This window comes from Cetorhinus maximus, chromosome 19, assembly GCF_964194155.1.
Source record: "Cetorhinus maximus chromosome 19, sCetMax3.hap1.1, whole genome shotgun sequence".
NCBI classification, from domain to species: domain Eukaryota; kingdom Metazoa; phylum Chordata; class Chondrichthyes; order Lamniformes; family Cetorhinidae; genus Cetorhinus; species Cetorhinus maximus.
Window position 1 is genome coordinate 21,119,810 of NC_135897.1, and position 111,974 is coordinate 21,231,783.

The 111,974-nt window shown below is 43.0% G+C and overlaps 1 protein-coding gene across 1 annotated transcript; it reads right to left on the minus strand.

Annotated features, from left to right (window-relative positions):
• Positions 1-3,112: 3,112 nt before the first annotated feature.
• LOC144694311 (uncharacterized) lies at positions 3,113-110,949 on the minus strand. The gene is made up of 16 exons (XM_078564642.1): positions 110,823-110,949; positions 93,578-93,672; positions 92,318-92,478; positions 89,517-89,541; positions 78,096-78,209; positions 72,200-72,340; positions 56,499-56,653; positions 42,830-42,947; positions 39,222-39,761; positions 23,236-23,396; positions 22,202-22,226; positions 21,331-21,444; positions 11,859-11,993; positions 9,750-9,934; positions 5,456-5,573; positions 3,113-4,276 (listed from the first exon to the last, which is right to left on the minus strand). The coding sequence occupies exons 2-16, from the start codon at positions 93,642-93,644 to the stop codon at positions 3,726-3,728; spliced, it is 2,610 nt and encodes an 869-aa protein (XP_078420768.1). The 5' UTR covers positions 93,645-93,672; positions 110,823-110,949; the 3' UTR covers positions 3,113-3,725.
• Positions 110,950-111,974: the final 1,025 nt, after the last annotated feature.

The window sequence follows — 111,974 nt, forward strand, 5'->3', positions numbered from 1 at the left end:
TTGAGGCCCTTAATAGCAGTTAAGGCACACTTTTCGGCCTCATCCCATTACCAATGGCGTGGAGGTGCCCAAGCCATGTGGGTGGCCACCAAGGGGTTGGGTGGCAGGGTGCTGTCTTAATTGAGCATCCTTTGCCCCATGAAGGGCCCCACCCATGGCAAGGCTGCCTCACATAGAGACCACTGCCTGCCCTCCACACTGAGAACCAGCTCCAGCCCACACCTCCTCTCACTCTGGCTTGCCTGATTGGCCCGTGAGCCCAAACACTGCTCCTCAAGGCCTCCTGCAGTTCCAGCTGTGGCCACCACACCCAGTGCTGCTGCCAACCCTCTGGTAGACTGGAAGCTCTTGGAGGAACCCTGCTGGCAGGCAAGTAGCTGCCCAATAGGCATTTAATCCTGGTGGGGCTCCCAGAAATGGTGCTGGTTTCTGGCCAGTGGACAAGGCCACTACCAGTGTCATTAAATTCAACCCAATGGCATCGGTCCTTCCAATATTTACTTGGAGGAATAACCTCCTCAATCAGTACTGGATGTCAGACAAGTAACATGACAAATCAGAGACAGTGGAGGGTCAAGAGATATGGTGGTGAGATAAAGTGAGGTGTTGTCAGGGTACATATGGATTCTGGTATTGAGTTTTTGGATGATGATGCCAACGGACAGCATGTTTTAATATAAATAGGAAGGGACCAAGGATTGTTCTTTGGGTACTCTAGAGGTAATGGTGTTGGAGTAGAAAGAGAAACTATTGTAGGAGATTCTCTGGCTATGATTGGACAGATAGGAATAGAACCAGGTGTGGGTAATGGACCCAGATAGACTATGGAGGAGTGCTATTGAAGGAGGGATAGCTCACTATGGTCACAGTCTCAGAGAATGTCATTTGTGACTGCTTAGGACCATTTCAGTACTGTGGCAGGGGCAGAAATCTGCTTGAAGGGGTTCAAACATAAGTTGCGGGAAAGGTGCACACAAGTTTGGGAGGCAACAACATGTTAAAGGACTTTTGAGAGAAAGGGAATTTAGAGGGAGGAGTGGTAAGTTGCAAGAACAGAGATTTTTGAGGGTATGGGTTTTTGAAGAGGATGATGGCAGCAGATTTGAAAGGGAGGGAAACAATACCTGTGAAAAGGAAACAGTGAACAATAACATGGAGGTCAGCACAGGAAGTGATGTTCTTGCATCCAAAACAAGCTATTGCTTTTGTACATGCTGAATTGAGTCGGTCAATATTTGGAATAAGTTAATTATCATCTTGTGTTCTGTTTGGTTAGCTAAATATTTACTAAAGAATAGAACAACATATGTACATGGCTCTTCTTGTCACTGGGTAAAAGAAAAACTGGGGTTGATATTTCAGTGAAACCAATCCTAACACAAAATGAAGCTGACATTTCATATTAACCTCATACACATGGTGTGTTAATTACACGAGCCATTCATCATGGAGAGGCGGCATGTTAACAATCATGCATTGCACTCACCATGGACAGATGAAGTGATGATAATCACACAAGGTACTCCTCATGAAAACATGGTGCATTAACGCACAATACACCCATCTGTCCATGGCAACTGTTTTAACAATCACACAAGGAACTCACCATGTAACATTGGACTTAGGAGCTGGAGTTGGCCATTCGGCCCTTCGAGCCTGCTCCACCATTCGACAAGATGGTGCCCGATCTGATTGTGGTCTCAACTCCACATTCCCTATCTGTCCCCCACAACCCTTGACTCCCTTGTCTACTAAAAATCTATCTAACTCTGCCTTGAATAAATTCAGCAACCCAGCCTCCACCACTCTCTGGGGAAGAAAAATCCACAGACTCGCGACCCTGAGAAATAAACAAATCCTCATCTCCATCTTACAAGGGAGATCTCTTATTTTTGCATTTGAAATAGTTGGTCACTTCAAATTTTGATTACTGAAATAAGAGGAAGAGAATCTGTCTGCAGCTATCTGCTGGCTTTCTTTCTCTTGGTTGGAAGGATACATACTGTATTATACTAAGTGCCACTTCAAAAGCCGTTGATCACTGACTAGATAGTTGAATAACTAGGGTTGTATGCAAATTTCACAGACAGAAATTCTTAATTGTTTTTGTCTAACTGCAGAGAATGGACAAATCAATTGATTATTTGTCACATCAGGGGGCTGTTAATAAGATGCGGTTTTGTCCTGAAAACACTAAATCAAGGCAAGGTGTTCCTTTGAAGTTCTCTCGATGGACGGCTCTTTAGCCAGTGACTCCTGATGCTCAGGAAAAAAACGATGGTCCTCTTCCAGTTCACTCGGTCTTCTAATACTGTTCGTATGGAGGCAGCTAATAAAGACTGAGTGCTGCTTAGATGAGCTCTCATATATAAGTTTTGCTGTAAGATTTCTTCCAGGTTTATTATCACTGAGTTAGTGACATGTCATGTCTTTGTTTCTATACTGGAGGCAGTGCAATTTAAAAACACTCTAATTCCTTAGTGCAATTTTAGTAAACCTGGTTTGTGATTTATACTCTTGAGTTGCACAGCCAGATAGGACATTTGTGTTCACTGATTGAAAACATGGAAGGTATTATGTTCATTTCAGAGGGCTAATTACTGTTATGATGTTTATTTTTGATCCTTGTAAGTATTGCATAAATTTTGAGTATATGCTTTGGGTCAGGGACTTCAGTCTTTATCACAAAATTGTGAGTCTTGGGCAAGATGTGACTGTGGGCACAAACAGAGAATAAAGTGCCAATGGTCCTGTAAGGTGCATGGGCTTTGCTTGGAGTTTGAGATCATGGCTGAGAGCTTAGGACTTTTCAGCTTACTAATTGAGATTCCTAAGGCCTTAATATAGAATCTTCTAGCTTCTAACCTTGTCTGCTGTAGGTTGCAGATGATCACCTGATGAAGCGGGCTACACAGGGAGTGTTCCAAGAGCATCCTCTATGTAATGTTGAAACATCTATTTTTAGATTCATCTATATTCAATGATTAAGGACAATTACAGAATCCTAGATTCTGCTTGTTACTCTGACCGCCCTGTGTAATAAAGATGATGCATAATGACTAATAAATGGTAGCATTCAAAAGAACAAAAAGAAAGAAAGGAAATTCAGCTATCGGCATTTGCAAATCAATTTATTTGTTCCATATCCAAACTGCATGAAAGTGCTAGGTTATAAACTGGGGCACTAACTTACGATAGTGCGATATTTATATATTGCAACACAATCAGAATCCGTGACCATGCCAGGCTTTATACTGCAGCACGAATGAGAGCCATCGAACTGTCAATTCAATTCAGACTAGAGTCCAAGGAGGGAGTAGTTCTAGGATATTTGATGATTGATAACCTTGCTGCTGTTAGCTTCAGTTCTTCCCTTGTTTCTTTCACATGTGAATGGCATTTGTTTCAATGTTAAAGCATAGAAATTATTCAACAGAAAACAGCAAATGAATGTATTAAGCATTCATCTGCAGCTATCACCAGCAGTAATTTTTAGGCTAGAATATTATCAACTGTACTGACTGCTGTTAAGCAACCTGCGGTTGATAAATTGACACACTAATCATCTAAATGACATTAAATGGTAGCTTTGAGATCTGCTGCCCAGTGTTACAATGATTTTTTCCCCATAACCAGGTGCTTTTGTCATGCGTCTGCTCTTTAATTGTCTTTCTCTTGTGCTACTGTTCATTCACAAAAATTGACTGAGCAGAGAATTCAACGTCTCAGTGGCTGTACTCTGACAAAGTGTCATATATCCACGATAAGTAACCAGGTACCCTAGTGTAGACACCATATTTTCCTGCTCTGGCGCAGCCCTCACCCCAGCTAATTATGCCAATCAAATACCATGTTTGTCGATATAACACTGCATAGGGTCCCCCACTATCGCCTTGACAGGAATCCATATTGTCATCTTTGAACCCAGCACAGAACATGTTATCTGTAACTGGCAGATTTGTCGATTGTATGCAAACCTCCTGTTCAACGTATGGAAGTTGGACTCTCCTCAAGAATCGGGATGACCTGCCTCCTATGTGGGTCAGACCCCAGCCACTCACCATCCCCACTTTCCCAACATGCAGCAGGAGCTGACCCAGGTTGTGGTTGGGTAGACAAATTGGAGCAATGGAAATACTAAAATTCACAGGCTGATTCAAGTACAGAAGGGCAATGTCATTGTCATATCTTATTGGGTCATACTGAGGATGGATCAGAAACTTCTTCACTAAAACCTTCTCCTCCCAGACCTCCGTTTGAAGTTTGTCAAATTCACCTGGTGGAGTAAGAGCAGTTTCAGAAGCTGCTTATATCATTTAATTTATACAATTATCTGGAAAATGCTACCTGAATGGGTGGTGAATACAGATTCAATTGTCACTTTCAAAAGGGAAAAATAAAAAAATTGTATGCTTATATGCCTATAAGAAAAGGCGAGTGGGATTAATTGTGTAGGTTTTTCAAAGAGCCGGTACGGGCACAATGTGCTGTAATATTCTTTGATATTATCTGAAGTAGTCTTTATAATGTGTGTGTTTTACGCCTTTGTCAAAATAAAATGAACCCCACTGTTCACTGTTCCTGCTCAGCTTCTCCGATATCTAGTTAAAGCAATAAGTTAGCAACTGAACCCCGCAACCCAGAAACTTTTATACTTATTCTATGTTGAGTTAGTTGAAAGTGAAAGATCAAGAACAAGATAAAAGGTAAGTAGCGTAGACAGAGTGACAACCAAGAGAGAAAACAGAACAGTAAATGGACATGATAAACATAAATGGAATCAAGAAAGAAAGGATAAGGAGGTGAGGCAGGGGTAAAGTAAAGAGGCATACAGAAATGGAGAAAAGAAAAACAATTGAATAAAGACAGAAGTAAAGGAGACCGACATGAAGGAGCAGCAGAAGTGAAGAAGGAGAAACATGCAAGTAAATATGAGGCAGCCAAGAAGTGTGAAGAGACAAATGGAAGAATGACTGAGGGTGAGTACAGGAGAGAGACTAAGAAAGAGACAAGAAAAGGAATCAAAGGGATGAGAAAGTAGTGGAACAGAATGAGTGACGGAGGAAAAAGAAACATAAGTGGAGAGAGAGAAATGTATTGGAGGAAAAGTGATATATAATGAATAAGGCAGAAATGAAGGAGGAAGAAAATGGCACGAGAAAAGGACAGGAGTGGAGAAGGAAGAATCAAATGAGAGCAGAAGGAAGTGAAAGCTAAATAGAAGAAACAGAAATGAAGGAGAAAGAGAACACAGGTTGAGCTGACAGAGGAAAGATGTGATTGCAAGGAGGAGTGACACGTGAAAGAGTTAAAGGGCAAAAGAGAGGATAATAAGACAGGTGATAAAGAGTGACAAATGCAGTGGGAGTGAGATAGAAATGGGGAAGAGAAGCAGAAAATAAATGCTGATTTTGAAGATCAACACAATTTAAAGAACAATATATCTGTCTCTTACCTGCCGTAACTGAGTGCGGCAGCACCACGTCAAAGCAGTGGGCTGCAGTGACAACCCAACGACTGTTAATCAAAGTCCCACCACAGAAGCCATCATCATATTGATTATTTATCAACACCTACGAACAGCAAAAAGATAGTGAGTAACGTACCTCAGTATTGTGTGCAAAAGAAACTAGTTCAGGTTACGTCTTTTTACAGCTAAGAAAGTTAAGCGTGAGGTGGTAGATTTAAAGTTCTGAACGATTCTGTTGGACTCAGTAGTGATTGGTTGTATCTGCTCCTCAACAATATGGTAACAAGAGAGCCTAAATTTAAGATTGAAAAAGAATTAAAGGAGAGATCAGGGAAAAGTTCTTTCCACAGAGGTTAGTTTAAAATATGGAATTTTCTGCTACAAACCATTATTCAAAGAATACATTGGTATTATTTTAAAAAGAGTTCCACAATTACTTATAAAAAGGAGGAATATTAAAATGAGTTTAAGCATGGGATTAGACCAGGTGGCTTATGCAGAGAAAATCATCAGCTGAGACTTAATGGAGCAATTTCTGGGCTGGAACTTTCTACAGCTGAGATTTTAATCAAAAACTGAGTCCTCACCAGAAGTGAAGTGATTTCCATCTGCTGGGCAAATCTTCATTACTGATACAAGTGCACTGTTTTTGTCAGGCTACCAGCCTTACAAATTCTGCATTGCATGGGGGAGACATGCTTGAGAAGGGGCAGGGGCAGGGGCAGGGGGGTGGGTGGCTGCTGGAGGCAAATCTGGTGCAATATCTGTACATGAGTGTCTGCAGCAGATTAAAAGGGCCAGTGCAGCCATTTTGTTGGTGGACCAGCTACACGTTGTTTCTTGAGGAACAGAATCCCCAAATTTTCAGAGTTTGAAGTTTTGCTATCTGAAATTATGCAATGCAGACACAACATCTTTGGGATGGGGGAAGGAGGCCTGTGAAGGTAAATATAAGGAAGTGTGATAGCCAAGAGCACCACATATTGGCCATCGTAGGATAGCAGCTCAACAACAGAAGAAATTTAATAACCTCACTAGGCTCATCAAAGCATAGAAGCCAGCCATAACTAGCACTAAAGCAAAATTTGAATTATGTTTCCCATTTTCTTCATCCTTGGGTTACACACCACAGGGCAGATGCATGTTGATCAGAAAGCTGCTCCTGTCACATCTGTTTGGTTCCTGCTGCTCAAATGCAGTCTTTCTCATCACAATACATTGTGAATGCATCACCTCATAACTTGTTCTGAAAGTGCACTGACCATAAGACTTGTTGCATTGTTTCTGTTAAGGGCCTTGAGATTCAAAGCAGCGGACATCAACTACTGCTGGAGTGAGTCCTCCTGAACTGTTCCTCATAACACTGTCCTCCTCATAATAGAAATAAAGTGGAATACAGCAGGGAAAGGATGCAGTCAACTGGAGTGTGTGATCATTAGGGAGCTTAGCATGGAATTTTCAGGGAGCTGAGTATGATATTCAGGAAATTTAATATCACACGTGCAGAGAGTTGAGCATCCAATACTCATTCAGCTTAGTGTTTGATCTTCAGGGAAATGAGCATGCAACACTCAGCACTGCATGGGCAATGTTCAGGAAGCTGAAGATGTGATGCTCAGCAAACTGGCAGTATTTGAAGAACTAAGTGTGTGATTGAATGAGAGAACATCATGAGAAGAATGAAAGTAGGAGGAGGGGTTACAATGATCTCTGAGTTGGGACCATTACTTCTAAACCTTTAATTCCCTCAGTGGTCTCAGTCCTGGTTTTGCAAGGCTTCTGCTCACATGATGTATCAGGACAAATGTTAGGGGCCCTGCTTTAGGACATACTCTTTCTCTTTTGTTGTAGGCTGCCATTGCAAGCATATTTGAAGTGAAAGATTAATGTCGTCATGGTGAACTACTGTAAAACCTAGGTATCATGTATCACTAATATGCCCCAACATTGTGCAGGTACATTACTTTGGGCTGATTGTGTACAAGTTGTGAATGAAGAACAATTTCAGGCAAAAGTTAATGGTACTGAGTGAGCCCTGCTGTATAAGAGGTGCTCATGGCCAGTACTTAAAATTCTTTAAGATAGTGAGAGAGGAGGTAATTGTAACTGCCATGAATGTTCAATTCACATAGTTACTGGAAGGTAACCATTGGTTTCTTGATCTTGTACAATTATCAGATATTTTCCATTGATTCTTCCAATTAAAAACACATTCATGCTGCTACCCATCTCATTGGGCATCCTTCACCAGCCCATCTTAAATAGATCCTTCTCTCTGCCTCACTTTGTGCAGCAAGGTGCACTGTACACTGATAAGTTCCTTTCAGACATTGTGAGGCTTACTGCTGTAAGAGCCACAAATCATGATGGCAACCCCTCTAAGTTTCTACAGGCCTTTAGATCCTATATTCGATTTCCTGTTCACCAATGGGTGAAGTCCCAGAACAGGTGCTTTCCTTGTTACTAAGACTGACTCTAGAATTAGAAGATCCAACATGTGGTCCTCACGTGTTGCTTCACCTTAAGCCAAGCTTATACCTTAATGGACTATCTAAGCTCATGTGCCTGATTTAATTTTTAACAACTTGTCTAGAGCCTGTCCTCTGGAGCTAGATTGCAAATTCCATTCTATAGGCATTAGCTTTGCTCTGGATAGGATTCTTGCCTGTGAGTCAGGAGTTGAAACCCAGGTTCAATGCTTGAAGGCCTATTTCTTTTTTTAGCACTTTTCCAAATGGGTGCCCAGTAGGAAAAAAGAACAAGAAAATGAGGCAGAAGGACCAGGTACTCGACCATGCATTTGGGTACATAATCTAGGCCTCTGAGGAGTGTTGTATTTTTGGGGATCCTGTCTTATGTCTTAAACCAAAGCCCTATCTGGCAACTCAATTGGATGCAAAATCCCCTGTGCCATTTTTCGAAAAAGAACGGGGATTTGTACCAGACCCCTGACTGATATTCCTCCCTTAATCAGCAACGTTTTCCCTGGGAAAATCTCTAGTGACATCCTTTACCAGAAACCGTTCCCTGAATGGGCAGTTCAGTGTGGTTCACACTTATTTACACACACAATCATTTAGTGCAGTAGCTCTTTCTTTTTCTATATTCTTGGCCCTTCTTCTTTCATATGGTAGCAGCAAAAGACAAATCCTAATATCTAACTCAGATACAGAGGTCATAGCTTCTGGTGTAAGTGCAGACATCTTGTGCACTATCCTCTGGATTTCCTCTGAGAGCAGTGTCTGAGGATGTACTTCAGGATCTGGTTAGGAGCTCTGGGATGATGTAGATGCTTTAAACTTCCATCTGTGGAGAAGGTGGCAGCATCTACCATGACCAGTAGTTGGCAATTGAGGCCCTAAAGTTTCTTAGTGAGGTACTGGTGCATATATCAACCCATTTAAAATAAGGTGGACGACACGTTTATTAGAGGGTAAAATATGCTCTGTGTTATTGCAGAAGCATCTCCCTATGTAATTGTACAATGATACAGCTACTGATGACTGAAATTACAATTTTTCGGTAACCAGGTGTCATGTGAGAGAAATACTTGAAAGACTTGTATTTCTACAGAATCTTTCACAACCTCAGGACGTCCCAAAGTGCTTCACAGTTAAGTTTTACTTCTGAAGGGTAGTCACTGTTGTGATGTAGAAAACGCTTTTGCAGCTGCTCATGGGAAGCACAAGCCCTCAGATCATGGAAATATGTCATTGTATATACATGTAGGGGATCAGCGTGCTAGCCCCATTCTGCCAGGGCAACAAACAGGGACAGTGAGCCCAGGAAGCTGCTGTATCGGGCCTTGCTCACCACAATCCGCAAACAGCAGCCAAAAGGCTGCCAGTCAATTCCAGCCCTGAACCCCCAGGGCCATGTCCCGCTCGTGTTAGAGAGTCCAATCCGAAAAGGGCTGGGTGCAATGCCTGAAGACCTATTTCATTTTCAGCACCTTTCCAAATGGGTGCCCAGTAGGGAAAAAGAACAAGTAAATGAGGCAGGAGGACCAGTTTCTCCTCTCACTTGTCTCATTCAGTAAAAATGACTAGTTTCGGCCTTTATTTCTTCATGTTAGCACATGGAGAATACACGTTGACTGAGTGCTAATCTAGGAAATTCAGCCCCTTAGACTTCATAGAAACTGCATCTCCACAAAATGTAACCAGACTTTACACATCCAAACTCCATCTCCACAACATGTTTCTGATAGATGCTCAAATATGGCTCAGAGGATGTCTGAAGTAAATGGGTTGGTACCATTTTAGAACTTCTATCTCACCTGCCAAGGACAAAAACCTCGTCTGCAAAGATTTCCACCAACAATGCGCTTCCAGATATTTGATTCAGTGTAATTTAACTTTGTTAAGTAGTCAGAGTCCGTGTCTGTTTCGTTGAGGGCAAGTTCCTCCTCCAACGAGCGAGTTTGTAATCCATATAGAGGTATCATCCCACATGGATATGTAACTGAATTTGAATACAAAAGACAAACAAATGCAATGGAACAGAAGGGTTGAAGCAAGAAACTAGCTGGTCAAGGTTATAGGTTAGCCTGTAGGTTTGTCTGAGTAATCTGAGCAGAGATGGATGCTTGTGATCACATTTAGTTAGCTTTAGGTGGCTAAAGATTTAATGTTCCCACAACCAAGAGCATGATGTCTGGGCTACTGGGAATTGAGCAGAAATTCTGCTACAGTATCAAGGGTTGGATTAAACACTGCAACTGCATTTCAAAAAATATCCTAAAATACCAACTAGAATGGCGTGGATTAGGCACATTCACAGGAAAATGGCTGGAGATTGCCTACATGACCTATCTCAAACTGACACACATCTCTGACTACACATTCTCCACATATCTACTGTTCTCCCCTAATTTCAGCCTTGATTTTATAACTAGCTTGTGTAATGACCAGGGTGACATCAGTTTCTCCCAATATCTATTTAAGGCATTTCCCAGACAAACCTGAAAAAGTCTCCAGCAACTCACCAACTGTGTTAATGGATGACTACCTTTAACTCATGTAGAATAACAAAAGTTATTAAGTTATAAGTTAAAAAGCAGAAGAAAGTTTGTTTTCCTCAGAACATAAGAAAAGCATGCATTGAAAAAAACATAAAGATCCTATAAACACGTGCATCCCATCAAGCTTACAGCCTGTTCAAACGGTTACTCATCAGATGAGCCCATGTGATTATAGGGGCAGTGGCAGTGAAGACAAGATTGTCCAAGGGATGGAAAGTGGAGAGTAATGGTGAATGGCTGTTTTTCAGACTGGAGAGAGTTAAACATTAACCCCCAGGGGGTTAGAATTTGACCCCTATTTTTTGATATGTATTAATGACTTGGACTTGGAGATACAGGAAATAATTTCAAAGTCTGTAAATGACACAAAACTCAGAAATGTACTAAACACTGAGGTGAATATAATGGACACATGCATAGCAAATGAACTTTAATGCAGAGAAATATGAAGTGATTCATTTTTGTAGGAAGAATGTGGAGAGACAATATAAACTAAATGGTACAATTTTAAATGGGGTGCAGGAAAGGGGCCTGAGGGTATACATTCACAAGTCTTTGAAGGTGTCAGGACAACTTGAGAAGGCTGTTTAAAAAAAATACTTCGGGTCGTTGGTCATCTGACCAAAAAACTGTCCAATCGACCACAGGAAACCCACAGGTTGTCCAATCTGTCCCATTACAGATGCTACCCAACTCATTTAATCTCCTGCACCTAAAAGCAAATCATGTAAAACTCTAGCATGTTTACTTAACCCATAAAATAAAAAGGGAACTGTAAATTCCACCTGATCTGATGTGTATTTCCAGCATTTTTTTGTTTTATTCAATTAACCTTCTACCCTATACCAGTTGTCTTCCTGAAATCAATATTTCTAAGGTCCCAAAAGCTCAAAAGTTTTCATGTTCCATGAAGCATCCGATCCTGTTTAGTAGAGCTGCTGACTGATGGTCACAACAAGGTTCAAACAGGTTGTCTTGGTCAATAATCACATCCCTGCATTGAAGGTGGCAATATGTCAATCCCAGGTGTGCAGCTGTAGCCATCTCCGTACAAGTTCCCTTCTTTCCTTGCCTATCTCTAAAACTGTGATAATTCACAGCTAATTACAGGAAACCTTTGGAGCTGCACCATAAACTGCAATCCATGAGATTGGGGTTACTTTGGATGTAATAAAAGTCCCAATTTATCTCCAATTTAGGGTGCAATTGGTGTTAGAACCAAAATTCAAATCAAAGGCTTGATTCCCTCAAAAGTATAAAGTTTGTCTATGCTCATCAAGTTTGGAAAGTTCTTAGCAGAGATGCAATTTGTGGCCATGATCAGTAGTTAGTGATATGTGAGTTAGTGACAGGTAGAGTCAGTACCATTTTTAACACAGGTCTTCTGATCTTCATTCAGTTGATAACCTTCTGCACAGCTGCATTTTGCCATTTGAGTTGCCTTGTCAATGTTGCAGTACTGCTGACAGTAGCCATTCTTATATTCACAATCCAGATTCTCTAAATTAAAGAATAACACACAAACAAAAGGAAAACTATGACTCCTCTTATATACAGGATTATACAGTGACTCATCAGTCAATGAAGCCCATGTGAATATGGGGCAGCATGAATACAAGATTGTCCAAGGGGTGGAATGCGGAGAGTAATGGTGAACAGTTGTTTTTCAGACTGTAGCGAGCTAAACAATGATGTCCCCCAGGGTGTTAGAATTCGACCCACTATTTTTGACATATATTAATGACTTGAATTTGGGGGATACAGGAAATAATTTCAAAGTTTGAAAATGAAACAAAACTCAGAAATGTAGTAAACAGTGAGGTGAATATAATGGACACTTGCATGGCAGATGAACTATAATGCAGAGAAGTATGAAGTGATTCATTTTTGTAGGAAGGATGTGGAGAGACAATATAAACTAAATGGTACAATTTTAAATGGGATGCAGGAAAGGGGCCTGAGGGTATCCATTCACAAGTCTTTGAAGGTGTCAGGGCAACTTGAGAAGGCTGTTTTAAAAAAAAAATACTTGGGGGCATTGGCTTTAGAAACAGGTATTGAGTAGAAAAGCAAGGAAGCTATGCTGAACCTTCATAGATTACTGGTTAGGCTCCAGCTGGAACATTGTCCAATTCTAGGCACCACCCTTTAAAAAGGATGTCAAGGCCTTAGAGACAGAACAGAGGAGAAACACTGGAATGAAATCAATATGTGCCACTTCAGTTATATAGAGAAGCTGGGAGTGTTCTTTTTGGAGCAGCTTATGATCCAAAAGATTATGGGCAGATTCAACTGAGGCATTCAAAATTAAGAAGGGTTTTCATATCTGAAGGGAGATAATTGGAAAAAGGAAAGGGAAGTGAGACTATTGGAAGCTGGCACAGGCATAATGGTCCAAATGTCCCATTTCTTTGCTTTATCATTCTTTAATTCTATGACCGTCCTCTTCCAAAATGAATTCAAACTGTATTGCTGAGAAATAGTTACACTGCACGAAAAATATCAGCCTAGACAATCCGGTTAGCAACATTGCCACTCCTGCGAATTTTTCTGCGCCCCAACAGAAATGCCCATTTTCAGCCGGGGACTTCAGATCCCGTCTGCAGCAGAAATGGGACAGTGCCGCCTTTCCAGGGTAAGTGCCGTGTCTGCAGGAGAATCAAAGGACGGAGAGGACATACCCCTTTTTTACAGCACTGGCTGCCACATTCAGGTAAGTTTTTAAAGGCCTCATGTCTTCAGATTAATGAGAAAATACCTGGAAAAACTCAGCAGGTCTGGCTGCATCTGCACAGTTAACATTTTGAGTCCGTATGACTCTTCAACAGAACTAAGTAAAAATAGAAGAGAGGTGAAATATAAGCTGGTTTAAGGTGGGGGGGACAAGTAGAGCTGGATAGAGGGCCAGTGAAAGGTGGAGATAGCCAAAAGATGTCATAGACAAAAGGTCAAAGAGGTGTTGCAGGTGGTGATATCATCTAAGGAATGTGCTAAGTAAGGGTAGAAAGCAGGACAAGCAAGGTACAGATAGCCCTAGTGGGGGTGGGGTGAAGGAATCGAAATCGGCTAAAAGGTAGAGATAAAACAATGGATGGAAATACATTTAAAAGTAATGGAAATAGGTGGGAAAAGAAAAATCTATATAAATTATTGGAAAAAAAGGGGGGGGATCGGAAAGGGGGTGGGGTTGGAGGAGAGAGTTCATGATCTAAAATTGTTGAACTCAATATTCAGTCCGTAAGGCTGTAAAGTGTTTAGTCAGAAGATGAGTTGCTGTTGCGTCAGTTTGCGTTGAGCTTCACTGGAGCAATGCAGCAGGCCAAGGACAGACATGTGGGCATGAGAGCAGGGTGGAGTGTTGAAATGGCAAGCGACAGGGAGGTCTGGGTCACGCTTGCGGACAGACCGAAGTTGTTCTGCAAAGTGGTCACCCAGTCTGTGCTTGGTCTCTCCAATGTAGAGGAAACCGCATTGGGAGCAACAAATGCAGTAGACTAAATTGAGGGAAGTACAAGTGAAATGCTGTTTCACTTGAAGGAGTGTTTGGGCTCTTGGACGGTGAAGAGAGGGGAAGTAAAGGGGCAGGTGTTGCACCTTCTGCGGTTGCATGGGAAGGTGCCGTGGGAGGGGGTTGAGGTGTAGGGATTGATCGAGGAGTGGACCAGGGTGTCCAGGAGGGAACGATCCCTGCGGAATGCCACCAGGGGGGTGAAGGAAAGATGTGTTTGGTGGTGGCATCATGCTGGAGTTGGCGGAAATGGCGGAGGATAATCCTTTGAACGCGGAGGCTGGTGTGGTGATAAGTGAGGACAAGGGGGACCCTATCATGTTTCTGGGAGGGAGAGGAAGGTGTGAGGGCGGATGGGCGGGAGATGGGCCGGACACGGTTGAGGGCCCTGTCAACGACCGTGGGTGGAAAACCTCAGTTAAGGAAGAAGGAAGACATGTCAGAGGAACTGTTTTTGAAAGTGGCATCATCAGAACAGATGCGACGGAGGCGAAGGAACTGAGAGAATGGGATGGAGTCCTTATCACCCCACCAGCATCCGCATTCAAAGGATCATCCTCCACCATTTCTGCCAACTCCAGCTTGATGCCAACACCAAACACATCATCCCTTCACCCCCCTTGGCGGCATTCCGCAGAGATCGTTCCCTCTGGGACACCCTGGTCCACTCCTCCATCACCCCCTACACTTCAACCCCCTCCCACGGCTCTGGACATCAGAAGATTTAGGTCAATGTTAGTGGGTCAATCAGCCAAAGAACACAAAGCTTGGGGAGCTTCTAGAGGATGGGGGGAGGGCTGAAGATCCTGAAAAGTTTACTTCACTGTAGAAAACAAGAAAATGGTGGAAGCATTGAACAGGTATTTTGTGTCTGTCTTCACTGTAGAAGATTTAGAAAACTCACCAAAGATACTTGAAAATCAAGAAGTGAAAGGGAGGGAGGAACTTAAAACAATTACCATCACCAGGGGAAAGCTACTGGGAAAACTATTCAACCTAAAGGCTGAAAAATCCCCAGGACCTGATGATCTTCATCCTAGGGTCTTAAAATAACTGGCAGCAGAGATAGTAGAGGCATTGGTTATAATCTTCCTAAATTCCTTAGATTCTGGAAATGTCCTAGCAAATTGGAAAATTGAAAATGTATACCTTTATTCAAGAAAGGAGGGAGAATGAAAGCAGGAAACTAAAGGCCAGTTAGCCTGTCATAGGAGATTATGGCAGGATACTTGGAATATCATAATGGGATCAGGCAGAGTCAACATGGTTTTATGAAACAGAAATCATGTTTAACTAATTTATTAGAGTTCTTTGAGGAAGTAACAGGCAAGGTGGATAAAGAAGAATCTGTAGATGTGGTGCACTTGAATTTCCAAAAGGCTTTTCATAAAGTGGTACATCAAAGGTTACTACACAAAATAAAAGCTCATGGTGTAAAGGGTGAAATATTAGCATGGATAGAGGATTGGTTAGCTAGCAGGCAGCAGAGAGTAGGGATAAATGGGTATTTTTCGGCTTGGCCGAAGTACCGCAGGGATCAGTGCTGGGGCCTCTGTCTATATCAATGACTTGGATGAAAGGACCAAATTTACTGTAGCTAAATTTGCCGATGACACCAAGATAGGTAGGACAGTAAGTTGTTAAGAGGAGATCAAGAGTCTGCAAACGGATATAGAGAGGTTAAGTGAGTGGGCAAAAATTTGGCAGGTGGAGTATAATGTGGGAAAACGTGAAATTGTCCACTTTGGCAGGAAGAATAGAAAAGCAGTATACTATTTAAATGGAGAGAGATTAGAGAACCCAATGGTATAGAGGGATCTGGGTGTCCAGGTGCACAAATCACAAAAAGTTAGTATGCAGGTACACCAAATGATTCAGAAGGCAAATTGAATGTTGGCCTTTATTGCAAAGGGAATGGAATATAATAAAAGTAGGCAAGTTTTACTGCAGCTCTACAAGGCCTTGGTAAGACCCTAACTGGAGTATTAGGTATAGTTTTGGTTTCCTTAGTTAAAAAAGGATAATATTTTTTTATATTCAGTCACGGGATGTGGGCTTCACTGGCTGGACCAACATTTACCGCCCATCCCTAGTTATCCTTGAGAAGGTGGTGGTGAGCTGCCTTCTTAAACCGCTGCAGTCCATGTGGTATAGGTCCACCCACAGTGCTGTTAGGAAGGGAATTCCAGGATTTTGACCCAACAACAGTGTAAGAACGGTGATATATTTCCAAGTCAGGATGCTAAGTGACTTGGAGGGGAATTTCCATGCTGTTCCCATCTATCTGCTGTCCTTCTCCTTCTAGCTGGTAGTGGTCGTGTGTTTGGAAGGTGCTGTCTAAAGAGCCTTGGTGAATTCCTGCAGTGCATCTTGTAGATGGTACACACTGTGGCTACTTGCGTTGGTGGTTGAGGGAGTGAATGTTTGTGGATGTTGTGCCAATCAAGCGGACTACTTTGTCCTGCACGGTGGGAGCTGCACTCATCCAGGCAAGTGGGGAGTATTCCATCACACTCCTGACTTGTGCCTGGTAGATGGTGGACAGGCTTTGGATAGTCAGGAGGTGAGTTACTCGTTGCACGATTCCTAACCTCTGACCTGCTCTTGTAGCCACAGTATTTATATGGCTAGTCCAGTTCAGTTTCTGGTCAATGGTAACCCTCAGGATGTTGATAGTGGGGGATTCAATGATGGTAATGCCGTTAAACATCAAGGGGCGATGGTTGGATTCTCTATTGTTGGAGATGGTCATTGCCTGACACTTGTGTGGTGCGAATGTTCATGCCACTTGTCAACCCAGGCCTGGATATTTTCAAGGTCTTACTGCATTTGGACATGGACTGTTTAAGAAGCAGTTCAGAGAAGGTTCACTTGACTCATTCCTGGGATGAAGAGATCATTTTATGAGGAAAGGTTGAACAAGTTGGGCCTATACCATTGGAGTTGAGGAGAATGAGAGGTGATTTTATAGAAACATTTAAAATCCTGAGGGGACTTTATAGGGTGAATAGCAGGCAGATGTTTCCTCTTGTGGGAGAGACTAGAACTAGGGGGCACAGTTTAAGAATAAGAGGACTCCCTTTCAAGGTAGAGATGAGGATTTTTTTTCTCTGAGGGTAGTTAGTCTGTCGAATTCTCTTCCACAGAAAGCAGTGGAGGCTTGGTCATTGAATTTATTCAAGGCTGAGTTAGATTTTTGATAGACAAAGGAATCAAGGGTTATGGTGGGAATGCAGGAAGGTGCAGTTGAGACTATAATCAGATCAGCCATGATCTTATCGAATGGCAGAGCAGGCTCAAAGGACTGAATGGCCTACACCTGCTTTAAATTCTGTTTCTATACTACAGATTATTTTTCCCAAAAATGACCTGTTTTGGTTGTAGAGCAACCCACTAACAATCATGGTTCTGACAGTTGTGGTAAGAGGGTAATTAAACAGTATTAATGTTTGTGTGGTTCTGCTCCTCCTCCTCATTCAGGTACCATGCCCTAAGAGGGTGATGGCGACCATGGACTTCCATTTTATTGGTCCATGATTCTGCTTGGCAAAGTACTGCAGTGGTTTGCTGTTGCCTTCTGCAGTATGGCTGACCAGGAGACTCTCCCGCTTTTACCGCCTGCCATCAGCCATATAGGAAGTATTTACAGGTTGATAAACAACCTGTGTTTCTTTAATTAATTCATGGGATGCGGGCGTTGCTGACTGGGCCAGCATTTATTAGCCATCTCTAATTGCCCTTGAGAAGGCGGTAGTGAGCTGCCTTCTTGAACTGCTGCAGTCCATGTGTTATAGGTACACCCACAGTGCTGTGAGCAAGGGAGTTATAGGATTTTGACCCAGTGACAGTGAAGGAATGGCGATATAGTTCCAAGTCAGGATGGTGAGTGATTTGGAGGAGAGCCTCCAGGTGGTGGTGTTCCCAAGTATCTGCTGCCCTTGTCCTTCTAGATGGTAGTGTTTGTGGGTTTGGAAGGTGCTGTCTAAGGAGCCTTGATGAACAGAACATAAGAAATAGGAACAGGAGTAGACCATTCAGCCCCTCGAGCCTGCTCTGACATTCAATACAATCATGGCTGATCACCTACTGTATCAATTTCCACATTCCCATCTAACCCTGATAATCTTTGATTCCCTTGCAAACAAGAATCTATCTACCTCTGCCTTACAAATGTTCAAATACCCCACTTCCACCAGCTTCTGAGGCAGAGAGTTCCAAAGTTGTACAACCCTCAGAGAAAAAAATTCTCACCTCTGTCCTAAAAGGGCAACCTCTAATTTTAGAACAGTGCTCCCTAGTTCTGGGCTCACCCAAGAGATGAAACATCCTTTCGACATCCACCTTGTCAATACTGTTCAGCATTGTATACTTCAATCAAATCACCCTTCACTCTTCTAAACCCCAGTGGAAAGAAGCCCAGCCTGTCCAACCTTTCCTCAGAAGACAGCCCATCATTCCAGGTATCAATCTAGTAAACCTTTGAACCACCTCCAATGCATTTACATCCTTCCTTAAATAAGGAGACCAAAACTGCACACACTTATTGAGGTGCAGTCTCACCAATGCCCTGTATAACTGAAGCATAACATCCTTATTTTTATAAAAGCAAAATACTGTTTGCTGGAATATGGATGCTGGAAATCTGAAACAAAAACAAAAATTGTTTGCCACTGCTTCTCTATTGATCCATCCTCTAGCCTAGCCTAGGTGAGTTCCTGCAGTGCATCTTGTAGATGGTACACACTGCTGTCACTGTGCGTCGGTGGTGGAGGGAGTGAATGTTTGTGGATGGGGTGCCAATCAAGTGTGCTGCTTTGTCCTGCATGGTGTCAATCTTCTTGACTGTCGTAGCTGCACTCGTACAGGCAAGTGGAGAGTATTCCATTGTGCTCCTGACTTGTGCCTTGTAGATGGTGGACAGGCTTTGGGGAGTTAGGAGGTGAGTTACTCAGTACAGGATCCCTAGCCTCTAACCTGCTGTTGTAGCCACAGTATTTATATGGCTATTCCAGTTCAGTTTCTGAGACAATGGTAAGCCACAGGAAGTTGCTAGTGGGGCTTTCAGTGATGGTAATGCCGTGGAATGTCAAGGATCGATGGTTAGATTCTCTCTTGTTGGACTATTAGATATAGGAGCAGAAGTAGGCCATTTGGCCCATCGAGTCTGCTCCACCATTCAATGAGACCATGGCTGATCTGATAATCCTCAACTCCACTTTCTTGCCTTTTCCCCCATAACCCTTGATTCCCTTACTGATTAAAAATCTGTCTATCTCCATGTTGAATATATTTAACGACCCAGCTTCTACAGCCCTTTGCGGTAAAGAATTCCACAGATAGACTACCCTCTGAGAGAAGAAATCCTCCTCGTGTCTGTTTTAAATGGGCAATCCCTTACTCTGGTCCTAGACTCGCCCACAAGAGGAAACAGCCTCTCAGCATCTACCCTGTCAAGTCCCCGAAGAATCTTATATGTTTCAATAAGGTCACCTCTCATTCTTCTAAACTCTAATGAGTACAGGCCCAACCTACTCAAACTCTCCTCATAAGATGGTCATTGCCTGGAACTTGTGTGGTGCAAATGTTACTTTCCACTTGTCAGCCCAACCCTGGATAATGCCCAGGTCTTGCTGCAGTCCACCTGGTTATTACGGAAGAAATAGAAGGACATTTAGAAAAGTTTAACGCAGTCAAACAGAGTCAACATGGTTTGGTGAAAGGGAAATCATGTTTGACAAATTTGCTAGAGTTCTTTGAGAATATGACAAGCAGAGTTGATAAAGGGGAACCGGTAGATGTAGTGTATTTGGATTTTCAGAAAGCATTCGATAAGGTGCCACATAAAAGGTCATTGCACAAGATAGGAGCTCACTGTATTGGGGGTAATGTATGAGTATAGATTGAGGATTGGTTAACACACAGAATACAGAGAGCCTGGATAATGGGTCTTTTTCAGGTTGGAAAGACATAACCATTGGAGTGCCACAAGTATCAGTCCTCGGGCCTCAATTATTTACTATCTATATTAATGTCTTGGAGGAGGGGGCAGAGTGTAATGTATCCAAATTTGCTGATGATACAAAAATAGCTGGGAGAGCATGTTGTGATGAGGACATAAGGAATCTACAAAGGGATATAGATAGGTTGAGTGAGTGGGTTTAATGTAGGAAAGTGTGAGGTCGCGCACTTTGGTAGGAAGAATCAAAAGGCGGACTATTATTTAAATGGAGAGAGACTCCAAAAAAATGCAGCACAGAGGGATCTGGGTGTTCTTGTGTATGAAACACAAAAAGTTGGCAAGCAGGTGCAGCTGGTAACTAGGGTGGCAAATGGAATTTTGCCTCTATTGCTGAGGGATTGGAGTTTAAAAATAGGGAAGTCTTGTTACAACTGTACAGGGTGTTGATGAGGCCGCACCTGGAGTACTGTGTACAGTTTTGGTCCCCGTATTTAAGAAAGGATATCCTGGCATTGGAGGCAGTTCAAAAGAGATTCACTAGGCTGATTCCTGGGATGAAGGGGTTGACTTATCAAGGACGGCTAAACAGGTTAGGCTTTTATTCATTAGAGCTTAGAAGAATGAGGGGTGATCTTATTGAAATGCACAAGATTCTGAGGGGGCTTGACAGGGTAGATGTTGAGAAAATGTTTCCACTAGTAGAGGAATCTCGAACTAGGGACATAGTTACAGAATAAGGGGACATTCATTTAAAACTGAAATGCAAAGGTATTTCTTCCCTCAGAGGTAGTAAAGATCTGGAATTCTCTACCCCAGAGAGATGCAGAGGCTAGATCACTGAAAGTATTTAAAGAGGAAGTAAAAAGATTGTTGAAATATTGGGGAGTTGAGGGCTGTGAGTAGCTGGCACGAAAGAGGAGTTGAGACCTGGACAGATCAGCCATGATCTCATTGAATGGCGGGGCAGGCTTGAGGGGCGCCTACTCCTGCTCCTATTTCTTATGTTCTTATGCTGCATTTGGACACATTATGAACACACTTTCCTGTGGCCATCAAGTCCCAAAGTGGGTCTTGAATTGAGAGCCTCTCACCAGAGGTAGGGACACTTCCACTGCACCACAAAACCTCCGTGGTACTGCTCACTTATCTCTATTTAGGATGATGTGTGGAAGAAGATGTTCAACTTGACAAGGTCAGCAAGGAGCAGCAACCCAAACAAACATACAGCCACATACACACACACTTAAACATATATGCACATATATTCACACAGATGTGCACTTGCACACTGCACCATACATACACACCAACCAATGATTCACATTATTGGAAGGATAGGCTGATGTACATTATCAAAAGCAGCCACAAACCTTCTTCACAATATTCTCCTTTCCACAGGGGAGGGCAGAGGCAGATGTAACTGTAGCCCGAGACCTTACACAAACCATCATTGCGGCATGACGACGAGTTACAAGCATTCAGATCTGTGAGAGAGGCACAGAGAAAAGCATTCAGTGAAATGCTTGATGAATCTACAGCTGGTAGAACGTAAGTGAATGGTAAAATCTGAGGACTCTGGATATTAGACTTTGGCTTGGGCTAAACAAAATAAATATCTAATGGTTTGATCAGTATTCGGTAACTTCCTCCTGCACCTGCCAAAACTTTGATTTCCCTCTCTAAATGAAAAGTATAGTGTTTGTCTGTGTTGAATTTTTAACTTGTATTTTATAGTGTTAGAAATAGATGCAATTGATTTGCACTCAAAGTCAAACCAAATTTTTTCCCACTGAAAATCCATCCATTTAGACCCTATAAATTGTATAGGGAAGGAGCTAAAAGCTCAAAGTGTCTGGGGCAAACAAAATAAGTTGTTTAAAGCATTAATTGTTTAATTGAACTAGGGCCGACATATTCATCTACAAACATCTTTGCCATTGCGAATTCTTGCTTTGTCATTTCACGTTGATGAAAAGCTGTTTGATCTAATTATGAGAGGTGTAGTCATAAACTAGCTTTTGTTTCACTTGGGCTGCACAGGTGGCTATATGCAACTTTGACAGAAATTGGAGAATATGGTTCCAGTCTCTCCTGGGATGGTGGGTTTGATTGACAACTGGGGGACAATTCATATGGGGAAAGGCACACTGATTGGCTGCAGTTCCATTTGATTGACAGCTTGCTGATCATAGGCTTGTAGAGGGGAGGAGTATCACTACAAGCGATAAAAGTAGCACTTACTCTTGTATGAGTACCAGAACTCCAGCTGTTAAAAGAAAAGAAGTTTGTTAAAATTCCTGCAATTTACTCATGGAAATCATTAATCTGTCATAATGCTGTCAATCTCTGATAGACCTTTGAACTGTGACCGATATTGCCAAAGGTCCTGGACACAAGGTAAATAAGAATCGGCCATCTATTTCCATTTTACTAATTGGATTAAAACAGGTTTTAGCACCATTGGCTGAACCTTCCATCACCACCAAATTGCTATGCAACATGAAACAAATGACCTTTGTGGGGCTACTCACCACCTCACCCCTTTCTGGTGTCCATTTGAAAATACAATATACTAAGCTGAAACAGAAACACACAAACTACATGTGCATCTGTGCAACACAGGACAATCCTGGGGAAAGACATGATACAGAGGGAACTGACTCTTACAGAATTCAAAACAAACCAATCAATAGTAGTGGGAGTGGGAGTGGTACTGGGATTGGCTGCAGGGATGGGGGCAGACTTTGGACTGGAAGTGTGAATGAGATAGGGAGAAGGAACTGGGAATGGAACTTGGACCTGGGACAGGAAATGGAGCTTTAAATGATACTGAGTGCTGGGCATTGGGTGCAGAATCTTGACTTTGCAGTGGGGCCATAGTGGTAATGTCACTCGACTAGCAACTCAGCTGCCCAGGTGAATGCCCTGGGGGCATGAGCTCGAATCATTCCACAGTAGCTGGTAGAATTTTAATTCAATTAATAAAAATGTGAATTTTAAGCTAATCTCAGTAATTGGTACCTTGAAACTATGATAAAAGCCTCTTTGGTTCACTGATGCTCTCTAGGGAAGGAAATCTGCCATCCTTACCTGGTCTGGCCTACCTATGATTCCAGATCCACAGTAATGCGGTTGACTCTTAAATGTCCTCTGAAATGGCCTAACAAGCCACTCAGTTCAAGGGCAATTAGGAATGGGCAATTAATGCAGGCCTTGCACCCCATGAAAGAATAAATATAACATCCATGTGCACTTATCAAGTGAGGGATTCTTACAGTTCTCTCATGGGATTTATAAATTTCTTCTGCTTCCTCAAATGAGCAGGATTCCTCAACGCACTCTCGCTCCAGAGATCCTGCCTTCACCTCTTCCCAGAACCAGTTTGCACGTTTCTGAATTCTCAGCACTCTGTTTGCTTTATTCTTCTGGTAAAACACTGTAAAAATATAAAGGTAATGGTGAGATGCTGGGGTTAGGGAATAGACTATAATTGCTAACCCAGGCTGCTTTAGCTCAACTTTTATTAACAAAGGTCAAGATTTAGTGCATGATCCACCTGGTGCCCACAGCATAGCACCTAAAGTGGTATTATTCCTGGTCTCGGACACTGAGCATGGGTGAAACTAAAACAAAGAGGGTGAGTGAAATTTCCTTGTTGCTATCAGCCCATTAGCAGTTCTGGCGTGAGGTAGGAAAATTTTGCAAGCATGCAAATTCACAGGGCTTCTTCTCAAGTTTCCTCATTCCCCTTGAAATGCTCAGTGATACAATCACCCAGTCACCTCCAACCTTATTTACTTAAATATACCTGTCAACCTGCAGAGAAGTGAGGGTTTCTTCAACTTACCCCGTTATTTTGCTCTAGGTATATTATGCCTGTAGTCATTTGATAATACAGAACTTGAGTATTGATGAAAAAGAGACACATTGAAGTTTGTCTAGCACTCATCAGGACAAATCACAGAATTGTTACGATGCAAAAGGAGGCCATTCAGCCCATCATGTCTGCACCGGCTCTCCGAATGAGCATAATGACTTAGTGCCATTCTCCTGTCTTTTCCTCATAGCCTTGCACATTGTTTCTATTCAAATAATCATCTAATGCCCTCTTGAATGCCTTGATTGAACCTGCCTCTATCACACTTCCAGGCAGTGCATTCCAGACTCAAATCACTTGCTGAATTAAAAAGTTTTTTCTCAAATCACATTTGCTTATTTTGCAAATCACTTTAAATCTGTGCCCTCTCATTCTCAATTCTTTTACAAGTGGGAACAGTTTCTTCCTATCTACCCTATCCAGCCCCCTCATGATTTTGAACACCTCTATCAAATCTCCTCTTAGCCTTCTCCTCTCCAATGGGAACGGTCCCAACCCCTCCAATCTATCTTCGTAACTAAAGTTTCTCATCCCTGGAACCATTCTTGTAAACCTCTTCTGCATTCTCTCCAAAGTGTTTACATCTGTCCTATAGTGCGGAGCCCAGAATCTCCCTTCTCTTGTGCTCTATGCCCCTATTAATAAAGCTCAGGATGCTGTATGCTTTATTAACTGCTCTCTCACCTGTCATGCCACCTTCAATGTTCCATGCACATATACATCCATATGCTTCTGCCCCTGCACCCCCTTATGAATTGTACCCCTTTTTTATATTGTCTCTCCATGTTCTTCCTACCAAAATGCATCACCTCACACTTCTCCGCATTAAACTTCATCTGCCACTTATCTGCCCACTCCACCAACTTGTCTCTGTCCTTTTGAAGTTCTATACTGTCCTCCTCACGGTTTACAATGCTTCCAAGTTTTTTATCATGCGCAAACTTTGAAATTGTCCCCTGCCCACCAGGGCTATCACTTATTAAACGTTGCCCTATTCTTTACAGACAGAAAGAACCACATTGCACCTGTTTCAGCTAAAATACTAAGTGATAGTCATTGTCTGACACTTTCCTCAGGGAAATGCCTTGACCAATCAGGGTCAAGCTGCCTGGTTTAAATTTCAAACAATGCTTGGCAGCTAACTGTCAGCTACCATCACTGGTGCATTTTTCATGGCAACACCTCTACCAATCAGAATCCAACAAATCGGTACTTTCTTCTCATACAGTACAAATTGTTGTTTTCCCCTTATATTGGTACTCTTGCCAAGTGTCCTGATGAATGCAAGACGAAAAGTTCAACATGTCTCTTTTTTCAGCAATACTCACGTTATACCTGATAATATCAGGCTCAGTAGCTTTTATGATCAGCTGTTAAAAGTGGAAATACAGTTTCTCAAGGTGTGCAGCTGGAAAAGACCATGTTCCCTGGACAGGGAAAACACATTTTAATCATTCCATGTTGTAATGTGCCTGATTTCAGTGGATCGAGCCATTAAAACTGCAATGGAGCGATGTGCACTGAGAATTGGATTGGACATCAGAAGCCTGTAAACGTCCAGGCCTGAAGCTTCAAGAGACAAAACAGGCCCTTTCATTTTTAGGACTGTTTTCAACTTGCTGCCTCTGTTTAATTTGATAGTGCAAGGCCCCACAACCCGGTTCATGAGGTAGCTATGTGCTCGGGTATCCTAGGGCTGCACACATTGGAAACCGAAGATGAACAAACAGAAACCTTCTTTCCACCAACACATTTGTCTGAGTACAATTTCTCCTTTGCAGTCCCACCTAAGCCCTTGAGAGTAGCCCTGAGGTGGTGAAATTGGATTATCAAAGAGGCAGATAATGTGGAAAATTTGAGGAAAAATTGGATTTATGTTCGAGATAGTGGGTGTCTGAGAAGAATTTGTTTTTGGGACGAGCTCTATTGCTTCTGAATCTCTTTTTAGTCTTTGTGCTTTAACATGAGACAATCTATTGTAGGCTTCTGATGCTAATCTGGTGCATGTACCCAAGTGTCCATTCAAGAAACTTTACCAGACTGAACAGCACGATTACTGTTATGATGCTAAAAAATAAAACTTTGATGTCACTGTTGATAATATTGAGACATCCGTTTCCCTGTTAAATGCATCTTCTTTATGCAGCAATATTGTCAATTCTATTTCTGAACACATCATTAATAGACAGACAACTCAAAACAGGATCAGTGTGACCTCGGCACTTACCTGAGCTCTTTACATCTCCTGTACAGCTCACCAGCATCAGCAACACCAACCACCAATAAAATCGTACCATCTTCAGGGACTAATAGCCAACCTTGTCTGTCTGGACAATCAAGGACATGATCAGAGACCAGAGACTGCCATTCAGTGAAACTTCTTGAGCCATTAATTTCTCTAACTCTGACCGCTGTAATACTCCTGCAGTTCTGTACTTGAACATTATCATTTTATAATATTCCTAGAGTAGAATGATTAGACCTTACCTGTTTAAAACACTTGAGGTAGAGTGTTTCAACCTTGTCTGTTTAAAACTTATGGGATACAGTACCTGCACATTGTCTATTTAAAGTCACGTAGGTGCAGTGTCTGTCAAACACTCAAAAGGTACAGTGACTTGGAGTCATGACTGCCTGGAAGAAGTGACTAAGCACACCTCTGTACATATCTACCATAAAGAGGCCACCCTCCCTCTAATGTACACTCTAATGAAGTTCGCTAAGGTAAGTAGATCTTGCATTGTCTCTTAGCAGTGTGCTGCAGAGACATGCCTACATGACAGACTCACTTAAAGATTCACCCCTGCCTCCTTTACCAGAGTCATACTCAAAAGATGCTTTGTTATGGATAGAGTCCTCTTTTCTCTCTCTAACATTGGCATAATGCAATCCATATTCATGAATGATATGTCTTTCAGCCTCCCAATAAACCTTGCACAGATGGTAAGCAGAGCAATTAAAGACTTCCCCACTATCCACTTGCATGCTGCTTGTTCCGGTACTCTGAATTTGGAAAGCACAGGCCTCAGGAAGCAGCCAATGTGACATCAATCACTTTATGATTGCAGACCAAGGAAGTCCAGAGTAGCAGAGAGCATTTGCAGACCAGAGAAATGCACCAGCTCTCAAGCCATTGCAATTATGGAATGAACTCAAGGGCCTTTAGGGATGGGCAATAAATGCTGTCTTGCCAGAGATGCCAACACCCTATAAATTAATCCATTGAAGAGAGACCAGGTGGTGTACTTGCTTCTGCTCTTTGTATTTCTCACCCCTCTTCATCCTCCATCACCGAGGGCGATGGGAAACTCCAAAAGAATGCCCATGCTATCGATCGAGCGAATACCCTAATTCAAAACAACAAAAAAACTGAACAAAATAAATCTAATACTAAAAAAGTGGGCAAACAGGTGCAATGCAAAGGAAGAAAATAACTGCCCCCTAATCCAACCCAGCACAAGATCTGAGAATAGGACTTTAAAACCTACACATGGTTGTTGTGTGGCCACAGGATTATACTTTGTGCAAGCGCAAAGGATTGGCCTTGTGGCAGGAATGCAATATGTTAGAATTCCCAAGGCAGCTCAACACCCAAATGAATGCTCAATTGAGGCTTCTGTCATGAATCAGCACATGCCTGCTGTACTTCCACAGTGACCCACAAGAAAGCTCAGGGAAAGTGAAAGTAAGATAGAGAGAGACTGCAGAGAGGGATCTGTACATGAATCACTAAAAGCAGGCAGGTGCAGCAAGTAATTTTGAAGGGAAATGGAATGTTGGCATTTATTGCCAGGGGGATGGAGTATAAAAGTAGGGAAGTGCTACAGCTGTACAGGGCATTGGTGGGACCACACCCAGAGTACTGTGAACAGTTTTACTCTCCTTATTTAAAGAGGTATATATTGGAGGCAGTTCAGAGAAGGTTCATTAGATTGACGCCTAGGATGAAAGGGATCTCTTATGAGGAAAGGTTGAGCAGGTTGTGTCGATACTCATTCCAGTTTATAAGTATGAGAGGTGATCATGTTGAAACATATAAGATTTTGAGGGGGCTTGCCTGGTAGATGCTCGGGGGATGTTTCCTCCTTTGGGGGAATCTAGAAATAATAGGCACAGTTTCAAAATAAGTGGTGTCCCATTTAAGCTGGAGATGAAGCCAAATCTCTTCTTTCAGAGGGTCGTTAATCTATGGTATTCTCTTCCCCAGTGAGTATGGAGGCTGGGTCATTGAATATATTCATATTTCAGGTTTTTCATTGACAAGGGAGCCGACGGAATTGGGGGGCAGGCAGGAAGTGGAGTTGAGCTCGCGATTCAGATCAACAATAATCTTATTGAATGGCAGAGCAAGCTTGAAGGACCGAATGGCCTACTCTTGCTCCTATTTCTAATGTTCTTAGATCCCAATGGTCCAAACCTCTGCAACAAAAAGACACCTGAGTCGCCAGTTCATGGGAGTGGAACTTGAGCTCTGTAATGCTTTATCAAAAAGAATTATATTGAAACAAGAATTATAGCATTGTTTAAAGCGAATTGCATTAAGTATTTAAGGAGAAAAAATATAAAAAGCTTCGGGGTCAGGGTCCTGAAATAGTATTAGCCATTTCTAGTTGAAGAGCTCACAGTGGCACACGTACAATTGGCCCAAAGTCTCTTTTCCTCTGTGTCAGCTTGCCTGAGTGGCAGTACTCTCACTTAAGAGTCGGACAGCCATAGGTACAAGATCCGACACACAACACAGAATCTAGGCTGATTCTCAATTGGGCTCGTGGTTAAGGAATTGGCCAGGACGTCGGCAAGAAGACCCCTGTCCTTTGAAATAGCACCATGGAATCTTGATTTGATCCGCCTGAGAGGGCAGACACAGCCTTGGTTTAAGGTCTCATCCAAGAGACAGCATCTCCGTCAACCACGATTACATAAGTCTCTGGGTGGAATCGTCCGTGCCCGCTGGTGTCGGGTATGTACGGTGACATGAGTGAACAATATGATGAGGAGGCCAAAAATCGGTTTCACGACATTGTGAAACCAGTTTGCAACCGAATGCTCAGGCCATTGATGGTGGGCGTGTTTCCCGCCATCGGATGTCAGGAACCTCATTCTAATACATCAGCATATCATTATAAGGCTAGCCCACCAAACTCATTCCTCCCAGCTGGATCGTCCACCCACATTGGCATGATTGGACGCTGACGTGTTTCACAACAGCATATAAAACGTGTGCATTTGGCCGGTTGCACTTTGAGGGGAGCACGGAGATGAGTGCACAGTAATGTTGCAAAGCGCTCGCGCTTTGGACTTCAATGTTGAGGCGTGTTGAGAGGGGCAAAGGCTGCCCTGCAGTTGAAGGTAGAGCACAAGCATGTGTAAGTTTGGGGGGGTGGGAGGTGGCACTGGGCAAGGGAAGCAGCCACGCATTAGGGACACCTTGTATAAAGTGACCATTCCTCCGCAGCTGAGACAGTTCAGGTACAGCCACAATGATATGATTGGAGTCGGGTTTCTAGCTTATCTGCCCACTCAAGCAATGCAGAGGTAGTAAAGTGCCACCAACTCCTCCAGAGCTTTTCACCCCTTGGGCACAGACTGCAAACTAACAAGCATTTAAGTGGACTGGAGAACAGTTGGACAACTGGGCACGTTGTACAATCTCCTTGCTAAAGCTGGCCATGGAGCACTCACTGATGGAGGTGCTCACAGCCCCTTGCAATGTCAGCATCCTGGTTTGGACCAGTCTCCCCCATGGTTCAAGCTAACAGTGCAGCCTTGCAGTGTGGGTTAGGAGAATGCCTGCAACTGAGCTGAGAGCACAGCATGCAGTCCAGTGGGCAAAGCTGCCGCCAATCGGTCAGGTGGAGTGGGGCAGAGGAAGGTGGGGTTTTGGGCAGCCATGCAGCGCATTAATCTCTGGCCATCCAGGTGGTTGCCAGCACTCTCCAGGATGAGTTAAGGGGCCTCCAGATTTGACCAAGACATGTTCTTCGTACACCCATGCTAACCCACGCCTCTCTCTCTCTCTCTATCATCCTGCAGGAGGAGTACATCAGGATCATGGAGCCTGGTGACCTAGCTGTATTCCTCATGGCTTACAGACAGCGAAGATTACAGAGGAGAGAGCGACTGAGGCACCTGGTTGCGCAGAGGGAGAGGCAGCACCCTGTGGAAGAAGGGGCAGCTGGGGCTCCCGCACATGCCACCGAAGAGCCACAGTGAACCGTTGCTGGTCAACACCATCTTTCATTCCTGCAGATGATGGAGAACCAGTGTATCCAAAGACTGTGCATGTCTAGGGAACTGATCTGTCACATCTGCCAGCTACTGTAAGATTTGGCACCATGTGGACATGCCAGTAGCCGTGAAAGTGACAGTGGCGCTAAATCTATATGCCAGTGGCTGCTTTCAGGGCTCCACAAACCTCCATCCATAAATGCATCCATGAGGTCACGGATGCCATCTTCATGAGGGCACACAACAAGACCTGGAGAGCCAGGATACAAGAGTAATTGGATTTGTCTAGATCTCGGGTTTCCCACAGTGCAAGGTGCCATCGACTGCACTCATGTGGCACTCAGATCTCCGTTGCAACAAGCAGTCAACTATGTCAACCGCAAGGGCTTCCATTCACTGAATGTGCGGCTGGTGTGTAACCACCACAAACGCATCCTGCAGGTGTATGCACAGTTTCCAGGGAGTATGCACGACTCCTACATTCTCAGTAGGTCACAGATCCCTGATGTCTTACAGGGGCCACAGCGGCTGTAGTTTGGCTCCTCAGGGACTAGGGTAGGATGACACCCGTGTGGTGGCCTCAGACTGCAGCAGAGCGAAGGTAAAATGAGGCTCATGCAGCGACTTGCAACTTGGTGGAGCAGACCATTGGGATGCTGAAGATGAGGTTCTGGTGCCTGGACTGGTCTGGTGGAGCCCTGCAATACAGTCCACAGAGGGTATCATGCATCATCGTCGTCTGCTGCGCCCTTTACAACCTGGTGCTGCAACGGGGAGAGGAGCTGGCTGAGGAGGAGATACAGGAGCTGGAGGTCTTCTCCAATAATGGTGATGAGTGTGAGGAGGTCCTCAGAGGTGACGGTGACAGCGATGAGGCCCTTGCACTGGCCAGATGAGGCAAGCGCTCTTCGGAGGCCCTCATAGCTGCTAAATTTCTGGAGGATGTTGACAACATGCAGTGAGGAGACACCATAACATCCTCACATTGCATCTGTGAACATTTGACTCCAGTCTGGCTAACGGCAGCGCACATACCCTCTATGATAATGCTCCTGATATAGAGAGGTAGCGGAGACCTGACTAGTCACTCGATTACAGGAGGATGATGACGACATGCAGTGAGGTCACACCATAGATATTCACATAGCCCCTGAGAATGGCTGATTCCTGTCTGGCTGAGGGCAGCTCGCTTGCACTGAGTGATCAGGGAAATATCATAGGGACGCAGCCATGAAACTTTGAAAGCGCCTGATCCTTTGTCCGCCTTCAGCACCTGAGCCCTTCAGGAGCACAGTGTCACTGGTCACAGATGCTTAAGAGATGGGGGCCAGCCCCACCTTAAAGGTGCTGAGAGCACACAGAGAGAATGATGGGACTCTGTGACGTCTGCCCACGACATTCTGACAGCAAGGACAAGCACCATCGAGGTGCAGGCATCAGTAATGTGTCCAGGCAGTGTGAGGCCAGACCATCACTTTGGTCTGAAGGCTGCGCAATGCACAGGAAGAGATCCTGGACTGAGACATCTGCCTTTATCTTGTGCAGAAAGGTTTCACATCTGAGTGACACGAACGCTGCTCATCACAACAAGGTTCGATAGGAAGGAAGACATTCTTGGGAGTTTACTGACAATAGTGAACGATATGTATATTATGTACAAGTGCTTAACACACGTGCCCAGGCTGTGCAATTACATCTTCTTAACTTTCCTAACCCTGCTGCTACATCTTGGTGCTCCCCAGAATTTCACAGCGGAGGTGGAGGCAGCCTGTTGACTGCTATGCCCTGTCTGTGATAACCTTGATTGGCACAGCAACTGTGACATGACCAAGTCCATAGGCTCGTCATCTGACTTGGACTCAGCAAATTTCTGGCCTCCAGCAGTCCTCCGAGTGCCGGACACCTGGGAAATCCCTGCCGCTGTGTGCCTTGGGTCAGACAGTGGGATGTGCTCACCAGACTGTGATCCTGAGGCTACTCTAAAGTTAGGTCCCACCGAGTTGCGTGTCTCTGCGCTGGTGGAAGGTGTGGGTGAGTGCTATGATGAGACTTCAGGGAGGGTACCTCCTGTAAGCAGGATGCCTGCCTGGCCTGATGATAAGTATGCCTGGCTTGTGTGGGTGGTGAGTGGTCCCATGGACGAGATGAGGACAATGACAGTGCGTGTGAGAGAATGAATGGTGATGTCCCTTGAACTGGCAGAGAGAAGGAACTGTGGATGTGTGATGGGTTTGTGAGTGTGTGAGTTGAGAGTGATGTGAAGAGTGACTTACCAGAGGAGATCATTCATCCTCTTGTGCCACTTGGTGGCTGTCCTCTTTTACAGGGTGTTGGCGCTGACCACCGCTGCCACCACTGCCCAAGCTGGATTAGTGAGGTTGCCGCCCATCCTGTGGCCAGAGCTGGGTAGAGGACATCACAGTGAGCCTGCATCGTATCCAAAGGTGCATTATGGACGTGTCATTGACCCTGGGGGCAGAAGTCTTTTTGCCTTTCAGGGCCATGTCTTCTTTGCAGCAGTCCTGAACTGGAAGCACTGAGAGGTGTGGGCGTGGCTGGACTTAAAATATGGCGCCCGGCTTGATGAAGCAGCGAGGTGATGGCGTGGCGGGCGAATGAGACCCTGCCTGCCATGGAAACAGCATGTTTCCCGGGAATGCATAATTAATGCAGCGGGTTTGGGACAATGTGATGTGAAAGCCACCATTGCAGCTTATCTGGGACGATCCTGCCCTCAGGCTTGAATCCACCACCTTCTGACTAAGAAGCAAGAGCGTTGTTAACTGAGCCATGGCTGACATGAGCACCTTGGGATATCCTAAAGATGTGAAAATTGCTATATAAATGCAAATTCTTCCTGAACTGCAATTTTAAATGATTCTCTACATGTCACCTCTACAAACACTAATTAAGGTTTCTGATCCAAAGGGTCAGTATTGCTCATCAAGTCCTCCAATTCTGCGAGATGTTTAAAGAGAAAACATTCCCCTTAGGACCCAACTGGAAGCTAAATAAAAAGGGTTCACATTATTGGCACTTGTCTGTTCACGGAGGTGACAAAGCTAAGTACAATCCATTCGGAGCACAGAGCACACCCCTCCATGGAAACCTACGACTCTCCAACCACAGACAACTGTTTAAATGGTGGGGAAAGTGATTTGATGGAGTTGTCAATCCAGGAATGCAAGCAGGTACTGTCAGACACATATACTGTCAGAATGGCTGTATCAATAGAACAGCCCTGAGCTTCCTAAAGCTAGCATCTCAGTCACACGATCACCACAATGTCACAACTAAAATAGGTCAAACCTTAGAAACAGGCATAGAATAAGTTTGAATATTTTGTATCTGGTCATTTGGTGTTGAAATTCCCTCTTTAAAGTGGGAATTTCTTTAACTTCCCAGTTTCTGCTGCAAGAGACATTAATCAAGTAAACTCTAAAATAGGAAAGACTCGCAGATGAGTGCACCTCCCTTCTGTTAAAATAAACTATTTTGTTTGTTTAAATATTTGTAAATTGAAATCATCAAATCCACAGCATTTAATGAAACAATGCAACTTGATTCCATATATTAAGATAATTTCATAGCTAGATTGGTCAAGTTTAATCTTTGATTCAATCATTAAGAAAGTTTTGTACTTACCTTGCCCTGTCCATCTGCTAAATTCCAATTGAATAAAAAAAACACAAGTAGATAACTAACTTACTCCAAATATTGACTCAGTAAACCGATACTTTGGAATTCCTATTTTTTTCTCAGTGGATGTTCAACAGACATAAACCTCAATGAAACCTTAACAACATGGCTGATGCTTCAATGTGCCTCAGGTTTAATCCCTGGTCTCCAGTTGAGTTAGCTGATAGGATCCATTGATTAAGGTTCTGCAGTCTCTCTCAGCCCAAATTAGGGAAAAGTCAGCCTGGGTTCTGTTCGTAATCACGCTGCAGTGTCAGGATAAGGCTCAGCTGTGATGTCTTTCCTCCCTGTCCCCATGCTTCCACCACCCATTCAATATATTGCTGACACTATCTCCTGTAGGGGTTGGAAGTGTCTGGTCATGATGCTCTGGCTGGTCTTTCCTTGCCCGTCAACTTTGTATGTTCATAAATTGTAATGAGAGCAAGAAAAGTGAAGAATAATCAGCTGAATGATAACTTGGGGAGGGGTACAGTGGAAAGGCTGATTGTCAGTAGTTGTAAGAAGGAGCAATATTGCATCCTTCCAGCTTTGCACCAAGTTGAAGGACAAATGAACATTACCCATGGCCTCTGGTTGACATTTCAAACCTGAGAAAGGCTTTTCTTTTGTATCTAACTATCCACTATAATTGCACAGATCTCTCTGCTAGCCACAAATTATTTATTCTTTCATGAGATGTGGACATTGCTGGCTGGGCCAGCATTTATTACCCATCCTGAATTTCCCTTGGGAAGTTGGTTGTGAGCTGCTTTCTTGAACCGCTGCAGTCCATGTGGTGTAGGTACACCCACAGTGCTGTTATGGAGGGAACTCCAGGACTTTGACCTAGCGACAGTGAAGGAACAGGGATAAAGTTCCAAGTCAGGATGGATTCTCAGTATTATTCCCTCTGTGGCTGCACTAACTCCCCAAGGATATTTACAACCCTTAAGTGCCAATTGTTACTGAGTGATGAGCTGTCAGTACGTTGCATATTGAATTCTGATTTGGTGCCAAACTCACTGGAACCCAATCATCGTTTTAGAATCATAATACAAAGATCTGTCATTGGGCTAACATCAGAATTAAATTTAATTTTCATTTGATGAGCTGAGGCAGGGGCAGAGATGGGAGATATTATGAACAGGCCAGTTCAACCTAAGGCAGTAGCTAGAAAAAGGGATGGTGTCAGTGGTTGGGGAATGGAGCTGTGGTGGGGACTGAAAGCAATGGGTGGAATAAAAGGCCCCCGTTCTACCTGTGAGATGGGAAGTGGGGCGGGACTGTATAAACAGGTGGGAAGACATGGGGTGGAGAGTCTGTCATCTTCCCAACTACCCTCAATTAAGTCAGGGGCAGGGAAGTTCTAGGTCAGCTTTCCTGCCTGGGGGCCAATTGAGGCCCTTAATAGCAGTTAAGGCACACTTTTCGGCCTCATCCCATTACCAATGGCGTGGAGGTGCCCAAGCCACATGGGTGGCCACCAAGGGGTTGGGCGGCAGGATGCAGTCTTGATTGAGCATCCTTTGCCCCATGAAGGGCCCCACCCATGGCAAGGCTGCCTCACATAGAGACCACTGCCTGCCCTCCACACTGAGAACCAGCTCCAACCCACACCTCCTCTCACTCAGGCTTGCCTGATTGGCCCGTGAGCCCAAACACTGCTCCTCAAGGCCTCCTGCAGTTCCAGCTGTGGCCACCACACCCAGTGGCGCTGCCAACCCTCTGGTAGACTGGAAGCTCTTGGAGGAACCCTGCTGGCAGGCAAGTAGCTGCCCAATAGACATTTAATCCTGGTGGGGCTCCCAGAAATGGCGCTGGTTTCTGGCCAGTGGACAAGGCCACTACCAGTGTCATTAAATTCAACCCAATGGCTTCGGCCTTTCCAATATTTAAGTGGAGGAATAACCTCCTCAACCAGTACTGGATGTCAGACAAGTAACATGACAAATCAGAGGGTGGTGAGATAAAGTGAGGTGTTGTCAGGGTACATATGGATTCTGGTATTGAGTTTTTGGATGATGATGCCAACGGACAGCATGTTTTAATACAAATAGGAAGGGACCAAGGATTGATCCTTGGGGAACTCTAGAGGTAATGGTGTAGGAGTAGGAAGAGAAACTATTGTAGGAGATTCTCTGGCTATGATTGGACAGATAGGAATAGAACCAGGTGTGGGTAATGGACCCAGATAGACTATGGAGGAGTGCTATTGAAGGAGGGATAGCTCACTATGGTCACAGTCTCGGAGAATGTCATTTGTGACTGCTTAGGACCATTTCAGTACTGTGGCAGGGGCAGAAACCTGTTTGAAGGGGTTCAAACATAAGTTGCGGGAAAGGTGCACACAAATTTGGGAGCAACAACATGTTAAAGGACTTTTGAGAGAAAGGGAACTTAGAGGGAGGAGTGGTAAGTTGCAAGGACAGAGATTTTTGAGGGTATGGGTTTTTGAAGAGGATGATGGCAGCAGATTTGAAAGGGAGGGAAACAGTACCTGTGAAAAGGAAATGGTGAACAATAACATGGAGGTCAGAACAGGAAGTGATGTTCTTGCATCCAAAACAAGCTATTGCTTTTGTACATGCTGAATTGAGTCGGTCAATATTTGGAATAAGTTAATTATCATCTTGTGTTCTGTTTGGTTAGCTAAATATTTACTAAAGAATAGAACAACATATGTACATGGCTCTTCTTGTCACTGGGTAAAAGAAAAACTGGGGTTGATATTTCAGTGAAACCAATCCTAACACAAAATGAAGCTGACATTTCATATTAACCTCATACACATGGTGTGTTAATTACACGAGCCATTCACCATGGAGAGACGGCATGTTAACAATCATGCATTGCACTCACCATGGACAGATGAAGTGATGATAATCACACAAGGTACTCCTCATGAAAACTTGGTGCATTAACACACAATACACCCATCTGTCCATGGCAACTGTTTTAACAATCACACAAGGAACTCACCATGTAACATTGGACTTAGGAGCTGGAGTTGACCATTCGGCCCTTCGAGCCTGCTCTGCTATTCAACAAGATGGTGACCAATCTGATTGTTGTCTCAACTCCACATTCCCTATCTGTCCCTCACAACTCTTGACTCCCTTGTCTACTAAAAATCTATCTAACTCTGCCTTGAATAAATTCAGTGACCCAGCCTCCACCACTCTCTGGGGAAGAGAAATCAACAGACTCGTGACCCTGATAAATAAACAAATCCTCATCTCCATCTTACAAGGGAGATCTCTTATTTTTGCATTTGAAATAACTCTTCAAGATACTATGCACCCATCAAGCTTGATAGGCCTTCTCCATAATACCATAGCCAGAGGAAGAGGAGCTTCCTATAGTCTCAGGGGAGCGAATTATTGCAAAACTCCAGCTAACTTTGTTTTTGATTCAAGTTGAACTATGTCCCTTCCAGCAAAATGATGCAATTAACGAAACAAAGTGTGTTGTGACATCATGAGGTCAGCCAAAGAGTTTGAGGTGGAGCAGGACTTAACAGTAAATGACAATGATTTAAGCAGAGTCTCCGCGAGCTACAGAAAACTGTACTTGTGGCCAAAACTGATGTAGAGTCTTCCAATAAAAGCAGCATAATTCCTCCAGCAAATTGCAATGAGTAGAGAGTAGCTAACTAAAATAAACTCGATGTATGAAACCAATCCCTGGTATTTCCATCAGTGTGGTCTCACAGCATGGCTGATGGAAGAATTACCCAATTATCTCCATTATGGCTGGTATCTGTGGTGTCACTCTGCTCAACTTTAATAGAAAGCACTTGTGTGAATAGGTTTTATGGTGGGAAACAGGAAGTGTTTATCTCCTCAGTGACAGAAATGCACATTTTATCTTCAGTGGCCAATCAGTCTTGTAGCTCCTGGCTCTGCACATGATAGGTGCCCATCCACAATGTGACTCACTCATCAAAGGATATCCTGATATCTTTGACAGCTCACACTTTCATCTTCTTTGCAATTTGCGATAAGCAGAAAATAGAACAACATACCAAGGTCAGAGTGTAGAATAAAGATTTATTATTCTGTAGATTCCAAAGAATCATTGTCAGAGCTAACATTGCATGATACTTTCAGAAATTCCTCTGAAGGGCAGCCCAGTCCAGCCCATTCAGCCGTCAGGCATCAGGGTCCTGCTTAACCTTTTCATGTCCGACCTGGTTTAACCTCTACATGTCCAATCTTATTTAACCTTTACATAGAGTTGTCAACCTTCCAGGATTGGCCTGGGGTCTCTAGGAATTGAAGATCAATCTCCGGGACACTGCTGTGTGCAACCCTGGAGAAAAATCATCAGGACATTAAAAAATATTTTTTTTTGTAATATTCTTTGAACATTTCTCTTTACCAGATATAAAAATATTGAAAATAGGGGAAAAAAAGTGTTTGGCTGACAGTCATTTCGTAATGAGTCTTTTTGCTTTCCAGTTGACGTCGGAAGGCAGCGCATCACAAGGGTGGATGTGTCAGCCAACTAATGGTTCAAGTGCGGGGACAAGTCATGTGCTCCAAGAGTACTTTTAATCACAGTTGGCAACCCTATCTTTACATGCTGTATCCTGTTTAACCTTTGTATGCCTGGCTCTGTTAAACCTTCAGATTCTTTATTCCTCCATTTTAGAAACAAAATTTGCCTTCCTGAAATATGCACAGTTCCTGCACTCTTGTCAAATCCTTTCTTGCATGACAGCTCTTGGTGATATGGTAAAGGAAAGTTTGTTGTTTCCCTTCTCTCTATTTTTGGGCTTGCCTGTAGAAGCCTTTATCTCACAGGCAGAGTTAACATTAACAATTCAATAATGGACAGTTAAAGGCACAAAGCCATTTACTGCCACAGCAACTTGTATTTATATTGTGCTTTTAATTTAATAAAACATCCCAAGATACTTCACAGGAGCATTATAAAACAAAATATGACACCGAGCCACATACTTCTATATAATCACTAATTTGGTGTCTGTGTATTGTGGCACCATATTATCAGAGTGCTGAGTACAGTCATCTGAAAAACTGATACATTCAAATGATTCAATCAGGATTTCATTGCTTTTAACATACATACATTTTGTAATATCGAGGAGAAACCCACTTGTTGCACAGAAAAGTAGAACACATTTATAATGCTGAGAAGGCAACCAGGATAAAGTGGATATAGCAGGGACTGACTACATGTTTTCTTTTAAAGTAAGACTGAGTTACAGATCATTGTAATCAATTACCATAAGACATAATGCACAAGCTGTATTTGAGTATAAGTCAAATGGCACGTTGTCACCAAATTAGTGCAATATATATAGCATCTCACACCTAACTAAGCTTGAAATAGATCTCCAATCTAATTTAATGCAATTTAAGGCACATTGGAATGTCATCAGAATGGTCAATTTCTGCTTCAGATCAATTAGCTTAGTACAGAGTTGATTTGGACAAAGTTAGTTATTAGTTAGTGAATATATCCAGTCTATGTAATTGGCCACTTTTGTGTAAACACCAAATGTTTGGTAGCGACCACATCCTTCTCCCCAGCTGACCAGCCCCAGTAGAAACCACGTGCCATTCAATAAAGTGACCATAGGTCCACCACTGTCTCCTTTGCAGGCATCTCTTCCAGAACTTGGGGTTCCTGCACAAATCATGTTGCTTGTAAGTTTGTTGCCTAAAGACTTCTTACACTTCTTGTGGGAGGTCAATTTGATATTGATGAATAATAGAGTACTAGGGCGGATGTTATGATCACTTTCGTCCATAGCGCCCCATCCTGAAACCAACACTTCTTTACCTGGAACAAGTAGCTTTATCTCTGCCATCGTTTTAGTGGGCAGGCACACTGGTATAATGTAATTACTGAAGATGGCAGCTTGAGCTAGTTGGAGGAGAGCAATGTCACTGTCCATCTTTGCATAACTGAAGTTAGGGTGGATGTACACAGTGCTTATTAGAATTGTGTCCTCAGTGTTTTCATTGACTGTTCGGTTATGCTCACCTGAAATGTAGATGAGCATAAAGTCAAATATTTTGTGCCATACAAGCAACAAGTATCATTGATAGACTGCTATCTTTTTCAGGGATTGTAGAGGCATGTGGAAGTAAACAGAAAAGCTCTGCTGCAAGGACAACTTTCCTCTCCAGTCTGCCAATTGGTGCAATGTGCTGAATGGAGCAGGGCGGTCCATTTTGTATAACCTGGGTGTATCCTGTCACCAGAAACCCAGCTGCAGGACCAATATTGGGAGTGGAGACCAGCAAATAGAAGGTTCCAAGGTCTGAAGGTCTTCTGAGGTCGGGAGTGGGGTTTGGCCTATGGGGTGGCGGTAAATACTTGTACTGATCTTGTGCCTCTGCTTCTTCAGACTGCTCCTAGGACCCACACAGACCATAGAGCTTGGAGAGGGTCCTAATTCTAAACCTGCTGACAGTTTTCATGGAGCCTCCTTCCTTTGAACATCCTCAAGTGAAGTTAGAAGAAAATGAAGGTGGAGGTTGGGAATGTCCTATCTCAACTCACGGCTATTTTTATGCTCGGCACAGATTCAGAGGCATCAATCTAGAAAATCCCAGGACAACATTGTGGGGTGCAAGCCTAACTGAAAAGGTCTCTGCACCAATTTCCTCTTTGTTGTGCCTAGAAACTGAATGTTCCCAGGTCATAATGGCAAGGAAAATTCACTCTGACCACCTGCCAGGGCACCCAGGAAATCCCAGAGCAGCGCTGTGAGGTGGAGACCTAACACAAAGATTACAGCCTCTGACTCACACATGCACTTAGTCAGTGAGAGACAGACATCTCCAGGAAATAGGAATTGTGAGCTTTATCCAGTGAGAGGCACAATAAAAAAACACACATTTATATGCCATATTTAATGTATATAGGAAATTGCCATGTGATCAGACAAAATTTGGAAACCAAAGCAAAGAAGGAAATATCAAGATGGACGACCAAAAGAAGTGGGTTTTAGTGAAGGTTTTCGAGGTAGAGAAGGAGGTGGAGAGGGAGAGGTTTTAGCGAGCAAATTTCGAAGCACAAGACCTAGACAGCTGAAGACATGGTCATCAATGATGGGTTTCGGGGGGGTGGGGGTGGCGGAGGGCAGGATGCACAAGAGGCCAAACTCTGTGGAAATAAAAACTATGGATGGCCTCCTTTTGGGCTGGAGAAGGTGACAGGGATAGTGACTAGACCACGAACGACATAAACAAGAAGATGATAATTTTATGGAGAGGTTAGAGACCTGAAGCACAAGTAAATCATCAAGGACAAGACTGATGGATGCACGGGACTTGGTGCAATGATAGACAACAGGCAACAGACTTATGGATGTGCTGAGGTTTATAAAGCATGCAGGGTGGGAGGCTGGACAGGAGAGTATTCAAGACTGGATGCCCTTGCAAATGGAAAGTTGTCTCAAGTGGCGTTCCACAGGGCTCAGTGTTGGGACCCTTGCTGTTTGTGTTATATATTAGCGATTTGAACGTGAACGTGGGGGACACAATTGGGAAATTTGCTGATGACACAAAGATTGGCCGAGTAGTGGATAGTGTAGAGGATAGCCATAATCTCCAAAACGATATAGATGGGTTGGTGGAGTGGGCGGTAAAGTGGCAGATGGATTTTAACATAGAGAAATGTGAGGTCATACATTTAGGGAGGTCAAACAGTTACAGGGATTACACAATAAATGGGAATATACTAAGAGGGGTAGCTGAAGTGCGAGATCTTGGCGTACATGTACACAGGTCCCTGAAGGCAGCAGTTGAAGGACACAAGGTTGTAAAGAAGGCATATGGAATGCTCTCCTTCATTGGCAGAGGTATAGAATATAAGAGTAAGGATATAATGTTGGAATTGTATAAAACACTGGTGAGGCCACAACGTATTGTATTGTGTGCATTGGAGTATTGGTCACCACATTACAGGAAGGATGTAATAGCTCTGGAGAGAGTGCAGTGGAGGTTTACAACAATGTTGCCAGGGTTAGAAAAGTGTAGCTATGAGGAGAAATTGGATAGGCTGGGGTTATTTTCCTTAGAACAAAGAAGGCTGAGAGGTGACTTGATTGAGGTATACAAAATTATGAGGGGAATAGATAGAGTGGACAGGATAAAATTGTTTCCCTTGATGGAGGATTCTAGAACCAGGGGATATAGATTCAAGATGAGTGGCAGAAGGTGTAGGGGGAACATGAGGAAGGACTTTTTTACACAGAGGGTAGTGGGTGTCTGGAATTTGCTGCCCAGGTCAGTGGTAGAGGCAGAAACTTTGAACTCTTTTAAAAAGTGCCTGGATCTGCACCTAAAGTGCTGTAAGCTGCAGAGCTATGGGCTGGGTGCAGGAAGGTGGGATTAGAAAGGGCACCTGGGTGTCCTTGGGCTGGCATGGACAAGATGGGCCAAATGGCCTCCTTCTGTGCTGTAACTTTTCTATGGTTCTATGGAGGTGACAAAGGCTTAGATGAGGATTTCATCAGCAAACGGGTTAGGGATGGTGTGGAGATGATTGATGTTAGAAATGGAAAGAGGCGGCCATTATGATGGAGAGGGAAAATGTTGAGAAGCTGAACACAGGGTCAAAAAGAACACTAAGGTTGCGAACAGTCTGGTTCAATTTGAGGTATGGCCAGGAGGGGTAGGGAATTGAGAACAATGGTATGGAGTTTGTAGCTACAAATTAAGATGTTGGCTTTAGTTTTCCCAATGTTTAACTGGAAGATTTGCCACATATCCAAGACAGGATGTTGGACAAGCATTCTGATAGCAGAGCAGAGCAGATGGACAGGTAGAACTGGGTGTCATCAGTGTATATGTGGAAGCTTATCTCCTGTCCTTGGATCTTGTTGCCAAGGGGCAGCATGTAAATGAGGAAGAGGAGGTGGGGCATCATGTATGAGGAAAAACAGCAAGGGTAATCCCACATTACTGGACAACAGAAAGATGATGAACGCAACTCTCTCTAAGAACTAGAAGTGTGAGCTTCACCCAGTAAGAGGTGCATTTCACTTCAGAGCCTAGGCAATTGTGGGAGATATACCTAGTATAATGGACAGTTTTCCATACCAAGTTTGACTTTAAATCGTCCTCCTTCAAATACACAATGAGCAGCAGTTAGCACCCAAAACCGATGAATCAGTACTCCTCCGCAGATGAATATCCCCTTCACATTCATTAGAAGGACCTGTTGGCAACAGACACAGTGGCCTTATAAATATTAAGCACAACTCCAAAACACAATCAAGGGTCGTTCAAGAAATTCAACAACTGAAAAGCACGCCTTTTCAAGACCAATAAAAGCAACTCAGACAACACCCCCAGCCCCAAACCCACCCCACTACTAGGAAAAGCAGTTCCCCTCACCCTGCCTCACCCCAGGGCCTAGTAAAAACAGCTGCTGTTACCACCCTACCTCGAGCCCAGTAAAAGCAGCTCCTCCCAGAGTTAAAGAATTGATTGATGCACTCGTCATCGAGTTCCACTGGCCTGAAGAACATAGCTTGTATCAGAGGCTCACTTTTGCTCTGTTACTGACTGATTGTAGACTGGAAAAGTAGGGAGATAATGTTACTGGTTTTATTGTCAAGTATGTCCTATCTGCACTCATTTTCAGACACAGACATAGCATACTGAACTGTGAAGTCTTGCCCTGCTTCATTTCCCAATTCGGCCTGGTAAAGGCTCAGTGGGAGCATCCTTGCCTCTCAATCAAAACATTGTGGATTCAAGCCTCTCTCCAGACACTGGCATTCCCATTGTAGTACAGAGGAAGTGCTTCACTGTGAAAGGTGCAGTCTTTCAGATGTTAAACCGAGGCCTCATCTGCTCTCTTAGAACCATAGAAGTGAGAGTGGCTAAAGACAAACATATCTGAAATTATTTTGTGACAAGGAATCATGTAATTATAGTACTTTTTAACGATCTGTAGTAAATACAAATGCTTCTAGGCCACTTCAAATGGGTGGAATTATTTGACTTCAAGTGGGTAGAAACATTAGTTTTCCCTTTGTTTACCTTCTATTGCCATAAAGACTGTGGACCAATGCATTTGTATCAAATTATCAAAATGACCTTGCATTTCAGCATTCAATGCAGTTAGTGTATTTAATACAGGATGAAGTCCACAATAACAACAGAACATGACCTTGCTGGATTATATACATGCGAAATGAAGCAAAGGACTACAGCAATTCTTAGCAGACTATTTTCCAATGTGATCCCATTTTAATGGACCACCACCTTTCGAGGACAATGAGGGATGGGCAATAAAGGAATCAGTTCCAAGTTTTTGAGAAAGCAAACTGGAAACCCATGAAGCTGCCCGAAGGTTGGAAGCAGCAATTAGTGAATTAGCTTGTTCTTTTTTTAAAAACCAGTCTGAAGGTCAGAAACAAAGAATCAAATGGCAGATTTCCGAAACCCCAGTGTTAGAAATTTGCCGTTTGGCAGGAATTTCTCATCCCTGTAATGTTACAGCGCAGTAGGAGGCCATTTGGCCCATCGTGTCTGTACCAGCTCTCTGAATGAGCAATTCACTTAGTGCAATTCCCCCGCCTTCTCCCCGTTACCCAGCACATTCTTCCTTTTCAGATAACAATCTGATTCCCTTTTGAATGCCTCGATTGAACCTGCCTCCACCACACTTTCTGGCAGTGCATTCCAAACCCTAACCACTCATTGCATGAAAAGGTTTTGTTTCATGTCACTTCTGTTATTGACTGAGATATTAAATAAATGCTTTGCATCCGTCTTTACCAAGGAGGTAGATGCTACCCAGGCCATGGTGACAGATGAGGAAACTGTCACTAGAAGGGTTCAAAATTGACAAGGAGGAAGTGTTGAATACACTGTCGGTACTTAAAGTTGATATGGCACCGGGACTGGATGAGATGCACCCAAGGATATTGAAGGAAGTGAGAGTAGAAATTGCAGGGACACTGGCCATAATCTTTCAGTCTTCCTCAGGGGTGGTGCCAGAGGACTGGAGAATTGCAAACATTACACCCTTGTTCAAAAAACATTGTAAGGATAAGCCCAGCAATTACAGGCCAGTCAGTTTAACTTCAGTGATGGGCAAGATTCTAGAAACAATTATTCAGGATAGGATTAGTAGTCTCATGGAAAAATATGGGTTGATAAGGAAGATCCAGCATGGATTTCTAAAGCGAAAATCATATTTAACTAACCTGCTGGAGTTTTTTGAGGAGGTAATAGAAAAGGTCAATGAGGGTAATGTTGTTGATGTGGTATACATGGACTTTCAAAAGGCATTTGACACAGTACCACACAACAGACTTGTGAGGAAAGTTATTGCTCATAGAATAAAAAGGACAGTAGCAATGTGGATACAAAATTGGCTGAAAAATAGGAAGCAGAGTGTAGTGGTCAATGGATATTTTTTGGCTGGAGGAAGTTTTGTAGTGGAGTTCCCCAGGGGTCAGTATTGGGACCCTTGCTTTTCCTGATATATATTAATGATCTAGATCTTGGTGTGCAGGGGATAATTTCAAAGTTTGCAGATGATATGAAGCTTGGGAGTGTTGTGAACAGCGAGGAGGACGGTGTAGAACTTCAAGAGGACATAGACAAGTTGGTGGCATGGGCAGATAGATGGCAGATGAAGTTCAATGAGGAGAGGTGTGAGGTGATGTAGTTTGGTCGGAAGAACATGCACAGACAATATAAAATAAGGGGTGAAATTTTGAAGCAGGCGCAGGAGCAGAAAGACTTGGGTGTATATGTGCATAGATCATTGAAGGCAGCAGGACAGGTGGAGAGAGCAGTTAATAAAGCATATAGTATCCTGGGCTTTATTAATAGGGGCATCGAGTACAAAAGCAGGGAGGTTATGCTGAATTTAGATAAGACACTCGTTAGGCCTGGAAAATTGTGTACAGTTCTGGGTGCTATATTATAGAAAAGATGTGAACACATTGGAGACAGTGCAGAAGAGGTTTACTTCAGCAATAAGGGTGATTTGGAGAGGTTGGGACTGTTATCCTTGGAGAGAAGGCTAAAAGGAGATTTGATAGAGATGTTCAAAATCATGAGGAGCTGGACAGAGTAGATAGGGAAAAGCTGTTCCCACTCGTAAAAGGATCAAGAGCAAAAGGGCACAGATTTAAAATGATTTGCAAAAGAAGCAAATGTGACGTGAGAAAAAACTTTTTCACACAGCGAGTGGTTTGGGTCTGGAATGCACTGCCTGGAAGTGTGGTGGGGGCAGGTTCAATCAAGGCATTCAAGAGGGCATTAAATGATTACTTGAACAGAAACAATGTGCAAGGGTATGGGGAAAAGGCAGGGTAATGGCACTAGGTCATAATGCTCATTTGGAGAGCCGGTGAAGACAAGATGGGTCGAATGATCCCCTTCTGTGCCATTAAAATTCTGTGGTTCTGTCTTGGAAGATGATAGATGTCTTACCCTTAGAGGTCTGGCTGGAGGCAAAGATCCCTTTTTCTAAGTAACTTTGATTTACATAATAACTATGTAAAGGATTACTGAACTTAAGGTCTGAGCTACTGCTTCTCTCTTAGATTCTTCTTACTCTTCTCTCTCTGAGTGACATCATTATGATGTAGTTCCTTACACACATGCTCAGTAACTAATAGAGTAGTGTTAGAGTTAACCCTTTATTCTACATCTTCTCCTGAGTCTTTATTCCTACATACTATGTACAAATACTCCTACATTGTTTTTGCTTCTTTTGCCAATTACTTTAAATCTGTGCCCTTTTGTCCTTGACCTTTTCACAAGTGGGAACAGCTTCTCCATATCTACTTTATACAGACTCCTTGTGATTTTGAATAACTCCATCAAATCTCCTCTCAGCCTTCTCTTCAAGGAAAACAGTCCCAACTTCTCCAATATATCTACATAACTGAGGCTCCTCATTCCTGGGACCATTCTAATGAATCTTTTCTGCACTCACTCCAACGCCTTCAAAGGTTTCCAAAAATGCAATGTCCAGAACTGGATGCAATACTCCAGTTGCAGGCAAACTAGTGTCTTATACAAGTTCAACATAACTTCCTTGCTCTTGTACTCTGTGCCCCTATTAATAAAGTCTAGGATATTGTGTGCTTTATTGACTGTGCTCTCAACCTGTCCTGCCACCTTGAATGACTTATGCATATATACACGCAGGTCCCTCTGCTCCTGCACCTCTTCTAGAGTTGTACCCTTTATTCTATATTGTATCTCTGTGTTCTTCTTATCAAAATGAATCATTTCACATCTCTCCACATTGAACTTCATCTTCCATTTGTCTGCCCATTCCACCAACTTATCTATGTCCTTTTGATGTTTTACACTATCCTTCTTGCCGTTTGCAATGCTTCCAAGTTTCACATCATCTGCAAATTTTGAAATTGTGCCCTGTACACCAAGGTCTAGGTCATTAATATAAATCAGGATGGGCAAGGTTCCCAACATTGACCCCTGGGGAACTCCATTACAAACCTTTCTCCAGCCCAAAAAACATCTATTAACTGCTCCTCTCTGTCTCCTGTCATTCAGCCAATTTCATATCCATGTTGCTACTGTCCCTTTTATTCCATAAGCTATAACTTGATCTGTTGTGTGGCACTGTATCAAATGCCTTTTGAAAGTTCATGTACACCACATCAACAGCATTGCTTTCATCAACCCTCTCTGTTACTTTTTCAAAAGCTCCAGCAAGTTCATTAAACAAGATATTCCCTTAATAAATCCGGTCCCCTTAAAAGATCAGGCACTATTTTGAAGAAGAGAAGGAAAGTTCTCCATTTTTTTTTTCCAGATTAAAGCACTTTTAATAATAAAGTTGCTGTTTGCATAAACTAGACTTGCAGTTTGGAAGAAGACATTAAGAAACGACCACTCAGTTCAGACCAGACTTGTGGAGGAAAGTTCTCCATGGTGCCCTGACCAACATTTATTGTCAATATATCAGTAATTACATTGTTATTGGACCTTGACAATCTTCTTGTTGACTGGCAAATACATCGTATAGCAATTACATAGTTAACTGCTTGTTAAAACAGGTGATTGTTACTATTTTGTTTGCACTTCAGTCCCACGCTCCTGATCTACAGACACCCGGTGCGGAAGGGGGTCGGGAAGGAGGAGGACCTCCTCGTGAACCTGCTCCTGGGCCTGGCCAAGTTGGCCATCAACAGGTCCAGGCAGCGGGCGATCGAGGGGGGAGTCCCGCCCGATTGTTTGTCCCTCTTCCGCGGCTACGTCCGCGGCCGGGTGTCCCTGGAAAGGGAGCACGCGGTGTCTGCCGGCACCATTGAGGCCTTCCGTGCCCGGTGGGCACCGCGGGGACTGGGGTGTTTTGTTGACCCCTTTAATCACATCTTGGTTTGATGTTTGTAAGGTTCCTTTAAAGTTTTTCCTTGATTTTACAGCTGACCTGACTTAGGGGCTGTGCTTAATTTCTCCCTTGTTATTGTTAATTTAGTTTATTGTTTTGACTCCAAAAGAGTTACAAGAGTTAAAACAGGTGATGGGCATTGGTTCATCTATCAAAATAGTATAAATGGGTACAGCTATAACACCCCAGTGTGTAAGGGATTGCACTGTACTACACTCTTGAGAATAAACCAGGATGAAGTAAAAGAGTAGCTTGGACTCACTCTTCCATAACAAGCACTTATTGTGAGTAACATTTATTCTCCAACCAACATCACTAGAAAAAAATTATCTAGCATTATTATTCTGTGTGCAAATTGGAAAATGTGTTTCCTACATTACAACAGTGACTATTCATCAAAAAGTAATTAATTGTTTAAAAATAAATTTGCATGGATTAGTGTCAGTGCTGAGCAAAGAATGGTGGTGAACCTAGAGTGAAATATATAGCACAAATAGTGTTCCTCAAAAAGTTGCTCTCTCACTGCGGTGACAGACGCCCAGCTCGGGGTCAGCGCTCTCACTGCGGTGACAGACGCCCAGCTCGGGGTCAGCGCTCTCACTGCGGTGACAGACGCCCAGCTCGGGGTCAGCGCTCTCACTGCGGTGACAGACGCCCAGCTCGGGGTCAGCGCTCTCACTGCGGTGACAGACGCCCAGCTCGGGGTCAGCGCTCTCACTGCGGTGACAGACGCCCAGCTCGGGGTCCATAGTTATAGTAACATATGGGGATGTATAGGTTTTCAAAAAAAAAAATGACCGCCTACAAAATTATTAGCACAATTGGACCCCATAGGATTAAAGGCACAGTGGCCAGATAGATATGAAATTGGCTGGGAGACACAAAGAAGATAGTAGTAGCAAAGATTTGCTTTTCTGACTGGAGGAGAGTAAACAGTAGTGTCCCCAGGAGTAGGCTTTGGAGCCACTGCTTATTTGTATATATTAATGACTTGAACTTTGGTATACAAGATAATTTGGAAATCTGCAGATGACACAAAGCTTGCAAATATAGTAAACAGTGACAAGGATAGTAACAGACTTCAGAAGAACATAGACTGATGAAATGGGCAAACACATGGCAGATTTAATATAATGCAGAGAAATGTGAAATAATGCATTTTGGAAGGAAAATGACAAGGCAATATAAACTAAATGGCACAATTTTAAAGGGAGTGTAGGAACAGAGATCTGGGGGTATATGCACACAAATATTTGAAGGTGGTGGGGTAAGTTGAGAAGGCTGCTTTTTTTTGAAAAAAAAACCTGTGTGTGGAAGTATGTATATAATTGGGATAAAGACTTGTGGTCTTAACATCAGGAGTACATGATACTGATGTATCTATGATGCAATGTTACATGATTAAATAACTCAAATTGGTGGGAAGCAGAAGTACAATCTCTTGTGGAGTACTGAGATGTATATAGATCTGTAAATAAACAAGAATAGCTTTTACGAATAACAGTCTATGATAGTATTCTTAGGCTAACAAGCAAACGCTAAAGAATGCCTAAACCTTACAGGATGCTTGGCTTTATAGACTTAAGCATACAGAACAAAAGCAAGGAAGCTACACTCAACCAGGTAATACCTTAGTCAGAGTATCAAATCCAAATCTGGGCATCACACTACAGAAAGGACATCAAAACCCTGGAGATGGTGCAAAGGAGATTTACTACAAGAAGAAACTAGGGAAGTTGGCAATGTTCTTTTTAGAGCAGAGAAAGCTAAAGGGAGATTTAATAGAGGGGTTCAAAATTACAAAGTCTTTTAGATAGAAACTGTTTCCTGTGGTAGAAAGGTCCGTTATTGTTGTTTTTGGTCTTGTATGTAGCCTTCGTGGATCTGGATTTATAGATAATGCTAAAGGTGATATTGTGAGCAATCTGTCTTTTATCAAACATTATGCTAACTATTTACAAGGCAGACTCAGCACATGGCTCTACATAGAACTCTCTCTCTCCATGCTCTGTTATCATGTGATCTTACATCACTGATGTAGACTATATATTTACAGATTTAACATTAATTCTTTATACTACAAAAGGTTGGGAACCAGAGGACACACTTTAAATAATTGTCAGGGTGGAGATGAGGAAATTTTTTACTCAGTGAGTTATGATAATTTGAAGTGCAGTGTCAAAAAAGGCAGCGGGAGCAGATTCCATAGTAACTTTCAAAAGGGAATTTGATCTCTACTTAAAGAAAAAAAATTGCAGGGCTAAGGACAAAAAGCCAGGGAGTTAGAATAATTGATATCTCCTTCAGAGAGCTGGCACAGGCATGATAGGCCAAATAGCCTCAGAAGCTTCTGTGCTGTATGATTCTAAATTGGTTTGGCATGTCTGTGATGCTGCCAGCTTCAGAGTTCCCTGTTGTATCCTCTCACCCTTTAATAATTTTATAACTTGTGTTTGTTCCATTAGTTCTCTCTTGCTGACCTACATTGGACCCCCACCCACTAGCAACTTAATTTAAAAATTCTCATCCATGTGGTGAAATCCTCCCATAGCTTCGGCCCCCTAGCTTTTTGTAACTTCTTACAGCCCTACAATTCTCAAAGAAATCCATGTTTTTCTAACTCTGGATTCTTATATGCTCCCCATTTCATTCACCCCAGCACTGGTGGCCATGCCTTCAGTTCCCTTGGCCCGAAGCTCAGAAATTCCCTTTTTGCCTTCCCACTTCTCTCGTCTCCTTTAAGACTCAGTTTAAAAATAATATCAATTTAAAAGGGGGTGCAGGGGGCAGAGAGACTTGGAAGTGTCTTTGAGGGTGCCAAGACAAGTTGAGAAGACTGTTGAGAATGCAAGTGGCTTCATAATCAGGCATAAAGTTTCAAAAGCAAGGACGTTGTACTAAACCTTTATATTTAACTGGTTAGATCCCAGCTGGAGTTTTGTGGCCAAATCCTGGCACCGTACTTGAGGAAGGAAGCCTTAGGGAAATTTACTAGCATGGTACCAGGGATGAAGGACTTCAGCTGTGTGGAGAAACTAGAGAAGGTGAGTTTGTTCTGCAGAGAAGGTTAAGGGGAGATTTATTTAAGATGGTGAAATTCACGAAGGGCTTTGATAGAACAAATAAGGAGAAACTGTTTCCAGTGACAGAAGGATTAGTGACCAGAAGACACAGATTTAAGGTATCTGGCAAAAGGACCAGAGGTGAAATGAGGAGAAATTATTTTAGGTAACATTTATATTCTGAAATGCACTGTCCACAAGAGTTCAGATTTCATACTAACTTTCAAGAGGGAATTGGATAAGTAAATGAGGAGGAAAAATTTGCAGATCTATGGGAAAAGGACAGAGGAATGGGAGTAGTAAGCTGGCAGAGGTATCATGGTCTGAGTAGTCGTCTTCTGTGTTGTATCGTTCTATGAAAAATTATCTCTTTGACCAAGTGTTTGGTTATACATCCTAATGTCAATTTATTTTTGATTACGCTCCTGCAAAGCACCTTGGGACATTTAACTACATTAAAGACACTAAACAAATGTAAGTTGCTGCAATTGAATCAAATTTAACCACTATATGGGATGTATCTTATATCCTCAGAACTACTGCAATCCAGTGGCAAAGCTAGCCCCATCTGACAAAGGAGGGCTAGATCTTATTGACTGCTAGAGTGCTACTGTGTTCAACAGTGTCTGACTGTTGAAAACTGCTCTGTACATTTGGACCACTTTGCATCAGGTTTTTGGACTCCAGGTCACTTGCATAACTTAAAAGCAGCAATTATGCAATTGTCCTGAGGCACCTGACTCATCCCCACATCAGCCCTTCAACAATTATTCCTTTAGTACCTTGTAGGATGTTATATTTATATTGCAGAGAATTATGTTTGTGGAGACCAAAAGCCATGCAGAGGAATGGGCAGGATGGGGATGGACTCCTTTATGTAAGAGTCCACCCTTCCCAACACTAGGGGGATGTGTCTGGACTCTGTAGAGTTATGACTGATACTCAAATCAAGCTTTGCTGCCATCATACAGTATTACACGAATGGTGAGTCTATAATTCCAGTAATTAATTTGCATTGCTGGTACCAATGGCACAGGCAGGACAAAGAAGGTTCTGCTTAGTCAGCATGAGGAGCTTGGCACCAAATTAAGAAGCAGAGCCTCAAAGGTCATAATCTTTGGGTTATTGCCTGAGCCACATGCAAATTGGCATAGGACGAATCAGATTAGGGAGATGAATGCGTGGCTCAAAGACAGGTGTGGGAGAAGTGTGTTCCGCTTTGTGGGGCGCTAGGACCAATACTGGGGAAAGTGGAATCTGTACTGTTGGGACTGTCTATGCCTAAACCATGCTGGGACTGGTGTTCTTGCGAGCTGCATAACTAGGGAAGTATAGAGGATTTTAAACTAAGTAGTCAGGACAAGGATGCAAATTTGGGAAGATGTGGTAAATCGAAGAGATACAAGGCAAAAGAGAAAGGTATTATTACAGGAAATGAAAAGCAGATTGTGATAGGAAGGGATAAAGAGTACAAATCTAACAGTAAATCAACAGATGAGACTAGAGGTTATAAAAAGGATAAAACTAAAGTCTCTGTATTGGAATGCACGGAGCATTCGAAAAAAAACAGATGAACTGACAGTGCAAATAGAAATCTGTAAGTACAATTTGATAGACATTACAGGGACATGGCTGCAAGAGGACATGGATTGTGACCTGAATAGTAAAAGGCTTAATACATTTAGGAAGGATAGGATGTGAGGAGAAGGTGGATGGTTGACCCCATTAGTTAATGACGGTATTAGCACAATAGAGAGGGATGACCTAAGTTCCGGAAACCAGGATGTGGAAACGGTTTGGGTAGAGATGAAAAATGGCAAAGGCAAGAAGTCACTTGTGGGAGTCGTGTACAGGCCCCCTAATAGTAACCACATGGTAGGATGGAGCATAAGGGAAGAAATAAAGGGAGCTTGTCAGAAAGGCACAGTGATAATCATGAGAGATTTTAATCTACATATAGATTGGAAAAGTCAGATGGGCAAAGGTAGCCTAGATGAGGAGTTCATAGAATGTTTCCGGGATAGTTTGAGAATAGCATGTTCTGGAGCCAACCAGAGAGCAGGCTGTAGTAGACCAGGTATTGTGCAATGAGATGGGATTAATTAATGATTTCATAGTGAAGGTGCCCCTAGGTAGCAGCGACCATAATATGCTTGAATTTTACATTCAGTTTGAGGGAGAGAGAAGTGGGTCTGAGACTATGTTTTTAAACTTAAATAAGGGCAATTATGAGGGCATGAAAGCAGAGCTGGCTAAAGTGAATTGACAAATTAGGTTAAGGGATAGGTCAATAGAGAAGCAGTGGCAAACATTTCAGGGGATATTTCAGAATACACAGAATAGATACATTCCAACGCGTAAGAAAAAGTCCAAGAGACGGACACACCATCCGTGGTTAACTAGAAAGGTTAAAGATAGTATCAAACATAATGAAAAAGTATATAATTGTGCAAAGATAGGTGGAAGGCCAGAAGATTGGACAGAATATAAGGAACAGCAAAAGATAACTAAAAAATGAATAATGAAGGAAGAATTAAAGTATGAGAGAAAGCTAACCAGAAATATAAAAACAGATAATAAGAGTTTCTATAAATATTTAAAAAAGAAACAAGTTAACAAAGTGAGCATTGGTCCCATAGAAATTGAGCCTGGAGAATTGATAATGGAAAACAAGGAAATGGCAGATAAATTGAACAGGTATTTTGTATGAGTCTTCACTATAGAGGATACAAGTAACATCCTAGAAGTATCTATAAATCAGGAAATGGAAGGGAGATAGGAACTCAGGAAAATTACAATCACCAGAGAAGTGGCACTGAGTAAATTTTTGGAGCTGTGGGCTGACTAGTGCCCAAGTCCTGATGGTCTTCATCCTAGGTTCTTAAAAAAAGTGGCTAGTGAGATGGTGCATTGGTTTTAGTTTTCCAAAACTCCGCAGGTTTGGAAAAGGTTCCATTAGATTGGAAGATAGCAAAAGTAATTCCATTATTCAAAAAGGAAGGGAGACAGAAAGTGGGAAACTACAGGCCAGTTAGTTTAACATCTGTTATAGGGAAAATGTTAAAAGCTACTATTAAAGAAGCTATAGCAGGGCACTTAGATAAGTTCAAGGCAATCAGGCAGAGTCAACATAATTTTGTGGAAGGGAAGTTGTTTAACCAACGTATTGGTGTTCTTTGAGGAAGTAACATGTGCTGTGGATAAAGGGGAACCAATGGATGTACTGTACTTAAATTTTCAGAAAGCATTTGATAAAGTGCCACATCAAACTCTATTGCGGAAAATAAATCTCATGGTGTAGGGGGTAACATATTGGCATGGATAGAAGATTGGCTGGCTAACATAAAGCAGTGAGTAAGGTTAATGAGTCTTTTTCAGGTTGGCAAGATGTAACGAGTGGCATGCCACAGGGATCAGTGCTGGCACCTCAACTGTTTACAATAGAAATGACTTGGATGGAGGGATGGATGGGATGATTGTCAAATTTGCTGATGACACAAATATAGGTAGGAAAGTAAGTTGTGAAGAGGACATGAGGAGGCTACAAAAAGATATGGATAGGTTAGTGGGCAAAGATCTGACAAATGGAATATCATGTGGGAAAATGTGAAATTGTCCAATTTGGCAGGAAGAATAAAAGAGAAGCATATTATCTAAATGGTGAGAGATGGTGGAGCTGAGTTTCAGAGGGATCTGGGTGTCGTGCATGAATTGCAAAAAGGCTAGTATGCATGTACAGCAAGTAATTAGGAAAGCTAATAGAATGTTATCATTTATTGCAAGGGGAATCGAATACAAAAGTAGGGAGATTATGCTTCAGTTATACAGAGCACTAGTGAGACCACATCTGGAGTACTGTGTACAGTATTGGTCAACCTATTTTAAGGAAGGATTTAAATGCGTTGGAAGGTTTACGAGACTAATACCTGGAATAGGTGGGTTGTCTTATGAGGAAAGCTTGGACAGGCTAGGCTTGTATCCGCTGGAGTTTAGAAGAGTAAGAGGTGACTTGATTGATACATAAAAGATCCTGAGGGGGCTTAACAAGGTAGATGTGGAGAGGATGTTTCTTCTTTTGGGAGAATCTAGAACTGGGGTCACAGTTTAAAAATAAGGGATTGCCCGTTTAAAACGGAAGTGTGAAATTTTTTCACTCAGAGGGTCGTGAGTCTTTGGAATTCTCTTCCTAAAAAGGCGGTGGTAGCAGAGTCTTTGAATATTTTTAAGGCTGAGGTGGATAGATTCTTGGCAAGCAAAGGTGGGGGTGATAGGTTATCGGGGGTAGATGGGATGCAGATTTGAAGTTATGATCAGATCAGCCATGATCTTATTAAATGGTGGAGCAGGCTTGAGGGGCCGAATGGCCTACTCCTGCTCCTTGCTCGTATGTACATGTCTGCCCTAGATAGTCTTTTCACAGACATTTACCTAAAATTTGGACTCCGGATTGGAGAACTTAAGATTTCACTGGTTGAAGCATCAGCCTATGGGAAATGTTTAATCTACGCATAAAGATGTCCCAATGAAATGTCTGTGTCTTTCTGTACTCCCAGGAATCCCTGGCTTCATTTCATGAAACCCTTGTACTTTTTCCAGATGTCTCCAACTGTAGTGGCATCATCTCCTTTACAATAATAACTGCATACCTTTCTCAACTGAGTCACGGAGAAAAAGTCGGCCTGTGAATTCAGCCTTTTGGTTTGCAGTCTGAGTCTAGGTTTCCAAAGAAGGAAAAACTTTCATTTATTCGGTGCCTTGCAAGTCCTCAGGACTTCCAAAAGTGCTTCACAGTCAATTATTTTGGAAGTGAATAACTGTTATGTAACAAGATTGCACACAGCAAGGTTCTACAAACAGCATGAGATGGATGGCCCAGTCTGTTTTGGGTGGTGCTGGCTGAGGGACAAAGGTTTGGCAGGGGAATTCACCTGCTTTTCTACAAATAACATCAGGAATCTTTTATGCCCACCTCAACAGGTGGATGGAGCCTCAGATTAATATCATTTCCAAAAGATGGCGCTCCCTAAAGTATTATGTCAAAGCATCAGCTCAAATACTGGAAGAGCTTGAACATTTTCACGTCCAGAGGTGAGAGAACTAACCACTGAGCCAAGACTGACGAGCAACACAGTGTGAGAAATGAATGTCAGATCACTGACAAGGCAAAATCAATGTTGTGTTAAATGCTTTATCCAGAGGAAGTAGGACCCCACGCAATGAGAGCAAAATCAGCTAAAATTTTTTTAAAAGCTACAGCATTTACTCATAAACAAGGAAGTCCACCTGGATCACTACAGTATTAATATCTCACCTGCCATGGGCTGCCTCCTTTCGGCATTAATCTCCCTTTTGTGATTCGAGGGTTTGATATGTCTTCAAACCCTCCTTTCTTCATTACCCCACCTTTTCTGGGTTGAGGGTCCTGTGACCTTTCAATTCCTTTGAGCTGCCCACAAGCAAATTCATCTGCAACGTACAAAGCAATACACATCAATGTGACACAGACTTGAATGGAAATGGCAGACAACTGGTTTAGCCATTCACTGTCAGATTTGGCTGGACCACAAAGTACTATTGTGTCCTATTCTCACAAGTTACAAGAGCTCATTATAACAGGATCATCTTGGAATGCAAAGATAACCCCCAGCTTCTATTATGTCCTGCAACAACCAACCCCCCCTTGAGAAGCTCAAGGATTTTATTGTCATTAAGCTGGAGGCTGGTGTGATGCACTGGAGGGAGAATGGTACCCTTTTTGTGTTTTTCTTTCGTTCTTGGAACTTGGACGTCACCAGCTAGGCCAGCATTTATTGCCCATCCCTAATTGCCCTTGTTTAGAGGGCATCTAAGAGTCAACCACATTGCTGTGGGTCTGGAGTCACGTGAAGGCCAGACTAGGGAAGGACGGCAGATTTCCTTCCCTAAAGTACATTAGTGAACGAGATGGGTTTTTACAACAATTGGCAATCGCTTTGTGGTCATTAGATTTTTAATTCCAGAATTTTTTCATTGAATTCAAATTCCACCATCTGCCTTGGCATGATTCAAACCAGGTCCCCAGAGCATTACCAATACGGTAACATTGACAATACCACTACGCCACTGCCTCCCCCAATACACCAATGTTCCAGGAGGCAGTCACATCCCTTAGGTTAGGTTCTTCAGATTTCATCTATGGTCAGGGCAGGAGGGTGTGCCCCTGAGAGAGGCACGTAAGAGGATCCAGAAGGTAGCCTCAGCCCTTGCACTTGTCTAACTGGTGTGAGTGAGATTCTTGCAGCCTTGTTGGGATTACAGAAAGAATGAGTAAATTGACCATAGCACCATAGTAAAGCGGGGCCATTCAATTGGGAGAATAAAAAGGAATGTAGTATTAGGAGACCATAGAGTTAGCGGGATAGACACTGTGCTCTGCAGCCAATAGCGTGAGTCACGAAGGCTGTGTTGCCTGCCAGCCTAAAGGATATGTCCTCTGAGCTGGAGAGGAATTTGGAGTGTAGGGGAAAATTCCAGTTGTCATGGTCCATGTAGGTACCAACAATAGGGGTAAGACTAGTAAAGAGCTTCTGCTAAATTACGATGAGCAACTAGGGGTTAAATTAAAAAAACAGAAGCATACAGGTAATAATCTCTGAACTACTGCTTGAACCACAAGCGAATTGGCATAGGGTAAATAAGATTAGTGTGTTGAATGCGTGACGCAAAGATTTGTGTGGGAGAAATGGGTTTCAATTCATGGGGCACAGGCACCAGTACTGGGGAAAATGCAATCAAGTAGAGTCAACAGGGTTTTATGTAATGGAAATTGTTAGAATTCTTTGCGGATGTAACAAGCAGGGGGATGAAGGGGAACTAGTAGATGTAATGTATCTGATTTTCCTAAAGGCATGTTGTAAGGTGCCACATAAAAGGTTGCTACACAGGATAAGAGCTCATGCTAGTGAGTTATATATTAGCATAGATGGTTCTGGGAGAAGTCGTCAAAGTCACCACAATTCAGGAGTGAATCGAGGAGAAGGACTCCTGCACTCAACAGGAGGAAGGGCATCCAACAGAGGGTGCTGGTGAGAAGTGACTGAAGCATTCTGGGAGAAGTCATCGCAGTCACCATGACTCAGGAGGGAATCGAGGAGAACCCACTGTCAAAGAACAGAATAGCCCCAAGGATTACATTGCTGTAGTGTTTCCAACCCTCCCTCCTCCTCAAACCTAAAAAGAGAGAGAGAGGAAGAGGCAGTGCCTTCAGGAGTGCACCAGACCTGCAAAGGACACTCTTTTGAAAGTGGATTTTAAAGAAAAAGCAGCTGATTGGTGAGTAAATCCTGGGAGCAGACTCGGAGTGGGGAGCACCGGAACGGTGAGTATAAATCTAGCTTACCTCGGGGATTCGTGGCCTTGTCTCTAGGGAGCAGACTCAGAGGGAGGAGCACCGGAGCGGTGACCTCGGGGCACAAAGTAACTGAAGCCAAAACTGAAAAAGAGACGTCACAGGAAAGCTGTGACCTGATTGGTTGGTCTGCACCAAATTTGAAAAAAAAAACACTGCAAAGCTAGTTAATAAATTAATTATCTAAGTAGAAATGGCTGGGCAGGTGATGTGCTGTAGCTGTATGATATGGGAGCTGGCAGATCCCATTGCGAGCCGCAGTGACCACATCTGCAGCAAGTGTTGGTTGCTGGAGGAACTCCGGCTCAGAATTGATGAGCTGGAGTCCGAGCTCCGGACGCTGTGGCAGATCCGGGAGGGGGAGAGTTACCCGGACGCTTTACCAGGAGGCGGTCACACCCGGTAGATTAAGTACCTCAAGTCCGGTCAGTTGTCAGGGTCAGCAGGGTGTGACTGCAAAAAAGGCAGGTAGAGGGATCCTGTGTTCAGGAACAGAGGAGTCTCAGCTCTTAGCCTTGTCCAACAGGTACGAGGTACTTGCTCCCTGTGTGGATGAGGAAGAGGGCTGTAGGGAGGATGAGCCAGCTGACCACGGCACCGTGGCACAGGAGGTCATTCAAGAGGTGGGGGGCAAAAAGACAAGTGGTACTTGTAGGGGATTCTATAATTAGGGGAATTGATAGCTTCCTTTGTAAGCAGGATTGAGAGTCCTGCATGGTATGTTGCCTGCCCGGTGCCAGGGTGAGGGACATCTCTGACCGGCTTGAAAGGATGTTGGAGAGGGAGGGGGAGGATCCAGTTGTTGTGGTCCACGTCGGGACAAATAACATAGGTAAGACTAGGAAAGAGGACCTGTTTGGGGATCATCAGGAACTAGGAACTAAATTAAAGAACAGGTCCTCAAGGGTTATAATCTCCGGATTACTACCCGAGCCACGTGCAAATTGGCATAGGGACACGAGAATAAGGGAAGTAAACACGTGGCTAAAAGAGTGGTGCGGGAAAGAGGGGTTCCATTTTGTGGGGCACTGGCATCAATATTGGAACAGGAGGCATCTGTACCGTTGGGACGGTCTCCACCTGAACCGATCTGGGACCAATGTTCTAGCGAAAAGGGTAAATAGGGTGGTCAACAGGACTTTAAACTAGAAAGTGGGGCGGGGGAGGGAAGGGTAAAACTCCAAGGAGTATGACTAATGGGAAACAAAGCAGCAGGTTAGCGTGTGGGGTGGTGGATTCAACTTCATGGAAAATTATGAAAAAACTGAAAAGAAAGGAGAGCCCAGGAGAGGCAATTAAAGTCCCCAGAACACAAAATAGGACAGTGTTTGGAAAGGGCTAGGAATATAACTTCAAGCACATCAGATAAAGGGACGACAATGAGAAGGGACAGGAAATACTGAAGGTGTTGTATCTGAATGTACGCAGTATACGAAATAAGGTAAATGAGCTTGTGGCGCAGATTGAAATTGGCAGGTATGATGTGGTGGGCATTACGGAGACATGGCTGCAAGGGGATCTGGACTGGGAGCTAAATATCCAAGGATATACATCCTATCGAAAAGATAGGCAGGTTGGCAGAGGGGGTGGGGTTGCTTTGTTAGTAAGAAATGAAATTAAATCGATAGCAAGAAATGATGTAGGGTCAGATAATGTAGAATCTGTGTGGGTAGAGTTGAGGAACCGCAAAGGTGAAAAAAACCACAATGGGAGTTATGTACAGGCCTCCGAACAGTAGTCAGGATGTGGGGCACAAGATACACCTGGAGATAGAAAAGGTGTGTAAGAAAGGCAAGGTTACAGTGATCATGGGGGATTTCAATATGCAGGTAGACTGGGAAAATCAGGTTGGTAGTGGATCCCAAGAAAAGGAATTTGTGGAATGTCTACGAGGTGGCTTTTTGGAGCAGCTTGTGGTAGAGCCCACTAGGGAACAGGCAATTCTAGATTTAGTGATGTGTAATGAGGCAAATTTGATAAGGAAGCTTAAGGTGAAGGAACCCTTAGGAGGAAGTGACCATAATATGATAGAATTTACCCTGCAATTTGAGAGGAAAATGCTGGAATAAGATGTAACAGTATTATAGTTGAATAAAGGCAACTACAGAGGCATGAGGGAGGAGCTGGCCAGAATTGACTGGGAGATGAGCCTAGCAGGAAAGACAGTGGAACAGCAATGGCAGGAGTTTCTGGGAGTAATTTGGGAGACACAACAAAAATTCATGCCGAGGAAGAAGAAGCATACTAAAGGAAGGACGAGGCAACCATGGCTGACAAGGGAAGTCAGGGACAGCATAAAAGCTCAAGAGAAAGCATACAATGCGGCGAAGAGCAGTGGACGTGGGGAAGATGTTTCCATTAGTAGGAGAGACTAGGACCCGAGGGCACAGCCTCAGAGTAAAGGGAAGACCTTTTTAGAATAGAGATGAGGAGAAACCAGGGGATTGGGAAGCCTACAAAGACCAACAGAGGACAACTAAAAAAGAAGTAAGGAGGGAGAAGATTAAATTTGAGGGTAAACTAGCCAGTAATATAAAAGAAGATTGCAAGAGTTTTTTTAGATATATAAAGGGTAAGAGAGAGGCAAAAGTGGACATTGGGCCGCAGGAAAATGACGCTGGAGAAGTAGTAGTGGGGAAACAAAGAAATGGCGGAGGAACTTAATAGATACTTTGCGTCAGTCTTCACAGTGGAAGACACGAGTGACATCCCCAAAGTTCAAGAGAGTCGGCGGGCAGAGTTGAGTATGGTGGCCATTACCAAGGAGAAGGTGCTAGGAAAACTGAAAGGCCTGAAGGTGGATAAATCACCTGGACCAGATGGATTACACCCCAGAGTTCTGAAAGAGTTAGCTGAAGAGATAGTGGAGGCATTAGTGGCGATCTTTCAGGAATCATGAGTCAGGGAGGGTCCCAAAGGACTGGAAAATCGCTAATGTAACTCCCCTTTTTAAGAAGGGAGTGAGGCAAAAGACCGGAAATTACAGGCTGATTAGCCTGACCTCGGTGGTTGGTAAGATTTTAGAGTCCATTATTAAAGATGAGATTCCAGAATACTTGGAAGTGCATGGTAAAATCTGGCAAAGTCAGCATGGTTTCATCAAGGGGAGATCATGGCTGACAAATCTGTTAGAATTCTTTGAGGTAACGAGTAGGTTAGACAAAGGAGAGCCAATGGATGTTATTTACTTGGACTTCCAGAAGGCCTTTGACAAGGTGCCGCGCAGGAGGCTGCTCAGTAAGATAAGAGCGCATGGTGTCAGAGGCAAGGTACTAGCATGGATAGAAGATTGCCTGTCTGGCAGGAAGGAGAGAGTGGGGATAAGGGGGTCCTTCTCAGGATGGCGGCCGGTGACTAGTGGAGTTCCGCAGGGGTCAGTGTTGGGACCACAACTTTTCACTTTAGATGAAGAAACTGAGGGCATCCTGGCTAAGTTTGCAGATGATACAAAGATAAGTGGAGGGACAGGTAGTATTGAGGAGGCGGGGAGGCTGCAGAAAGATTTGGGCAGGTTAGGAGAATGGGCAAAAGTGGCAAATGGAATACAATGTGGGGAAGTGTGAGGTCATGCACTTTGGTAGGAAGAATAGAGGCATAGACTATTTTCTAAATGGGGAGAGAATTCAGAAATCTGGAGTGCAAAGGGACTTGGGAGTCCTAGTCCAGGATTCTTAAGGTTAACTTGCAGGTTGACACGGTAGTTAGGAAGGCAAATGCAATGTTGGCATTTATTTCAAGAGGACTAGAATATAAAAGCAGGGATGTGCTGCTGAGGCTTTATAAGGCTCTGGTCAGACCACATTTAGAATATTGTGAGCAATTTTGGGCCCTGTATCTCAGGAAGGATGTGCTGGCCCTGGAGAGGGTCCAGAGGAGGTTCACGAACAATGCCAGGAATGAAAGGCTTAAAATATGAGGAACATGTGAGGACTCTGGGTCTATACTTGATGGAGTTCAGAAGGATGAGGGGGGATCTGATTGAAACTTACAGAATACTGAAAGGCCTGGATAGAGTGGACGTGGGGAAGATGTTTCCATTAGTAGGAGAGACTAGGACCCGAGGGCACAGCCTCAAAGTAAAGGGAAGACCTTTTTAGAATAGAGATGAGGAGAAACTTCTTTAGCCAGAGAGTGATGAATCTATGGAATTCATTGCCACAGAAGGCTGTGGAGGCCAGGTTATTGAGTGTATTTAAGACCAAGATAGATAGGTTCTTGATTGGTAAGGGGATCAAAGGTTATGGGGAGAAGGCGGGAGAATGGGGTTGAGAAACTTATCAGCCATGATTGAATGGCGGAGCAGACTCGATGGGCCGAATGGCCTAATTTCTGCTCCTATGTCTTATGGATGGAGGATTGGCTAACTAATATGAAACAGAATCGGAATCATTTTCAGGTTGGCAAACTGTAACTAGTGGAGTTTCGCAGGGCCTGCAACCATTCACAATGAAAGAACAGTGTACAGGAGCAAAATTTGCTGATGACCCAAAAAAATGGGAAAGCAAGTTGTGAGGAAGACGAAGGGAAGAGTTTTAGTGGCATGGTTGCGACGGGTACATCAGGGTTGTGATAAGCAACTGAGTAACCAAACATCTGTTGTGAGGAAAAGGGAAATTTACTGGAACATGGATTGGTCGGTTAACTTATGCAAATATACGGATAGGTTTGTTGCAAAACTTACTGATTGGCTGTAAAAATGCTTTTAACAAGTCTGCTTGTATTCTGCTATGAGACTGTACAGTAGTTCTCATTGTGTTGTCTCCCTTGTGCACAAGTAATAAATGGGGTTTCTATGTACTAAATGATGCCTCGGTGTGATTAATCTCTGACAGGTACAAGGCAAGGGCGGAGGGGGAGCCGTGGTGGATCAGTTCCTTGCCCATGTTCCACTGTTAGAGACTTTTACCAATGGCAGGAAGGGGATCAGATGGGTTTCTGGCTTTAAGGAGGCAGGAAGCCAATTTGAGTATGCAGTAGTGCCATTTTACTGTGCATTTTACCAACAGTGGAACAATCACTGCTGCATGGGAAGGTCGGCAACTAAATGTTTTTAGAATCATAGAGGGGAACGTAGGCAGGGATGGGAGCCCCTGCCCCGCAGCGCCACCCCGCCCCCCCCCACCCCGCCCCGACTTTCTCAGAGGGTTTTCCCTCCATCACTTGAGCAATTACATTTTTTATTAATTTTTCTTCCCCCCACATCTCCTGAATGCTGCAGGGCCTCTGCCTGCATCCATCGTGGCCACTGCACCTCATGGCGCTGCTGAGCTTCCAGCCCTCTGATTGGGCTAGCAGCTCTCAGGGGTGGGCCGCTGTCTAGATCACAACAGTAACCCGAGCAGCAGCAACTTGTTCACCTGCCGTGCATAAAATCAAGAGATCCTGCTAGCTGCCCATGCATGTTGCTGATATGCATTTCTAACCAATGTCGCTGTCGTGGTCTCTGATGGCATGCTGTTGCCATATATGTTGAGGGTCTCAATGTAGACCTCAAGGGATCTATCTCTATGCTATCTACGCTAAGCAAGATATTGAGACTGACAAGGGTTCTGGTCAAACACGATTACATGAAGTTTATTACTAGCAACAACTATATACAGCTCTGCACAGGCCTTGATCTAGCCTGGGTCCTAACAGTTATATAGGCTGCTTCCTTGACTAACATGCCAGACTCATAAGGTATACATAAAGCCTTACTGATACAGAGATCACAGGCAATAGTGAACATCTAATATGGAGGCTGTACCTTTTATGTTCCAGCCTTACACATGGTGATGTCATAGTGATGTCACTTTGCAGCTTCTTAAAGGTACATGTCATTGTCTGCATTGGCATGCAGTTGGGGCCTCGGCTGATTTGGTAAAATCTTGCCCAAAGAATTTGCAAAGGGATAAAGATATATTAAGTGAGTGGGCAGAAATTTGGCAGTTGGAGTACAATGTGGGAAAATGTAAGTTTGTCCATTTAGGTGGGAAGAATAGAAAAGCAGAATATTATTTAAATATAGAGGCACTACAGAATGTTGTGGTACAGAGGGATCTGGATGTCCTCGTACTTAAATCACAATAGGTTAACCTGCAGGTACAGCAAGTAATTATGAAGGCAAATGGAATGTTGGCTTTTATTGAAAGAGGAATAGAGTATAAAAGGAGGGTAGACTTGTCACAACTGTACAGGGCATTGGTGAGACTGCACCAGGAGCACTGTGACGCATTGGTCTCATTTAAGAAGAGATAGACCTGCATTGGAGGCAGTTCAGGGAAAACTCACTAGGTTGATTCCTTGGATGAAGTGATTGTATTATGAGAAGTTGAGCAGGTTGGGTCTCATTGGAGTTTAGAATGAGACCTTATTGAAACATATCAAATTCTGAGGGAGCTTGACAGGGTAGATGTTGAGAGGATGAGGCCATCTAGAACTAGGGGGCACAGTTTCAGAATAAGGGGTCTGTGGTAATCTGATGCGTAATATACCTTTAAGAAGAATGTTATTAAGGAAGATCACATGATCTTAGTATCCAATAGCAGAGCAGTGTGAGCTACCTCTGTAGTTAGTAGTCTGTAGTCAGTAGTTGGAGTAGTGTAGTGATAGAGTTTGAAGTATAAGCACATTTTTGGTTGCTGCTGAGTACCTTTGTAAGTAAACTAAGAGTTTTCACCTATGAAGTGTCTGCTACTCACCTCTATCATTAGTACTGAATCAGCTACCACTTACAACAAGTGTGCGAGCAGGATCCAACAAACTGGCAATTGAGGATTAAATAGGCGAAATCAAGAGAAACGAAATCGGCACTGTACCTCACGCAGCACTTGTAAGCATAAGTTCCGTTCATTTTGTCAAAGTAATTCCCTCACAGAATGCGGCAATTCAGAATTGATCCTTTCGATCCAGCAACGGACGATTGGTCTCACTACACTGAGTGCCTTTTGTTCTTCCAAGCAAATGACATTACGGGGAAGAGAAGAGGTGGGTGGTCCTCTTAGGTAAATGTGGGAATAAGACTTATGGCTTGATTTGAAGTTTGACAGCACCAGTGCCCCCGACTCAAGAGATTTTGATGAATTAGTGGACCTAGTGGAGGACCATTATCAACCAAAGCTCTCAGTAATGATGCAAAAGTTCAAGTTTAATTCAAGAATTAGAGCCATGGGGAAGACAGTTGCATGCCATGTGGCAAGTTTGAAGTAATTAACACATGATTGTCAGTTTGGTTTGTCCCTAAACGACATGCTTAAAGATCGTTTAGTGTGCGGTGTGAATGAGGACATGATTCGGAAGCGATTGTTATCCAAAACAAATTTGGATTTCAAGAAGGTGCTCGAGATCGCACTGGCAATGGAACGTGCAGCAAGAGATTCAAAGGGCATACAGGGTGCACAAAATGGCACATCCTCCATATTGGGCAGGAAGCTCCAGCCAAATAGGGCATGAAAATGCAAGACTGTTGAGAAGCGGGAAACAGCCCCCACTGGAAAATGAAAAAAAAAATGACTCTGCAGTGAAAACAAGGAATAATTTCAGTAGAGGTGGAAACAAACAGTCTTTTAACAATTGGCAGTTTAAAGAAAATAGAATGCTTTTGTTGTCATAGAAATGGACACATAATGAGAGTGCAAGGAAAGAGTCAAGCAGACTTTTAAACAAAAGGAAAAAACCCAGTGAGATCTACAATGTAGAAGAGCCTGAAGCAACAGATTCAGATAATTATTCGTTGTATAATTTGAAGGTTGGAAAAACAGAACCAATCTATGTAACAGTGAAAGTAAATGGTAGACCTGTTCGAATGGAATTGGCACAGGAGCTTCCACTACAGTAACTGGGGAACATACGTCAAATATCTGAGTAATGGCAAACATCAATTAAATTTGGAAGAAACGACTGCCTAATTAAAAACATACATGGGTGAAGACATCCAAGTCAAAGGCATAAGTAGAGTTACTGTCCATTATGGAAGCCAATCGGTAAAGCTACCCTTGATGGTAGTAGCAGGCGAGGGGCCAAGTCTCCTGGGGTGAAACTGGCTAAAGGAGATTAAGTTGGAATTGGCTGAAATTTTCCAATTAAGAGCAAGTAGTTACCAGAGCTGCTGAGAAAGTACGCCACAGTCTTCAAGGAAGAACTTGGGAAGGTCCAGAGGCTGCAGGCAAAATTTCATGTAGATCTAGAGGCAACTCCGCCGCCCCTACTATTTCTTGAAGGGGAGACCAGTACCTGATGACTGAGAGCAAAGGTCAACACCGAACTGGACAGACTAGAAAAACTGGGCATTATACAACCTGTGCAGTTCTCAGAATGGGCAGCGCCCATAGTCCCCATCCTTAAACCCGACCAAAGTGTCCGAATTTGTGGAGATTACAGTTAATAAAGTAGCTAAGCTAGACAGACACTCCATACCAAAAATTGAAGACCTGTATGCCAAGCTGGTAGGTGGAACCACCTACAAGAAGCTTGATATGAGTCATGCTTCATTAACAATTAGTTAGATAATGCCTCCCAGGAATTTGTCACAATTAGTACCCACAGAGTTGTACTAGTACACTCGATTGCTTTTTGGAGTCTCCTCAGCTTGCGCCATCTTCCAGAGAACAATGAGAAGTTTACTGCAGAGACTGCCCCAGGCTGTAGTCTATTTAGGTGATAATTTGGTGACAGGATTCACTGGAAAAGAGCACATGAAAAATTTAGAAGTCTTAAAACATTTCTTGCAGGCTGAAGTGCTTTTTTAAAAAAAGTGCATGTTCCAAGCGAGGGAGGTAATCTATTTGGCTCACTGGATAGATTCACAGGGCCTCCACCCGGTTGAGGAGAAAGTGAGAGCCATAAGAGAGGCACCTGTGCCAAAGAACACCTCAGAACACCAAAGAGCTCAAATCATTCCTAGAAATGATCAATTATTATGGGCAGTTCTTACTAAATTTGTCTACAGAACTGGCCGCCCTGCATTATCTACTCAAAGAACCAACGTTGGTCTTGGGAGGTGCTCCAGAAAGAAGCTTTCAATAAAGTCAAACAATTGTTGTACTCATCCAACCTATTAGTACATTATGACCAGAGGAAAGAATTGGTGTTGACTTGTGACGCATCCCCTTACGGAGTGGGAGCAGTGCTCTCCCATCAGATGGACGATGGCACGGAACGGCCTATTGGTTACTTATCAAGAACGCTCACCAAAGCAGAAAAGGGTTATTCGCAGATAGAAAAAAGCCTGTCAATCATCTTTGGCATTAAGAAATTTCATCAGTACATACGTGGCCGCCATTTTACTATTGTTTCAGACCACAAGCCATTGCAGGATTGTTCAGTGAAGACAGGGCTATACCACCCATAGCCTCGGCAAGAATACAACGATGGATTTTAATCCTGCCCGCGTATGAGTATACTCTCGTACATAGGCCTGGCTGTCAAATCGCAAACATTGATGCACATAGTTGTTTGCCTTTACAAGAAAATGATGAAGTTCCAGTTCCACAAGAACTTGCTTTATTGCTAAATTTCTTAGATTCCTCGCCGGTATGCACTCGACAGATCAGAGACTGGACAAGTAGGGGCCCAGCCCTATCTCAAGTATGAGAACAAGTGATTTGTGGTTGGTCACGAGCTTGTATCTGACGAAATGGAACAGTACTTCAACAGAAGACATAAAATAACCAGCCAGGATGCCATCTTGTGAGGAGCACAAGTGATTGTACCTCCAAAGCAAAGAGCCATTGCTAAGTGAACTTCACAGCACACATCCAAGAATATCCCGAATGAAGACCATAGCTCGCAGCTACCTATGGTGGCCTGGGATGGATGGCAAAATAGACAGTTTAGTGAAGATGTCAACAACTGCAAAAGTTATCTTCAACAGCTCCATTACACCCTTGGAATTGGCCAGAAAGACCATGGGTGTGGTTACACATTGACCATGTGGGACCTTTCATGTGAACAATGATTCTGCCCATTGTTGATGCCCACTCAAAATGAATGAGGTGAACACAACAACATGTGTCACACCTGCGGATTTATTGATGAAGCGCCACCTCAGGACGAGATTGAGCTTAATTATGCTACATTTTAGGGAAGGAGTCAGGGAAGTCAGAAAACTAGACACAACTGGCATAGTCACGAGAGGAAGGACCAAAATGGTTACCGGGTGAAATAAGTGCAGTGACTGGACCTCTATCTTACCACATGGAGGTGGAAGGCCAAATCATATGGAGACATGTGGATCTTTAAGGAAGAGAGAAACTATGCACCAAGAAATAATTCCACCAGTGTTCACTATTGGGTCAGCATTTCCTGCTGAGAGAACTCTCAACCCAGTACAGACCTATTTGATGTTCCTTCAAGAGTGGAGGATACAGGTGCCCACTGAAGCATCGGATAATCAGAAAACTCTGGAAAAGTGGGTTCCTGACAGGCAAAGTTGTAGAGCTGAGATGCTCTACACGCATAAGGAAACCCCAGAAAGACTGAATTTGTAAATTACTTATCAGTGTAAATATTTTGCTATTTTGAGAAAATTGTAAATGTAAATATAAAATGTATTTCTGAGTAAAGGGGGAGGGATGTGGTAATCTGATGTGAAATATACCTTTAAGAAGAATGTTATTAAGGAAGATCACATGATCTTAGTATCCAATAGTAGAGTAGTGTGGGCTTCCTTTGTCGTTAGTAGTCTGTAGTTAGCACTTAGAGTAGTGTAGGGATAGATTTTGAAGTGTAAGCACATAGAAGTGTCTGCTACTCAACTCTATCACTGGAACCAAATCGACCACCACTTACAACAAGCGTGCGAATAGGATCCAACAGGGTCTCCCATTTAAGATGGAGATGAGGAGAAATTTCTTCTGAGGGTTGTGAATCTTTGCTCTTTGTGGAAGAGAACTTCGTGAGTCCTTGAATATATTCAAGGCCAAGCTAGGCAAAGTTTTGATCTCAAAGCTGTCAAAGGTTATGGAGTGGGAAGGCAAAGTGGAGTTGAGACCATGATCAGATCAGACGACATCCTACTGAATGGCAGTGCAAGTTCGAGGGGTTGAATGACCTACTCTGCTCCTATTTCTTGAGAATTGTATTGCCAAACATTCTCAATATACTCAATACCTCAGTAATCCTAAATACCCCAGATACACCAATAACACTGAATCCCTCAGGAAAGTTGGACACCTGAATGATCCCAATTTGATTTGCTATATCAAATGTCCATGGTTGCCCTAGGAAACCTGGTACCCTCAAAAACCCACATACCATACAAACTTGGGAAAGCCAGATATGGTAGCTGTATATAAACTGTCTGCCTCATTTCCCATTGTGAAGAATCTGACACAAAAGGTGCAGTATAAATGTAAGCACTTTCTTAGGTCTTTTTTTACCCCTTTAATCTCTGAGTCCTCTAACTCCAGATACATCCAGGAAGCCTTCTTGTCACTGGAAAACTCAACCCTGGAATCCTCTGATGCCCCAGTAACCCACATATCCAATGAAACAGATGCCCCAGTGACTTGAATAACCTGGGTTCCAATAACTGCTAATTTATGAACAACACCTACTTACATTTACAAAGGCCTCTACAGCTCAGGTGGGTAGAGTGGAGCACTAACACCCCGAAAGTCACGGGTTTACACCTGGTATGGGCTAGTGTTACTTTTGTTCAAAGGATGTATAATGTAGTAAAATTTCCAAATGTGCTTCACAGGAGCATTACCAGACAGAAGTTTACACCAAGCCACATAAGGAAATATTATGAGCAGTAACCAAAAGCTAGGTCAGAGTTAAATTTTGATAAATAGTCATTTGGTAGTACAGAACTTGAATATTGCTGAAAAAAGACTCATCAGGACAATCCCAAGAATACTAATGTCAAGGGAAGCAACAACTGTATACTGTATGAGAAGAGAGTGCTGATTAGTTGGCAAGTGGACTCTGGTAGAGGTGTTGTGATGGAGAATGCACCAGTTAATAGTGACTGACGGTTAACTGCCAAGCATTGTTTGAAATTTAAACCCTGTCCTTTGCAGACTTTGCGCCTGTTTCAGCTAAACAAAATAAGTGATAGCCATTCACTGGTTCATTCCTCAGGGCAATACCTTGACCAATCAGTCAAGCTGTCTGGTTTAAATTTCAGAGACAGAAGTTCATGCAGATGCTGCAGGAGTGCCGGCTTCTCATGCTTGATAAGTTCAGGCAGCATAGCATCAGCACCTAGAGCTTTCCCCAAGGCAAGCGAGTAGTTGCTTTGCTAAGCTCTTCCATTATGGGTTCGATATCCAGCTTTGCCATGACCGGCAGACTTTCGATGGTGTCGAGAGCTTTCTCGGTGAAAGTGTTGTCCCTAGAGTACAATTCAAGATAGTATTCCAACTTTCTCTCCAAATACCTATTGCAGTTGGTGATGACTCTCCCTGCCTTTCTTTCAATGGAGCCATTTTCTTTGCTGATGGGCCTGTTGTCTTTTTGATCCCTTCACACACGCCACTAGCTTTCCCTGTGTTGAAGGATATCTGGATATTCTGGCAAAATTGTAACTAGTAGTCATTGGTGCACTGCCTGGCATTCTGTTGGAGTTTACTGCGAGCAGCTCTTAGTGCATTCAGTCTTCTTCCTCGGATCACTCTTGTAATTGAGAATAGACCCCTTGGCTTCAGTGGAAGGTTCCATTACAGTGATGCTAGCCTCAAACCAAATAGCATTTTTTTCTGCCCTTACTTCCCATATGCTAAGAGTGCAGTATTTTTATTGCAGATGGTGTCTCAAAGTATGTTCTATTTCACTTTTGCACTTGTGGGAATGCCAGAGGGTGCCTGTTCAATCGAGTCGAGGAATTGTTGGTTTTTATCTAGTAGGTAGTATGACTGACATTGATGGGGGAAGGTATTTCAGCTTTGAATGAAAAATCTTCAAGGGTTGCATCCTAACCCTTGTGCACACCAGGGAGTGATCTGTATCACAGTTAGCGCTATGGTAGCTGTGTGTGTTAAGAATGCTGTTCAGAGAGTCACGTCTGGTGATGATTAGATCCCTGATCTTGGATGTCTCCAGGACATCTGTGGTATGGTTCATTCTGAAAGCAGGTGTTAGCTGCTTGAAGCTCATGGTAGCAGCACAGCTCAAGTAGTCTCTGCTTGTTCTCATTTATCTTTCTCAGGCCATGATGTCTGAGGCAGGAGGGCCATGCCTCATGGTCTGTGTCCACACTTGCATTGAAATCCCTCTGCATGTAAAGATGTTCTGACTTAGGGATTCTTCTTCTAACAGCATTAAGCTCCTCATAGAACTGGCCTTTCACTTCTGCAGCAGAGCACAGGGTTGGAGCATAGATACTCATGAGGTTAACTGGCCCTGTTTGAGTTGAAAGGTGCATGGAGAAATAGATAACTCACATGCTGAGGAAATGTAGAACCCCCAGAAAGCCTGGGTATCTCAGTAATCTTGGAGTAATGCTCCAAGGACCTCAATACTCCAATACCGGATATTCCTGGAAACTCTAGTCATCTAGGGCATCACCTCCATTTAAACAGCAAAGGAATCTCTCACACACATTACTGGTTTGCTAATGCTATTTAGTGCCACCTCTGTGCCAAGCAGCAGAAACAAGATGAATAGACAGCCGCAAATTTACATTTACCTTGGCAGCTCCTCACCTGTTGCATTGCAGAAGAGTCCATCCTCACTTAGTTTGTAGCCACTTGCACAAGAGCATTCCCGTCTATTTCTCTCCGGAATTTCACGGCAGAAATGGGCACAGTGACCAAGATTGTCAGAGCAGTTTGTTGCCACCAATACTGAAATGATAAGTGGTGAGATGAAAGGCTTTTTCCACAGTAACTCTGCTGCAAGTAATGGTATTAAACAAAATGCAAAATACTCCAGGTACTAAAGGACCGCCTGCACATGGCAGGGCAGGCACTGTTTTACATTGATAGCATTACACCATATAATGTACGTTGTATTACTTTTCAATGTATTAAGGGCCACAAGGTAAAATCACTGCATATCGCTTTGGTCAGTTAGAGGCCATCTGGTCTCACCTGATCCTCAGATCAGAGGTTGGATTGCTATTTTTTAAAATATATTTCTTTTAAATAGGGCACAAAAATTTACATCTGATGACAGAATTATGACCTAACCATGAGTGTCTCTATTATATTACTCAAGTCTTCAGTAGTATTGTCCATGGTGTTTCAATGGAAATCCTGTGATAGCTGAAGAGCCTTTATGTCATGAGAGGGATAACATCAGAGGCAGTGGTTCACAATGACTGGCTAAGTCAAATTAACTTTATTAAATCCTGCCATTCTACTTTACATGTATGTAAAAGATACATACGTGAAGTAGGTGAACAGGATCAAATGTAGGCCTCAATGCTGTACCCAACAGCAATCAATCCAAGAGAAATTGGCTGCCATTGAAATAAGGAGCCCATTAGAGAGGGAACCATCTGGGAAAAAATTTGAGGACTTCATATCTTTAGCCAGACCACTTATGCCCTCACCAGAAATGTTGCTGAATGTATGGGTGAGAGGCGCACGGTCACGGAGGGGAGACAGAGACCTGAGTGAGACAGAGACCGAGTGAGTATATTTGGAAATTTGGTTCAAAGTTGGAATTTGGTGCATGGAGGAACGAGGTGCTTTAGGTAAGGTTTACAGCAAGAAATAAAGTGTGCTGAATGGGGATTCGGTGAAGGGCAGGGAAGAACTGCTTTTTTTGTTCTACTCTTTTTCAGCCTCCAGTATCTGATTTCCACTTTGCAGCAGAAAGAGCAGGTAAACCAATAATTGGTTTTATTAGTTTTCAGTATTGTAAAGTTTACTGGCAGTGCCAAAACCTATTGGAAGGTGTAGGCTGTATTAGTTATAATTAATTAATTAGCAATTATCAATTAGTGTAATGAGGCAGGTTTAATAAATGATCTCAGAGTAAAAGATGCCCTAGGAAACAGTGACCATAACATGGTAGAATTTAGCATTCAGTTTGAGAGTGAGAAACTTGGGTCGGAAACAAATGTACTAAACTTAAATAATGAGGGCAGAGTCGGCTGGAATGAACTGGGAAAGGAGTTCACCAGAAAAGACAGTTGCTGAACGAAGACAGACATTTAAGAAAATAGTTCATGACTCAACAAAGATATATCTCAGTGAGGAAGAAGGACACTAGGAAAGGGGTGAATCAACCATGGTTAACCAAGGAAGTTAAGGATAGTCTCAAATAGAAAGAAAAAAAGTACAATGTGGCAAAAGTTAATGGTAAGCCAGAGGGTTGGGAAAGTTTTTAAAAAAAACAAAAAATGACCAAAAAAACAGTAAATAGGGAGAAAGTAAACTAACAAGTAATATAAAAACAGACAGTAAGAACTTCTTTAAATATATAAAAAGGAAGAAAGGCCAAAGTGAACATAAGCCCCTTAGAAAATGAGACTGGAGAAATAATGATGAGGAACTAAGAAATGGCAGAGGAGTTGAATAATTACTTTGCATCAGTCTTCACAGTAGAAGACACTAATAGCATTCCAAAAATAGTAAATAATCAAGGGGCAAATGGTGGGGAGTAAGTAAATACAATAACTATCGCTGGAGAAAAAGTATTAGAGAAACTGATGGGACTAAAGGCTGATAAGTCCCCTGGACCTGATGGGTTGCATCCTAGGATATTAAAGGAAGTAGCTACAGAGATGGTGAATTGCACTGGTGATAATCTTCCAAGGATCCTTAGATTCTGGAAAAGTCCCAGAGCATTGGGAAACTGGCAACGTAACACCCTTATTCAAAAAGTGAGGGAGACAAAAACAGGTAATGAGAGGCCAGTTAGCTTAACATCACTAATTGAGAAAATGTTGGAGTCTATTATAGAGGATGTAATAGCAGAGCATTTAGAAATGCATAAGATAAGCAGAATCAGCATGGCTTCATGAAGGGGAAATCATGCCTGACAAATTTATTAGAATTATTTTGAGGAGGTAACAAGCAACATAGATAAGTGGGAACCAATAGATGTAATATATTTGGATTTCCAAAAGGCTTTTGATAAGGTACCGCACATAAGGTTATTTAATAAGATAAGAGCCCATGGTGTTGGGAGTAACATATTAGCATGGATAGAGGATTGGCTATCTAATAAAAGGCACAGTTGGGATAAGGGGGGGCATTTTCAGGATGGCAACCTATAACAAGTGGAGTGCACAGGGATCAGTGCTGGGGCCACAACTATTTACAATATATATTAATGATTTGGATGAGGGAAGTGAATGCGCTATCGCCAAGTTTGTGGATGACACAAAAATAGGTGGAAAGGCCAGTGGTGAGGATGACACAAGGAGTCTACAGTGGGATATAGACTGGTTAAGTGAGCGGGCAAAGACTTGGTAAATGGAATATAATGTGGAAAAATGTGAGGTTATGCACGTTGGCAGGAAGAATAGAGGAACGGAATATTATTTAAATAGAGAAAGACTAGAAAGCTGCGACACAGTGGGATTTGAGAGTCCTCGTGCATGAATCACAAAACGCTAGCATACAAGTTCAGCAGGAAATAGGGAAGGCAAATAGAATGTTAGCCTTTATTTCAAAGGGAATGGAGTATAAAAATAGGGAAGTATTGCTAAAGCTATACAAGGCACTAGTTAGACCACATCTAGAATACTTTGAACAGTTTTGGTCCCCTTAACTAAGGAAAGATATACTGGCATTGGAGGCAGTCCAGAGAAGGTTCACTAGGTTGATCCCGGGTATGGAGGGATTTTCCATTAGATTGGAAGATAACGAGTGTAACTCATTTATTCAAAAAGGAAGAGAGGCAGAAAGTGGGAAACTACAGAGCAGTTAGCTTAACATCTGTCTAGGGAAAATGTTAGAAGCTATTATTAAAGAAGCTATAGCAGGGCACTTGGATAAGTTCAAGGTAATCAGGCAGTGTCAACATGGTTTTGTGAAAGAGATCATGTTTAACCAAGTTAGTGGAGTTCTTTGAGGAAGTAACAAGTGCTGCAGATAAAGGGGAAACAGTGGATGTACTGTACGTAGATTTCCAGAAGGCATTTCATAAAGTGCCACATCAAACGTTATTGCAGAAAATAAAAGATCATGGTATAAGGGGTAACATATTGGCATGGATAGAAGAATGGCTGGCTAATGGGAAGCAGAGAGTAGGCATAATGGGTCTTTTTCAGGTTGGCAAGATGTAATGAGTGGAGTGCCACAGGGATCAGTGCTGGGACCTCAACTGTTTACAATTTATAGAAATGACTTGGATGAAGGGATGGATGGCATAAATGCCAAATTTTCTGATGACAGATAGGTAGGAAAGTAAGTTGGGAGGAGGGCATAGGTCAGCCTCAAAGAGTTATAGATGGGTTAAATAAGTGGGCAAAGATTTGACAAAAGGAGTATCATGTGGGAAAATGTGAAATTGTCCATTTTGGCAGGAAGAATAAAAGAGAAGCATATTATCTAAAAGTTGCAGAACTCTGGAATGCAGGTGGATCTGGGTGTCTTATTGCATGAATCTGCAGGCTGATGAAGCAGGTATAGCAAGTAATTAGGAAAGCTAATAGAATGTTATCATTTATTGCAAGAGGGATTGAATACAAAAGTAGGGAGGTTATGCTTCAGTTATACAGAGCATTTGTGAGACCACATCTGGTGTAATGTGTACAGAATTGGTCGTCTTATTTAAGGAAAGATGTATGTGTGTTGGAAGCAGTTCAGAGAAGGTTTACCAGACTAATACCTGGAATGGGCAGGCTAGGCTTGTATCTGCCGAAGTTTAGAAGAATAAGAGGCAACTTGATTGAAACATATAAGATCCTGAGGGGACTTGACAGGGTGGATGTGGATAGGATGTTTCCTCTTGTGGGTGAATATAGAACTAAGGGTCACTGTATAAAAATAAGGGGTCGCCCATTTAGAATGGAGATGAGGCAAAATTTTTTGAGGGTCATGAGTCTTTGGAACGCTCTTCCTGAAAAGGTGGTGGGAAGCAGAGTCTTTGAATATTTTTAAGGCAGAGGTGGATAGATTCTTGGTAAGCAAGGGGGTGAAAGGTTATTGGGGGTAGGCGGGATGCAGATTTGAGGTTACAATCAGATCAGCCATGATCTTATTAAATGATGGAGCAGGCTCAAGGGGCCGAATGGCTGCTCCTTGTTCGTATATGGGGCAAGCATCCCAGAAGAGCAGGTATACACTTAAATAAACTCAACCCCAAGATTTGGGGCAGCTGGAATAGCAGATGGATATCCTGCCATGTCCAATGCCAGAATGGCACTGCTGGAATTTTCAGACTGTGATATTTAGCAACCGTGGGTAGAGGGGATGAGGTTTAAGTTCAATGGGACAGTCATGTGCTTGGTAGTACAGGTGAATTATGCTTGGCTTCAGTTCATCTGTGAGAGTGAACTTTAGGTTTGCTTTCAAATGAGTTTAACGCAAACTCACTCTCGGCCTTCAATGACTGACATTGAGTCTAGGGCAGTCTCATTCCAGGTCAATGATTACTAAAGAGTTTAGGCCAGTAGTTTCACTGTCTGCCTTTCATGGGTGACGATGGGGGAAATTTTAACACCCCCAACCCTCCAGGATAGACAGGAGAGGGACAGGTTAAAAATTCCAAAATCATCTGAACAGGGGCGAACTGGAGGACAGACAACTAACCTGTCCTCCAGAGGTTTATCCATCATTTAAATATTTTACTGAAGCTGTGTGCCTCAAGTTTAACAACAGTTTTACTTTTAACACCTTCAAGTGGGGTTTCCCAGGGTTTGGGAAACCCTGCAGCTGAAGGGAAGCGAGAAGTGGCGGATTCATCAGGTACCTGCCCTTACAGCAGGGATGCTTCTGCCAAATCCCCAAGAAAACTTACTTCCTTCCGCCACAACATGATGTCCCCCCCGCCCCCCCCGACCCAACCCCAGACCTGAAGCTCTCATGAAGCCCATGATCTTCTCCCTGCTTTGCCCACCACCCCACCCCCATTCCCCCACACTCTACCCCCCCCTCCCCCAAACCTTGAATCTCCCTCTGTCCTCTCTGCTCCACATCTGCAGGCTGGTGAAGCAGGCCTTTCCACGCAACAGAAAGCCAGCTCAAACTGGCTGGCTGCCGGCCAGTAAATGAGGTTTAAAAACTTTCATTTAATTAAGATGCTGGCATTAAATTTGGGAGGGCCTTTGGCTCACCCACATTTCCAGGCCCTCCTATCCCCATCACCCTCCCCACTCCTCATAAATATCAGGGTCAATGAAGTTTAGAGTCATATCATTTTTGCAGACCACTGTCATTTGATTGATAGTCACCATCTATAAAACGACACAAACTGAAAATTTTAAACAAACGTGTTGCATTGCAGACTATAATTCAATATGAAGTGAAATGGGAGAGCATTGATGGAAGTTCTGTACTGTAACTGGTCTTGCAGTGTTTAATGCTCTCATTAGATATAGAATTATCACCCGTTAATTTTACTAAGAACAAACACTGTTGCGGATATCGCCTGAAAATATCAAATAATAACTTTAATTCAAATAAAAAATGTAAACTTTACCATACTGACAATGGCGCCCATCAAATCCTTCAGCACAGTGACAGTAGTAGCCACCAATCAAATCCTGGCAAGTTGCATTATTGGTACATGGATCAGGGTTGCACTGATCACCATCTATGACAGATACATTTAATGAATGGCTGAGCTCCTTGACAAATGTGAACATTCAGTCTGATAGACATCATTCTTCAGTTCTCAGGAATACTTCCGCGCACACAATTCTTGGCCACATTTATAGATTAATATACAGATCTGATGAATATAGAGCAGTATTCCTTTAAGATCACAGATAATATTGATGGTGGCCATAAGTTAATCTGAAAGGCTTTGTTTAGTTTGTGCTGTAACCCACATCAAACTCTGTTGTATAACTTACTCTATATTTAGATGCGACTAGCTTTTGTGGTAGGGCAGTTTCAAACTGATATTTTTATAGAGAGGAATTATGTACTTCTAGGAATTGTGGTGCCTTCGAATATTTCTATGCCATTTCTCAGGCTGGCTGTTTCAGTTCATTTAGTTCTTTTTTGATTCTCTCAAGATGTGGCTTCAATGGCAAGGCCAGCATTTGTTGCCCATCCCTAATGAACTTGAACTGCGTGCTTGCTAGGCCATTTCAGAGGGCAGTTAAGAGTCAATCACATTGCTGTGGATCTGGAGTCACATGTAGGCCAGACCGGGTAAGGATGACAGTTTTCCTTCCCTAAAGGACTTTAATGAACCAGATGGGTTTTTACAACATTCGATGATAGTTTCATGGTTACTTTAACTGAAACTAGCTTCCAATTCCAGATTTTATTAATTGAAAATAAATTCCCCCAGCTGCTGCGGTATTGGAACCTGTGTCCCCCAGAGGATTAGACTGGGCCCCTGGACTACTGGTCCAGTGACATTACCACTATGCCACCATCTCCTCGCAAAGTTGTATTAAAATATTAGGATATAATGTATCTAACATTTACCTACTGACCTCAAGTATTATGTGTGGTCTGCAATGAATAAGTTATTGGAGGGAGTAATCCATGTACAATTTATGCTAAGTGTTAGCCTTGACTCAGAGGTAGCATTCCCATCTTGGAGTTGGAAGTCATGGGCCACGCCACACTCTAGGAACTTCAGCATAAAATCTAGGCTGGCACTTCACTACAGCACTGAGGGAGTTCTGCATTGTCAGAGGCACAATCGTTCAGATGAGATATTAACTCAAAGCTCCAGCTGCCCTCACACACGAACATAAAGGATACCATGCAAGAAAAGCAGGGAAACTCTCCTGGTATAAAAACAAAAAACTGCGGATGCTGGAAATCCAAAACAAAAACAGAAACAGAAATACCTGAAAAAATTCAGCAGGTCTGGCAGCATCGGCGGAGAAGAGCACAGTTGACGTTTCGAGTCCTCATGACCCTTCAACAGAACTAAGTAAAAATAGGAAAGGGGTGAAATATAAGCTGGTTTAAGGGGGGGAGTGGGGGGGGGGGGGGGGTTGTTGGGACAAGCAAGTAGTGACAGGAGGAGATAACCAAAAGATGTCAGACAAAAGAACAAAGAGGTGTTGAAGGTGGTGATATTATCTAAAAGAATGTGCCAATTAAGAGTGGAGAGCAGGACAAGCAAGGTACAAATAGCTCTAGTGGGGGTGGGGTGAAATAAGACAGACCTCCCTGTCACTTGCCATTTTAACACTCCACCCTGCTCTCTTGCCCACATGTCTGTCCTTGGCTTGCTGCATTGTTCCAGTGAAGCTCAACGCAAACTGGAGGGACAGCACCTCATCTTCCGACTAGGCACTTTACAGCCTTCCGAACTGAATATTGAGTTCAACAATTTTAGATCTTGAACTCCCTCCTCCATCCCCACCCCCTTTCCGTTTCTTCCCCCTCCTTTTTGTTTTTTCCAATAATTTATATAGATTTTTCTTTTCCCACCTATTTCCATTATTTTTAAATGTATTTCCACCCATTGTTTATCTATACCTTTTATGCCCCTTTAGTCTTATTTCACCCCACCCCCACTAGAGCTATTTGTAGCTTGCTTGTCCTGCTCTCCAATCTTAATTAGCACATTCTTTTAGATAATTTCACCACCTTCAACACCTCTTTGTTCTTTTGTCCGTGACATCTTTTGGTTATCTCCTCCTATCACTGCTTGCTTGTCCCAACAGCCCCCCGCCCCCCAAACCAGCTTATATTTCACTCCTTTCCTATTTTTACTTAGTTCTGTTGAAGGGTCATGAGGACTCGAAACACCAACTGTGCTCTTCTCCGCCGATGATGCCAGACCTGAGTTTTTCCAAACTCTCCTGGTATTTTAGCCAAAGATTATCCCTAATCCAACATCATTTAAACAAATTAATGGTAGTTTATCTCATTGCTATGGGGGTCATTTGTGTTAACTAGCTGTCACATTTCCCTTAAATCACACCAGTGACTACACTTTAGAAGCAAATAAATGGCTGTGAGGCACTTTGGGACATTCTGAAGTGGTGAAAGGCACTGTGTTCACTCCTTGGGTGTTAATGCTGTATCAATTGAAGGTTAAATTTATTAAGGTGGTGATTGGGGACTCACCTGTGTTCATATATAGGCAGAAAGTATGGTTATTGGTTGGAGGGGCATGATATGCTATATATATATTTCTGAATAAGTGTATAAAGATTAGACTAGCATTCTATCCTTCATTGTTTGCCTGCCTCACTTCTTACAATGGTAACAAATTTGGTTGTCCAAAGGTAAATGTTAAAAACTAAGACTTCTTTTCAAACATAAAATGTCAGAAAGCAAGTTTAATTGGGATACAAATACCTTCTGATGGTCTCAGAGTTTCAGTAGAAAAATGAGGCTGATATATTGACACTGATTACTGCTCTACCAAAGGAAAAACAAGGTCATGGCCTTGGCATTATCACCTCCTGCACAAAGTAAAATCAGAAGTCAGGTATTTTCTGAGATGGGTGCCACTCAGTTGGATAGTAATGATGATTTTGACTATATAACAAAATTTCAGTAAGGAATCTGCAAGAAAGGTGACCAGTCAAATGCCTATGCGACCTGGTCAGAATTTGATACATTTTGGAAGATGGACAGTTATTCCATGGAAGGATATATCATGGACGTCAATAAATTGTGCAGACATTGACCAAGGTCACTATGGGGATCCCTGGATTGGTAGTAATGTTTAAATTACTAGATTATTCCAAAGTGTCTCATATGAACAGGCAGTTCTATCAGGCATCCAGTTCTTGGAGAAGGAGACTCTGTTGGATCAGATCTGCTGCCTTAAATTTCTGGGGGAATCAGTCATTCCCTGCAGCCTTCTGCTGTGACACACAGAATAGAAGATTTGCTGGCGGCCACGTTTCAAATTATTCCAGATACCGGACACAGTTGTCAACAAAAGGATTAAAGACAGACAGATGAAACAATGTATGGCAATGCCTGTTTTTTTTTTTCATGAGAGAATTGCAGGAATGCCCAAGTAAAAGTTAATAGATGCTTCAAGTGTGACTTGAAGTATTATCATAACGTGGGGAACTGCCCAGAGCAAAGAGGTAGGGTCTTTCAAATGACACATGAAGAAAATAGTTCTGAGGAACATGTTGAATTTGAACAAATTATATTGGTCACAAGGAGTTTTAGTCCTGGGATGAATGTGTTCATTGTGGATTCCTTTAATTATCATTACTGTCTGAGTGTGTGATGGAGGCAAATTCAATTTTGGCTTTCTAAAGGGAATTGGATAAGCCCTTAAGAGAGAGAAATTGCAGGGCTACCAGGAAAGTGCTGGTGAGTGGGACAAGCTGATCTGCTCTTGCAGAGAGTACAGACATGAAGACTGAATGACTTCCTTCTATACTGCAAACCATTCTATAATTTTATAACTGTGCAGTATTGAATAGTGCATGCACTTCAATGGTATGAGGGTAAGACTGGTTAAAATGTGATTTTAATTCACTGAGTAATGATGCAAAGTTAAGGAATATAAAACTACTCATTTCTTTTAGGTTTGGCAATGACAACACCTTGAGGTCCTTCAAGAGCTGTAATTCCATGCAAAATAGCTGGGAAAAGTCATTTTATAAGTACAGGGGTAGCCTCCAGTGAGATACCTATTTTGTTGAGTACATCCTTCATGAAGAATTTTGATTCTGAGGTACCGGATCAAGGTCAGCTTTGTTGCAAAGGCGGGTTTGTGCTGAAAAGTCCTCACAGATGGAGCATGAGGCTGAAGTGAGGTTAGTTAGTCGGGGTTTTGAAGAGAAACCGTATGATGCAGATGTGGACTCTCCCACTGCTGGAAAAGTAATCATAAAAATCTTCTTGGCTCTTTTGACCACATATTCATGAGAGTGTAGGACATAAAAGCTGCATTTCTGCAGGATGATACTTTTCAGCGATAAGTGTTTCTGAGACTGTCTGTCTAAAAAGGCAGCGGACATGGAGGGAAAACAATGCCCGAAGATAGTCAGATGGCGAAAAGTCATAGGCCTGAAACGTTAACTCTGTTTCCCCTGCCCATAGATACTGCCAGGCCTGATGCATATTTCCAGCAGTTTCTGTTTTTACGAAGGAAATTGAATCTGGAAGAATGTGCACTTAATTCCCTATCCTTACCGACACAAAGAACATGAATCTGGTCATTTTTAATGATGCTTCACATGCTATACTTACTAATGGGTATTCGAGTGCAGCTGGTTTAATAACTTCTTGTGGGTGAGATTGGGAAATATTGTTGTTTAACATGGAAGCTAAGAAAATTTTAAAAAGGTTGTTAAAAGTACTCTAGTTGTTGAAACACTGACTCTTGTGGAGGCAGTGGATATGGAATTCAATTTTGAGTGACATAAGAACATAAGAACTTGAAGCAGAAGTATGCAATTCAGCCCCTCGAGCCTGCCCCGCTATTCAATACGATCATGGCTGATCTAATTTCGGCCTCAACTCCAATTTCCCACCCTCGCCCCATGACCTTTCAACCCATTACTAATTAAAAATCTGTCTATCTCCTCCTTAAATTTAATCAGCGTCCCAGCATCCACTGCACTCTGAGGTAGTGAATTCCACAGTAATTCCTCCTCATCTCTGATTTAAATCTACCACCCCTTAGCCTAAAACTATGGCCTCTCATTCTAGAATGCCCCACAAGGGGAAACATCCGCTCCACGTCTACTTTGTCTGTCCCCTTTAGCATCTTATATACCTCAATTAGATCTCCTCTCATCCTTCTAAACTCTAGCGAGTATAGGCCTAAACTGCTCAATCTCTCCTCATAAGACAAGCCCCGCAACTCTGGAATCAATCTAGTGAACCTCCTCTGAACTGCCTCCAATGCAACTACATCCTTCCTCAAGTAAGGGGGCCAAAACTGTGCACAGTACTCCAGGTGCAGTCTCACCAATGCCTTGTACAGTTGCAATAATACTTCCCCATTTTTATACTCATTTCCTTTAGCAATAAATGCCAAAATTCCATTTGCCTTCCTTATTACCTGCCGTACCTGCATTCATGCACGAGGACATCCAGATCCCTCTGCACTGAAGCATTTTGAAGTTTCTCTCCATTTAAATAATAAGTCACCCTTTTATTCTTCTGACCAAAATGGATAACCTCACACTTATCCATGTTAAACTCCACCTTTTGGCCAAATTTTGGCCCATTTACCTAACCTGTCCATATCCATTTGTAAATTTCTTATTTCTTCATTGCAACTTACTTTCCCACCTATTTTGCTGTCATCTGCAAATTTAGCTATAGTATCTTCTATCCCTGAATCCAAGTCATGAATATAGATTGTAAATAGTTGGGGCCCCAAGAAACGAACCCTGTGGCACCCCACTAGTTACAGCTTGCCATCCAGAAAAAGACCCATTTATCCCGACTCTCTGCTTTCTGTTGGTTAGCCAATCCTCTATCCAAGCTAATATATTACCCCTAACTCTGTATGATCTTATCTTGTGTATTAATCTTTTGTGCGGCACCTTATCAAAGGCCTTCTGGAAGTCCAGATATACTACATCTACAGGATCCCCATTATCCACTTTGCTTGTCACATCTTCAAAGAACTCTAGCAAATTAGTCAAACACAACCTACTCTTTATAAAACCATGCTGACTCTGATGGATTGCATTTTGACTTTCCAAATGCCCCATTACTACTTCCTTAATAATGGACTCCAACAATTTCCCAACAACAGATGTTAAACTAACTGGTCTATAGTTTCCTACTCTCTACCTCCCCCCCACTTTTTTTTGAATAAGGGCGTTATATTAGCATTTTTCCAATCCACTGGAACCTTTCCGGAATACAGGGAATTTTGGGATATTATAGCCAATGCATCCACTATCTCCGCTGCCACTTCCTTTAAGACCCTGGGATGTAGGCCATCAGGTCCTGAGGACTTGTCATCCTTTAATCCCAATAGTTTGCTCAGTACTTTTTCTCTAGTGATGGTGATTGTTCTAAGTTTCCCCCTTCTCTATATCCACTGCACTACCTGTTACTATTAGGGTGGTACTAGTGTCCTCCACCGTGAAAACTAAGGCAAAATATAGATTAAGCATCTCTGCCATTTCTGTGCTCACCACTATTAACTTGCCAGTCTCATCCTCCAAGGGACCAACAATCACTTTAGCTACCCTCTTTCCTTTTATATACTTATAGAAGCTTTTGCTATCAGTTTTTACATTTTGCGCCAATTTTCGTTCATAATTTACCTTTGCTCTTTTTATTTTTTTTTAGTAACCCTTTGTTGATCTTTTAAAAGTTTCCCAATCTTCCAGCCTGCCACTGACCTTTGTAATTTTGTATGCTTTAGTTTTTGCCTTTGTTATCTTTAACTTCCTTGCTTAGCCATGGATGCATTTTCCCCTTCTTACCATTTTTCTTCCTCTTTGAAATATATTTTACTTGGGAGGAACTGAATATCTCCTTAAATATCTGCCACTGTTCATCAATAGTCCTACCTTGTAGTCTTCCTGTCCAGTCCACTGGGACCAAATCTGCCCTCATGCCTATGCAGTTACCTTTGTTTAACTCCAGAACACTAGTGTGGGACTCAAGTTTCTCACTCTCAAACTGAACTTGAAATTCTAGCATGCTATGATCACTCTCCCCTAGGGGATCCTTTACTATGAGATCATGAATTAATCCCATCTCATTACACAAAACCAAATCCAGAATAGCCTGCTCCCTGGTTGGTTTCACAACATTGCTCCAAGAAACAATTTCTAATACACTATGAACTCTCCCTTGAGGCTACCCTTGCCAATTTGATTAGTCCAGTCTATATGCATATTAAAATCACTCAGGATTATTGCCGTGCCTTTCTTACATGCTGCCAGTATTTCCTGGTTTATACTGTGCCCTACTGCTGAACTACTGTTTGGGGACCTATAGTTACTCCCAACAGGGACTTCTTTCCCTTGCTATTTCTTATTTCTACCCAGACTGACTCTACGTCTTGCTCTCCAGTGCCTATATCATTCCTCACGATAGCACTGATCTTTTCCTCTACTAACAAAGCTACACCACCTCCTTTTCCTTCCTGCCTATCCTTCCGAAACATTGAGTACCCTTGGATATTCAACTCCCAAACCTGTTCTCCCTGTAACCACGTCTCAGTAATTGTCACCAAATCAGACCTATTTAGCTCTATTTGCGCTGTTAACTCATTAGTTTTATTCCAAATGCTATGCGCATTCAGGTACAAAGCCTTTAAGTTTGCCCTACTGTCAATTTTCCCTACTTTCTTATATGATTCTTTGGTGCAATATGGCGTTCTCACACACTGTCCCTTCCTTTCACTTTTTGGTAACAATCAGCCTCGTCACTAACCTGCACTCTTACCTTCTCCTTAAACTTTGATTTTTTTATATTTCCATGCAACTGAACCCTACCCTCCACTATTTAGTTTAAAGCCCTAACTATGACCCTAGATATGCAATTCGCCAGGACACTGGTCCCTGCATGGTTCAAGTGGAGCCCGTCCGAATGGAGTAGCTCCCTCTTTCCCCAGTACTGGTGTCAATGTTCCATGAATTCGAACCCATTTCTCCCACACCAATCTTTCAGCCACGTATTTACCTCTTTAATCTTATTGACCCTGTGCCAATTAGCTCGTGGCTCAGGTAGTAATCCGGAGATTATTACCTTTTTGGTTCTGCTTTTTAATTTAGCCCCTAGCTGCTCGTATTCCCTCAGCAGAACCTCTTTTCCTCGTTCTACCTATATCGTTGGTACCTACGTAGACCACGACAACTGGATCTTTCCCTTCCCACTCCAAGTTCCTCTGCAGCCCAGGTGAGATATCCTTAACCCTGCCACCAGGTAGGCAACACAAGCCTTCGGGACTCTTGATCCTGGCTACAGAGAACAGTATCTATTCCCATAATTACAACTACATTTCTCTTTTCTCCCCCCACTTGAATGGCTCCCTGTACCACGGTGCTATGGTCAGTTTACTCTTCCTTCCTACAGTCCCTGGTCTCGGCCACACAGGGAGCAAGAATCTCAAACCTGTTGGATAAGGGCAAGGGCTGAGGCTCCTGCAGTGCTACTTCCTGGATTCCTCTACCTGCCTCACTCATAGTCACGCCCTCCTGTCCCTGACCACTGGCCAAATTTAAGGTAGTTAATCTAAGGGGTATGACTGTCTCCTGAAATAAAGCGTCCAGGTAACTCTCCCCATCCCTGATGTGTCGCAGTGTCTGAAGCTCAGACTCCAGCTCATCAACTCTGAGCCGGAGTTCCTTGAGCAACCAACATTTGCTACAGATGTGGTCACTAGGAACCACAATGGGGTCCACCAGCTCCCACATCATGCAGCTACAACACATCGCCTGGCCCTACATCTCTATTTTATTTAATTAGTTTTTCAATTCATTTTTAAATTTCCTATTGGTCTTTAGTTTGTCAATCTGTAAAATATTTCTCCTATTTACCTTTAATCTGAAAGTAGTTCGAATAGAGGTTCAAAATACTTTTTAAAATCAACTGGAACTCATTCTATCTGCTGAGTTGAAGCCGAAGTGTTAGGCCTCCGATCCTGGACCTCGGTAGTCACTTTTAATCTGAAGTAAACTCAGAATAGGTCGTTCAAACTAGCAGTTACTTACCAACCAATGAACTTACGGTTTTCCTGTGATGTCACTCTTTGTTTTTTTTCACTTGGCGACAGTGACTGCAGAGGACACTCTTCCCAGACTGCTTCACGGTGATGGTGACTGCAGAGGACACTCTTCCCAGACTGCTTCACGGTGATGGTGACTGCAGAGGACACTCGTCCCAGACTGCTTCATGGCGATGGTAACTGCAGAGGACACTCATCCCAGGCTGCTTCACGGCAACAGTGACTGCAGAGGACACTCTTCCCAGACTCTGTGACATTCTGTACAATGGGGGTACTGAAGATACTGTATCCATAGATTGTTATGTAGAAAATCATTCATTGTGGGCTAATGCACACTCTATGAAAAATGTGAGTGAGAAAAGGTTAGCTTGACCTTGCTGGCTTGAATCAAATAGCTGGCGAGACAGCAAATCTTTAAAAGTAAATGGGTAGATTGGAGCCATCAACATTGGATTGTTTTACTAAAAGATGTGCATGTACATGGAATGTGTTAGGGGTCCTCAAGGAGGGAGTCATCCGTCAATGTATTGCTTTGTACAAAGTATGGAAGTCCTTCATTTTTAAAAAAATGTATATAAAGAGTCTAATTTTTACTTTGTTAAAGAGAAAAAGCTGGTGTTCATTGTATGGTATTAATTGGGGTCTCATCTGTAATTATATAGATAGGACTATGCTGAAAGAGTTGTTGTTTGGAGGTGCACAATGCATAATGTGTGTCTCTAAATAAAAGCTTGTAAATTTACAGAGTCATTCACCGCTTGGGTATCTGAAGTTTAACAAGCTTGGCTCACTAATAGGACCTTGAGGGGTAAACATTTCCATGAAGCAGTGGGACTATTTCCACTCAGCACGTGAAAATCCGACAAGACATTGCCATAGAGGGTAAAGTGGTCATAGCTGGACAAGCAATAAGAAGCTTACCACTTCCTGCAGACTGTGCAGTTTTAGCTGCTAACCTCCTAAACTGTAGCTCTTGAGACCTGTGCCTAATACCTCAGGACTAAGTAGATGTGTCCCTATGAGGATAACATTTGTACTCTACATCAGGCAAATGGAAATGCTACGTGTGTAGATTGGTTCAGACTCTTTAACATGAAGATGCGTTTCCATGTGTGTCAAATCCCTGACTGATTTTTAAAAAATGCATTTACATAAATCATTAAAATACCAGGAAATAATAAAAGGAAAATGGAATGCTGGCCTTTATCTAAAGAACTGGAATACAAGGGGGTAGAAATCATGCTGCAGCTATACAAAGTCATCGGAGCTCTCAGGCAGTGGCTAAGATAAGCCCAGATTGAAACCAGAGAGGGGTCATGGAGACCCATACCTTGGGTGTAAAATATACTAGATTTGAACTAACAGTCAGAAAGTTTGTCACAGGGATAGAAGGGCAACAGCCTTACACCCTCTCTCTTTCTCTGAAACTTCTATCATCAAAGTTCTGTTTATGCTTTGAAAACCCACCAGAAGACCTCATTGTTGCAAACTGAGAGTTCCTAAACGAGGATCAGAATCAACACCACTGTCTCCAAGAGAAAAGAGAATCAACCAGCCACGACTGCAGAATGACTATCGCAGCGAGAAACCCAAGTACCGGCAGCTACTGTGGAAAGTGACCCTTCAGCTATAAACAAGCATCTGGACAATCCGAGGGTAAATTATTTCCTGGCTCTACTTTTTATTTGGCCACGTTTTAAGATCTGACACGCTTTTTATGCATGCCTGTGGGGTGGCTGGGGGCAGCGGGGGTGGGGGTGGGGGGGTGTTGGTGTTGGTGGAGGGGATTGGATCTGTGCATTGTTTTTTTTTTACTGGGCAGTTGGACCTATTTATGCATTTTAAGCCTTTTGTTAATAATTTCTACATTTTACCTGAGTGAGTTTTAGCAATAAAATTAATTTTTTACCTATTTAACCTACAGAACCTGGCTGGCTTACTACTTACATGAAGCTACACACAGTTAAGTATATATATTAAATTGGCAATACTGCCTCCTTTTTAAATTCAAACTCTGTTATAACCAACACAGGAGTGGGACTACGAGAGGAATCAGTTTGCCCCTCCTAGCCTGGTTGTAACAGAGCATTACTGACAGTTTGCGGAATATGGGATGATGAGGGGAAGAGTTTACGTGGTGTCAAAGCCAGCTGTAAATATTTATTTGCCCACCGATGTTATGAGATCAGAACTCACGGGTGCACACTTATTGAGGGAAAGCATCCTTATTCTTTTTATCATTTATTCTTTCCTTCTTATTCATTCTCCTCCAATTTTGACAAAGAACAGTTTACTCACCAATATACTTGTTCCAAAATTTTAACTGTCAAAAAAAGTACACAGCTGATTAGATGCATCAATAGTAAGTCTGGGTATCTCAGATTTCAGATACAATGAAATGGAATAGCTTCTGTACTGCACTCCTTACAAAAGGAACAGGGGAAGAGTTAGATTCAGGTAAAAAAGCTCATCAGGTGCAAGAAGCCTGTCCTTTTTATGGTGGATTATCCCCACCATTTCACCATATCCCTCAATCCCACCTATTCACTTTCTCCATATCCATCAAAACCAGCTTTCTGCCATATCCCTCCATTTTACCTATTCACCTTCTTCACCATATCCCTTGATTTATGTCCCCTCACACTCTGTAGTGAATGCTTTTTTAGCTCCTCTCAATTTTGAATGTGCCAATTAAATCACCATGAAGTATCTTTACCCATATTCTACAACCTCCACATTCATCATTATCTAATCTGTGCTTTGAGTTAAACAATTGTCAAGGAAGCATGCAGACAGTTATAATTCAGTTATAATTCTCTATTTGCACGTTTATAACAAAATATAGGTTCCACTGGCAGATCTATGACTCCAGTGATGAAAAACTTAACTGTACCATGAATAAGACTGCATGTCAAAGGATACTTTGACCAGCCTGTTCAATATATATCCATCCCTATCCTTTCCAAAAGACTTAAAACATCATACTAAGAAACCCTCGCTGCCAGACCATAATGGTCAGGCTAAAACTAGTATTTAAAATAATTTATACACTTAAAATTACACAGAAATAAAAGGATACCACAAAACATACCTAGACTCATTCGTTACTATAAAATCCTTTCTGGAAATAATAGAAAGTTCAAACTCAGTGTTCTTTTCACAAACGTTTAACTGGCTCTTTGGTGATTGTTATGCTGTTATGTTTCTACCTATGGAGTCTCATACTATCCTGGCATGAAAAACAACTGGTTGAGGCCAAAGGACTGCAGGTTATAGAAAGTAATTTGGATTTATATTTATTCATGCAACCTTATCCCACTTCAGACCAAAGTCCTTTCATCCTCAGCATGTTATTTTAAGAAAGTTGTGGACCCTATCTGAACAGGTTGGTAATTAGAATATTAACTGTTACTGTTATTCAAATGGATGGCATGTGAACAGCAGCCGCTTCACTATTGGAGGAACTATTAGTGGGCCAGGCCTGAAACAAAACCTATTAGGATTTTCTTTTTGTATGAAACTTCATTAATGATTGCAGTAATGAAAGATAATGAGTCCTGTCTATAACCCGAGAGAAATTCACATACATCATCAGCTCATTAACCCCAAGTATTAGCCAAATAAATTTCACCTGGCTAGAATCTTGTCATAAGCAGCCAATTTACAGAAACTACATACAGATCTGTCATATGCACGACTTGAAATGTAAAAAAATATATAGATGCATAATAGATAAAAGAACAGGCTTGAAGTATACTCTGAACAGACTGACCAGACTGAAATTAAAGTAAAATACTGCGGATGCTAGAAATCTGAAATCAAATTTCCAGCACTTTGTTTTTATTACCAGGCTGTATGTTTGGCAAGAGAGTATTAGCAGATGATGAGAGAACTTCAGTCAAAATTTACTAAATGAAATATTTCCTGTACTTATTAAAGCTGCACTATTTCCATTTCCCTGCCCTTGCTTTTCATTGCAAGGCACCATTTCCTTCTGAAGAAGGGTCATACGGACTCGAAACGTTAACTTTGTTTCTTTCTCTCTCCACAGATGCTGTCAGACCTGCTGAATTTTTCCAGCATTTTCTGTTTTTGTTACCGTTTCCTTGTGTCCTTTCCAGCACCTGCAGGTAACTGGGGTTTGCAGCTTTGCACAGTGCAGTGATCTCAAATCAACACCCGAGTCACTTCACAGACGTCCAGTTCTTTAGTTGGACAAAACCTGCATTCTCACCGGCAATCACATTGTTGCGGTTTGGAAGCAAAATGAGGTCTTGATGATAAATAGCAGTAGCTCCCCAGACCAATTTTTCCAGTGGGAGAGTGGAGTGAGGTCCAGTCTATTGTGTTTAATCCACGGTATGAACCAGGTGCCCTCATATGCACCCAGACTCCAAGGTACCTACTCACTGCACAAATACATAAGGTTTGGGTATTCTCAGCTCAGGTACTCTGTTGGAAAGCTAACCAATGTAATGGCATCTGACCCCCACAGTCTAGCCGTATTCAATTACTAACAGAGGTGACTGTGTAATGATCATCAGCAGGAACCAAGTAATTTCATCCTTTAGCCAGTGTACTTGAAGTCAACTGTGGCAAACCTATTGCTGCCTGATGAAGATCATGTAACTCAGTACAGAGCTGTTGGGGTAGGAATGGGGCAGAGCAAGGGAACAACAGATTGAACCTCCGACAACCCTGCTACTCATCATTTTAAGCAGCTTTTTCCAATTGTTAATACACATTTGATGTTAGCCATAAACTACACTTCACTTGCACAGGCATTAATATTAATGGAAGGTGCAGTTTGCTGTCCTGATCTTTTCCCCTCTCACTAAAAAGAAAACCATTTGTCAAACCCATTCTCAAGAAACCACTGCCAACACTGCCAACTTTACCAATGCTTTGATATTACACCATTGTTTTGCTGCATATTAAATCAGAATCGAAGAGAAGGAGACATCTTTCCCTTGGCTCTCCATGTCCATCCAATTCCAAGATTAAAGCAATGGTGTAATATCAGGAAATTGTTAATAAAATTAACAGGGTTGGTGTATCATGAACCTGGATGCAGAGGTGATTGATTGTAGCATACTCACAGTATCATCCATTGACTGGTAAATCTCTTTTGCCTCTTCAAATTCACACTTTTCTTCAATACATTCCCTTTCCAAATTTCCAGGTCTTAACTCTTCAAAGAGATAATTAGCCCGTTTTCGAATTCTTAAGACATTATGGGCATCTTTTTCTGGTAAAAATACTGAAATACAAAATGAGGAATCATCTTTAAAACTGCTGTCTGTTGGGCAGTGTATCATCCGCACCATGGAAAGTTGAATCTGTATCAGACCAGAGCTTAGGGCCTAGACAACTGAATGCACGATTGCCTGGTAAAGTGATTAAAATTGGCAATGCGCAAGAGGCGAGAATCATAGGCGCGCAGAGATCTCCAGCCCCACAACCCTTGGAGGAGATTACAGAGATGGGGAAGGTCCAGGCTGTTTTGAGATTTGAAAACAAGGATAAGAATTTTAAAACTGAGTTAAAATTATAGGTCAGCGAACATAGAGGTGATGAGTTAATGGGGCTATATGTTAGTTAGTATACGGGTAGCAGAGTTTTTGATGAACTCAAGTTTATGTAGGGTGTAAGATGGGAGGCCTGCCAGGAGAACATTGGAATAGTCAAGTTTAGAGATATCAAATGTATGGAGGAGGGCAGCAGATGAGCTAAGGCAGAGACACAATTGGGTGATGTTACAAGGGTGGAAGTAGGTGGTCTTGGTAATGAAGCAGACATGTGTTGGAAGCTCATCTCAGGGTCAGTTATGGTACCAAGATTGTGAAAGGTATCAAGACCTTCTGTACCAGGTTCAGCATGTCATTTGTACAAGGACAACATGCCATCCATGCAAGGGAATGCTCCATTTGTGCCAGGACAATGTGCCATTTGTTCCAGGATAATATTCTCAAAATAAGAGGTAGGAGATTTAGGACTGAGATGTAGAGGAATTTCTTCACTCAGAGGATGGGGAATCTTTGGAATTCTCTATTCCAGCGGGCTGTGGAGGCTCAGTCATTGAGTATATTCAAGACAGATATTGATAGATTTCTAGTTATTAAAGATATCAAGGGATATGGGGAGAGTGCGGGAAAATGACGTTGAGGTAAAAGATCTACCGTTATCTAGTTGAATGGCGGAGCAGGTTCAAGGGGCTGAAGTTCCTATGTACTAATTGCATCAGGGCAGTATGTCATCCACACTAGGGAACGCTCCATTTGTACCAGGATAATTTGCCATCTATATCAAAGGTATGTGCCATGTCTACAATACAGTAAGTATTCATATCTCATACTGACCTGAGTAGCTGGACACATCTATAAAGCACGAGGCCAAGAGAAATATTAAACAACAGTGAGCCTTCATTGTGTAATCTGGTTCTTCAAACCCTTGCCTGCAATGGGAAAGGAATATGTAATATGCTATGGGATAGCAACTAATCAGGTAAAGCCTTGAAGATTTCTATCTTTTTTCTTCAATGTTTCAACAGATATATCCATCTCTTCTGAGCCTGTGCCTTTTTACAGTTCTCCATGTTAGTTTTTCTTTCTGAGTTTATAGAAAGTAAGAGCTCTGCATAAGCCTACCTCAGCATCTCGGTGAACCTATCTGAGGATCCTTCAATCTAAACTAATGGGTTTTGCCCTCCCTTCATAGTAGAGACAAATACCAACCATAAAAGGACGTCAAAAATCAAATTTATCAAACAAACTATGTCAGCATTGACCAAAAATTGACCTGTTATGTCTAGACTTATGCACTTATTTTCCTATTACGAAATTCCTACAAGGTGCTTCACCAGTGGCTATAGTTTGAGAGTTTGAAGACTGCTGATATTCCATTGACACCATCAGACTGCCTTGGAGTATGACCTTGAGCAGCTCCAGGCCCAGAGATCCTGGCTGCAGATTGCAGCATCTAAGCATAGGCTACAGCAGTCTTACTAGCTGGTTAACTGTCACCAGCAGAGGCACTGGCAAGCATAGGCATGCTGAGAGAGGACAACTATTATCTTGTTCATGGAGTAAAGGCCACTGTCCTGGGGTGATGCCTCAGAACCAAGTGTTGGAAAGATGTTGGAAAGGCCCTTTCAACACTCACTCCTAAAGACAAGATGGCAGCCATCTGAGCTTCCATGGCAGCAGATTGTAACAATAAAGAATTAGTAAGCTCATGTTACGCAATCTAACATAAGTACTCAGGTACATGACACTATACATTCCAATATGTATGTGAATCTTTATTGAGGTCATGATTCACTAAGAGAACTCAGGTATATCACTGTCCACCGTTCAGTATGATGGTGTTACTCACAACTTCTATACCAATTCTACCCTTGAGCTTTACACTTCCTGTATACTACCACGAAATCACAATACATCAAAAGACACAAAGTGACATCAAGAATAACAAAATGGAGCCAAGAGATATTTATCTCAACTTGGGGGAGGCGGTGGTGTCGTAATGTCACCAGACTAGTAATCCAAAGGTCCTGGCTAATGCTCTGAGGTCATGGGTTTGAATCCCACCATGGCAGCTGGTGAAATTTAAATTCAGTTAATAAATCTGGAATTAAAAAGCTAGTCTCGGTAACATGGACCCTGAAACCATTTTTGATTTTCATAAAAACACATTTGGTTCATAAAAGTCCTTTTTGGGAAGGAAATCTACCAACCTGATCTGGTCTGGCCTACATATGACTCCAGACCCACAGCAATCTAGTTGACTCTTAAATGCCCTCTGGAATGGCCTAGCAAGCCACTCAGTTGTATCAAAACTGCTACGACGTCTACAAAAAGAAATGAAACCTGATGGATCACCTAGCATCGACCTAGGCATTGGAATTGACAATGGCACACCCTGTTGACCCTGCAAAGTCCCCCTTACTAACCTCTGGAGGCTTGTGCCAAAATTGGGAGAACTGTCCCACAGACGAGTCAAGCAACAGCCTGGCATAGTCATACTCATGGAATCATACTTTAGAGATAATGTCCTAGACATCACCATCACCATCCCTTGGTATGTTTTGTCCCACCAACAGGACAGATCTACCAGAGGTGCGGCACTGTGGTACATAGTTGGGAGAGAGTTGCCCTGGGAATTCTGAATACCGACTCTGAACCCCATGAAGTCACATTGCACAAAGTCAAACATAGGCAAGAAAACCTCCTGCTGATTACCACCTACCATCACTTAGTTGATGAATCAGTATTCTTCCATGTTGAATACTGGAGGAAGCACTGAGGATGGCAAGGGCATAGAATGTACTCTGGGTTGAGGACTTCAATGTCCATCACCAAGAGTGGCTCAATAAAACCACTACTGACTGAGCTGGCCAAGGCCTAAAGGACACAGCTGCTAGGCTGGGTCTGCGGTAGGTGGTGAGGGAACCAACAAGAGCGAGAAACCTACTTTACCTCATCCTCACCAATCTACCTGCTGCAGAGCATCTGTCCATGACAGTATCAGTAGGAGTACCATGACACAGTTCCTTGTGGAAACAAAGTCCTGTTTTCACACTGAGGATACCCCCATCATGTTGTGTGATACTACCACTATACTAAATGGGATAAATTTTGAACAGATCTATCAACCCAAAACTGGGCATCCATGAGGCTCTGTGGGCCATCAGCAGCAGCAGAATTGTACTAACCACAATCTGTAACCTCATGGCTTGGCATATCCCCCGCTTTACCATTACAATCAAGCCCGGGGATCAACCCTGGTTCAAAGAAGAGTGTAGGAGGGCATGCCAGGAGCAGCACCAGGCATACCTAAAAATGAGATGTCAAACTGGTGAAGCGACAACACTACTTGCTTGCCAAACAGCATAAGCAACACATGATAGACGGAGCTAAGCGATCCCACAACCAATGGATCAGACCTAAGCTCTGCAGTCCTGCCACATCCAGTCACGAATGGTGGTGGACAATTAAACAACTCACTGGAGGAGAAAGCTCCACAAATACCCTCATCCTCAATGATGGGGGAGCCCAGCACATCAGTACAAAAAAAAGACAAGGCTGAGGCTTTTGCAATAATCTTCAGCCAGGAGTGCCAAATAGATGATCCATTGCAGCCTCCTCCAGAGGTCCCCAGCATCACAGATGCCAGTCTCCAGCCAATTCAATTCACTCCACATGATATCTAGAAATGGCTGTAGGCACTGGATGCTACAAAGCCTATGGGCCTTGACAACATTCCAGCAATAGTACTGAAGACTTATGCTCCAGAACTAGCCAAGCCCTTAGCCAAGCTACTCCAGAACAGCTACAAAACTGGCAACTACCCGGCAATATGGAAAACTGGCCAGGTAAGTCCAGTCCACAAGAAGCAGGACAAATCCTGGCCAATTATCACTCCATCAATCTACTCTCAATCATCAGCAAAGTGATGGAAGGGGTCATCGACAGTGCTATCAAGCGCCACTTATTCAACACCTATGTCTCTCTCTCTCTGCTCCCCTCACTTCACAAATAGCCCCTGTCCCTTTCTTTCATTTCAGCTGCTGAGAATGTCAATTTCCTCAGCCATAGGAGGAAATTTGCTGGCAGGAAGTGGGCTGATCTTGAAAATGCATCATCACTTGATCTGACTCTCTCAAGCACCAGCTCAGAAATGACACGGCACAGAGTTTAGAGGTTTTGTCAGAGGAGGGATCTGCACATGGTGGCTCATACTGACAAAGGTGTGCAGGAGGCAGGGCAAGAGGTATAAAAGACCACAGATGCTAGCTCAATGGAGTGCAGCCAAGCTAACTGAGTGAAGACTTGGAGTTTGTTGACAGGGGGAGTTCGGTGAAGTGGGAGAAGGAATTGTTTGTTTCCCCTTTCCATCTTCCTCATCCCATAGAAATTGGTTCTTGCTCTACTACAGGGAAAGGAACTAGCAGTTTGGTAAGTATCTGCTAAGTGGGTAAGTTCTATTCTATCCCAAGGTTTAAAATAGTACACATTTTGGTGATAAAGTTAATAAAATATATAAGAAAGCAACATAAATAAGTGATTAATATAATTAACTAATTATTTAAATCACATTAAGGATGGCAAGACAGGTGATGTGTCAAGGCTGCAGCAGGTGGGAGCTCCTGGAACACATTGTGATCCAGGGCAAACACGTCTGCAGTAAGTGTTTGCAGCTTGAGACACTTTGACTCAAGGTCATTGAATGGAGGCTGAGCTGCAGACACTGCGACACATCAGGGAGAGGGAAAGTTACCTGGATGCTTTATGCCAGGAGGCAGTCAACACCACTTAGGATAGTGTCTTTTGACTTGGTCAGTGGCCAGGGACAGGAAGATGTGACTGCGAGTGAGGCAGGTAAGGGGACCCAGAGGGCAGGAGTGTGAGCCTCTGCAATTGTCCAACAGGCTTGAGGTTTTCTCAGCTTGTTTGGATGAGAGTGGGGGCTGCAGGATGGATGAGCAAACTGACCATGGCACCATGGTACACGAAGCCATCCAAGTAGGGGATAGTAGTAGGAGACAGTATAGTGAGAGGATTGACACTGTTCTCTGTAGCAAAGAGCGAGAGTCCAGACGGCTTTGTTGCCTGCCTGGTGCCAGGGTTTGGGACATTTGCTCAGGGCTGGAAAGGAACTTGTAGTGGGAGGGGGAGGATCCAGTGGTCGTGGTCCATGTAGGTAGCAACAACATAAGCAGGATGAGGAAGGAGGCTCTGCATAGTCAGTATTATGAGCTAGGTACCAAATTAAGAAGCAGAACCTCAAAGGTCATAATTTCTGGATTATTACCTGAGTCATGTGCAAGTTGGCATAGGACAAATAAGATTAGAGAAATGAATCCGTGGCTCAAAGACTGGTGTGGGAGAAGTGGGTTCCGGTTTGTGGGGCACTAGCACCAGTATTGGGGAAGGTGGGATCTGTACTGTTGGGGCGGTCTACACCTGAACCGTGTTGGTGGTGGTATCGGCGTGAACCGCATAACCAGGGAAGTAGAGGGTTTTAAACTGAATAGTGGGGGCAAGGGATCAAATTAGGGAATATGTGGTAAACCAAAGAGTAGAGACAAGGTAAGAGGGACAGCTATTAATATGGGAAATAAGAAACAGAATGCGACAGGAAGGGACGGAGAGTACAAATCTAAGAGTAAATCAGCAGATAAGGCCAGACACTACAAAAATAATAGAAGGCCAAAACTAAAGGCTCTGTATCTAAACATACGTAGCATTCAAAACAAAACAGATGAACCAATAGCGCAAATAGAAATAAATAAGTACGATCTGATAGCCATTACAGAGACATGGCTACAGGGTGACATAGGTTGGGTCCTGAATATTGAAGGGTATGTAACATTTAGGAAGGACAGGAAGTTAGGAATAAGATGGAGGCGTGGCTTTGTTAATTAATGATGGTATCAGCACATTTGAGAGTGATGACCTAAGTTCAAGAAACCAGGATGTAGAAGCGGTTTGGGTTGAGCTGGAGAATGATAAAGGCAAGAAGTCACTTGTGGGAATGGAGTACAGGCCTTATAATTATAACTACACAGTAGGACAGACTATAAAAGAAGAGAAAATGGGAGCTTGCCAGAAAGGTACAGCAATAATCATGGGGGATTTTAATCTACATATAGACTGGAAAAATCACATGGGCAAAGGAAGCGTGAATGAAGACTTCTTGGAATGTTTTCAGGATAGTTTCTTAGAACAACACATTCTGGATCCAACCAGAGAGCAGGCTGTACTAGATCTGGTATTGAGCAATGAGATAGGATTAATTGATAATCGCCTAGTGAAGGCACCCCTAGGTAGCAGCAATCATAATATGATTGAATTTTACATAAATTTTGAAGGAGAAACGAGTGCATCCAAGACTAGTATTTTAAAGTTAAATAAGGACAATTATGGGAGCATGAAAGCAGAACTAAAGGGAACTGGCAAATGAGATTAAGGGATATGTCATTAGGAGTTCAGTGGCAGACATTTAAAGGAATATTTCAGAATACATACATTACAATGAGAAAGAAAAATTCCAAGGGAAGGGCCCACCATCCCTGGTTAACTAAAAAAGTTAAAGAGAGCATCAAACTTAAAAGAAAAAACATATAATTATGCAAAGATAGGTGGCAGGTCAGAAAATTGGAAGGAATATAAAGAATAGCAAAGAATGACAAAAAGATTAATGAGGGAAAAAATAGAGTATGAGAGAAAGCTAGCTGGTAATATAAAGACAAATAAGAGTTTCCATAGCTATTTAAATAAGAAAAGAGTTAACAAAGCGAATGTTGGTCCTATGCATTGGAGGAATTAATAATGGAAAGTAGGGAGATGGTAGATGAATTAAACAGGTATTTTGCTTTGGTCTTCATCATAGAGGACACGAGTAACATATCGGAAATAGCTGTAAATCGGAAATGGAAGGGAGGGAGGAACTCAGGAAAATTACAATCACCAGGGAAGTGGTACTGAGCTATTGTTGGGGCTGCGGGCTGACAAATCTCTAGGTCCAGATGGACTTCACCCTAAGGTCTTGAAAGAAGTGGTGAGAGAGATAGTTGACGCACTGGTTTTAATTTTCCAAAATTTCCTAGATTAGGGGAAGGTTCCTTTACATTGGAAAATAGCAAATATAACTCCTTTTTCAAAAAGGGAGGGAGACAAAGCAGGAAATTATAGGCCAGTTAGCTTAACATCTGTCATAGGGAAAATGTTAGAAGCTATTATTAAAGATGTTATAGCAAGGCGCTTAGAAAAATTCAAGGCAATCAGTCAGAATCAACAGGGTTTTGTGAAACGGAAATCATGTTTAACCAATTTATTGGTGTTCTTTGAACGAGTCACATGTGCTGTGGATAAAGGGGAACCAGTAGTTGTACTGTACTTAGATTTCCAGAAGACATTTGATAAAGTGCCACATCAAAGGTTATTGCAGAAAATAAAAGCTCACGGTGTAGGGGGTAACATATTGGCATGGATAGAAGATTGGCTGGCTAACAGGAAGCAGAGAGTTGAATAAATGGGTCTTTTTCTGGTTGGCAGGATGTGACAAGTGGTGTGCCACAGGGTTCAGTGCTGGGGCGTCAACTTTTTACAACTTATATAAATGACTTGGGTGAAGGGACCGAAGGACTGGTTGCTAAATTTGCTGATGACAAGGAGGCTACAAAGTGACATAGATAGGGCAAAGATCTGGAAAATGGAGTATAATGTGGGCAAATGTGAAATCGTTCATTTTGGTAGGAAAGATAAAAAAGATTATCTAAATGATGAGAGTTTGAGGAGCTCTGAGATTCAGAGGGATCTGGGTGTCCTAGTGCATGAATCACAAAAGGCTAGTATGCAGGTACAGCAGGTAATTAGGAAAGCTAATAAAAAGTTATCATTTATTGTGAGGGGAATTGATTACAAAAGTAGGGAGGTTATGCTTCAGTTGTAGAGGGCATTGGTGAGACCATATCTGAAGTGCTGTGCACGTACTGGTCTCCTAATTTAAATAAAGATGTAAATACATTAGAAGCAATTCAGAGAAGGTTTACTAGACTATACCAGGAACGGGCGGGTTGTCTTATCAGGAAAGGCTAGGCAGGTTAGACTTGTACCCACTGGTATCTAGAAGAGTAAGAGGTGACTTAATTGAAACCTTTAAGATCCTGAGGGATCTTTACAGGGTTGGATGTGGAGAGGATGTTTCCTCTTGTGGGAGAATCTAGAACTTGGGGTCACTGTTTAAAAATAAAGGGCTAACCCATTTAAAACAGAGATGAGGAGAAATTACTTATTTCAGAGGATTGCGTGTCTTTGGAACTCTCTTCCTCAAAAGGCAGTGGAAGCCGTGTCTTTATATTTTTAAGGCAGAGCTAGATAGATTCTTGATTAACAAGGGGGTGAAAGGTTATCAGGGGTAGGTAGGAATGTGGGGTTGAGGTTACATTCAGATCAGCCATGATCTTATTGAATGGCGGAGCAGGCTCAAGGGGCCGAGTAGCCTACTCGTGCTCCTAATTCGTATGTTCATATCAGAGTTTTCATAAAATTCTCCATCATAGTGGGTTTCACTGAACTGATGATGGATCTGACCACTGGTGGATAGGATGGTTTCTACATCTGCCCAAAACCTTCAAACAAGTTAGGAATGGTCATCTTCACATTCCGTGGCATTGTGCACAAGCTCTCTGATTGGCTACTCAGTGCACCTAGCATTTCATGGTGTGTATCCAGGAGCCTTTTTGGTAACCTGAACCCCTGAAGTCAGCATTGGAGTCCACTGAAGAACTGGCTTGTGATGTCGCCCTCTGTTGAGCTAGCATCTGTGGTCTTTTATACCTCTTGCCTTCTACACAACTTTGGCAGTATGAGCCACCATGTGCAGATCCTTCCTCTGAAAAAACCTATAAGCTCTGTGTCGTGTCATTTCTGAGCTGGTGCTCGAGAGAGTCAGATCAAGTGATGATGCGTTTTCAAGGTCAGCCCACCTCCTGCCACCAAATTTCCTCCTGTGGCTGAGGAGAATGACATCTCAGCAGTTGAAATCAAAGAAAGGGGCAGGGGTTATTTGTGATGTGAGGAAAGCAGAGAGAGAGAGACATGGGTGTTGAAAGCATCTGCAGAATGTGGCTGTCATGATGGAACAGCTGACTGTCTGTGTTGTGAGTAAGCGAGGACTGTAATAGTGATGAGTGTGAGCGTGAGGAGATGGTTTAGTGAAATGTGGTGCAGTAATTGGAGGACACTGCAGAGTAGTGGGGCAGGGTAGTGTTATAAATAGTGAGGCTATGAGTAATGCAGCTGTAATTAGAAAGTATTTTAGAGGTCTTCCATTAAGAATCTAGATAATTCATTGATTCTTTTTCCTGCTTTTGCAGCCATGTACTTGGAGCAATACTCCTGGCATTGATATCTGAAGCAATCCCCTCCTGAGTAGATGCCTCAAAGGCTTCGTGCCCCCTGAGGATAAAGGATGTCCCTACTCTTCTCCACCAAGGCCTCCAGAGCAACATCAGTCCCTCCTTCAGCTTGTTCCACAATTATTGCAGCCAGAAAGCACCATCTCTTTAAGAGGTGCTGGTGGTCTTTAAGTAGCTCCCTGGACTCCCGATACTGCAGTCCCCTCCACCCTCAGATGCCAATGATTAATGCTCACATTAATTGTTGTAATTAGCAGGCATCACAGTTATTGCACGTTGTCTTATTGAGGCAATGTGACACAGGGTAGCTAGGTTAGGCCACAAGCCAGAAACGTTGGGCTGAATTGTATGCAGGAGGAGAGGGAATAGGTGACCTGGACACTTGTCCTTGGCTCCCCTACCATAGGTAAAATCGCAGGGGTGGCAAGAGGACGCCCTTAAGCAGCCTTTAATTGGCCACTTAAGTACTTTTTAGGCCCATGAGCGAGCGGCCTGCCTGACAACTCCCATCACGGGTAAAATACCTGAGCGGTTGGGTACGTGATGGGCACAGTGCCATTACCACCATGGTGCCCAATTTTATGCTCCTTGCCTGCCAACCCACAAGTCAGGGGGGAGTAAAATTCCATCTGTTAATTTTGTTCCTTTCCTAATATCTCCTTTTTTGACACATTGCCCTTTTTTGATAGTTTTCTTGTGCTAAGGGTGCTTTATAAATCAAGTTATGTTGTTGTTGGTAATTCATCCACTATTTCCATTTCCTTGGTTTCTCTTAGCACTTCTCTCTGAAACATGGGAGCTCTGGGCATCCCTGCTCCCATCCTTCATGGTTTATTCGAGGTGCAGTGATAGCATGAACTTTTGACTGACCTGTAGCAACTTACTTATGAAATTTAATATGATTCATTTGCCCTCAATAATCCCATGCTATACCTGTCTCTGAAAGTTCTTGTACCTTCACCTCTAAAATCACAGGTCTTTATTTCTGTTTATTGATCATTGGGAATTTTCACATATCTTAACACACCGATTAAACCTGGCTTTTCCTTCAAGTAAATCTCATTGTAAACAGACCGCATGACCCCCAACTCAATTTTACATCTTTCCTGCTCACCTTTAAAACGATCATTCATCCCTTTTTGGCTTGATTTATAAGTGTGCCTCTGCTTTCTCAAATATTCTGCTAAAATCCCTTTTTCTAGTCAACCTTATGTACAATTCTCCCCATATAAATGTATTTTGTTCTCTTTGATTGCTAATCTGTTTTACTGTTTCAATAAAATGCATTGTATTCTCCAACTGTGATCTCTACTTGCTGAGATTTTGATGTCTCTGGTGATATGCCTTTGATTTTTCTTCTGCCTATGTTGCACTGCACTGAGGCCTCCTTTCAATCCCCCCCCCCACCACTCTTCTTTTTCAATTTACCTAGTCCACTACGAGCTTGAGTTGTTAGGGAGGCTTAAGACAGTGGTGATCTCCCAACGGTAAGGTATTTCCATCATTTAGTTTCATGGATTCTAATTTGGATAGCTCCTCATGGAGTCACTCCTTTATTATACCGAATATGTTGCTGCTGATTGATCATGGATGGTCACATATTCTTGATTATTTCCAAATTGGAAAATGGGTGTTGGGGCAGTCTTTACAAGACTGAGGGTCCAGAAAAGAGCCCTATGTCCTATAGTGGAGTAGGATACCCTACAGGTTGCATTCTGGCCCAACATTATTAGGTCTTACATCAAAGCTTTCTTTCCAGAAAGGTCTTATGATAAGCCAAACATTCTGCATAATCCTAGATTATAACTTGATATCCTGCATGATATCCTGCCATGTACTGCTTAACAGCCTGCTATAATATTACATCTATGTGCAGCATAAATATTGGCATGACCTGTTTCTATTCATTTTATCTAATACAACACAATTTACATTTATATATTTTTAAAAATACAGGAGATATACAATGGCGCTTTACAAAGCACATAATGAGGGAGATGGATGTGAACCCTCGGTAGTGGTTAGGGGAGGTGACTGAAGGCTAGGTTGAAATGATAGGTCTGAGGATGTTTATGAAGGATGATGATGAAGTAGAGAGGTGGAAGGATTTAGGAAATTCAGGAAAGTAGAGCTGAGGCTACTGAAAGCTCTGCCTCTAATGGTGGCAAAGGAAAGCCTAAGTTAAAGGGCTGGAGAGTGTTGTAGAAGTAGGATGCTGCAGAATTGTGAGGCGATTTAAAGTTCATTGAATCATAGACTGCTTACAGCACAGAGGAGGCTACTTGACCCATTGTGTCATGCTGACACTCTGCAACAGCAACTCAGCTACTGTCACAGCTCTGCCTCACCCCCACGGCCTTGCAAATGCTTTCTCTTCAGCTGCTTCAGGGAGGAGATCGCAGAGGTTCTGACCCAAATTTTTAATTCTTCTCTGGCCACGGAGGAGGTGCCAGGGGACTGGGGAACATCTAATATGGTGCCGCTATTTAAGAAGGGTTGAAGAGATAAGCCAGGGAACTACAGGCCAGTGAGTCTCACGTCAGTGGTAGGGAAACTTTTGGAGAAAATTCTGAGGGAGAGAATCTATCCACTTGGAGAGGCAAGGTTTGATCAGGGATAGTCAGCATGGCTTTGTCAGAGGGAGGTCATGCCTTAACAAATTTGATTGAATTTTTTGAGGAGGTGACCAGGTGTGTAGGGTAGTGCAGTTGATGTAGTTTATATGGATTTCAGCAAAGCCTTTGACAAGGCCCCACATGGGAGACTTATAAAGAAGGCAAATGCACATGGGATACAGGGTAATTTGATAAGGTGGATTCAAAATTGGCTTAGTTGTAGGAGGCAGAGTGTGATGACAGAAGGATGCTTTAGTGACAGGAAGCCAGTGTCCAGTAGGAAACCATAGGGATCTGTGCTGGGTCCCCTATTATTCGTCATTTATATAAACGACATAGATGACTATGTGGAGGGTAGGATTAGTAAGTTTGCGGATGACACAAAGATTGGCTGGGTGGTTATCAGTGAGGTTGAGTGTCTTGGGCTACAGGAAGATATATGGTCAAATGGGCAGATAAGTGGCAGATGGAATTTAACCCTGAAAAGTGAGAGGTGATACACTTTGGAAGGAGTAATTTGACAAAGAAGTATTTAATGAACGGCATGACACTAGGAAGTTCTGAGGAACAAAGGGACCTTGGCGTGTGTGTCCATAGATCTCTGAAGGCGGAGGGGCATGTTAGTGGGGTGGTGAAAAAGGCATATGGGACACTTGCCTTTATCAGTCGAGGCATAGATTACAAAAGTAGGGATGTTGGAGTTGTACAGAACCTTGGTGAGGCCACAGCTGGAGTACTGTGTGCAGTTCTGGTCGCCACACTATAGGAAGAATGTGATTGCACTGGAGAGGGTGCAGAGGAGATTCACCAGGATGTTGCCTGGGATGAAATATTTATGTTATGAAGAGAGGTTGGATAGACTTGGGTTGTTTTCGTTGGAGCAGAGAAGACTAAGGGGCGACTTGATTGAGGTGTACAAGATTATGAGGGACATGGACAGGGTAGATAGGGAGCAGCTGTTCCCCTTAGTTGAAGGGTCAGTCATGAGGGGACACAAGTTTAAGGTGAGGGGCAGGAGGTTTAGAGGGGATGTGAGGAAAAACATTTTTATTCAGAGGGTGGTGACAGTTTGGAATGCGCTGCCTGGGAGGGTGGTGGAGGCGGGTTGCCTCACATCCTTAAAAAAGTACCTGGATGAGCACTTGGCAAGTCATAACATTCAAGGCTGTGGGCCAAGTGCTGGTAAATGGGATTAGGTAGGTAGGTCAGGTGTTTCTCATGTGTCGGTGCAGACTTGATGGACCGAAGGGCCTCTTCTGCACTGTGTGATTCTACTCATACAATTCCTTTTTAAAAGCTCCGATTATATCTGCCTCTACCACACTCTCAGGCAGCGTATTCAGATCCTAACCACTCGCTGCGCAATAAAGTTTTTCCTCATTTCACTGTTGACTCTTTAGCCAATCACCTTATCTCTGTGTTCTCGGGTTCTCAACTCTTCCACTAATGGGAACAGTTTCTCACTATCTACTCTGTCCAGACCCCTCATGATTTTGAACAGCTCCCTCAAATCTCCTTTCAACCTTCTCTTCTCTAAGGAAAACCACCTCAACTTCTCTAATCTACCCATGTACTGAAGTGCCTCGCCAATGAACCAATTTCCTCAATATTTTCTGCACCCTCTTTAATCCATTCACATCCTTCCTAAAGTGTGATGCTCAAAAATGGATACAATATTTCAGCTGAGGTCAAACCAGATTTATAAAGGATCATCATAACTCCCGTGCTTTTACATAGCCCAGGATCCCAGATGCCCTCTTAACCATTTTCTCAACTTCCCCTGACACCTTCAACAATTTGTGCACATATACCATCAGGATTCTCTGCTCCCGCACCCCCTTTAGAATTGCACCCTTTCTTTTATATTGCCTCTCCTTCCTGCCAAAATGTATCACTTCACACTTCTCTGCATTGAACTTAATTATTTTTTCATTCATTCATTCATGGGATGTAGGTGTCGCTGGCTGGGCCATCCCTAATTGTCCTTGAGAAGGTGGTGGTGAGCTGCCTTCTTGAAATGCTACAACCCATGAGATGTGGGTACACCTACAGTGCTGTTAGGGAGGGAGTTCCAGGATTTTGACCCAGCGACAGTGAAGGAATGGTGATATATTTCCAAGTCAGGATGGTGAATGGCTTGGAGGGGATCTTCCTGGTGGTGGTGTTCCCACCTATCTGCTGCCCTTGTCCTTCTAGATGGTCGTGGGTTTGGAAGGTGCTGCCTAATGAGCCTTGGTGAGTTTCTGCAGTGCATCTTCTTAGATGGTGCACACAGCTGCTACTGTGCATCAGTGGTGGAGGGAGTGAATGTGGATGGGGTGTCAATCAAGCGGGCTGCTTTGCCCTGGATGGTGTCCTTGTTGAGTGTTGTTGGAGCTGCACTCATCCAGGCAAGTGGAGAGAATTCCATCACATTCCCGGCTTGTGCCTCGTAGATGGTGGACAGGCTTTGGGGAGTCAGGAGGTGAGTTATTTGCCAGAGGATTCCTAGCTTCTGACTTGGTCTTGTAGCCATAGTATTGATATGGCAAGTCCAGTTCAGTTTCTGGTCAATGGTGATACCCAGGATATTGATAGTGGGGGATTCAGCATTGGTCATGTCCTTGAATGGCAAGGGACAATGGTTAGATTCTCTCTTGTTGGAGATGGTCATTGCCTGATACTTGTGTGGTGTGAATGTTACTTACCACTTATCAGCCTAAGGCTGGACATTGTCTAGATGTTGCTGCATTTGGACATGGACTGCTTCAGTATCTGAGGAGTCATGAATGGTGAACATTGTGCAATCATCAGTGAACATCCCCACTTCTGACCTTGTGATGGAAGGAAGGTCATTGATGAAGCAGCTGAAGATGATTGGGCTGAGGACTCTACCCTGAGGAACTTCTGCAGTGATGTCTTGGAACTGAGAGGATTGACATCCAACAACCACAACCATCTTCCTTTGTGCTAGGTATGACTCCAACCAGCGGTGAGTTTTCCCCCCAATTCCCATTGACTCTAGTTTTGCTAGGGCTCCTTGATGCCACACTCGGTCAGATGCTACCTTGATGTTAGGGGCAGTCACTCTCACTTCATGTCTGGAGTTCAGCTCTTTTGTCCATGTTTGAACCAAGGCTGTAATGAGGTCAGTTACTGAGTGACCCTGGCAAAACCCAAACTGAGCATCAGTGAGCAGGTTATTGCTAAGCAAGTGCTGCTTGATAGCACTGTTGATGACCCCTTCCATCACTGATGATCAAGAGTAGGCTGATGGGATGATAATTGACCAGGTTGAATTTGTCCTGTTTTTTATGTACAGGATGTACCTCGGCAATTTTTCGCATTGCTGATTTGATGCCAGCGTTGTAGCTATACTGCAACAGCTTGGCTGGGGCGTGGCAAGTTCTGGAGCACATGTCTTCAGTACTATTACTGGAATATTGTCAGGGCCCATAGCCTTTGCAGTTGGGAGTTGGGTTCAGGCAGCGCGCTGGGCAGCCTGGCCCTGGGGTCCTCATAGAGCCGTTCCCAGCAACCACTGCTCTCTTCTCTCGGCTGGAATCCAAGATGGGTTGTGTCAGGACTAAGACGGTGAAGAAAGCCGCCCGAGTGATCATTGAGAAATACTACACCCACCTTGGCAATGACTTCCACACCAACAAAAGGGTCTGCGAGGAGATTGCCATCATCCTCAGCATGAAACTTCGCAACTTTCCAATGCCTTCAGCTGTTTCTTGATATAACGTGGAGTGAATTGAATTGGCTGAAGACTGGCATCCATGATGCTGGGGTCCTCCAGAGGAGGCTGAGATGGATCATCCACTCGGCACTTCTGGCTGAACATTGTTGCAAATGCTTCAGCTTTGACTTTTGCACTGATGTGCTGGGCTGTCTTACCATTGAGGTTGGAGATATTTGTGGAGCCTCCTCCTCTAGTGAGTTGTTTACTTGTCCACCACCATTCATGACTGGATGTTGCAGAACAGCAGAGCTTAGGTCTGTTCCAATGGTTGTGGAATCGCTTAGCTCTGTCTATTGTTTACTGCTTATCTGTGTAGCTTCACCAGGCTGACACTTCATTTTTAGGTATGCCTGGTGCTGCTCCTGGCATGCCCTCCTACACTCTTCATTGAAGCAGGGTTGATCCCCTGGCTTGGTGGTAATGGTACAGGGGAGATATGCCAAGCCATGATTGTGGTCAAGTATAATTCCGCTGCTGCTGATGGCCCACAGCGCCTCATGGTTGCCCAGTCTTGAGCTGTTAGATCAGTTCGATGGTAGTGCCACACAACCTGATAGAGGCAATCCCCAATATTAAGGTAGGACTAGTTTTTTTTCCCTCTTGTTGGTTCCATCACCAGTTGCCGCAGACCCAGTCTAGCAGCTATGTCTTTTCAGACTAGATCAGCTTTGTCTATAGTGGTGCTCGCGAGCCACTCTTGGTGATGGACATTGAATCCCCCGCCCAGAGTACGTTGTGCATCCAAGTGGTGTTCAGCATGGAGGGGTGCTGATTCATCAGTTGAGGGTAGGGTGGTACGTGCTAATCAGCAGGGTGTTCCTTGCTTAGGTTTGACCTGATGCCATGAGACTTCAGAGTCGATGTTGAGCACTCCCAGGGAAACTCCCTCCTGACTGTATACCACTGTGCTGCCACCTCTGCCGGGTCTAACTGCCAGTGGGACAAGACATACCCAGGGATGGTGATGGTATATTATTAAGGTATGATTCTGTGAGTATGGCCATGTCAGGCAGTTGGGTTTGACAAGTCTGTGAGCCCCCATATGTTATCAAGGAGGACTTTGCAGGTTCGAAAGGGCTGCGTTTGCCGTTGTTGTTTCCATGCCTAGGTCGATGTCTAGTGGTTCGTCAGGTTTCATTCCTTTTTGACTTTCTAGCGGTTTGATACAACTGAGTGGCTTGCTAGGCCATTTCATTTAAAAGTCAATCACATTGCTGTGGCAGATTTCTTTCCCTAAAGGATGGATTTTTTAAAATGACAATCGACAATGGTCATCATTTGACTTTTAATTCCAGATTTTTTACAAATTCAAATTCCATCATCTGCTGTGGTAGAATTTGAACCCGGGTCCCCAGGACATTACTGTGGATCTCTGGATTTCTGGTCCTGTGACAATGCCGCTATCCCACCCACTGACCCACCGCAAAGGGCATCACTGACCCAATGTACAGGCCAGGATACATCACTGATACACCACACAAGCCAGGACACAATATTGACCCACCGCAAAGGCTGGGATACAGCACTGACCCACCGCACAGACCAGGATACATCACTGAGCTACCGCACAGACCAGGATACATCACTGACCCACCACACAGACCAGGATATATCACTGACCCACCGCACAGACCAGGATATATCACTGACCCACCGCACAGACCAGGATACAGCACTGACCCATCGAACAAGCCAGGATACATCACTGACCCACCGCACAGTCCGAATACAATACTGACCTGCCGCACTTGCTGGGATACATCACTGACCAATCGCACAGGCCGGGATACATCACTGACCCACCCCACAGGCCAGGATACATCACTGACCCAACGCACAGGCTGGAAGACAATACTGACCCACCATACAGGCTGGAATACATCACTGACTCACCACACAGTGAGGGATACATCACTGACCCACTGCAGAGACCAGGATACATGACTGACCAACCGCCCAGGCCACAGTCAGCATTGATCCGACGCAAAGACCGGATACGTCACTGACGCACCACACCGGCTAAGATACAACACCGACCCACCACACAGGCCGAGATACATCACTGACCCACCATACAGACCAGGATACATCACTGACCCACCGCACAGGCTGAGATACATCACTGACCCACCATACAGACCAGTATACATCACTGACCCACCGCACAGGCTGAGATACATCACTGACCCATGGTACAGGCTGAGATACATCACTGACCCACGGTACAGGCTGGGATACATCACTGACCCACCGCACAGGCTAATGTACATCACTGTCACACTCCAGATCTATTTTTAAAATTGAATTTGAATCAGAGTCTAGAGTATCCCATAATGTTGTACCTTCAAAAATAATTTGTCCACAGAAGTCAGTTGTAATATTTTTCATCTCACAGGCATTAGCTTTCTGCATTGGTGAACCCTTCCAAACTCCTGAAAAATCTGAGTTAATGACTAACTTCAAATATTTACTCAGAGCCCATGTACCAGAGCGAGTTGCGTCCATGGGTAAATATCTGATAGCTGACAAATCCCCACAGCAGTTTGAACACATTTTGTTCAACCAGTATCTGGACTTCTTATTCTGAATTAACACAGTGAGCTGCTAGTGCAGCATAGTGTGGCTAAAGTGCTGGGAGAAACACTGTCTATACTTAAGAGTATTAACAGCAGCATTTTCTCACAGCAAGCACCTCAACCATGGACTTGTGTTCACTGTTTGCTCTGCAATTTCTGATTCCTGACACCCTTCCCCCCACCCACCAAGCCTCTACTTTTGCCTCACACTGAATGAGTGTCAAGAGGAGATAGCAGAGGCATTATCCATAATAATTTTCCAAAAATCAATTGAAAAGAGAATTGAAAGGTGTTAAGTATCACATCTCTGTTCAAGGAAGAGGAAAGGGACAAGCCAGGAAGCTAAAGGTCACTTTAGTTTTACCTCAGTTGTGAATTCTGGACTGTGCACTATGGAAGGGGACACATTAGAAAGTTTAGATTAATCAGAGAGATAGCATGGATTTGTAAATGGCAGGTCATGCTTGCTTGATTGAATTTTTTTGAGGTACTTGACATTTGTATAGATAAATGGAATACAGATTTATTGCCTTTATTTGTTGGTCAGTTCTACTTTGGTTAAGACCGGTCTGAACCTCAAGTGCATGCAATTCCCTGGCGTAAACTCATTTGCAATATTGTTCACAAATTCAGAGGTAAAACTCAAGAGGTGGGTCTAGGGATGACACCATTGGGAGGAGAGATGAACTGCATGATTGTCAGATTTAAAGGGACGGGACAATTAAAGGAAGTGTTGCAATGGAGGAAGGAGAGAAAATAAAAATTCAGAACATTTCTGGAAATGTTGTAAAAGATATCTCAATCCATCACCAGAACAATAGATCATTAGTTGCTACCCAGTGCTACAAGGCCACTTCAGGTTTGCTTGCAGTAAATGCATTTGACATTTGCCTCTCTGATTGCCTACATCCATGATAA

Coding starts and splice junctions, on each gene's coding strand:
- LOC144694311 (XM_078564642.1), bottom strand. CDS start 93,644: ATGAAGGCTCACTGTTGTTTAATATTTCTCTTGGCCTCGTGCTTTATA. Junction 39,762..42,829: donor ACGATTTAAAGTCAAACTTG/GTATGGAAAACT, acceptor TCTACATTTCAG/GTGAGCATAACCGAACAGTC. Junction 23,397..39,221: donor AGACTGGATATATTCACTAA/CTAATAACTAAC, acceptor ATATTTTTACAG/TGTTTTACCAGAAGAATAAA.